We start from the raw sequence: 144,179 nt of genomic DNA, 5'->3' as shown, positions 1-144,179 counted from the left end.
GGATGTTGTTGTTTTACCCTTCTTCTTGTTGATATACCTTTCGTAGCATCCTTTCATCCCTAATCTCATCCTCGACCACAACCACTGCTTTGACCACGATCGTCTCTCCGAAGATTTGTGAGGTATGTTCTTGGATTGGTTTGACATTCTACTTTTCTCCCATTCTCAATAAATACTAATCACACCGCTTCATCTCTAATCTCATCCTCGGCCATGCCCTGATTTTGTCTAATTTTGTTTTCTGTTATTTTGTGAAATTCTTATTTTTCTTGTGATCTTTACATGTAGAGATAGGAAGAAATATCATGCTCCAAATACTAGTCCTTATGTTTCAATTGGCGTTAGATTTATTTATGTGTCCCAAGAAAATCGATCACATTGCACGATACCTTGAGCTCCTTCGGTAAAATCTGAATCAAAAGTGCCTCCACTACTCATTGTAAACATTGATCAGTCGATTAAGGATCCTCTAGAATCTGATCTTAATACCACTTTCAGACAAGGGAGGATTTAATTACTGAGAAACAAGTCTCTTTATTTCCCTCACAAGCTCGACAATGTGAAGTTCCAGATCGCTTGAAGTCAATTGTTGAGCAATGTGGAACTACTTTGGTTTGAGTATAGAATAACTTGATCTTGGTTTTTCAGCCAATTATCTTTTAGGTTTGTTTTAGTGGATCACATGAGGTTCGACGAATGCTTTTATTATTTTGGCCCTCTAAAGTTCTTATGAAATATTCTGGTTCTAGTCACTCACTCAAGATCGAAGGATGACTTGGGAGGGATATTTTTTTCAACAAAGCTGCATTGTTGTTAGCTCTCCCTTGGTGTTTCCTTCCATCTAGTTTGAAGTTTTTAGTCTGCAATTTTCAGCTGATTTTGGGCTTCTTGTTGAAAGGTTTTAAGTTCGCTTTGTTCTCAGTTTTCTATTGTTTTCTCAGGATTTTGATTGTTTTGTTCAATTTGTCTGTACTTTTGTTTTGGTCATTCTTTTCGCTCTTAGTATAATTCTCCTATAGTTTGAGCATTAGTCTCTTTTTTACTTACATCTTTAATAAAAAGGGTTGTCTCTGTTTCAAAAAAAAAATATGAACAATTATTTTCAGAAAAAGGCGCCTGATTAATATGTTTGTCAAATTTCGAGAAGAGGGATATAAGGACTAATTTTTTATAGCAAAAGTTAATCATAGATTAACAGTTGGGGAGTAATTTTAAGAAAATAAAATAACCTCTCTGAATTCTATACCTCTACATTGTGAAAATTGAGGCTAAATGACGGGGTTCTGACCAAGTATACATTTATATTAAGTTTCTTCTCTCAAAGCTTATAAAATACATGCCAATTGACATAAAAATGAAGAAAACTTAATGATAAAAAGACTTGGTGGGTTGGGTCCAAAAGTTTTCTTACCCCAACCCATGAACCCTAGATAGTTTTATGTCGCAAGTTGGTAAAGATGGAGTTACTGTACAAAATAATTCCTTTGAGGTAGTTTGGGTTTGATTATCACTCACATTGAGGAATGCAACCGTACATGGCTGATCCAAATTGCCACATCAGCTAAAAGTACTACCTTTAGGAACTAGTTCGAAGTTTCATTCTTTCATAATAAGAATCATAACTTTTCATAAATATGTGAAAAGTTACATTGTAATTCCAACCTTCGAAGGACCAAGTATTTAAACAACAACAACTCTCCCAGCATATTTTCGAAGAGATTTTTGGAATTGGTTTCAGAACAAGCTTATCTTTTATTTTTGATTGAATACAACAAATATATTTATGTTTATATGCTGAGGAAGCAAGGCTATTCAAGGTAGCTTCTCATCTAAGATATATTGATGTCTATCCAATGAGAGGAGTTTGGCATCCTAAGAATCCCGAGAAGACTTTAGTCTTTGCTCATTGGGATTTCTAAATGGAAAAGCTCAGAGTATTTCTTCAATTTATTTTTTGTTACCTGTATATAAGTTAGAAAGGACCATTCCTAGAGTAATAAATTAGAGCTTCTTTAGTAGGAAAGAAAAAGATTAATAAACTCTATAGGTTGTTGATGAAATATTAAATGATATTAAAATGAGTGATTTCTATTGCCTTCTCTGAATCTGTAGAACCACTTTTCATTTCACATGGGAGGACTATTTGTTATATTCTTTATATTAGAATATTGAATTAATTAGAAAGTTGACTTTGATTTTCTTTTCCATTCAGACAGTTCCATTAGGTTATGGGCACTAAGTGGTGAAACATTGATGGAGATGGTTGGTGACACTTCCATTGTGTATTCAGTGGATTCACATGCTTCCGAAGTCATTGTTAGTGGGAGTGAAGATTGTTCGGCAAAGATATGGAAAGGTTAATACTATCTATAGGAGTTCGTCAGTTTTTGTTATTCCTTTCTTCTTCTTCTAGCGTGGAGTTATAGACCACTATATCGTCCAGATAGACCACCACAAACTTGTTAAGGTATTCATGGAAGACCTGGTTCATTAGCGTACAGAACGTTGCAGGCGCATTGGTAAGACCAAATGGCATGACAAGGAACTCGAACGCCCCATACCTCGTAACGCATGTGGTTTTGGGCTCATCCTCTTTGGCAATTCTTACTTGATAATAGCCCGATCGCAGATCTAGCTTCGAGAAATACTTTGCTCCATGAAGGCGATCAAACAGGTCATTGATTATTGGTAGCGGATATCTGTTGCGGACCGTGATCTTGTTTAGGGCGTGGTAGTCGATGCACAACCGCATACTTCCATCGTTCTTCTTCTGGAAAAGGACTGGAGCTCCATATGGAGCTTTTGCAGGCCTCACAAATCCTGCGTTCAGCAGTTCGTCCAGTTGTTTCCGAAGTTCGGCCAACTCAGCAGCGCCATACGATAAGCATTCTTCGCAGGCGGCTTTGCCCCTGGCAGCAATTCGATCTCATGGTCGATCATTCTCCACGGAGGCAATGATTTCGGCAGGCTGTCTGGCATCAGATCCTTGTACTTCTCTAAGACACTCAGGATGTCTTTGGGGACTGTTTCCCTTGAGCTTTCCAACGACTCCAGTGGGATAGCCATAAAGGTTAAATCGTCACGAGCAAGGCCTTTCTTCAACTGCATAGCCGAGATCATCTATATCCCATATGGCTGACGAATCTCCGTTTGAACAACAGTAGGCGTTGTTCCAGTAATCACTAGACATTTGGCTAGTGGCATTGGTATGACTTGATGCTCAAGTAGAAACTCCATACCTAGTACCACGTCGAAGTCATCCATCTTTGCAACCACCAAATCTATGGGACCGCTCCACTCTCCCATCCTCATGGTCGTTCGTTTTACCAACCCGACGATAGGTAGGGCAACTGAGTTCACGGCCTTCATTTTTTCTGCGTCTTTCTTCCAACGGAGATTCAGTCGTCTGGCTTCCGCTTCTGCAATGAAGTTATGAGTAGCACCAGAATCCACCATAGTGCTCTTGGGTGGCTTCTGGTTGACCCAACAGTCTACGTACATGAGACCATTCTTTGCCTGTCCACTGGTCTCCCACATCTTCTTCTGGAGCGATGACAGAAACTTTAAGGCCTCCATCCGAGGATTCTCACCCTCTTCTATCAGTCCAACGTCTCCTTCAGTCTGACTCAATCTATCATCTGAGTCCGAGGCTAGGGTAGCTTGAAAAGCGTTGAAGGCGGTACGGTTGGGGCACTCTCTGGCAAGATGGGGCCCTTTACATATGAAACAACTGATGGAACGACCGGAGTTGTTCTGATTGTTTGGTCCTCGCCAGTTGTTTCCTGTATTCGCTTGGAAGGGCTTGCGATCTCCACCTTGTCGCTTGTCTCCCTCTGCAGTCTTCGGGGAATTTGGGCGGTTGTTTCTGTTTCCTCCAGAGGAGGAAGCTTGATGTCGTCTTGCATCTTGAGATTCGCTAGATAAGTCAAACAACCGTTCAGCCACTGCGTATGCTGACGTGAGGTCTTGAATTCGTTTCTCATACAACTTGGTCCTAGCCCACGGCTTCAAGCCCTCGACAAAACATAAAACTGTCTTTCTCGGTCATGTCGCGTATGTCCAACATCACCCCCGCAAACTGTTTCACGTAGTCCTGAATGTTTCCCGTGTGCTTCAATTCACGCAGCTTCCGTCGGGCTAGAATTTCGACATTCTCAGGGAAAAATTGCGAACGAAGTTCTCCTTTTAGGGCATCCCACGTGTCGATTGTGCAACGCCCTTCTTGAATGTCCATGTATCGACCTCCACCATAACTTCGCATCTTCTGACAGATGCATGGTTGCCAACGTCACCTTGGCCTCTTCAGTAATTGTGTTCGTGGCTTTGTAATACTGCTCGACATCAAAGATGAAGTTTTCCAATGCCTTGGCATCTCTCGCCCCACAGAAGGGCTTGGGCTCAGGAACCTTGATTCTGCCCACAGGAATGGCTCCTCCAGCTGGAGCCTGGTTTGCTAGTTCTCGTATAGTAAGGTTCACCCTCGTGTTTACCTATGCGAGCTCATTCCTCACGACATCGAGGGTTGCTCGAAAATCCTCTGTCATGCCGTTGATCATCTCCAACATGTTCTTTTGCGAGTTATCAAGCTCCATAACTCGTTCTTCCATCTGGGCAATAGAGCCCGATGAACTGGCCCCAAGCTCGTAGGCGACATTTCCCGTTTCATTACTCGGGACTCTAGAGTGTCGACTCTAGTCAGTAACTCTTGGATGGGTAGTCCGTCAAGGCGATCGGACACGGCTTCAATGCCATCAGCTTTCTTGGCAATATCCTCAAGCCGCTGTTCCAAGAACTGGATGGAATCAGGAACTTCCACCAGGTAGAGCATCTGCTCTTCGATTCCCACAAGTCGCTCATCATGGGTCTTGCTAGACTGTTTCGCCACCGACATCTTTCTGTCACGCACTGTCAACTAGCCAACCTGGCTCTGATACCACTTGTCACAATCGTAATTCTTCAAACACGATGTGAACGATTGTGCGGCACTTGTTCTAGCTCGACGAACAAGTCAGCCGATCAAAATCCACAAATCGCGGACAACTTTAACACATGCTTCAACCTCCCCTCACGTTCTTGGAAAATATTTTTAGAAAACGTGAAAGATGATTAAATTGATTGAAAACATTGTTAAAACAAGCATTGAAGACTGTCAATTGCAATAAGAAAGCATAGATTGCAAAGAGTACGACAATGCTTGGGCGGGGATTCAACAGGTATGCCTCCCCTATAGTACATTTTTAACATTTTCATCTCTGGTAGGCTTGCATATGAAAATGCCGAAACGTCACACCCAAGCATATCGACTTGAAATTTAAAGCAACTACCTAAACTACATACAAGACATAAAGACAAGATAAATTGGGGCTAATCGGAGCATACGGCCATAGGTAAACACACCTTGGACAAGTATGTCCGTTACACTAGGCCTCCAATCACCCAAGTTTACCAAAGGAGGGGTAAAAATAAAAATTCCACCTAGACAACATGGTTGTTAGGATGACCAGTGGTCCTAACAACACGTGGCAGCAGCAGAAAGGGAATATATATATAGGCGTTTTTTGCTAGGGCTGATTATCTTGGTTATTATGTATTTTGAATGAACGTTGTTCATTGGGGAGAGAGCAGCCCTCTTACTTGGTTGAAGCTTATGATTCCATATTGAATATATATACACACATATATCAGCTTCTCTCCATTGTACTGTGTGTTTGTGAGTGTGCTGGAAATATTCTTTGTATTTGTGTGGGTGTGGGTTGAATCTTTTGCAGGTGAAACAAGAACCTACCAGGGGGGACCACTTTGGTAGGGCCGGGAGTTAGAGGAAAGAGATAAAAGAAAGGAAGCTACAGAGGGAGGGGGTATGGAACTTTGAGGAAGGAAATCTACATTACTCCTTGAGAGAGGGAAAGCAGAGGGTCCAAGTTCATCTTTGAATTGTTCTTGAGTCTTTTATTTGGTTGCTATTAGTTTGAGTAATTTTTGCTTTGAATCTGTAATCGCGATCAATACTCTATTGATCCACGAAGAGTCTCAATAATTCGTGTAAGTTTTCATATTATATCAACATATACGAACACTGCTGTGGTGTTCTATCATAATTCTGAGATACTGAGCTTCGTTTAAGATCCTTCACTGTGGCCAAACCGAGTTTGTGAGTTGAACCTTTCATGTATTTATGAGAAATGTTTCTTTATCTATTTGAACCCTAAACAAGTAAAAGAACATAATGTAGATGGTAACCGGCTTGACTCAACCATCTCAATCCACACTTCACTTTTCTTTTTCAACTAAGCTCGAGGGTATGTTAAGATGGAGTAGAAGAACATAGGATATTATTTTAGAGTTATGGAGAGATGAGACAGAAACTGTGAAGGTGATTGTTTTAGAAATGTGTGCTGATGAGAGTAAGAAAAGGAAGATTTGGTTATGTGGTAATGGTAGATTCGGAAACATAGGATTCTTAAAAAAATTTATATATCTCTCTCTCTTTTTAAAGGAGTGATAATAAATAAATAAATAAAACAAAAAAACTTTTCTGGGTTTCACAACGTTGCTTCAACCTCAGCCTTTGCTGCTTAGATTCACTCAAACTGTTTTAAAAGCTGTGTCCTTTTTTCCCACTTCCCAATCCAATTTCCCCCTCCTCCCTCCTCCCTCCTCCCCACTCCCCCGTTCCCGAGCGTGACCTCACACTCCTTCTATTCTTTCTTTCTTTCTTCAAACCAAAAATATATTATAAATTTAATTTTATAAGATCCTAAAGTTGACATTTTTCTCTTTTAATTTTTTGGAGGACTTAAACAAGTAAAAGGACGAAATGTATAATTAGTTAGAGGAGGACTTAAACAAGTAAAAGAACCAAATGAAGCAAGCTCAAGCAACAAATTTTCTGTTAAGTAAGCATAAATATTAACTAGAGACTTAAATAAAATATTTCACCACCACCACCACAACAACAACAAAAAACCCAAATATATCGCCATTGACAACAGAAACAGATCAATATAAGCACAATACATTACATGGAAAATATGGAGATAAACGACATGAAGGTTTCCCTTTCACTTACAAAGAGAATCATTAAGTAACTTCTCGTTGTTAGTACCAATATCTAGCATTACTGGAAGAATCTGCCAATTAAACAAGAGTAAACTTAATGAAATTCAAAAAGTGGGGTTAAGAAAAGTTGCTAAAAAAATGTCAACATTAAATGATATTCGTATTCTTAGATAATCTACAAATTTCATGAAGAAAAGACTGCAGACTTGAGAGTTACCCCCACAATCAGGAATACTTGCTGGAACGGGAAAAAGATATCGGCAAATTCTAAACACGGCACACTAAAACTCTCACTCTCCTGGTTCATGCCTAAAATCACATGTACATGTCAATGCTGATAGTGCCTCTTTCACTGAAACAAACCAAATTTCAGTACCAACTAAGATTCAGAAAATAAGGTATTTAAGATGCAGCAAATAAGGTATTTAAGATGCAGGAAATAAGATAGTTAAAATGCAGGAAATAAGGTAGTTAAGATGCAGAAAATAAGGAAACACCCCACATCACTACAGTGCATAACAAATCTATCACATAAGCACAAAGATAAATACCGAGTGTATTAGTTGAAACTTAGCAAAAACAAAAAGGACATAAGCTTATTCTCAAAATTCAGAATCTCACGTCACAAACCCGAGCTTAGTGCTCAAGGGTTGACAGTCATGCCTTTTATGCAAGATCTAAGAAGTTATGATGCTCGTTATTGTAATGAAAAACTTTTGAAAAATTTTGAAATTTGGGCAAAATTTGAAATCCCCCAAGTTTAGACTAAACAAGCGAGCTATTATCCACCCTTCGCTTAAAAAATTTCTTGGAAGTAGCCCAACATGAGAAGATAAAACAATCTGAATGCAGGCAATCCTATAAACAATTAAAACAATAGCCACAACTGATTGAAATCAAGTTGGATAAACAACCATTGGATGAAGGGAGGGCGTTGAGCTTGTCTAAGAAAAACATACTCTTTGAGGGTTTATGCCAGCAGCAGCAACATACATATCCAGCTTTCCTGTAGGTATTCCTATACCCTGTAGGTTCTCACCTGCAATTTGATGTACTCCTTTTCTTTCTTCTTCATCTCATGTATTTGTTGAGTTCTTACTTGCTTTGCACACAAACAGAAAACAACATTAGTACTAAAATTATTACATAGAAACTAGTATCTATCTCACAGCATCCAACTACCATAACCTGATTGCCAATAACCCTTCTCTGGAGTTCAACATTTTCCTACTGTAGCTTGTCAATTTGAGCTTTAAAAGCAGCCTTACCTTTGGCTTCCTGTGGAAAAGAACTTCCTTGTTCAATGTTAAATAGAGAGAAATCATGGAATTTAGACAAGTCTCGAGATTGTACTATTCGTGTAACTGTTGCAATCTCCCTATCTTTAACTTGTACTACCGACTTTAGCCTCTCAACTTTGGTCTCCAACCTTGATATATCTTAATGTAGCCTGCCACAAGAAAATAAAGGTGACTGAATACAGGGAACCATGGTTGTGTGAAGGAATATTAAAAAGCTTTGCAACATCATTACCCTGAAATGAACTACATTTATTCCATATCTTAAACCAATCTCCCATAACAAGAAATGAACCAAAATTAGAAACAGTAGCTCTTTCAACACTACCGAAAGACATAATCTCACGAAGACACTTGGCAATAAAATCGAATCTTTAACGCATCACCATTCTCATCAAATGTTAAACAAATCTCCTCTTGATTCCAATTATTTGATAAGCGAGAAACAAAATAGATCATATTAAGTAACACAAATTCACGAAAAATCAAACATAATAGATCATTAAATTGAAATGTGACGGTAGACTTGACTAAGCCTGATCCTCTTAGCTCAGAAGACAAGGACGGGTCGTGTTATGAGAAATGTCAAGGTAGACTAAATCTCATGTAAGTCACTAGTCAAATAAACCAACAGCTAAAACAAAGCAAAACAATAACAAAAACCCACAAAGATGTTGTAACGACAGTAAGACGTATTGGTTATGATAAACATATACTACTATGAGTTAGGAAGATCATGGATCCAGCCAAAATTATAGATGAATCAGTGATAATCAAAAGTTGAAATCAGTGATATCGAATATTTCTTTAACCCAATATGTTTAAGGTTGCATTTTGTTGTTTCCACACACATCTTGTGACTATGATCAAAGCATTGAAAGTGCAAGAATATAAGTTATAGAATAGATAGATTCAAATATATTAGCAATATTTTTTGCGGTACATCAGAGATTTAGAAGTAAGAAATTATATGAATGATAAATCAAAATAGTTCAGAGACATGGCACCTTTTCCTCACGTAGCTCCACTAAAACAAAGTGGTAAAGGGGAGAAAGCTAAAATGTGGCAAATGCCTTCTTCGCTAAAATGTGGCAAATGCCTTCTTCTTTCAAACATGAAGAGATTGATCACAAAGTCAAGTTGAAAGCTAAAAAAACTTAAGCCTCTATTTGGCAACAATTTTGTTTCACAAAATTATGCTTATGAAAATTACTTATGACTAAACTTCTTTGAACAATTGATAAAAATGTTCTTGAAAACTACTTTTTCTTTCCTAGTCTTTGAACAGAAGAAAACAAACAAAACTAAAAGCAAAATTATTAGAAAATGTGCCTAAATGGACAAATAGTCAGTAGGAAGAAGAGGATTACAATATATTAGGTTAAAATGTTGAACTATGATGCTAACTAGAAGAGAGCAGACCACCTAACACTGATCCAAACCACAAGGTATGAACCTTAAAATTGGTGAACGTGTATCCACTTTAAAGGTTTAAGTAATGACTTCACTCTCATTATCGATTGATGTCATTGGATTGATTTTTCTCCCAAGTCCCTTGGGTTTTCTGGAGTTCCCCACCCTTGCTTTTCATCTAATCTTAGTGAAGAGTTCTCTTTTGGCTCATCTGAAACAAATGCCACCATCGTACTTTCAAAGATAAGGAATCCGACTTCACTCACTTTTCGATCATCTTTTGTATACAACCTTCACTTGGTGTAAATTCACCCCACACTTTCATTATTACAATCTTACTTCTCTTATATCACAATGGAATAATCTTTGTAATCTCTCGCAGCATATGTGCTCTTTTGTAATTTCATCCCATCAATGAAATTATTTATATGTTTCTGATAAAAGAAATGTCTCCTCAAAAAGAATAATAATAACAATAATGTTTGATCAAAGAATCCTTTGGACAAGTCTTGGCACATTGGGAAATCAAGCCCTTGGCATTAAACGCCGAGATCATGATATGGGAATTCCAAAATGTACAAAAATACAAATATTGCTCATGCTCATGAGATTGAATAAGCAACTTATACTCTCTGACTGCAGAAATCCTTAACTCTTAAAAGAAAACAGGAGGCATTGGAAGATGAGTATTTATTACCACTTCCAAATTCCAGTGTAGTGCTCATATACTGTTAACAGCGGTGCCTAAATCCTTGGGGTATTCGGTAGACCGTCATCGGATGAGATTGTAATGTAATGTAATCAATAACCAATGGTTGGATTCAGCGTTTTAGAGCCGATTTGTAATTAAACTCATACATTTCAGCTCTCCAAAGAGAGTCTTTGAATTCAACATAACATTTCTAGTTTCAATTACTAACCTATTGGTGGAGAGCAAGTGCCATAGGTTAAGAGTTAGTATTCCAATCCTGACTACTCCTGACATTACCACGAAGTGTAGACTACATACCTGTAACTCATTATTACTTATCGCACCCGGCAGCCCAAAATCTAAACTCTGTAAGCTTTATCTCATCTAACAATGCCACCCAAAAATCATGCACCAAAATCAACCAGAAATAGAGGTTCAAAATATAATGGAACGGCAGATAAAAACAATACAATAGTAAAAACCACGCACCTTTTACAAACTCTTCCCAAAGAGACAGGCTCAGTTAATCATCTTCGTCGCTCTCGTCACTGAAATAACTTGCTTTCTTCTCTTTTTTCTTCTCTACAATGTTCTCAACGCCAGTCAGGAGTCTCTGGTCTGCATCTCCATCCACCACCGAGGCCCAATTGTCATCCTCAAACCCTTCTCCAACATCCGATCCCCAATCCTCCTCGTGCCTAGCACCAACTCCACCCCTTCTTACCCGCTTCGATTATGGTCGCTCCCTTGGCCCCAATTGATTTTTAGGGCATTCATAAGACAAATGCCCATCAATTGCGCCGCACTCGTAGCACCTACTCTTATCCTTATAAACCCTCTTCCTTATAAACTCAGCGGCACGACCATTATCAGTCGCTATAGCAGCCTTAAGAACACGGCCATTCAAAATCTTCCCGTGCATCTGTTTCGCGGCCTTCACCGCGTCATCCTGAGAAATAAACTGGACGAAGGCAACGCCGCGAGACTTGCGAGTCTGTCGATCTTTCAACACCGTAACACGAGCGATCTTACCAAAGTTGGAGAAGAGAGTGTGGAGGTCGGAATTAGTGAGTGAATAGTCGAAATTGGAAACATAGAGAGTAGACTTCGAAGGAACCAAACCTCCAGAACCACCGCCAGACTTAGTGGAAGAGTGTGAGTGTGAGTGCGATTGCGATGAGAAGTGCGACTGTGAAGACGACGGCAGCGACGGGTCAGAAGAGGGGGCGGAGGGATACCGGTAATAGAAGGTTTCGTCCTCGTCGCTGTCGCTAGTAGGGCTATTGGTTTTCTTTCCCTTGGGCGCCATTTTTTCACCCGAGTGCCGTAAACAAAACCTATAGAATGAAAATATAGACTTAAGGTTTAGGAAATCGACCAAATCTAGGAACGAGACAATTACTACGAGCGGTTTGTTTTATTTAATATTAAATAATAAATAGATTTGGTTAATTTCGATTGTTTGAATTGATTTTTTTTAAAGTCAATGCTCACTCCTAAGTTTCACTAACTTTTTGCAATATCACTCTCTATAAATAAATTGTTTCTTCATCTTTAGAGAGACATCATATTCATATAAACAAATTCTTTTAGGAGAAGTTTGGTGCATAGTATTATAGTTTAAGTTGTTATAGTCGTGTTTAGGGTACATAATATTATAATATTAGTTATTATAATTTGTGTTTATGTGTAAATTATTATAGTACGAGTTATTATATTATGTGTTTGAGTATAAATTATTATAATCCGACAAAATTGAGAATCAAAGTGACCATTCTTATTTTGAAAAAGAAAAAAAATCCAAAAGAAGTCAAAAGGAATAGAGAAAATTGTTCAGTCAAATGTTAGTTTACTTTTATTACAAAAAAATTATTTATCTTTTGGGTTTAGGCTAATCTTCAATGATCATGGTCGGCCAATCTCCCACCATCATCTCTAGTGACTCCATCGACGAACTTCCGATAATCAACTTCGACGACCGTTGTCATCGATTAGTCTTGAAGATTTTTTATAAAAATATTTTTTAGTATATATAACAAACAAAAGAAATTTGTACGTATAAATATTTTTTAAAATATATATTTTAAAACACGATTGTGTTTTTATTTTAAGAAGTTTTTAGAAAAAATGTTAAACAAAAATGAGATTTTTTAGGTTATTCAAGAAAATACTTTTAGTTTAGTTATAATAATATTTTATAAAATGCACTTTTTCATACTTTTTTTTCTTTGTAATATTCTCCTAAAGATAATGTTTGACCAATCCATGACTTGATTTGGACTATTATTCGATAGTAAACAATGTTGGTATGTTGCTTTTTATTTTATGTTCATGTGTTGTTTGAGTTCGGTTTAAATTTTGTGATTATGGTCACTACGTTTGTATTGTTGCATTATATATTTAAACTTGGTTAACCATATTCTCACTGTTCACACGAGATTTCGAATAAATGTATTTCGTGGAATTGAACTTTATATATTGATGAATATTGTGCATACAACCTCTAGTATTTACTCATTTGATGCTTTCTCTCGAATACAAGTTAAAACTTATAACTTTTTGATCTTCGATCTTTAGGATATTGTAGTTGCAAGTTGATTTGAACTTCGATCTTATGGAACCCAAGGAAAGTTTAATCTTCCAACTTTCAGAAGTTGTTGATCTCCAGGTTGATATGAACTTTGACGTCTTGAGAGCTTGTAGAAGTTTGAATCTTCAATTCTTCAGTACTTCAGAGGTTCAATTCTTTATTCAACCAAAGACCCCTTTTAAAATGAATGGCAATGGTCTCTATTTATAGAGAAATTTCATGGGCTTTAGGTGAACTTGGGCTCATTTGCTTGCTAGACTTGGACTTGGGCCCATTTGATTGTTGGGCTTGGACTTGAGCCCATTTGTGAGTTGAGTTTGAACTTGGGCCCATCTGCTTATTCGACTTGGGCTTGAGCCCATTTTTTCTGTTGGATATGAATTGAGTTGGGTTGAGTAAACTTAATTATCCAAACTCAAACAAAAGTATAATCATCATCATATTTATTGTGATGATGTGGCGTAATTTAATTGGTCAAAATTTCTTGCTCAACAAATGTCTCCTTTTAGAGATTTGTGCACGTTTATATGATGGGTGAATCTTGAAAACGATAAGCTGAAATAAGTGAATTTGTTCTTGGATTTGGTTCTAGTTAATATGTCAATTTAATCATACTATGCATTTGGACATAAGTGTGATTAAAATGTTATACGAAGTTTGGTCAATTTATATGGTGGAGCACACCAAGCTTGATCGAAGACAAAAATGGAGATGGAGATCCGATCGGCTGTAACACATCGAAGACGAAAATAGAGATGGAGATCCGATCGGCTGCGACACATCGAAGACGAAAATGGAGATGGAGATCTGATCGACTGCAACACACCGAAGACAAAAATGTAAATATAGATCCAATCGACTGCGGCACATCAAAGACAGAAATGGAGATGGAGATTCGACCGACGGCAGCACATGAAAGACCGAGATGGAGATGAAGATCCACATATCGAAGATGGAGATGGAGATCCGATCGGCTGCAACACATCGAAGATGGAGATCCAATTGACTGCGACACATCGAAGACGAAAATGGAGATGGAGATTCGACCAACTGGAGCACATGGAAGACGAAGATGGAGATGAAAATTCGTACATCGAAGATGGAGATGGAGATTTTGATGACTGCGACACGTCGAAGATGCAGATGGTGACGACTGCGGCACATCAAAGATGATGACGACCGCATCGAAGATGCAGATGATGATGGCTGCGACACATCAGAGATGCAGATGATGATGACTGTAACACATGGAGATGGAGATTCTGATGGCTGCGACACATCGAAAATGTAGATGGTGACGGCTGCGACACATCGAAGATAATGACGGCCACATCGAAGATGCAGATGATGACAACTGCAACACATCAAAGATGCAGATGGTGATGACTGCAATACATGGAGATGAAGATTCTAACGGCTGCGACACGTCGAAGATTCTGATGGTGACAGCCACATCGAAGATACAGATGATGACGCCTGCAACACATTGAAGATGCAGATGATGACGGTTGCAACACATCAGAGATGCAGATGATGATGACTGCAACACATGCAGATGGAGATTCTGACGACTGCGACACGTCGAAGATGCAGATGGTAATGGTTGCGACACGTCGAAGATGCAGATGGTGACAACAGCGACATATCGAAGATGCAGATGATGTCGGCAGTGACACATCAGAGATGTAGATGATGACGGTTGCAACACATCGAGGATGCAGATGATAACGACTGCAACACCTAGGAGATGAAAATGATGATCTTCTCGTCTGCAACACGTGGAAGAAGATGATGATGAATCCTTTTGGCTACAGCACGTGGGAGAAGATGAAGATGAAGATGAATCCTTTTGACTATAACACGTGGGAGAAGATGAAAATGAATCCTCTCGGCTGTAATACGTGGGAGAAGAGGAATCCTCTCGGCTGCAACACATGGAAAAGATGAAGATGAATCCTCTCGGCTGCAACACATGGAGAAGATGAAGATAAATCCTTCCGACTGCAACACATGGAGAAGGTGAAGATGAATCCTCTCGGCTGCAACACATGGAGAAGGTGAAGATAAAGATCCTTTCAGCTGCAACACTTGAGAGAAGATGAAGATGAATATCTTTTCAGCTGCAACACTTGCGAGAAAAGGTAGAGCTCGCTACTTTGACTTTGCCCCATTTGTCCCATTTCTTTTCTGTTGTAACTGTTCATGAATTTCATTTTCTATTGAGATTACATCATCACGATGAAGCATAATTTTTTTTTTTCGTGCGACTGAACTTAAAGTAATCTTTAAGCTGCCTACGTATCCTTTTTATAACACAGAGATCAAGTCATAACGTAGTTCAATTGAGTTGTTGTTTTTTTTTTTTTTTTTTTTGTTATTCACCTTTTAAGCTCTTGTGGACTAAGAGCATCATGCAATTTAGGCTTTTGCGATAAGGAGCTTTACACATTTAACAAATATTTTCGTAAAAAATTTGTTCACCTTCTTCATTTGTAGAATTGGTGAATATAATAATTTTTGGCTTCACGATCAAGGGACCTTCTGTGTTTATGTCAACAAATAACTTCCTCTTCATGCGTGATGAGACACAACTGCGTATCTTCTCGCCATTATTTTCTTCATGAAGTGATTTTACCTTCAAAGTTTTCATCTCTTTTTCATGTTGATCACTTGTCATTTTAGTCTATCAAAAACAGATGTTGAAGGTTGATATTTCTTTGATGTGGAGATACTTAGCCTTTTGAAAGCTAAAGTTTGAGTGGAAGTAGATGTTAAACATTGGTTTTCTTCTTCTTTCATGGTCATACTCAATCTTTGAAAAATTGAAGATTGAGTAATTGAAGGCTTGATACGATCAAAGACAAAAGTCCTTTGCTTAATTTCATTTGAATTGTCGATTTCTTCAGAAGATGCATAATTGTTGTCGACTTCTGTTATACTGACAACATGACATGCAAGGACTTCTAATACTTTCTTTGGATGATCATCAAGGAAGCTTCTTGGGAGAAATTCTTTCAAAGTTATCGACCGTCGATGTCGGATGAAGTCCTCGTCTTTTCCTTTGATAGGCTTAGACTTCCACATCTTATTTCTTTTCTCATTTTTACGAGAGTTGCTTCCTTTTCCATGCTTCTGATGGAAGTGCGACTTCGTTTGTACGAAAATTGATTGTCTCCCCTTTTTACGAGTCATGACTATCCATCCTTTCGCAATCATCTTCAATAGGCTTTTCTTTGTTTTGAGATTTCTTTGTCACGATCCTTTGGTTGGAATCGAACATGTACAGGTTCAAAAGTCCCAAACTGGACCAAGTTTTTCCATTAATCATAAAGGTGTGTTGATGGCGGAACACTTGAAGTCATCTCAATTGCAACATGATTTGTCTGAGCTACTTCATCCATATCTAACTCGATCTTCTTTTCACGAGCCAACTTTATAATCAGCTCCTTCAACACGAAACACTTTCCAACAGGATGACTAATGACCCGATGGTACTTGCAGTAGTTAGGATCATCTACTTTCTCTGCTTGTTTCGGTCGTTTGCATTCTGGCAGTTGAATAAGTTGCTTCTCTAACAGCTGCTCTAACATGTCTGCAACATCAGAGTCAGGAAATGGATAAAAATTTTCTTGTCTTTCTTTAAGGGCGTCGCTTTTCCTCTCTATCATGCTTTCCTTCAAATTTTGTTTCTTTTCTTTTAGAGAAAGATTTCAAAGGGGTTGCATGAACAACCATAGACTCATTTATGACACTATCTGTAATCTTTTTTAGTGTCATCAATTTAATTCTTGTCACTCCTCATTTTTTGAACCAAAAAATCTTTTGCTCCTCTACGAGTGATACTTAGTTCCATATCATGGGCACGAGTCGCCAACTCTTCAAACGTGCGTGGTTTTATCCCCTGCAAAAATATAGAGAAGTTCCCAATGCATGCCTTGGGTGCACATCTCGACTACAGACATTTCTATGAGCTTGTCTTTGCAATCCAGGCTTAGAGCTCTCCATCGGTTTATGTAGTTGATGACTGGCTCCCTCTTTCGCTATTTGCTATTTGTCAACTCCATCATGCTGACGATACGCTGGGTGCTGTAAAAGCGATTGAGAAAGTCCCCCTCAAGTTACTCCCAACTATCAATGGATTCATGTTCCAGGTCGATGTACCATTTGAAGGCGTTTCCTTTCAGAGTTCGAACGAACTGCTTTATCAACAAATCTCCTCTCGTACTAGGAGTTTCACATGTTTCAATGAAGTGAGCAACGTGTTGTCTTGGGTTACCCTTTCCATCAAACTGTTGGAACTTGGGTGGTTGGTATCCATTCGGCATTATGAGATTGTCGATCCTCTTCGTATATGGTTTGGAATATAGAGAGAGAGTTTGAGCAAGTCCATCATATTGAGTTTTGATGGAGTTTGCAATCATCTCCTGCAATTGCTGAATAGATATTGATGCAATTGAGGTTGAATTTTGTGGTTGACTTTCTTGCATAATTGTCTTCCTTTTGTCAGTATTTTTGATAGTATGTGTATGACTTGATTCAGCATCATGACGTTCGATGTGATTCTTGAGAGATGCAATCTCATTATCCTTTTCTTCAACGACCTTCATGAGCCTGTTGATCTTCTTTTTAAGCTCAGTCATTATGTCTTCACTTGTATCCACGTCAGTCACCATAATCGACATGATATTTGGATGAGGCATCTTCTCATTCGAGCGTTCACAGGAGGAAATTTGTTCGTCAATCACAGGATTTTCTTCGACTATAATTCCACCTTTTGGTGGCTTGGACAGTTGCTCCCAAATGTTCTTTGCGGCCTCAAAGGATGGCATTTCCTCAGATGATTGAGTCTCCCTTGAGCGGCTGTGAGTATTTGGCTGCTTGCCGATGTCATTTGTTCGTCAATCGACATGATTTCTTTAGATGTTCTTCAAAAGAGAAAGAGATGAAAGGTAGAGATTGTCTCACTGGACGTGTCAAACTGTTCACACGAGATTTTGAAGAAATGTATTTCGTGGAGTTGAACTTTATATATTAAAGAATATTGTGAATACAACCTCTAGTATTTACTCTTTTGATGTTTTTTCTCGAATACAAGTTAAAACTTAGAACTTTTTTATTTTCGATCTTCAGGATGTTGTAGTTGCACGTTGATTTGAACTTCGATCTTCTGGAATCCAAGAAAAGTTTAATTTTCCAAGTCTTCAATCTTTCAGAAGTTGTTGATCTCGAAGTTGATACAAACTTGCACGTCTTGAGAGCTTGTAGAAGTTTTGAATCTTCAATTCTTCAGAGCTTCAATTCTTCTTTCAACCAAAGACCCCTTTTAAAATGAATGACAGTGGTCTCTATTTATAGACATTTCATGGGCTTTAGGTGAAATTGGGGTCATTTTTTTGGGCTTGCTTCCATTTGCTTTTGGGCTTGGATTTGAGCCCATTTGCGAGATGAGTTTGGACTTGGGCCCATTTGATTCTTGGACTTGGGCTTGAGCCCATTTGTTTTGTTGGATCTGAATTGGGTTGGGTTGAGTAACTTAATTATCCAAACTCAAACAAAAGTATAATCATCATTATTTACTGTGATGATGTGACGTAATTTAATTGGTCAAAATTTCTTGCTCAACACTCACATTTTTTGTATTGTTTTCCATTCTAAAATAATTCATCTATGATTTATAGAGATTTATCTCTTACATAATTTAAAGCATAGTATTAGAATAATGTTGAAAATCATTTTATCTATTTGTTAAACTTGTTAATAATCCTATATGAAATTTTCAAAAAATTGATATTTTATATATTGAATATATGTAAAAAAGAATAGAAAAAAACTGTCACAAATAATAAATTCGACAAAATATTTACTAGATTATATTAATAATAGATATTGATAAGCCCTTATATGTTTAGTGACATTGATCGATCTATCGAATATCAAATTTTAAAATACTTTATAAATATTTTAATTAATTTGGCTATTTTTAATAGTAATAATAATAAAAAAAAACAATATAACACAAACAATTATACTTATATTGTACTCCAAAATTACAAGTTCCTAAACATAAATTAGAGTTAGTTGGAGTTTGGTTTAGAGATAAAATTTAAAACGGGAAAAAGAAAGAAGAAGAAAAAAGAAAGAAATGAAAAGAAGTAAGCCTGATGTCACATGTGAAGCTTTGACCCCAAAAATCACCCGCAAAATTGCGCCAATACGTGCCACGACTCCTTTAGCATGGCCCAGGAGTAGCCCAACGTGGTCCCGAGACAGCCCAAGGGTGACCAGGACATATGCCCACAACATTGGCAGGCACCTCTCGAGGACAGCTCACAGGCCCCGCACGCGTGCCACGAAAAGGGTTGCTTGCAAAGAGTACAAACTAATGCTCGAGCGGGGATTCAACTGGTATGCCTCCCCTATAATACATTTTGAACATTTTCAGCTCTGGCAGGCTTGCATATGAAAATGCCGAAACGTCACACCCAAGCTTTATGACCTAGAAATGAAAAGCAAAACACCTATGGTGGGATTTTAATTTTCCATATTAATCAATTAACATGCATACAATACAATATAACCTTTTATATCATACATTTTAATGCATGAACATGTTAACCTATGGTGGGATTTTAAATCTATATGACATTCAAAATGCACATACAAATTTAAAGTAATTTAATCATACATCACATGCATAAATAAAAAAAACACACCCTAAAATGGACTGATTTTTGGCTCCTAAATTAAGCTAAGTACTAAATTATTACATAATTACTTTGGTGTAGTACAGAACCACTCCCAAAAACTTTGAACCGGCTGAAAAACCAACCGAAACCGCTTGAACCGGCCCAGGCGCACACGGGTCGGGCGAAGGCAGGCGGCGCGGCGCATGCAGCTCGCGCAGACGCATGCGGACAGCATGCGCGGGCGCGCAGGGGCGTGCGGGCACAGGCGGGGCAGGGAGGGCGCGGTGGTGGTGGCATGCGGGCGCGCGGGCGCAGTGCGGGTCGCGAAGCGGGGTCAAGGCGGGTTTTCGGGTCTGTGACCTTCTTTTCTTCATTTTTTTTCAATTCTCTCACCCGGTTGAACCAGTTACAGCCTAACTTCAACTCTAATGACTTTTTTTTTTTTTTAAAAAATTACAAACACTTTGCAACAATAAAAATAAGCCATTAACAAGGCTAATTACAATAATTAGAACAAAAACACTTAATCTAGAGCCAAAATCATAATATATCCATTTTAGTTCAAACCAAAATTTATCTAATAAATATGAACCCACCACATGCAATTGGGTAAAAATGAAGCATGCTCTGATACCACATGATAGAACTAAGTCATGCACAGCGGAAAAAGAATCGAATTTCTACCCTAATTGCCACAATTAACATGTAACCATAAACTAATCAAATTAGGGTTTTAAGAAATATTACCTTTGAAGCTTTCAAAAGGTTTGATATCTTCTTACCAATTCTAACCGAGATCACCACTAGTACTCAACTGCTATCCTCTAGACAAAGAACCGGGTTGTGGGACCCAATTTTGGTGTAGAAAGTAATGCAGATAAAATGAGATTGGAAGCTTTCTTTTTTCTTTTGTTGAGATGATGAAAATGATAAAAGAGGCAAAAGTTTTTTCAACATTTGAAAACACCTCTATTTATAACCTAATTACATGAAAAAATGCATGCAATTCATTTGTCAAATCTCAACACCTAATGTTCCACTAACAATTAGTGGAACTTAGTGGGCTAGGTGTCTATATCTCATATAGCCACATATCCCCACTAACAGTTAGTGGGATTATCCAACAAAATGTTGGATTTTCCCACTAACTTAGTCCAAGGGTAAAATGGTCATTAGATATTTCTAGTCAAAAGTCAAACTTTGACTTTTCTTAGTCAAAAGTCAATATTTTGACTTTTTACCATTTTGTCCGTCTTGACTAATTCCAACCTCCCGAGCATGAATCCGCATTCATTTTTCCAAAATTCAAATCACATTTGAATATAAGGCCGGTCAAAGTTTGACTTTTCAAAGTCAAAAGTCAACCTTTTTGACTTTTTACTATTTTTGACCAATTCTATCAATTCCGAGCTTCTTAGTATGAATCTGCATTCATACTTATAGTATGTAAAACATAAAGCTCTATTTCTAATTAGAAGACCGACGACTATATCACTATATTTGTCGGTTTCCCTTTCTTCTCCCAATTCGAACAATTCGACTTATTTCATCACACTGTTCTAAGTTTAATCCATATGAGCTAGCAGAGGAACCTAATGGACCTATAGATCATGGGCTCCAACGATTCAAGATTAACTAGCTAAACTCTTTTAAACCGAGTTAATCAACATTCGTTAACTAACGGATCATTCCACTAAAGTCCCGTAGTTGCACTCCCCTCACTATAGATATATTTGTGTCCATTTGATAAAACCATAATCAGTAAGTTAATCCTTCACAGGTTGCTCGTAACCTTGGCTGGGTCAAAATACCGTTTTACCCCCAAGATTACATCTTGCTCCTTAAGTCCCACTAATCCACTATTGAACAATTGGTTTAAGGTTCAATCCTATAAACTTAATCCCTCTCGGGCCAATGAGAGGGTGGGGCCCCTTGTTCAAGACTTGGATTCAAAGCTTAAGAGAACAACCTATCTACTAACCCTAAAGCGGGTAGGAGTGAATTCCATCTTGTACCCTATGTTTCCCAGCTATCACCCCGATCTTACCCCTGAAATGGGAGGCTTATTGGGCCAACGCTGATGAGCTGCCCTCACCTATGCAGATCTAAGGATAATCTCGTGTGAATAGGAGTTCATAGTTAACTCAGGATTAAATCTAAGTTACCTAGGTCATCAATAATTGAGATAGTCAGTTTTAAACAGTAAACGGTGTTATAACGTAAAAAAGACTAATTCATGGTTCAGTCTTATGTAAACACATTTTACATAGGATGCCCCCACTTTCATGTCTCTACATGAACGATTAGGATCACCTCGTTTGTACTACAAAGTGGGCCGCATCCATAGTTTCTCTAAATAAGGCGCCCAACCTTTATTTCATATACTATAGACTATTTAGGCTATATACTCGAACTTGATCCACGTTTATGTTTACACATAAAGTTCAAGTTTATTCAAAAATAGCCTTGGAACTTGATTTATTGGATTTAAGATTATGCCAATACACCCGAACACAAGAACGTAGAAATTTCTTGATTGTCGAATGGACGTGGAGAAGTTTCTTGATTGGATCAAGAACGTAGAAATTTTTTTCGACTATGCCAATACACCCGAACACAAGATGGTCCGATTAGTTGCTCTCAAACTTCAAGGTGGCGCAAGCGCTTGGTGGGATCAATTACAAAACAATAGACGATTATTCGGTAAACAATCTAAAGATTAACTGAATATCTTATAAAAAGATGTTGTCGTAGGCTTAGTGGTGACAGGTGAGAAAGTAAGTTGTGTCTTTTATGACTCTTAAACGTTGAAGTCAATCAATGAGTTCCAAATCCAACCATAGTTTATGAAGTTCAATCCAAATTTTATAAATTTTCTTTAAATTTGAAAATGCAGAAAGTGATTAGTTGTCAAATAAGTCTAAAAAGATTGGAAGCAAGGACTGAATTCACGAGCTCAAGCCAAAAAATAATTAAATGCAACAAGTGAAGAGATCACAAGTGGAGAATGACTCTCGATCTATGAAGCTATAATAATATATTTATAGATATAATTGATCTAATTTTTACCCCATAAGTTTTTATCTAATAAATACAATTAGTTATTTTTCTAGGCTCCACCTTTTAAGTGGTACATTGGTTTGAATCTTGACAGTAAAGCTCTTTCATATGAGGCTATTTTCTTGATCTAATTGTGTTTGCCCCTATTTGATGTTGTTGGTGTCATTTGTTTCAAAATCATCCCCTAAAGAAACATAATCCTAACTAAATATTTTGAATAGATAGCAAAACCAGCCAACATAGTCGGATACCCCCAATCCGACACCAAAGAACTATTGGTAAGTTGCAAGGGCTCTTGGAGCATGAAACCATATGAACGAACATAGATGATTTTTGCCCCCAATTTTCATGGTACAACCTTGAGGAAAGGACAAGGTTCATGTGAAGCCAAGATATTGCACATGTAATAATTAAGTTAGGAATGTTTTGAGGAGATTGTTAGTAAACGTGGAAAAAAAATATTACATGCTTCTTCAGTTGGGCTTTTCTCTTTTGGACATTTCTTCCTTGATATCACAATATTTAATTGCATATATTCTCAAATTTGATACATCAACTACTAATGATGCCGCTTGTAAAAAAAAAAAAAAACGATGCCCAACTTCGGTGAACATTCTAGGGAGGAGGTTAGATATATTCCATATTATGTTAGTAAGTGTTTGAGCTATATGTACATATATCTAAGTATAGATAGAATTGACAATCAGACAGACTAATTAGATTTGCACCAATTATTCAAATTGGAAATTATTTTAAAGGGTGTCGAATTCCTACTTCCACATCGCATTTAAACCTCTAATTGTCCTTGTATTTGTAGCAATTTCGCTTCAACCATTGTACAATTGTTGTTGTTTGGAAGTACTTTCAAAGATGTTCACACCAATCCCTACTTCAAACTCATCCCTTATGTGATACTCCTTCACCTGTACAATTTTTGAATATGATGTTCTTTTTTCTATTCTTCTCAAACTGATCTCAATTTTTTGTTTTGGTTACCTTTATACTAAGGCAGTAACGAATATTCGACAAACTTGATGTACGAACAGGGGACGGAAGCAGTAATGCCATCAGAAAATTCAAAAGAAATAGTCTCACCAGACCGTACAAATTCCCTTTGTATTATTAGATTTTTCAAGTCATTAGCTAATATATGCAAGAACATGACAATCATCTCTTCTACATCTATAACTTATGTTCCAACTAATCTAGCAGTCGTCCTAAGTAAATGGCATAAAATGGCAAAACATATTCTATTCATTATTGTACTTTGACAACAGGAAAGATCATACTTATGAATTAGTCGAAAATATGATAATTGTCTACTATCAAATGATGTATGTTCTATCATCTTATGATCATCCAATAATAATTAAAGTGTCATAAGTAACTCATGTTTGGAAGTTGTAAATACGGTAAGTATCATAACTAGTTATTGTGGATCCATTATGTGGTGACAACTGATGACCTTACACATCAAAGACAGATCGCAAGACGACAAACAAGAAAAAATATGTTTATTTTACTTGGCCATTTGCTTATAATAATATTGCTATGGGAATTTATTAGTAAATTTATAAATTTAGCAGTAATATAATCTAATTTAGCCAAACTTCTTAAACACTCTATAGTTTGTGTGTTATTCATGGTTTTTATACCAAATTATAATAGCCCAAGATTAGAATAGTTTGTGTAATCAAAGTAAGTTTATGTGTGGTTGATCTAAAGAATTACATTGCCTAAACCTATGAATTACCCTTTTAAAAAGGTAGACTCTATAATGTGTGATAAAAATGTGTAGTAAAGTTTTCTAATTAATTTTTTTTTTTGTAATTAATCATCGTTGAAAAAAATAGTTTGTGTGTTATACTTTCAAATGACAATTTTAGTTCAAATACTTAAATTAATTTTAAATTTATCACATAGTCTAATTGTTTCAAATTTGAAAGTAAATTATTGAATTGAAAGTGTTATTCTCATTTTCAAATATTTGAAAAACACCCCCTAAAATGCATTACAAATTATTTTTAATATTTGTTTTTCTAACGACCATATTTGTAATTCATTACTTTCCTGGAATGATTTCGCATTTATTATTTGTAACTTATTATTATCCACGGAAATTGTGCAATACTAAATCATGTGTGTTTGAAAATCATTTCCTAACTTAATTCTACATAGTTGATATGCGGAACAAATAATTTGTAATGAAATTGCAAAGTCAAATTTTCTAAAGTGTACATGGAATAAAGTTTGGAATAAAGTTTTGCACATTTTCTAAAGTGTAGCTTTGGATGGAACGAAGAGTATCAATGCATCGTTGTAGAGCGAGAGTTGTTTGATAGTTGGGTCAAGGTATTAATTTCACAGTACAATTTTATGTACTTTTATAATCCCAATCATCATCTAATATGTCTGAATTATGTTTGTATAGAGTCGTCCTGGAGCCAAAAGCCTTCTACACAAATCATTTCCACATTATGATGATCTGTCCTATGTCTTCGGCAAAGATCGGGCAACATGAGCATGTTCAGAGACCTTTGCTGATGTGGGATGTAATGTGCATTACAATTTTAATGATGGTGTTCCCTTGGGTGATTCACATGATCAAGACATCCCGACAATGTATAGCCAATGACTTGATATGTCACCAGATAAGATGTTAGAAATACGTGCAGGTTGATCAGATGAAAGAAGAAATTATTGAAGTGAAAGTAAGAGAAAAAAGAGTGGCCAACAATATGAAGGGATAGATGTGATAAGTAATGCAATGGAAGTTAGAAATGACAATTAAAAGCAATTGCAAATTGACTTAAAGAAAAGTGTGTAACAGAGGTTGAATTGCGTGCTAAAGTCGTGAAAGAACTGCAAGATATCCCTGAACTATGGAATCGAGACAAGGTAAAGCTTATGCAAATCATATTCCATAGGGTGGATGCCATAGAGGTAAAACTTAAATTGGAGTATTGCAAGGTTCTTTTAAAAGATAATGTTGGACCAGTTGTCGATTTGATGACTTTCTACTTTTATTTTGTGAACTTGTTATCTTGGTTTGGTTTGTATTGTCCTAAGTTTAATTACAAGTGTTATATGAAACTTTATATATTTATATTTCACTAAGCACATATTTGAGCTTTCGACTTCATAAATTAAAACAAAATAAATTGAGAGCCACTCTTTTCAGTGGTCTTTTGTACTTGGGAGCTTTCCTCTAAAATCACTCTCTTTATATAACCAACTTCTTGCATGTTTTGGTTGGGTAGAATTTTTTTTATAAAAAATTTAGCTTTTTCTTTCTTTCTCTATTATTATTATTACTAATTTGTAATGTTGTGGTGAAGGTGTGGGGATCTGCCAAAAGTCTAAAATGGAGTTTATTGTAAAAAAAATGGATAAATGTGATTAAAGTGGAATTTTTGTTTTCTTCATAAACCTTGTTTCTGTGTTTCTTTGTGGGATAGTTATAGTTAAAGACAATATGTTCTTTTTTCTCTATTTCTACAAATCTCTATTTACTATCAATTTTCTACATCAAATTATTGACTAAATTATACCATCAAGAGACTAAAGTATAATAATAACACATCCATTCATATATCTTTTACCATGATATTGAAAGGTAAGCTCTCTTAATTATGTTTTTGAAAGGTAAGATTTCATCTGCTTAGTAATTATTTTAATTTCTTTTTTTAAAAAAATTAAACTTACTTTCTTCCATTTTTTTACTATGTTTTGTTGATCTTTTAAGCATAAGAATATTGTGTTTGTAGGAATTAGTCAAAATTCCAAAATTTTAGTTGTCAAATTTTGAGTTGGTTTTTCTATAAAAAAAAAAGAAAACATGGATATCGAAGTACTTGATTTAGAAGTGAAAGATGTATTTTCACCTTCACTCTCAACTCTTTCACTCACTGTGAGGGGTTGCTTAGCATTTAAGAAATTTTTGCATGTCAACCCTGCAAATCATGGTACAAGTAGACTTGAACGCTCATTGGCATAGACATCAAAAGTACAGTAAAAGAAAAACTCAATCATACAACAAAAAACAAACTTACATATGAGCTTAAGCAACCAGAAAGGTATAGGTCAAGAATTGAAGAAAAAAAAATCAAATTATGTTTAATAAGGGAGAAACAAAATCCAACTTGTACCAATATTTGAAAAATCAAATGAAACAAATGGAGTAAAAAGAGTTAAAGAGAACAACATTATCCCAAATTAGGGAGGAAAAAGAAAACAAAAGTCCTTACAGCGATCCTCCCTAATCAACAAAAATACATTTTATAAAGACCATTAAAGGTTTCAATAGCCACATGATAGAGGTATGAGAGATTGAGGGTCTCTAAAAGGTTCAATCCTTGGTGGTCTCCAATCCAAGGTCAAACGTGACATAGAGACAATAGACTTTTTAGAGAGGTTTTGAGAGGTCGTTAATATAACACCTTTGTGAGGGACTCGACCACTAACACGTTCTGTACTAGTCTATTTGGCCTAATTATCTCTTGTAGTAGTTTGGACTCCTTTGGTTGGCTTTTCATTTTCTATGTCCCAGTGCATTCATTTTCTCCGTGAAACTCTTGTTTCTCATTTCTGGAATTTAAATACACGACGGGTACTATACATAGAAAGGTAATAAAAAGAATTTGGCCATCCTGTACAAATAATTTAGCTCGCATCATAACATAAGCGGTCAAATTCTGGTTGCAACATGTTTATTGCTCTAATGATTTCAAGATACCTACTATTGATGAATGCATAAAGTATTCATAAAATGCACGAGACGAAGTGTATCAATGGAATGCACGCAAGCCAAACATAATGTCGAACCTAGTTGTGCATCAATGATCCACGACTTCAATAAATGTTCTTGTTTGCTGGCTAAAAGTAAGATTAAGGTAATAATCACATAAACATAACTTGTAATACAGGACCTTGTGATTTAATATGACTTTCCACAATATTCAAACTCCCAGCCCCTAAGAAAAGGCCAAATATGGCAGTACTTCCAAGTGTTGTTTTTTATCCAATATATCTAATTTTCAATAGTCCTAACACCTGCAACAACAGATACAAGTTTAGTCAATAATTCATTCTCATCTATCATCATCAAAAACTGTTTCAAGTCTTTTTTTTTTTCTTTTTTGTAAACCTTTGGGCTTTTAAAACTAAAACTTAACATAATAAGAATGGAATAATTGAACCAAACGTAGAAATATTCAGGAATACGAATAATTTCCTATAATCTATGAGTTTTCCTCTCCTCAAAGTCATTTAGAATGACATGAAGAAGAATATAAAAATATGAGAAAAGATTATGAAATTTGTTTCGACAAGGACAAAATCTGTAGTATTTTATTTTTCACTTCAAAGTTGGTTGAGTGCGAATTTTGATCCCATGCTAATAAAACATAACTTTGGTAATCTCCCATGATAATAGAATTCCTAGCAAGGCAGTGCCGAAATCTCATATTAGTTTCAAGATGCTTAGATAAAACACTAGTTAACTGGAAAAAGATTAACTATTCATGATAATTTGATGAGAAACTTTAGATTGTCATAACAGAGTTAGAGAGCCATGGTTGAATTTATGGGAGATAGTATTACCTTAAATCTAATGGCCTCATACCATAAACAGCACCTAGAAAAAGAAAAAGAAATCTGTTAGTTCTAGAATCCTCAGCCAACACATACTACATACTTCAAAATTCAGATCAAAACATAGAAAGAAAAATATATAGAGAGAGAACTTTGATCTAATATTGATGTCATCAAGATTGTTGCACTAGCTAGTTCATAATGCTCGACACTCATGGGGAGTTTGATACTTAAAACTGGAATTTATCACATCCAAACAACCAAAAAGGTTTATTAGCATGGGAAGTTGTACTAATAACAAGGAAAGCAACTGATTAAATTCCAACATCCATGATTCATGACTTTGAGGTGGTCTCGTTCGTTACAGTTTAGGTTGGTTTCTACACAACCAACACCATCAATATTATTACTATCAACTCCACCTCACGGTAAACGAAGAAACTTCCAAGAATGTCAAGTTTCTAGAGTGGCATAATTAGAAGCAAGGACTTTGCATTAGGGAGTTAACATTATAGATTATATCAGATATGCTTCCTATAAAAAATGATTATATATAGGGACAATCTTCCTTTGTGTTTGGACTGCACCCATGCATTTATAGCACGAGAGCATTTAAGGAATTAGATCACATCGCATCCTTTAGAGATGGCAGTTTGCTACCTTGATTTCCAACTTTTGTCGAGCCCTTTAGAGTTAGTTTGGTTTGAAATAGAGATTGTAGTCTTATGTGATCAAGGTTGTGAAATATCTCACTAGATTTTTTTTTAATGGAACATGTGACTAGAAGAGAGTAAGGGTTTTGAGAGGTCTTGGGAGGAGTTGAGACCATTGATGGTTTAAGGCATTTTTAGTTAAAAACATTACTTTATCTCTCGTATATCTAAGACAAGCCAAGCTTATTTTCTTCTTAAAACATACTATAATTAGTCAAACAAAAAATTGTTAATACTCAAATACAGTTTTTATTTGACAATTAATTGTGTTAATTACAACAATAACTATAAAAATTGGTTATCCTCCTGGTTTGTTTAAAAATCAAATCAAGAGTTTAACTAAATGAAATGCACTACAATGATAATTATGCTATTATCAACAATACACAAACCTTGGATATTGAGTGATGAGGATCTCGAAGATTGACCAGTAGATTATCACTTTTCAAATCAAAGTGCACAATATTCTTTTTGTGTAGGTGTTCCATTCCAAAAGCCGCATTCATAGCAATCAAGAGGTGCTTCCGCTTTTCACGACTCCTGCATCAATTGTATTTTATGCTTAATATAAGGGTGAAGATACATTATACTGCAACTAACTTCTAACAAATTAAATTAAACATATGAAAAGTGAGAACAATTGTTACTTTTCATTCTTCAACAAAGCATTTATGAGCGAACCATTAGCCATAAATTCTGTTACTTCTAAAAATCTTCTCACTGGTACAATATAAAACAATAAAAAGGACTTGAGTCAAGGAACAAAAAGAAAAATACACAAATAACAAAAGAAAAGAATAGCCAATTAAACAGCAAACAAATGAGAACAATTGTTACTTTTCATTCTTCAACAAAGCACTTATGAGCGAACCATTGGCCATATGTTCTGTTATTGTGGCCATAGATCTCCCAAGCCCATCATGCACGACACCATAAAAAGTACCACATTTGGGTGGTGCAAATCAGCAAACTTAATTGCTTCATTCTAAAAATCTGCTCATTGGTACAGTATAAAACAATAAAAAGGATCTGAGTCAATGAACAAAAAGAAAATACATGAATAACAAAAGAAAAGAAAAGCCAATTACTTAAAATGAACAACCTTGCGATCTTGTTTAGAAGGCTTCCCAACAAAACACCTATCATCGACTCATTTTCAAGCAACATTAGTTCCCCTCCATTTTCCATGATAAAAAGTGCCAAAGGTGCCAAACCCCAATTCTCTTAATTCTTCAAGGTCACTATTGTTTATTACCCGAAGGAAAGAAGAAAAAGAAAAAGAAAAGGATGTTCGGATGGACAATTTAAACATAAAGTGCAACCTTAAGGTTGAAAATGGAAAACTAAGTATTACCTGCAAGCAGCCAAGGCCTTTTGACAGTGGAAAACCAAGATTTGCTTTACCTGAAAGTCTTGTCCTGCCATCGTGGGCAAACATGAAACAAGAATAATTATGGCAAAAAACGTGACATATTCCCGTTGAATAGCCAAATGAATGATGTGTATGTTGCATCTTGTTTTGGAGAATGTTCAACATTGTATTGGTGTCTTATTTACACTTTGTATAAATTAGTCAGATGTCTTGAATGGTGCTTTTGCATTGTTTTGTTTGCATTCCACTCTCAGATAATGGAAGACAATAAAAATAATCCTCTTGTTTTACTTGTGTTTTAGTATGCTTCCTTTTATCCATTGTTTGGAACTTTCCTTCAAATGGTTGAGCTTCCGGTGTCAAAGTACCATCACATTTGTTGTAATTTATTGAGGCTCTTTAGTTATTTTATTACTCTAGTTGAATGGCATAACTTTCGGTTAAATTTACATTCAAATCTAATCTTACTTTAACCACCAGTATATGTATGTATATGTGTAAACAAAATCTTGTAATATTGTGTTATCTTATTAACTATGTTGCGAAGTTTATGTAACATTTCACTAGATTGTACTTTTTTTAAAAATAGGATTTTTTTTCATAATTTTTCAAACACAACTAATATCTACTTGGACTCCTTGTAAATGGAGTGTATTCTTGATTAACTTAAATACTTAAATTTGTTTACAACACATATCAATTACTAAAATTTCATAATATCAAAATTCAACATATCCATAAGTTAAAAAACATATTTTGTAATAATACTCGAAATTTGGGATGGGTAGTCTGGGTTGTTAGTGTTGTCAGTGTTAGAATACCCCTAGTGGTTTGTGAAAAAAGTCTCCTTTTAAAAGTTGAAAGATGCCCTTAAACTTTCGAAAACGGTTCAAAAATACCATTGTCTTTGGTTTTAAATGAAAGTTGCTAAAGTTTTGTTTAAAAAATAATCATCAACTATTGAAAAGTTTTGTTTAAAAAATATTGATGAATTATTGAAAGTTCCATAAGTATCCATTTAAGCTTAAAAAAAATTCAAAAAAATGTTCATCAATCCAATTCATACACCTATTTTTTTACACTTATAATAAAAAGCCCATAAAAAGTAGAGAACTTGTGTAGAGAACTCTTCACTCTTGCCTGAAGCTACAATAGCCCGTAGAAAGTAGGAGAGTTAAGCTTGTTAGGTTAGAATGCGTTGGGTTCGCTTGGGATCAAAACTTGCATCAAAACTTTTCACTCACGGTCGAAGCCACAATAGCTGGTAGAAAGTAGGAGAGTTAAGCCTATTAAGTCATAATGCATCGGGTTCCTTCAGAATCAAACTTTCGTAGGAAACTCTTCACTCTCGACCGAAGCCACAATAACACGTAGAAAGTAGGAAAGATAAGGTGGTTAGGTCGGAATGCATCGGGTTCCTTCCATATTAGTATTTGCGTAGGGAACTCTTCACTCTTGGCGAAAGCAACAATTTTCTGAAGAAAGTAGGTGAGTTGAAGCGATTAGATCAGAATGGGATGGGTTCCTTCGGGATCAATACTTGCGTAGGGAACTTTTAAGTCTTGGGGGAAGCAAAAATAGTTCGTAGAAAGTCGAAGAGTTAAGCCAATTAGGTTAGAATGCGTCGAGTTCCTTCAGGATTAAAATTTTCGTAGGGAACTCTTCACTCTTGGCCGAAGCAACAATAGCCCGTTGGAAGTAGAAAAGTTAAGCAAGTTGGGTCAAAATGCGCTTGGTTCTTTTATATATTACATGTTTATACCTTTTCAATTCAATACCTCTTTACTTTTCACTTGTCAATGTGTTATTAGTAGTTTAATTTAGCGATAAGTTATTGATAAGAAGTTCAGTTTATAATTCTCGTCGCATTAGTTAGGCTATGCTCATCGCTTAGCCAACGTCAATCGCCAACTACTCGAGAGGGCAAGTAGCAAGGATAAGGCTAATACGTGCAAGGGGGAGTTTCGCGACGAACTCCACCTTAGTGAGATAACTTCCATCATTTGTATACCGAGAGATGAAAAAGTGTGAACATTAGGCACCGAGAGGTTGTTGTCCTTAATTGCGATGCTCTATACGTTTTATAAGTGAAATCTTCTAGATATATCTCTCCTAAGCACACTTAATCATATGGATTCTGAGAGGTGACCATATGTGACGTTTAATGACTCTGAGAGGAGCACTTCTTAATTATAAGTTAGTTGAGCGAGATATATCCTATTAAAGTTGTCGTGTTACTTAATCGCATTATAACACAAAGACATTCCTTTGCTCTTTCTTGCATACAAGTTAGTTCCCATTTCTATTTTGTCATCCATATTCCCTTTTATAGAATCTCTAAGCGTAGATATCTAGTGGTAGTTTGTTCTTGTATTTCTTTTATACCATTCGTTATTCTTTAATTCTTTTATACTGCCTAGATGATAAGTAATACCTAAAATTAATATCTTGAATCAATTCCTTATGTTCGACCCGGGATCACCCCGGTAAACCTACCATTTCACTTGCACTTGGACAAGTAGTAAGAAAACTTGTACTCAAGAGGACTTAGTTGCCACACGATATGAAGGTCTAGTGAGCAATTCACATGCAGTTAACATGCTTAGTGATATATCGCCTAGATTGAGTATAATTTTCATTCACCATTTACTAACACTAAGTCCTGATTGTTGAAGAGAAACAACACCTCAATAACCGGAGCGATCGACTTCTATCTTTAGTTATTCGATCTTGAACCTTAATTGCACCGAGAGATGGCCTGGGATGAAACAAATTTACCTTTATTTTATTCAGTCTCGAGCATACATTGTCCTAAGATGCTACATTATGAAAGACTTCTGCCTTTAGTTATTCGATCTCAGGCCTTAATTGCACTGAAATGGCTCGGGATGAAAGAATTCTGTCTTTATTTTATTTAATCTTGGGCATACATTACATTGAGATGCTCCGAAATGAAATTTTTTTGCCTTTAGTTATTCGATCTCGACCTTAATTGCATCGAGATGACCCGTTATTAATAAATCACAACGAAGATATAAATCGCAAGGACGTCTATGGAATTTGTGAAAAAATAATCTCGCATCATGGACTTTTCTTATTTTGTTATACGAACCATAAATATTTTGGATTTTTCTACATTTATGTAAATTACTCTTAAATTAATCTAATTAATATTTAATTGGAAATCACGCCACTTGGATATAGGAATACGGGAGCATCCCACATTCTCTAAATAACACCCACATATGGAAGTTATTATCTTAATTTAAATTAATGATCACAAATAGCAAAAAAGTTAAAACTATTTACAAAATATAGCAAAAAATTGAAACTATTTACAAAAAGACTCAAATGTGCTATAGAGAATTTAATTATTATGCTAATTAGTTTCAATTTAATTAGTATATTTGAAAATTCCACTTAAATTTGATTAACACTAAAATAATTAGTTAATATATAATAATTATTTAAATCACATTTAATTAATATTTAATTTAAATCACATTTAAATGAATATTTCATTTAAATCACATTTCAAATTACAGTCAATATGTAATAACCTTAATACCCTTTACATACTAGGAAGGGACCTAATAAATTTACATTTCAAAGTGAAATCAATTTATTTACTTTAGTTGTCGTATTAACCTTAATAATATGTAATAACCTTAATACCCTTTACATGCACGCAAACACGCACGTCCACCCATACGGGCACATGCGCACTCACACACGCACGTCCACCCATACGCACGCACACACATGTGCACACACATGCACTCGCACACGCACACCCACCCACACGGGCACATGCGCACTTGCACATGCGCACCGACACACATGCACGCACGCGCACCCACATGGGCACATGTGCACTCATACACACACAAGCACATGTACACCCACCCACATTGGCACACGTGCACTCGCACACGCACATGCATACACCCACACACACGCACGTCCATGCGCATGCACGCACACGAACACACGCATGAACGCACACACACATCAAGACACGCACGCGTACACACACACATACATGTACGAACATACGCACACCCACCCACACAAACAAACATATGTGCACTTGCACACATGCACACACACACACCCACACACATGCACGCACGCGCACATGCACACTCATCCACACGGACACATACACACTAACACACACGAGCACACACACACCCACACAGACACACGCGCACTTTCACACGCACACACAAGCATATGCATGCGCACACGCATACGTACACACCCACATACATGCGCATGCACACACACGAACACACGCATGAACGCATTAACTAAATTATTAATTAATTCTTCAATTATTTAATTTCTAAATTAAATATTTTATATTTGATTTAATATAGATTTGAATCATACTCATATATGAATTTCTCTCATAACCTATTGTTTGAATTTGTATCATATACGTATTAAATTTTAATCTATAGTTTTATTACAAATTTAATTCATATTAAATTAATATTTGAACTCATTCAAATATTTATTATTTCATAAATTAATTTTAAATCATATACAAAATTAAATTTATATAATAAAGTTCAATTAAAAGATAAATTTTATATTATAATATATCACCATACATTATACTAATTTTCAAAGTAAATATGAACATTTCAAATTACAGTAAATATGTAATAACCTTAATACCCTTTACATACTAGGAAAGGACCTAATAAATTTACATTTCAAAGTGAAATCAATTTATTTACTTTAGTTGTCGTATTATCCTTAAGAGCACCTCATGCCTCCACATCAATAATCATTTTATCTCATTGCAACAATCACCCATATAAATATTGAATCAACATATGGTTCTGTACCTAATGACGAAAATACTTGGCTCGTAGCATAAAAGGTTGAAAAGAACTTTTCCAAATATTGTCTCTACATCTACTCCCATGAAATAATGCTCCCTGGTGACAAGTAATAGAGCTAATCTTTCACTTCTTCGTGTTACGAGAAGGGAAAAGCTCTCATGTTCGTCTGCTCAAGGGTTATAATGTGAGGACTCATTCCATTGCAAACAATATGGGGCTCGACTATCGAGAATATAACGACTGAACCCTAAGTGGAAGTCCATAAGTTCACTTTAGCAGTTAGCTAAATGAAAATCTACTTATAATATGGAGCAAGCACTAGAAGAAATTTGCTCTTTATTGTCAGTTTAGAGCCGACATTAATGGCCTTTGGTGTCAGTTCGGAATTGACATCTATGCTAGCGTTATTAAAGGCCTTTAATGTCATTTTTGCTTTGATGTCAGTTTAAAAATGACATCAAATGCATCATTAATGGCCATTGATGTCGGTTTTAAATCAACATTTTTTATGGCGTAATTGACCTTACTGTCGGTTTTCCTTTAATGTCGTTTTAAACCGACATCAAAAGCCTTGTTTGTTTTTTTAATATATTTATTTTAATTATTTTTCATGGTGTCGAAATCGACATTATTTGTTACGAATTACGACATGAAATGTTCGTCATCGAATATTAAAAAAGTATAGAAAATAATTGTTGCATGATTGCTAGCTGTCTACCACTCCATGGCAAACCTTATATATTACTTCCATATTTCACCTGCAAGGCAAAAGATCAACACCTACAAAACAAGCATACACTTCCACAAATCCAATGGCAAACTAATACTATTTCTAGCTATAGAATTCAACATGGTAAGAGGCCACAAAACCAGCACATACACTTCCACACTTCCATGGAAAACTACAAAAATACACTTTTCCACACTTTCATAATACTACAATAATACACATATCAATCAAGTAAATAATATGTAAAGTATTAAAAGTATGTGTACAACAAATTCCTCCACTAATACACACTTTCCACATAGTACTACAACAAATACACTCTAAAGTCAACACCTAAAACACTACAATACAACACCTATTCATAAACTACTACAAGCAGGAAACCTGAAAATTAAAGATGTACAACAAGTAGTACTAGAATCTCGTAGCTTATATATTAAAACAATTAGTATTAGTACTAGTAACTTATAAACTACAAAAAAAAAGTGTAAAGCTTACACAAATCGGCTAACAAAGCTTGCATATTTTGCTTCAAATCTCGTCAATCTCCTCTTGCGTATATGCACTTTTTTTGTATTAAACTACGCAAAAAGAAAGGTATGGAAAGAATAAGTTTAGATAATTTATGTAATTTAAACATATAAAAAGTGAAAGTAGAAACTTACAAGGCTAGTGATGGGGTAGTATACTAGAATTATGCGACGATTTCATGTATATACTTTTGGACATAATACCCACACCCAACCGAATCCAATTGACGAGGACACTGCATGTATATAAATTACATACAAATTATTCTTATGTTTCATTGAAAATAATTATGTGTCAATGCAAATTACCTTTATAGGTTTCCATTTCGGATTTGACCGATAATGTTGTAAATCATGCTTAGCTTGCCATGTTTTTAATCCTCTATACATTTGGAAACATTAGAATTAGAAGACAATGAAGTCAAATAAGAAGTAAATCATAAGTCACATTTATGACTCCATGGATGTCTTCGTTAACTTTACTTTGAAGAGAGTCCAAAACATAAACACAGTTCTCTCGAAGATCGATGACATGCAACATCCAATGAAAAACTACAATAAACATCTTCAATGTGAGTATACATTTAACCTCAATGAAAAACATAATAATGTGTTAATCTTATTTATTTACCCAGTATTATACGAAATTAGAACTATTTGTTCCAAGGTAGCCGCTTCTAACTGGTTGGCAAAATTTCTGGATCGGAGATCACGATCCTTGATATGTGATGTTATTTTTGCTTGGTCATAACAAAAAACTTGCTTCCACAATCACATTCATCCCAAAGATATCTAAGTTAAAGCAACCTTAGTTAAAAAGGAACAAAATAACTATAGCTATAGTATTGGACATAAAGATGAGTAAAAGATGTTTACTTACGTAATGTATGCTAGGATGCACATATAGCCTATTTCTACCATGCCGCAATAATGGAGCAAGTCCTAACGAGCTAAATAAATGAATTTGTTTTTACCGAATATTAGCTCGTTCATTAGGATGCGAACCATATCTACATTCTTCATATTGTTCACGACATGTCCATATAAGAGCTTAATGGTTCCATTAACATTTATGTAATTTGAAGAATACAGAACATCATTTGGGGTTGAATGCTCCAAGCACAAACAAAATAATATCAAAACGTAAAATACAATCACAAATAAATATCAAAGCTTCAATAGCACATAAAGAAGTCAACGAGGTCATTCAACAATATTACCTAATGCTTGATTTAAAGTCTCTATCTTGCCCTTCACTGGAATAGGTAAACTACAATCTCCCCCTGTGAGCAAGTCCACCAAGATTTTAACATTGGGACCACCATTGCTATCATCAAGTATGGTTGCTATTGCAACAATATTATTAATTGTTCCTATAGCCAATTTGCACGGTGTTTACTTTACAAGTATTAAAAGCATCATTAAGAACAATTTATCCTATAAACATTAAAATTTTAAAAGTGACGACAAAGTTAATTACCTTCACTTCTTCGTTCATAGGTGTGTTGCCCAAATCCTCATCGGCATAGAGATCTATGTTAACACTTCTGATGGACGATCTCAAGTGATTATGACTCTTTTTGTAACTTTTGCTTTTTGATTCATCTTCTACAACTTGAGAACTTGCAATTTTCTCTTTCCCTTTCACTGTCTTGAAATATAGTGATTGAGAGACAAAACCATCGATGCCACGTACACGTCCACCATGCTCCTTAGAGCCCAATGACTCAGTCAATATGTCCTCATCTCTATGTGTTTCAGCTAATGCATCTCATAGAACAATACAAGTATTCATCATTAACTAAGTTAACAAAAGATTAAATATTGTATATAAGTAAATCGCAAGCAAACTTACGATTCGAGAGACACAATCTCGAGTAGCATCATCAAAATAATCATTGTTTTTTCCTTTTCTTGCACACGCACACGCACACACCCACACACACACGTGCACACACACGAACACACGCATGAACGCATGCACACATCCATAGACACATGCACGCAAACACGCACGTCCATCCATACGGGCACATGCGCACTCACACACACGCACACCCACCTACACGGGCACATGCGCGTACAAGCACACACACGCGCACAAATGCGCATGCACACACGCGCGCGCGCTCACATGCACATGCACACACACGAACATATACGCACACACACACACGTGCACACACATGCACTCGCACACGCACACCGACCCACACGGGCACATGCGCACTTGCACACACGCACCGACACACATGCACGCACGCGCACCCACACGGGACACATGTGCACTCATACACACAAAGCACACGTACACCCACCCACATTGGCACACGTGCACTCGCACACGCACATGCTATACATCCACACACAAGCACGCCCATGCGCATGCACGCACACGAACACACGCATGAACGCACACACACATCCAGACACGCATGCGCACACACACACACATACATGTACGAACATACGCACACCCACCCACACAAACATATGTGCACTTGCACACATGCACACACACACACCCACACACATGCACGCACGCGCACATGCACACTCATGCACACGGACACATACGCACTAACACACACGAGCACACACACACCCACACAGACACACGCACACTTTCACACACACACACAAGCACACGCACGCGCACACGCATACGTACACACCCACATACATGCGCACATGCGCATGCACACACATCTACACACACATACACACATGCACACAAGCACACACACATACGCACACGCACATCAACCCACACGGGCAAACGTGCACTCGCACATATGCGCACACACACGCACACACGTACATATGCACAAAGATGTGAAAATGAATTAAATTTAAAAAACAATTACATTAATTGTGTTTAGAATGACTTTTAAACTATGTTCATTTAACTTAATAACATTAATTAAATTATAATTTCTATTAATATTGATTTAAGAGTGTCATTAGTGTAATTATATCAATATAATGCGATCTTATCCAATTTTACCAACAAAAAACAAGTCAAATGTGGACTAGTAAAATCCACACTCTTTGTCATAAGAGATATAATAACGTTTTTATGGGTCATTTTAAAAAATGACAAAACAACTTTTTCTTTTGAATTTTAGCAAATAGCATTTTTTATCTGAAAAAGATACATCAACCCATAATAACACTACAACAAATCTGGGTTGTAGTGTCAGGTGAAAAAAAATGAAAAATTGTCTTTATTGTCGTTTTTGAAAAGGTGGATCAAACCGACATTAATGATAAGGGTTTAATGTCGTTTTTAAATCGACATTAATGATTTTATTTTTTTAATTTTTTGTATTTTGTAAAAACTGACATTAATGACCCCCCATTTTTAATTTCTTTTTAAAAAATTGTTAGGTTTTAAAAACTAAAATTTTCCTCTCTTTCTTACTTTTCTCTTTCTTACTTTACTCTTCTTACTTTCTCTTTCTTACTCTACTCTTTCCCTATCAATTTTTCTTTTCTTTCTCTCCAAGTTGGTTTCTAATTTTCTTCTCTTCTCAATCTGTTGACCCTAGATCGCGAACGGCAACCAATCTTCATCGTGCTTCCGCTGCAAAAATCCTTGGGTTTCTTCATTTGATTGTTAACTTGTGACTGCTAGGTAGCATTATTGATTATTAATTGTCTTTATTTTTTCAAATGTGCAGCCTTATTCATACTATCTTTTGTTAGAAAAATGAAAGAAGAGAAGACTTAGAAATGAGCTTGGTAACTACCAATCTTGTAGGTGGATTTGCCAAAATGGAAAATGTAGAGTAAGTAATTTTGGTATAGCTATTTGGAGTGTTATGTGAAGCACAATATCTTCATAATGTGATGCATTTTGGTTTTCGATTGAGATCAATCTTGGTAATTAATTGTTTTGAATTGTGTTTTATTTTATCTTTTAGTAGTAAATGTTTTTGTTTTCTTTAGTTTAGTTTGAGTATTAGTCTGTTTTGATATATTTGTAGGTTGCATCTATTTATCCATATATTTATCTTTGATCAATACCTAGCTAGTGGAGTCTCTTCTTTTTATGGGCTTCCTTATATTCCATGTTCTTTTACTATATATTTGAGATTTTCACCTTCCATAAATGAAATAAATTAACTATTTTCATTTGAAAAGAAAAACGATCCAATAGGAGTTTGTAAGATTATTTATCATCTCCATTGTTTAACTTTCTCTATAAAAACAATGTTGCTATTGATGGGTAAATTTATACAATTAAGAGTAAGAAGCCTATAGACTAACATTGCTAAATTGAACATTCAAAAATTTGCTTTGAAGTAAGAGTCGAGGATGGTATAATTATTCTTTAGTTGTATTCCTCTTTTTCTTATAGATCTTTGAAGAACCAAATTAGGTTATTTTCTTCTTCTTAATGAGTTGTTTGATCAAAGCTTATTTTCTTCTTTATTTTTGCAGCACTTTTGGGTTGCCATTTCAATTGCCTTCTTTGTTGCTGCTACATTATTTACTCTACTGAAACTTTGTGGTAATTTTTAATTTTCCACATTTAGATTGCAGTCTGTTTAGTTTGATTTTAAATAATATGTACTAATTTTGCAAATTCTAGATTTAATCTTCCCCAGGTTGTAAAGTATATTTTGGTCTTAGATAGCCAGCCAAGCTAAGCTAAGTAGATGGAAGCAATTGTTGAAGTTGAAGATTGTGAAAGCGTATAAGATTTCTTATTTAAGTCTTGTATTAGGATCTAGTTTCATGTATTATTATAGAATGTATATACAAACGCAATATTAAGATTTCATTTTCTATATACAAATGTAAAAGAAAAATATTGTAGTTCCTAAAATAATATTAATTTTATTGATTTGTTGGTGTGAGAAAAAAATATTTATTTACACGTATCTAATGTCAGTTTATAAAAAATGAACAATAATGCAATAATTATATATTTTTTTTGTAAAAATAGATCCAAAAACAAGACTTTAATGTCGGTTTAAAAACGATATCAAAGGCAAACCGACACTAAAGGTCAACAATAGCACCATAAAAAATGTCGGTTTTAAACCAACATCAATGACCATACCGACATTACTGATGCATTTGATATCGTTTTTAAACCGACATCAAAACAAAAACGACATTAAAGGCCTTTAATAACGCTAGCATAGATGTCAGTTCCGAACTGACACCAAAGATCATTAATGTCGTTCCGAACTGACACCAAAGATCATTAATGTCGATTTTAAACCGATATTGAATGGCAAATTTCTTCTAGTGTAACCAAATTTATATAATTTGAGAATCAACATTTTAATAATTTTTTTCAATCTTACTAACTTCAAAATAACCAAATTGAATTTGAATTTCAAAATAACAAAATTATAATTTAATAGTATTTGAGAATCTCAACGATAGATTTTGTATCAAAATAACCTTAATTGAATTTCAAAATTAAAAAATATCAACTTGTTCGATATCTTTATCTCAAAATAATATTAATGACTTGAATATCAAGATAATTAAATTATTATTTTAAAATTGAAAGAAACTCAACATTAAGAAATATCAACTTGTTCGTATACAAGCACACGAGCACACACATACACACGCACGCACGCACACATAGACACACACACACGTGCACATGCGCACACACGGACACGCGCATACACATGCACACGCTAGCGTACACGCACACTCACCCATACGCACACGCGCACGCACACATATGCACAAAGATGTGTAAATTAATTAAGATTAAAAAACAATTACAATAATTATGTTTAGGAGTAAAAATCATGTTCATTTGACTTAAAAACATTAATTAAATTATAATTTCTATCAATATTGGTTTAAGAGTGTCATTATTTCAATATAATGCGGTTTTATGCAATTTTACCAACAAAAAATAAGTCGAATATGGACCTGTAGATCCACACTCTTTGTCCTAAGAGATATAACAACTTTTCTATGGGTTATTTTAAAAAATGGAAAAACTATTTTTTCTTTTGAATTTTAGCAAATAACATTTTTTGCACGTGCATGGTATTTTACAAAATATCCACCTTCTCCAACTGTAATTATTTAGTTTCTACGTTGTAATTAATTTATGTCATTTATCAGCTTTTAATTAATTTTTACTTGAAAAATATACATCAATCCATATTGCAACTTTTTTTTTAATATCTTGGGACTCAACTAATTGATTCAATATTTTAATAACTTTATTCAATCTTACTAATTTCAAAATAACCCAATTGAATTTAAATTTCAAAATAACCAAATTATTATTTTTCAGAATTTGAGAATCTCAACATAGATTTTGTATCAAAATAACCTTAATTGAATTCAAAATTAAAAAATATCAACTTGTTCGCTATTTTTATCTCAAAATAACATTAATGGCTTAAACATCAAGATAACGAAATTATTATTTTAAAATTGGAAGAATCTCATCACTAAAAAAAATCAACATGTTCGCACACGCACGAACGATCATCACAACCCATAACTTTAAATTCTTCAAAAACAACGAAATTAAATCAAGACAGAAAAACAGAACAAGAACTCTAACCAACAATCACAAAAAAAATCAACCTTAACTCTTGATCCTTGCCATCCATTGGGAGGTTCAACATTGGACATGATAGAGAATAATCGGTTCCCAACCGCAAGTTTCGGCATCGGAAAATATTTTCATAGGGAAATGAAAATTTTGGAAGTGGGTAGTGAAGAAAAATAAGGTTGAAATGATTTTGTTTGTAGAGTGGGCAAAATTCTGGCCGGTGAGGAGAAAAGGGAACACATGGGGTTCGACTTAACGGGGATTTTTCTTAATGATTGTTGGAAGAACAAAAAGATTATGAAGAGATTTAAGGGAAACAAAAAGAATGAAAAAATGTTAAATCCCAAAAGACTAAATGGTCAATTGAATGTTTTAAGGGAAGTTTGATCCGCCTGTTTTTAGCAGTTTTCTTGCTTCTTTATGGAACTGTTGTAGAAAGAGTAGAACGAGGACATAGTTCACTTTTTTTCTCTCTTTACAAAGTAACCAATGACTTAAAAGAAAGACATTGCACACTAAATGCCCATTAGAAAACAATATACATCGAAAAGAACAAAAAATATGCAAAAATTCAAAATGAAAGTGGCAAGCTATAACAAAACGGACTTGATTCACCATGAACAGATAGAACAAGCTCCAAAACGGATTTTGCGTAGAATTCCGTCTCAGATTTGCAGTCTCCAGGTTTTCCAAAAACGTTCCTAAGAAAGAATCAGCAAACAACCCCAACTTTAAATTCTTCAAAAACAATGGAATTAACTCAAAGCAGAAAAAAAAAGAAAGAAAATAACTAACCAACGATAACAAAAAAATAAACCTTAACCTTTGATCCTTGCAATCCATTTGGGGGTTCAGCACTGGACTTGATCAAGAACAATCAGCTCCCAGCCGCAGGTTTCTGCATGGATGAAGATTTTTCGAGGAGGGAAATCAAATTTTTGGAAATGGGTAGTAAAGAAAAATAAGGTTGAAAAGATTTTGTTTGGAGAGTGGGCAAAATTCTAGCTGGTGAGGAGAAAAGAAAAGACATGGGGTTCAGATTCGAGGGATTTTTCTTAATGATTGTTGGAAGAACAAAGAGATTGTGAGGAGATTTAAGGGTCATGACACAAATATTAAATCAAAAATGAAGAAATGGCCAATTGAATTTTAAAGAAAGTTTCACCTCCCTGTTTGCAGTTTTTTGCTTATTTACGGAAATGTTGTAGAAAGAGTACACGATGAAATAATTCACTTTGTATTTCTCTTTACAAAGTAACCAATGACTTAAAACAAACACATTGCACAACGAATCACCAACATAAAATAATATGCAATAGAAAAGAAAGACCCAACTAATGTGAAACTAGAAGACACACATGTCCTCTATTAAGGTAGAGTCGAGGTAATTTAGAAAAATTGATTGCCGAACAACCAATTTTTCTTAAATCACCTCAAAATTACCTTATAAACTATACAAGTATTTTTTTCTGATATTCCAAACCACTTGCCAACTGAAATTTGCTTTTGACAGTATACAGTGCATTTCCTGAAATTGAATGCTCAATCAAGAAATTGGAAATGAAATTGGAAGTAGAAAAAAAATGGAAGGAAGAAAAATACCCAAAAAGTTCTTTGTGTAGAGAACTTTTCACTCTTGCCTGAAGCTACAATAGCCCGTAGAAAGTAGGAGAGTTAAGCTTGTTAGGTTAGAATGCGTCGGGTTCGTTTGGGATCAAAACTTGCATCAGAACTCTTCACTCACGGTCGAAGCTACAATAGCTGGTAGAAAGTAGGAGAGGTAAGCCTATTAAGTCATAATGCATTGGGTTCTTTCAGGATCAAACTTTCGTAGGAAACTCTTCACTCTCGACCGAAGCCACAATAACTTGTAGAAAGTAGGAAAGATAAGTTGGTCAGGTCGAAATGCGTCGGGTTCCTTCTGTATTAGTATTTGCGTAGGGAACTCTTCACTCTTGGTGAAAGCAACAATTTCCTGTAGAAAGAAGGTGAGTTGAAGCGATTAAATCATAATGCGATGGGTTCCTTCGGGATCAATACTTGCGTAGGGAACTCTTAACTCTTGGTGGAAGCAAAAATAGCCCGTAGAAAGTCGAAGAGTTAAGCCAATTAGTTTAGAATGTGTCGAGTTCCTTCGGTTCAAAATTTTCGTAGGGAACTCTTCACTCTTGGTCGAAGCAACAATGGCCGGTTGAAAGTAGAAGAGTTAAGCCAGTTAGGTCAGAATGCATGTTTGGTTCTTTAGATATCCGAACTTGCACAAGGAAATCTTTGGGATCAGAACTTGTGTCGGGAACTCTTGACTCTCGATTGAAGCCACAATAGCTCGTAGAAAGTAGGAGAATTAAGCCGGTTAGGTTAAAATGCATCGGGTTCTTTGGGATCATAACTTCTTCGACAACTCTTCACTCTCGGCCGAAGCCACAATAGCCCGTAGAAAGTACGGGAGTTAAGCCATTTATGTTAGAATGCATCGGGTTCCTCGAGAATCAGAACTTGCGTAGGAAACTCTTAACTCTTAGTCAAAGCAACAATAACGCATAGAAAGTCGGGGAGTTAAGCCGTTAGGTCGGTATGCATCGGTTTCTTCGGAATCAAAATTTGCTTAGGGAACTCTTCACTTTTGGCTGAAGCAACAATAGCCCGTAGAAAGTAGGAGAGTTAAGCTGGTTAGGTCGGAATGCGTCGGGTTTGTTATGATATATATATATATACACATGTCCTTTATTGTAATTTTACATAGTCTCTAGGGTTTAGTTTATTCTCTATATAAATATGTAACATTGCTTTGACTCAATGATAATAAGACATTTACGTTTCTGAATTCTAAATTACATGGTATCAGAGCGCTCCATTAGGTTTGAAGTTTGGGTTACCTTCCGGTGACCATTTGTCGACACCGCCCATACCATAAGAAGCACCACCTCCTTCCGCCCAAGTCTGTCTTCGCCGATCGCCGGAAAACACCGCGCGTGACGTCACGCGCCGCCGGAATCATCGTCACCTTCACCCACGCGCCGGCGCGTGAGAGCGCGTGAGAAGTCCGATTTGTCTTCTGTCTTCTGGGCTTGTCTCGAACCATTGTTTCCTGCCAGTCTGTACCATTGGGTCTATCAAATAACATTCGGGTTTGACGAAAACCGAAGGTTACACGATTGGTTTTGTGTCTTTTTCCAATTTTGTAGCTGTTTGGATTGATTTTCTCTTTGTTCGAGTGGACTACAATCAACGTGTGACTTCAATATGGCCGACATAAAAAATTTGGTAGTCTCCAACGTTATTCCCTTGGCCTCTAAGATCACAGAACATAAGTTAAATGGATCCAATTATTACGATTGGCGTCGGACAATTTTATTTTATTTGAGAAGTACTGATATGGATGATCATATGACTGAAGATCCCCCAAAAGATGCAAAGCAGAAGAAGGATTGGCTTCGTGATGATGCCCGTTTATATCTTCAGATCAAGAATTCAATTGAGAGTGAGATAATTGGATTGGTTGATCACTGCGAGTCTGTTAAAGAACTTTTGGAATTTTTGGATTTTCTATACTCAGGTAAAGAGCAAGTGCATAGAATGTTTGAAGTTTGTATGCAATTTTTTCGTGCGGAACAGAAAGCTGAGTCTGTCACCAGCTACTTTATGCGACTTAAGAAGATCATTGCCGAGCTTGGCTTGTTGTTACCTTTTAGTCCTGATGTTAAAGTTCAACAAGTTCAACGAGAGAAGATGGCTGTTATGATTTTTCTGAATGGACTCTTACCTGAATTTGGAATGGCAAAGACACAGATTCTCTCTGACTCCAAGATTCCATCATTAGATGATGCCTTCACTCGAGTCCTTCGCATTGAAAGCTCTCCGACTAGTGTGTCTATTCCTCAACCCAGTAGTGCTCTCTTTAGCAAGAACAATAACCCTCGGGCACCTCAGAGGAATAGTACTGATCATCGAAAACCAGAGTCTGTAGAGATTGTTTGTAACTACTGTCGTAAGCCAGGCCATATGAAACGTGATTGTCGGAAATTGCTATATAAGAATAGTCAACGATCTCAACATGCTCAGATAGCCTCCACATGCGATATACCAGAGGCGTCAGTTACTATTTCTGCAGATGAGTTTGCTAAGTTTCAGAAATACCAAGAGTCATTACAAGCGTCATCTTCCTCTACTCCGATTGCATCCACTGTTGCCCCAGGTAATATAAAGTGTCTTCTTACATCATCTACCAAATGGGTCATAGACTCTGGTGCCACAACTCATATGACAGGTAATTCTCACCTATTTTCTAGACCGTTGTCCCCTGCCCCTTTCCCATCTGTTACATTGGCCGATGGCTCCACATCTTCTGTTCTTGGCTCTGGCACTATTCACCTTACCCCATCCTTTTCTCTCTCTTCTGTGTTACATTTGCCTAACTTATCCTTTAATTTAATTTCTACTAGTCAACTTACTCATGACCTAAATTGTGTTGTCATGTTCTTTTCTGGTTATTGCTTGTTTCAGGATCGTGTGACGAAGAAGATTATTGGTAGAGGATATGAGTCAGGAGGCCTTTATCTCTTTGATCATCAAGTATCACAAGTTGTGGCGTGTCCTGTCGTTCCCTCTCCTTTTGAAGTCCATTGTCGTTTAGGTCATCCATCTTTGTTCGTGTTGAAGAAACTTTATCCAGAATTTAGGTCTTTGTCCTCTTTAAATTGTGATTCATGTCAATTTGCGAAATTTCATCGTCTTAGTTCGAGTCCTCGAGTCGATAAACGAGCAATTGCTCCATTTGAGTTAGTTCATTCTGATATTTGGGGTCCGTGTCCAGTTGTATCTCAAACAGGCTTTCGTTATTTTGTTACTTTTGTTGACGATCATTCTCGTCTAACTTGGTTATATTTAATGAAAAATCGTTCTGAGTTATTATCTCATTTTTGTGCCTTTCATACTGAAATAAAAAACCAATTTAATGTCTCTATCAAAACTTTGCGTACTGATAATGCGGGTGAATATTTTTCTCATTCTCTTGGCTCTTACTTGTGTGAAAATGGCATTATTCATCAATCTTCCTGTGCTGACACTCCATCTCAAAATGGTGTTGCAGAGCGGAAAAATAGGCATTTACTTGAAACTGCCCGTGCTTTATCGTTTCAAATGCATGTTTCAAAAATCTTTTGGGTTGATGCTGTCTCTACAGCTTGTTTTTTGATTAATAGAATGCCTTCCTCTGTTCTTAATGGTGAGATTCCCTATCGTGTTCTTTTTCCTACCAAGCATTTATTTTCCTATTGCTCCTAAGATATTTGGTTGTGTCTGTTTTGTTCGTGACGTTCGTCCTCATCATACTAAGTTAGATCCCAAATCCTTGAAGTGTATCTTTTTGGGTTATTCACGTGTTCAAAAGGGTTATCGTTGTTATTGTCCTACCCTTAAAAGGTATCTGGTTTCGCATGATGTTGTCTTTTTTGAAGATACACCCTTTACTTCATCACCATCGAGTTTGTGTCAGGGGGAGGATGACAATCTTTTTATATATGAGGTTACCTCTCCCACACCATCCTTGTCTACTGATGTGCCTCCTTCCCGCCCGTTGATTTCTCAAGTCTACTCCCGACGACCTCCACCACAACCTTCAGACTCATGTCCTCCATCAATGCTTCCTTCATCATGTGATCCAGCGCCAAGTGATGATCTTCCATTGCTCTTCGCAAAGGTAAACGCAAGTGTACTTACCCCGTTTCTTCCTTTATTTCCTATCACCAGTTATCTCCCTCCACATATGCGTTTATTACGTCTCTTGAGTCCACATCTATTCCTAACTCTGTTCATGAAGCTTTGTCTCATCCTGGCTGGCAAAATGCAATGATTGAGGAGATGACTGCTTTAGATGATAATGGTACTTGGGATTTGGTATCTCGTCCTGCAGGAAAGAAGGCCATTGGTTGTAAATGGGTGTTTGCTGTCAAGATGAATCCTGATGGAACAGTGGCTCGTTTAAAGGCTCGCCTTGTTGCCAAAGGTTATGCTCAAATCTATGGCACTGATTATTCAGATACATTCTCTCCGGTTGCCAAGTTAACTTCCATTCGCCTATTTCTTTCCATGGCTGCTACCAATAAATGGTCGTTGCATCAACTTGACATTAAGAATGCTTTTCTTCACGGTGATCTTCAAGAGGAAGTTTATATGGAACAACCACCAGGGTTTGTTGCTCAGGGGGAGAGTGATAAAGTATGTCGCCTTCGAAAATCTCTGTATGGTTTGAAACAGAGTCCTCGTGCGTGGTTTGGTAAGTTTAGTCAAGCCCTTGTATGCTTTGGTATGAAGAAGAGTACATCTGATCATTCAGTTTTCTATCGCCGATCTGAGAAGGGTATAGTTCTACTAGTTGTATATGTTGATGATATTGTTATTACTGGAAATGATGCATTGGGTATTTCGTCTCTCAAAACTTTCCTTCAGGGTCAGTTTTATACAAAAGATTTGGGCCAATTGAAATATTTTTTGGGCATTGAAGTGATGAGAAGCAAGAAAGGTATTTATTTGTCTCAACGAAAATATGTACTTGATTTGTTGTCTGAAACAGGAAAATTAGGCGCCAAACCAAGTGGCACTCCAATGATGCCAAATCAGCAACTTGTTAAAGAAGGAGAATTATGTAAAGATCCTGAGAGATATAGGAGATTAGTTGGGAAGTTGAACTACTTAACAGTGACTCGACCAGACATTGCATATTCTGTAAGTGTTGTAAGTCAATTCATGTCTTCCCCTACAGTGGATCATTGGGCTGCAGTAGAGCAGATTTTGTGTTATCTAAAAGCTGCTCCTGGACGTGGGATCCTATACAAAGATCATGGACATACGAGAGTTGAATGTTTTTCTGATGCTGATTGGGCGGGGTCTCGTGAGGATAGGAGATCGACTTCTGGATATTGTGTTTTTGTAGGTGGAAACTTAGTTTCATGGAAGAGTAAGAAACAAAATGTTGTTTCTCGTTCGAGTGCTGAGTCAGAATATAGAGCTATGGCACAATCTGTGTGTGAAATAGTATGGATTCACCAACTATTATCTGAGATAGGCTTCAGTATTACCGTGCCAGCTAAATTATGGTGTAATAATCAAGCTGCACTTCATATTGCATCTAATCCAGTATTTCATGAACGAACTAAACATATTGAGGTGGATTGTCACTTCATTCGTGAGAAAATCCAAGATGGGTTGGTGTCCACAGGATATGTGAAGACCGGAGAACAATTGGGAGATATTCTAACTAAAGCTTTAAATGGAACAAGGATAAGCTATCTGTGCAACAAGCTGGGCATGATCGACATATTTGCTCCAGCTTGAGGGGGAGTGTTATGATATATATATATATATACACATGTCCTTTATTGTAATTTTACATAGTCTCTAGGGTTTAGTTTATTCTCTATATAAATATGTAACATTGCTTTGACTCAATGATAATAAGACATTTACGTTTCTGAATTCTAAATTACAGGGTTCACTTCGTATCAAAATTTTCGTAGGGAACTCTTCCCTCCTGGCCAAAGAAATAATTTCATATAGAAAGTAGGAGAGTTAAAGCGGTTAGATCAGAATGTGTCGGGTTCCTTCGGGATCCATACTTGCGTAAGGAACCCTTAACTCTTGGCTGAAGCAAAAAGAGCCTGTACAAAGTCGGATAGTTAAGCCAATTAGGTCAGAAATGCGTCGATTTCCTTCAGGATCAAAATTTTCGTAGGGAACTCTTCACTCTTGGCTGAAGCTTCAATAACCCGTTGGAAGTAAAAGAGTTAAGCCAGTTAGGTGAGAATGCGTTTAGATCTTTCGATATAAGAACTTGCGTAGGGAAATCTTCACTTATGGTCGAAGCAACAATAGCCCGTAGGAAGTAGGAGAATTAACTCGGATAGGTCAGACTGCATCAAGTTCCTTTGGGATCAGAACTTGTGTCGGGAACTCTTCACTCTCAGTTGAAGCCACAATAGCCCATAGAAAGTAGGAGAGTTAAGCCGAATATGTTAAAATGCATCGGGTTCCTTCCTGACCAGAAATTTCATGGAACTCTTCACTCTCGGCTAAAGCCACAATAGCCTGTAGAAAGTAGGAGAGTTAAGCCAGTTAGGTCAAAATGCATTTGGTTCCTTCGATATTAGAACTTGCATAGGGAACTCTTAACTCTTGGTCGAAGCAACAATAGCCCATAAAAAGGTTGAGAGTTAAGCCGGTTAGGTCGGAATGCGTCGGGTTCCTTCAGGATCAAAATTTGCGTAGGGAATGCTTTCTTGGCCGAAGCAACAATAACTTGTAGAAAGTAGGAGAGTTAAGCTGGTTAGGTCAAAATGTGTCAGGTTCCTTCAATATCAGAATTTGCATAGGGAACTCTTCCCTCTTGGCCGAAGCAATACTATAGAAAGTAGGAGAGTTAAAGTGGTTAAATCATAATTCATTGGGTTCCATCGAGACCAATACTTTCGTAGGGAACCCTTAACTCTTGGTGGAAGCAAAAATAGCCTGTAGAAAGTAAGAGAATTAAGACGGTTAGGTCAGAATGCATCGAGTTCCTTTGAAATCAGAATTTTCGTAGGGAACTCTTTACTATTGGCCGAAGCAACAATAGCCCGTTGGAAGTAGAAAAGTTAAGCCAGTTGGGTCAGAATGCATTTGGTTCTTTCGATATCAGAACTTGCATAGGAAAATCTTCACTCATGGTCAAAGCAATAATAGCTCGTAGAAAGTAATAGAGTTAAGCTGGTTAGGTTAGAATGCATCGAGTTCCTTTGGTATCATAACTTGTGTCAGGAACTTTTCCCTCTTAGCTGAAGCCACAATAGCCCATAGAAAGTATGAGAGCTAAGCAAAATAGGTTAAAATGCGTCGGGTTCCTTCCAGATCAGAACTTGTGTTGGGAACTTTTCACCCTCGGTTGAAGCCACAATAGACCATAGAAAGTAGGAGAGTTAAGCCGAATAGGTTAAAATGCATCTAGTTCCCTCGAGATCAGTACTTTCATCAACAACTCTTCACTCTCGACTAAACCCACAATAGCCCGTAGAAAGTAGGAGAGTTAAATCGGTTAGGTCAGAATGCGTCGGGTTCCTTTAGGATCAGAACTTGCTTAGAGAACTCTTCACTCTTTGTCGAAGCCACAATAGCCCGTAGAAAGTAGGGGAGTTAAGACGGTTGGGTCAGAATGCATCGGGTTCCTTCAGAATAAGAACTTGCATATAGAACTCTTAACTCTTGGTCGAGGCAACAATAGGTCGTTGGAAGTAGAAGAGTTAAGCTAGTTCGGTCAAAATGCATTCGGTTCTGTCGATATTAGAACTTGCGTAGGAAAATCTTCACTCATGGTCGAAGCAACAATAGCCCATAAAAAGTAGAAGAGTTAAGCATATTAGGTCAGAATGTATAGAGTTCCTTTGAGATCAGAACTTGTGTCCGGAACTCTTCACTCACGGCCGAAGCCACAATAGCCCATAAAAAGTAAGAGAGTTAAGCCGATCAGGTTAGAATGCGTCTGGTTCCTTCGTGATCAGAACTTGTTGGTGAACTCTTCACTCTCGACCAAGCAACAATAGCCTGTAGAATGTAGGAGAATTAAGTCGGATAGCTCAGAGTGCGTAGGGTTCCGTCCGGATCAAAACTTTCATAATGAAATCTTCACTTATGGTTGAAGCAACAATAACATGTAGAAAGTAGGAGAGTTAACCCGATTAGGTTAGAATGCGTCGAGTTGCTTTGGGATTAGAACTTGTGTGAGGAACTCTTCACTCTCGGCCGAAGCCACAATAGCCCGTAGAAAGTAAAAGAGTTAAGCTGGTTTGATTAAAATGAATCGGGTTCTTTTAGAATCAGAACTTGTTCGTGAACTCTTCACTCTCGGCTGAACCTACAGTAGCCCGTAAAATGTAGGAGAGTTAAGCCGAAAAGCTCAAAGTGTGTCAGGTTCCTTCCGAATCAGAACTTTTATCGGGAACTCTTCACTCTCGGCTAAAGCCACAATACCCCATAGAAAGTACGAGAGTTAAGTCGGTTAGGCAAAAATGCATCGGGTTCCTTCGTGATCAAAACTAGCGTAGAGAACTTTTCACTCTTTGGTCGAAGCCATAATAACCCGTAGCATGTAGGAGAGTTAAGCTGGTTAGTTCAGAATGTGTTGGGTTCCTTCGAGATCAGAACTTGTGTGGAGAACTCTTCAATCTTTGTCGAAGCCATAATAACCCATAGAAAGTAGGAGAGTTAAATCGATTAGGTCAGAGTGCATCGGGTTCCTTCGAGACATGAACGTGCATTAGGTACTCTTCACTCTTGGATGAAGCAATAACAGCCCATAGAAAGTTAGAGAGATAAGTCGATTAGGTCGCAATGCATCGGGTTCCTACGGGATCAAAACTTGCGTAGGGAACTTTTCACTTTTGGTTGTAGTAACTATAGCCGGTAGAAAGTAGGAGAGTTAAGCGGGTTAGGTCAAAATCCATCGGGTTCCTTTGAGTTCAGAACTTGCGTAAAGAACTTTTCACTTCGCCGAAGCCACAATAGGCCGTAGAAAGTAGGAAAGTCAAGCCGGTTAGGTCAAAATGCATCGGGTTCCTAAATTGCATAAGGAACTCTTCACTCTTGGTTGAAGCAACAATAGCCTGTAGAAAGTTGGATAGTTAAGCTAGTTAGGTCAGAATACGTCAGGTTCCTTCAGAATCAAAGCTTGCGTAGAGAACTCTTCACTCTTGGCTGAAGCAACAATAACCGGTAGAAAGTAGGAGAGTTAAGCTGGTTAGGTTGGAATGCATCAAGTTCTTTACGTATCAGAATTCACATAGGGAACTTTTTACTCTTGGCCAAAGCATCAATTTCTGTAGAAAGTAGGAGAGTTAAAGTGGTTAGGTCAGAATGCGTCGGGTTCCTTCGGGATCGATAGTTGTATAGGTAACTCTTCACTCTTGGCCGAAGCAACAATAGCCAGTTGAAAGTAGAAGAGTTAAGCCAATTAGGTCAGAATGCGTTGGGTTCCTTCGATATCAGAACTTGCGTAGGAAAATATTCACTCACGGCCGAAGCAACAATAGCCTGTAGAATGTAGGAGAGTTAAGCCGATTAGGTCAAAATTCGTTGGGTTCTACGGTATTCAACTTTTCCTTCCTTACACTTCTTTTTTTTTGTTCATTTTATTGATATAATTTTTACCACAACTCATCAGATAGGAATTGATAACCATTTTCTTTTTTAGAACTGTTTTCTTTTTATTTTAAAAATTAAACATATATACAATGCTTGCACTTTTAAGATTAGTGGCGATTTAAGAAGAATGATGATGGTTCATTCGTGACTTTCATTTGTGGTTCTAGGCCTCTAAATTTTTTTTCAATTACAATACTATGACGTCAAATAACTGTCGCGAAAAGTATTATCCGAAAAGTTTCGCCTTTTCCCGTGCGTTTTTTTTCCTTTTGTGATAATTTTTTTTCCTCCCTCCATTTTGTGATATAAACAACTGTCGTAGTAGATAATTTTTGTTGTAGTGTTACTACATTTGGAACTTGACAAAAACCTGTTTGCTAGATGATCCCTTATATGACTCAATTTCTTTTTCCTAGTGTTTTTATTCACTTATAAAGTCATTTCAAACACAATACTATACATTTGATTTGTGAACTTTAGTCACTATGGTTTCTTTACCTATGCATTGCCAAATCAAGCACTATACCATAAAACTTCTAGGACTAACTTATGAATTGATCAATTAAAATGACATGATTTGCACTATAGACGCCTTTTGCACACCACTTAGGTTGGTTTAGCACTATAGTTCTTGTCTTATTTACCATTTTTGGTCGTTAATTCCTTCTTTGTTTTTCAATTTTTGGTAGTTTATGAGTTAAGAAAGCTCACACTTAAGCATTGTTTGATAGTCTTTACAGCCTAAGCACCTCTTGGACACTACATAGGTTGGTTGGCACTATAGTTGATGCACTTGCACACTTGGTTTCCATTTAAGGTCCTTAAGTCCTTTTTGGTCACTTTTTGGTAGGTTATGTGTTGGAAATTGATAAGAAACCCCTAGGCATTGGATCTAAGAATCATGTTAAACAACAAGACTCAAAGAACACAACCCCACTAGCCGCAAAACCAATTTGATTTCAACCCCTAAGATAGGCTACATACAAATTGCTTAGATGATCTAAGAAACCAAGGATCGAACAAAATTAGAAACTCCCATCAATCCTTAATCTTCAAAACACTCCACAAGTAAGGTAGATCAATCTCACTTGAATGCTTCAAATGTTTGTGCATTCTATCACAACAGACAAGAACAAAATTCTACATTCTAGAATTTTCAGATTTCTTTCATCCCAAATTCTTCTTTTTAAATGTGGAAAAATTACAACCCTATTTATACTAATTAAAATATGAAATGAAAGGTCAAAACATTTAATTTGATAACCTTTCAACTAACATAATAACTAAAAACACATAAACATTATTTCTTAAACATTTAAATTTATGACTTTTGAGTTGCCCAAAATAACTCTTCAACTTCCAAGCATTGCATCTCCTCAACTTCTTCATTTGATTCAATCATGATTTCTTGATCCATATCAGGAATGCTCACAGTTAAACATTCTTGGTTTGTCTTTAAACCTTAGGCACCTTTTGGACACTACTTGGGTTGGTCTGGCACTATAGTTGTTGCTTTTGTGCACTTATTTTCATTTTGGGTCGTTAAGTCTTTTTTCTGACATTTTGGTAGATTTTGAGTTGAGAAAGCTCACACTTAAGCATTCTTTGGTTGTGTTTATATAATAGGCACGTTTTTTAAACTACTTAGGTTTGTTTGGCACTATAATTATTGCACATGCGCACTTGGTTGCCATTTCGGGTCGTTAAGTTATTTTTTCAGATATTTTGGTAGGATATGAGTCGACAAAGCTCACACTTACGAGTTCTTGGGTTGCATTTACAGCTTAGGCACTTTTTGGACACTACTTAGGTATGTTTCGCACTATAGTTGTTTCACTTAGGCACTTGGTTGCCAATTGGGGTCGTTAAGTCTTTTTTTTTTACATTTTTGTTTGTTATGAGTCGAGAAAGCTCACACTTAAATATTATTTGGTTGCGTTTATAGCTTACGCAACTTTTGGATACTACTTAGGTACGTTTGACATTTTATTTGTTGCTCTTGGGCACATGCTTGCCATTTCGAGTCGTTCAATCATTTTTTTCTGACTTATCGGTAGGTTATGAGTCGGGAAAGCTCACACTTAAGCATTCTTTGGTTGTCTTTAAACCTTAGTCACCTTTTAGACACTAATTAGGTTGTTTTAACAGCATATTTGTTTAACTTACGCACTTGGTTGAAATTTTTGTTCATCAAGTCCTTTTTTGTGATTTTTTGGTAGCTTATGAGTTAAGAAAGCTCACACTTAAGCATTCAATGGTTGCCTTTACAACTTAACACCGTTTGGATAGTAGTTAGGTTGGTTTGACACTATAGTTATTGAATTTGGGCACTTGGTTGCCATTTCGGGTTGTTAAGTCATTTTTTTCTCATTTTTTCGTAGCTTATGAGTTGGAAAAGCTCACAGTTAAGCATTGTGTGGTTGATTTTAAGCCTTATGCACCTTTTGGACACTAGTTAGGTTAGTTTGGCACTATATTTGTTGCACTTGGTTGCAATTCGAGTCGTTAAGTCCTTTTTTCTAACATTTTGGTAGGTTATAAGTAGAGAAAGTTCACACTGAAGCATTCTTTGATTGCATTTACAACGTAGGCACCTTTTGGACACTACCTAGGTTGGTTTGGCATTATAGCTGTTGCACTTGGACACTTGATTTCCACTTCAGGTCGTTAAGTCCTTTTTCTCACATTTTTTAAAGTTATGATTTGGAAAATCTCACACTTAAGCATTTTTTTTGCTGTCTTTAAACCTTAGGAACCTTTTGGACATTAATAAGGTTTCTTTGGCACCATAGTTGTTGCACTTTGGCACTTGGTTGCAATTTCGGGTTGTTAAGTCCTTTTTTCTAACTTTTGTTAGGTTATGAGTCGGGAAAGCTAACACTTAAGCATTCTTTTGTTTCCTTTACAGCTTACGCACCTTGGTTTGGCACTATAGTTGTTGTACCTTGGCATTTGGTTGTCATTCCGGGTTGTTAAATTCTTTTTTCTAACTTTTTAGTTGGTTATGAGTCTAGAAAGCTCACATTTAAGCATTCTTTGGTTTTCTTTAAAGCTTAGGCACCTTTTGGACACTACTTAGGTTTATTTGGCACTATAGTAGTTGCATTTGGGCACTTGGTTGCGATTTTAGGTTGTTCAGACCTTTTTTTCTCACTTTTTGGTAGCTTATGCATTGGAAAAGCTCACAGTTAAGCATCGTTTGGTTGTCTTTAAATCTTAGGCACATTTTGGACACTAGTTAGGTTTGTTTGGCACTATAGTGTTGCATCTGGACACTTGGATGCAATTTGTGTCGTTAAGTCCTTTTTTCTAATATTTGAGTAGGTTATGAGTAGAGAAAGCTAACACTTAAACATTCTTTGTGTTGGAATTTATGTCCTAAAACAGAACAAGAATTCTAACCAACGATAACAAAAAAATCCACCTTAACCCTTGATCCATGCCGTCCATTGGGAGGTACAGCACTGGACATGATTGAGAACTATCGGTTCCCAGCCGCAAGTTTCGACATCGACAAAGATTTTCCAAGGGAAATGAAAATTTTGGAAATGGGTAGTGAAGAAAAATAAGGTTGAAAGGATATTGTTTGGAGAGTGGACAAAATTATGACCGATGTGGAGAAAAGGGAACATATGGGGTTCGGTTTACAGGGATTTTTCTTAAGGATTGTTGGAATAACAAAGAGATTGTGAGGAGATTTAAGGGCAACGACAAGAATGGCAGAATGTTAAATCCCAAAAGACTAAATGGCCAATTGAATGTTTAAGTAGATTGATTTGCCTGATAGCTGTTTTCTTGCTTCTTTACGGAAATGGGGTAGAAAGAGTAGAACGATGACATAGTTCACTTTGTTTTTCTCTTTACAAAGTAGCCAATGACTTAAAAGAAAGACATTGCACAACAAGACCATTAGAAAATAATATACATAAGAAAGAATACAACGTAAGCAGAAGAAAAAGAAATGGAAGAAAAATACCCCAAAACTTCAAAATGCAATATGATCATAACAAATTTGTATCATCATGAACAGATCGAACAAACTCCAAAACAGATTTTGCAGTGGGCTTCCGACTCAAATAAACAGCCTCCATGCCCTTGGAAAATGAGACTGATGCCAAGCCTTCCTCAGCCAAGGCTATGGAGATTGAATCTGCAAATGTTGCTTCACCTTCACTTAGAGAAAGTGTTCCTGATCGGTGTAACAATAAGTCTGGACAGGGAAATAAGATTGGACAGGCAAAAAGGAAAGGCAACACAGTTAAAGAGGGGGCGGCATCATCTGCAGAAGTTTCAAAAAAATCATTGGATGGAATGGATGACTCAGGAGCAAAGCTCGATTCAGATGCTGAAGAGAAGGTTCCTGCTGGAGTTTCTGATGATGCTAAGGCTGCAGCTGAAGATGCAGGAGAAAGGGAAAGTGACACTAGAAGTGATTTTGAAACTAAGACATTGAAGCAGTCTGTTAGGAAGGGTGATGGAACCAGCAAGAGTCGAGTTCTTTAAAACAATCAGAGGTCAAGAGAAAGAAGGGATCAGCTAAATCTATTTCTGGAAAAAACGTGAAAAGATTGTCAGGTGATGATGATAAAAAGGAAACCACACCTGTGCTGAAACCAGCCTCCAAAAATTGGAAGTAAATCAAAGGATCAAGGCACTCTTGAAATTGGAAGTAAACTTGGTAGCACAGGTCCAAAAATCGCTGGCAAGTCGAAGAATGATGATGCCGAATCCAACAAGACTAGCAAATCTAAGGACGATGAGACATCCACACCTGCCGCTGTTGCAAAGTCCAACAAGCAAGATGTATCGAAGACGGGGAAGTCCAAACAAGAAACCCCAAAAACTCCTGTTTCAAAAGGCAAGTCTACCAAAACAGGCGATAAGTCTAATAATACCAATCTCTCCACCAAGGTTAAGTTCACATCTTCAAAAGCAAAAGAAAAAGAAAGTGGAGATGTGAAGCATTCATCAACTTCTGGGAAAACAATGGAGAACTCAAAGGGAAAGTCACTAAATTCATCCAATGATCAGGGCAGTGAATCCAAGTCAGGAAAGAAAAGAAGAAGAGAGTCAAAAGGTTGATAACCACGTCTATTCCAAAAAGGTTGGAGTTGTCTATTCTTGGCTCAGTTTGCACCACATATTTGCAAATTCTACTATGAGTAGTTCTTGGCAAACTTGATCTCTGGATCTGATGATGTCTCTCATTGGCACATTTTCGAGATTGTCGTATATTCTTAGTTAGGTAGGTTAGCAGCAATTATAGGAGTATGGCAGTTCTCTTTGTAGTTGTTTGGCGCTATTCATGTCATCTGTGGGAGGTAAATGACCAATAAAAAATAATACGCAATAAAAGAGAATCAGAAAGAAAACAATATGCATTTTTGTTTTCAAATTCTTGGTGAAATCACAATTCAGAAATGAAATTTTTCATTCTCCACGATAATATGGTGACCTAAATAACATAAGTTTCAGAGTCATGGGAGATTAAAAGCCTTGCTAATTGCTCAAACTCTGAATGCAAAGGCTTTTCCCATGTGAAGGAACCCAGAGAACCAGCCAAAGCAGCATGCTTCTTCCCAATGCAAGAACATTCAGTGTATCTTCTGATTATGTACTGAATGCAGTAGGAAAAATGATATGAAGTTGTAATTCAAGCTAAGGTTTTGTTGCATAAACCAAAAACTTAAATGGATAAAACACAAAATGCATCCTATTCCCACCTTATGCCTACTACATCGCTAACAATACACTTACTGCAGCACCAAGATACAGCTTGTAGCCAAATTTCAGAAGGAAAAAATATATTCAGATTTCTTCATATCGAGAATTCGGTGAAACGCACCTGAGTTTATTTACTCAACTAATCCACAACAATTTGTGATATGAACACTCTTGGCAGAGGTCCATTGACCCCATCACCATCGGCAGCAGCATTAGAAATGAGCTGTTTCCACCAACATATTACTACATTGAACCAAGCAAGGAAGGACCAAAAACAGTGTAAATGGGACGTATGGTTACTCCATTTTCCCTGTTGTTGGGTCCAAAACTACCCATCGCTCATTCCATTTCCTCAACTGCAAACATTGTAATAGAGAAAATCAGATTTGCTACAATGAAGGCTCATTGCCATAAAAAAATGCTGTCTAAGAACAGAAACGCAGAAAATAGAAGGCTGATCAAATGTGACCACAATTCTGCATATGCGCACTACAAAACAGTCTGAGAATACTATCACATCGACGGCCATATTCATAAACACAAATATGCCGACAAGTTAGATCACGAACATGGGCATTTCTCACATTTCTAATCTCCTTGAAATCACAATCCCGACGTCCAATCTTAATAAGTACTTCTAGGTGATTTAATTAAGTCTTCAAATATCACTAAAACAGTCAGAACGATTTAAATGGAAGACCTAAAGGCAGCGCAATTAAGCAGTAACATCAATTCAAAACAAAAGGAAAGACAGAAAGAGTTGCAATGCGTTAGTTTACTGTTTCAGATCGCTTTAGAAGGGGACCCTGCAACAAATTCCGACACAGACCCAGAGGCCAGCTGCCGCTTGATCTTCTCCAAGCTGTCCCCGGCATCTTCCGCTCTCTCCACCAACAACAATCATAAATTAAAAACATGTCGAGCCAACAAAGATACACACCAGCAAACTTTTGAACATAGGACCCTCCTAAACCATCTACTCACTTTGAACATTGGACCTCCTCAACTATCTACTCACTTTTGAACATACAACCTTGATAGAACACTGATGTACTGTTCCCTATTATATTGACATTTGAAACTCAAAGTTACAATAAAAAGAAAATTACAGAGAAATTACAAACAACAAGCAAAGAAACCCTCCTAATCCAAAACACAAATAAACACAATTCAAAATACTACAATTAAAACCAGAACAAGATCGTGAGCCCTCTGCTTCCCCTATCTCTCATGGAGTATTGCAGGCCCTTCCTTTTACTAAAAACTGCCTGCCCTTTCCCACCTCCCTCTCATCCATTTAACTTCCAGTTTTAGAAAACTGTCATCTTTTTTAAGTAACTGTTGTTGGTTCCTAACGTGCCTTATTTTTCTTTCTTCTATTATAGGTAAACAACAATGGTGGCCTAACAGCCTCCTAAACTATCCACTCTAGACCATGTTAAATCACCAATTCATCCAAAAACTTACGAGGTAAATGTAATACTATATCTTCAACATAACCAGTGGGTTTGCTGAAATTGAATGATCAATCCATAAAATAAAAATGAAGTTGGAAGTAGAAGAAATGGGAGGAAGAAATATACCCCAAAAGTTCTAAAAGCGATATGATCTCAACAAATTGTATAATGATGAACAGATCGAACAAGCCCCAAAACAGATTTTGCAGTGGGATTCCGACTCGGATAAACTGACTCCATGCTCACCAAAACATTCCTAATAAAGGATTCAGCTTGCTATCAACATGCATCACAACCCATAACGTTAAATTCTTCAAAACCAATGCAATTAAATCAAAGCAGAAAAAAACAGAACAAGAACTCAAACCAACGATAACAAAAGAATAAACCTTAACCGTTGATCCTTGCAGTCCATTGGGAGGTTCAGCACCGGGACATGATCGACAACAATCGATTCCCAGCTGCAGGTTTCGGTATCGACAAAGAATTTCCAAGGAAATGAAAATTTTGGAAATGGGTAGTCAAGAAAAATAAGGTTGAGAGGATTTTGTGTGGAGAGTGGGAAAAACTCCGGCTAGTGGGGAGAAAAGGGAAGACATGGGTTCGGTTTACAGGGATTTTTCTTAATGATTGTTGGAAGAACAAAGAGGTTGTGAGGATATTTAAGGGAACCAAAAGAATGGCAGAATGTTTGATCTGGCTTGCTTCTTTATGGAAATGTCGTAGAAACAGTAGAACGATGACATAGTTCCCTTTGTTTTTCTATTCACCAAAAAACCAATGACTTAAAAGAAAGACATTGCACCACATATGAGCATTAGAAAACAATATACATAAGAAAGAATAAAAAATATGCAGAAATTGAAAACGAAATTGGAAGTAGAAAAAAAAATGGAACGAAGAACAATACCCCAAAATTTCCAAATGCATTATGATTATAAAAAATTTGTATCAACATGAATTGATCGAATAAGCTCCAAAATGGATATTGCAGTGGGATTCCGACTCAGATAGGCAGTGTACAGTCTTGCCAAAACGTTCCTAAGAAAGGATCATCAAAACCCATAACTTTAAATTCTTCAAAAATAATGGAATTAAGTCAAGGCAGTACAATACAAAACAAAAACTCTAACCAACGATAAGAAAGAAATAAACCTTCACCCGTGATCCTTGCAGTCCATTCGGGGGTTCAGCACTGGACTTGATCGAGAACAATCAGTTCCAAGATGCAGGTTTCGACATAGACGATGATTTTCCAAAAAGCGAAATGAATTTTTTGGAAATAGGTTGTAAAGAAAAATAGGGTTGGAAAGATTTTGTTTCGAGAGTGGGCAAAATTTGGGCGGCGTGGAGAAAAGGAAAGTCATGGGGCTCCGATTCTAGGGATCTTTCTCAATGATTGTTGGAAGAACAAAGAGTTTGTGAGGAGATTTAAGGGCAACGACAAGAATGGCACAATGTTAAATCCCAAAAGACTAAATGGCCAATTGAATGTTTAAGCAGATTGATATGCCTGTTAGGTGTTTTCTTGCTTCTTTATAGAAATGGGGTAGAAAGAGTAGAACGATAACATTCACTTTGTTCTTCTCTGTACAAAGTAGCCAATGACTTAAAAGAAAGACATTGCTCAACGTGTGACCATTAAAAAATAATATACATACGAAAGAATAAAAAATAAGCAGAAATTGGAAGTAGAAAAGAACCAAAGAAAAATACCCAAAACTTCAAAATGCAATATGATCATAACAGATTGGTATCATCACGAACAGATCGGACAAACTCCAAAACAGATTTTGCAGTGGGCGTCCAACTAAAATAAACAGCATCCATGCTCGCCAAAACGTTCCCAAGAAAGGATTCAGCTCCCTACAAAAAACAATGTAACTAACTCAAGGTAAAAAAAAAAAAAACAGAACAAGAACACTAACCAACTTTTAAGGAATCAGTTCCCTGCCAACATGCATCACATCCCATAACTTTAATTTCTTCAAATACAAAGGATTTAACTCAAACTAAAAAAAAAACAGAACACGAACTCTAACCAACAAAATAGAAAAACCAACCTTAACCCTTGATCCTTGCAGTCCATCGGAGGTTCAGCACTGGACATGATCGAGAACATTCGGTTCCCAGCCACAGGTTTGGCCATCGACAAAGATTTTCAGAGGGAAATGAAATTTTTGGAAATGGGGTAGTGAAAAAAGTAAGGCTGAAATGATTTTGTTTTTGGAGAGTGGGCAAGATTCTGGCGAGTGAGGAGAAAAGGTAATACATGGGGTTCGGTTTACAGGGATTTTTCTTAACGAGAAGAACAAAGAGAAGAGATTTAAGGGTAACGACACAAATGCAGAATGTTAAATCCAAAAAGGCGAAATGGCCAATTGAATATTTAAGGAAGTTTGATCTGCCTGCTAGCTGTTTTCTTGCTTCTTTATGGAAATGTTGCAGAAAGAGTAGAACGATGACATAGTGCATAACTCTTTACAAAGTATGACTTACAAGAAAGACACCACACAACAAATGACCATTGGAAAACAATATACATATGAAAAACTAAAAAATTTGCAGAAATTGAAAATGAAATTGGAAGTAGAAAAGAACCAAAGAGAAAATACCCAAAACTTCAAAATGCAATATGATCATAACAGATTGGTATCATCACGAACAGATCGAACAAACTCCAAAACAGATTTTGCAGTAGGCATCCAACTAAAATAAACAGCATCCATGCTCGCCAAAACGTTCCTAAGAAGTGACACCATTTCACAACAAGTAGCCAATGACTTAAAAGAAAGATATTGCACAACAAGTGACCATTAGAAAATAATAACAGATAGAAAGAATAAAAATAAGCGGAAATTGGAAGAAGAAAAGAACCAAAGAAAAATACCCAAAACTTCAAAATGCATATGATCATAACAGATTGTATCATCACGAACAGATCGGACAAACTCCAAAACAGATTTTGCAGCGGGCGTCCAACTAAATAAACAGCATCCATGCTCGCCAAAACGTCCCAAGAAAGGATTCAGCTCCCTACAAAAAACAATGTAACTAACTCAAGGTAAAAAAAAAAAACAGAACAAGAACACTAACCAACTTTTAAGGAATCAGTTCCCTGCCAACATGCATCACATCCCATAACTTTAATTTCTTCAAATACAAAGGATTTAACTCAAAGTAAAAAAAAAACAGAACACGAACTCTAACCAACAAAAATAGAAAAACCAACCTTAACCCTTGATCCTTGCAGTCCATCGGGAGGTTCAGCACTGGACATGATCGAGAACGGTTCCCAGCCACAGGTTTGGCCATCAACAAAGATTTTCAGAGGGAAATGAAATTTTTGGAAATGGGTAGTGAACAAAAGTAAGGCTGAAATGATTTTGTTTGGAGAGTGGGCAAAATTCTGGCGAGTGAGGAGAAAAGGGAATACATGGGGTTCGGTTTACAGGGATTTTTCTTAACGATTGTTGGAAGAACAAAGAGATGTGAGGAGATTTAAGGGTAACGACACAAATGCAGAATGTTAAATCCAGAAAGGCGAAATGGCCAATTGAATATTTAAGAAAGTTTGATCTGCCTGCTAGCTGTTTTCTTGCTTCTTTATGGAAATGTTGCAGAAAGAGTAGAACGATGACATAGTGCATAATGTGTTTCTCTTTACAAAGTAACCAATGACTTACAAGAAAGACACCACACAACAAATGACCATTGGAAAACAATATACATATGAAAAACTAAAAAATTTGCAGAAATTGAAAATGAAATTGGAAGTAGAAAAGAAATGGAAGAAAAATACCCTAAAAGTTGCAAGTGCAATAGGATCATAACAGATTGGTATCATCACGAACAGATCGAACAAACTCCAAAACAGATTCTTGGAGGCTGGTTCTTTTCTTTGGGGTCCCTCTCCTTTTCGGTTTTGTAACAGCTGGGGTGTCTAGTGATTCTAATCAGATTATTGTTGAAACAGTGAGCAACTCTAACTTCCAGGATGGGCTGGTTTCATTCTTCATGAGCAGTTGAGATCAGTTAAATTGGCAGTAAAAGCTTGGAATATTGCTGCGCAAGCTAAGGTAAAAAAAAAACAGAGAAATCCTTGATGTCAAAATTAGAAAAATATGATTCTGCTGAGTTGATTGGATTAAATCAAGAAGAGTTGAATTCTAGAGCTGCTTTGCAAGCGGAATTACTTAGTATTTATCAAAACGAAGAGCGTAATTTTATTCAGAAGAGTAAACTCAATTGGCTTTCTTCGGGTGATGAGAATACGGGCTTCTTCCACCGGTTTCTAAATGCGAAAAAAGAAGGAACCTCATAACTGAATTAAAAAATGATGATGGGGTTGTCTCGACTTCATTCCGCGACATTGAAAGGCTTATGCTGAATTTTTTGAGTCACTTTATACCAGAATTCCGGGGGACAGATTCATCCCTATTAACAGTAATTGGTCTTGTGTTTCCTCAATTCAGAATGAGGCTCTTGTTACCCAATTTTCAGTGGAGGAGATCTTTAAGGCAGTAAAGGCACTTGGCAACAATAAAGCTCCGAGCCCGGATGGCTTCACAGTGAAGTTCCTAATCACCCAATGGTCTATTTTCAAGGATATCTTCAAATCACTAATGTCTGATTTCCACAGAAATGGAAGATTAAATGCTTGCATCCAAGAAAACTTCATTTGTTTAGTGCAGAAAAAAGAGAATGTGACTCTAGTCAAGGATTTCCGTCCAATCAGCCTTACTACGTTAGCATACAAGGTTGTTGCAAAGGTTTTATCTGAACGTCTAAAACAAGTTATGGATGCAATTATAAGCTCCACTCAAAGCGCCTTTATTGAAGGTAGGCAAATTCTTGACCCAATATTAATTGCTAACGAGGCCGTGGAAGATTATAGGGAAAAACGGAAAAAAGGATGAATTTTAAAACTTGACTTGGAAAAAGCCTTCGATAGGGTGAATTGGAACTTTTTAGACAAAAATTTATCTTTGAAAAAGTTTAGTTCAAAATGGATATCATTGATAATGGGCTGCCTAAAAAATCCAAAGTATTCAGTCTTCATCAATGGTAAGCCTAGAGGATAATAGCATCTAGAGGTATCCGCCAAGGGGACCCCCTCTCCCCTTTTTATTCCTCCTAGTAAGTGAGGTTTTAGGAGAAATCATAAACAAGCTTCATATTAACAGCCAGTTTGAAGGTTTCCTTGTTGGCAAAGACTTGATCCACCTCCCTTTGCTTCAATTTGTCGATGATACTCTTCTCTTTTTATTCAGCTTCCGATTATATATTTAGGTCTCCCTTTGGGAGGCTACCCTCGACAAAAGTCTTTTTGGCAACCAGTCATTGATCGAATTCACAAGAAACTTGAAAGGTGGAAAAGATATAACATCTCTAGAGGCGGAGACAAACCTTATGCAACTCAGTTCTGGTTAGCCTTCCTATATACTACCTACTTTATTTTCTGTACCTGAAAATGTGGCTGCCTCTTTGTTAAAGTGAGTTTTCGGAGTGAAGGAAAAGGTCTGCAATACTCCTTGAAAGACAGGGGAAGCAGAAGATTGGTGTTCTATATTCTGGTTTGCTTATTAGTATTTTGTTGTTCGGAATTTTGGATTAGGAGGTTTTCTTTGTTTGATGTTTGTGAATTATATGTAACGTGACTCATTTTCTGAGGTTCACGGTTTGCTTATGTTGTAAGTTGTGTTTGAATTGTCAATATAATAGAAACACTACATCAGTGTTCTATCGTGATGTCATCCTTGGAATGCAATGGCTGCACACGTTGGGGTAACTGAAGTGGATTGGCGGAAACTCACTTTAACTTTCATACAAAATGAAAAGAATGTTGTTATAAGGGGTGACCCGAGTTTGACAAAGACTAGAGTGAGTCTGTAACACATGATGGAGACATGGACACCATCTGATTACGGTTTCTTGACAAAATGTCGAGCTATGGAGGGAGGAATGACATTTACCGAACTATATGGAATTGATGATGTTCCTACATTTCAAGAGTTACTACCAGCAGACAATTTTGGCTATCCTAAAAATCCAGCAACAAAGAAGTGGGAAGTGCTTGTTAGTTGGAAAGGAATACCACCTCATGAGGCTACATGGGAGAATTGTTATGATTTTACACAAAAGCTTCCTCATTTCCCACCTTGAGAACAAGGTGTCTTTGGAGAGGGAGAGTAATGATAGACCACCAATTGCAATACAATATAGCAGAAGAAAGACAAGTCGAATTGCACGTGCACAGGTGATGGAATTGGAGGAAGTTTTTAAGAATTGGGCTGCCCTGAAAGAACGAATGCTTGTACAGTTTCGATCAATTCGAGAAGGAACTTTGGTTGGAAGATTTTTCTCAATCAAACAGAAAACGAATGTAGAAGAATACCGTAACCGATTTGATCGCTATTTAGCTCTAGTAGAATTTCTTCAAACGGTATAGTGATACCTGGAATTTTTCTAAAAGCTCTGATAGTTAGGGAACTCAACACATTCTACCTGACCGAACCAAGTTGGCTCTTTGTTTTTTTATGGGATTTTTCTAATGTATATTGCATGTGTTGTTTGTTTTTTTATAGCTCTTGATTGTCTCACCTTTTTACGTTTTGCATTTGCAAGTCTCTCTTTTGTTTCTTTGGTATGCAATGTGGTAACAAGGTCTTGCTAGAACCGGTGGGCTAACCTTTCTATGGTTCTAAACTTAGTTTCTAAGTTTGACTGCTCCCTTCGGAGTGACAACAAGCCTCGTTTTCCCCCTAATGTGGATCGGGGAGGATTCCTCCTCTTTTCAAAGCCCTCATCAAACTCGATGCTATGTTTAGAACGCTAAGAGTAGGTAGTCTGGTTTTGGTTAGGCCAAAAGTGAAGTTTTCCCCCATTTTTTATGGGCTTTTTCTAATGTATAATTGATATGTTGTTTGATTTTTTTTATAGCTCTTGATTGTCTTACTGTTTTTATGTTTTGCATTGTCAAGTCTCTCTTTTCTTTCTTTGGTATGCAATGTGGTAACTAGGCCTTGCTAGAACCGGTGGGCTAACCTTTCTATGGTTCTACATTTAGTTACTAATTAAGTTTGATTGCTCCCTTCGAAGTGACAATAAGTTTTGTTAATGTCGACCCTTTTCTAAAGGGATTTAGTTCACTGTGGCTAGACAAGAGGCTTCTAACTCATGTTTGACAAGACAAACTTGTTAAAACCATCCCAGTTTCTAAAGAGTGCCTCCTATCCTTTGTTACTCTATCTAGGCTAGGTTTGGACTAAGTGCGTCATAGGTAAGTCACGACAAAGCAACAAAGGAAGACAAAGCTAGAAAAGTATCCATGCACTTATTTATTATACATGCAATCAAGCATTCACAACACACACACCATTTTCTCAATCATGCATTCACATCTCAATAAGAAATAGCTAAAAGGAGCTTAAAACAAAAAGACAGCAGCTTATGCTCAAATTTCAGCACATATACTCATCAAAATTCAGAATTTCACATCATAAACCGAGAGCTCAGTGCTCAAGGGTTGCCAATCATGCTTTTTATGCAAGATCTAATTAAGCTAAGAAGGTATAATGCTCATTATTGTATGGAAAGAATTCTGAAAAATTTTGAAATTTGGGCAAAATTTGAACCCCCAAGTTTACACTAAACATGCAAGCTAAGCAAGCTATTACCCACACCCACTCAAAAAATTGCTTTTTCTGTCCTAAAAGCTTTTGAAAATCAAAGTAAATGGAGAAAAATAAGGGGGGAACTTTGGACTCCCTGGAAGGATCGACATCCTTGACTTTTGTTTGAAGCTTGCATGGATAAACCTTTTCATTCCTTTTTCATGGATAAACATAAAAATTGATTTTTTTCTTTTATAACAGGCTGACTGACCTACAGGCTGGGGTGAACTGGCTGGCAAGGAGGAAGTGACATGCTACCACTAGGTTGTGTTAGGTGTGAACAATGGACAATGGTGGCTAGAAGTGAGGGAAGGGCTTTGTCAAAGGGTCGTGCAGGGCTGAACTCCAACTGTCCAATATTAGTTTGTTCGCTTACTTTCTTTGTTTCACCCATATCAATGTCTGCAAAATTCCCACAATATATAGAAATGGAAATAAAGATCCTTAAGTTCTTTGAGAAAAATCATAAATATAGCCACAAAATTTCTCCAATTATTTGTTACTTAAAAAAGTATAGAAATTGTCAACCAAGCTCAACTAACGCCTGTATGTATGTACTTAGAACCAAGAGGTCTCGGTTTAAATCCCTCTACCCCGAATTTGTACTCATAAAAAGAAAAATACATAAATTGTATGAATGAGGTGCACATTCACGTAATTTATACGATGATGTGAGAAATGCTATGATTGTAATGGATGCTCATAGTTTGGCTCGTAGCAATAGAAAAGCCCGAATCTTATTCTCAAGTTGAGTCCTTTCTTCAGTGCAAAAAATGTGGTTTCCTGTCGGCTTGGGGAAAGATCAATTGCTGTCTCCACCTTGTTGACATTTCGCCCTGCATAATTATTGACAACGAGAAATAAATAGAAAGGTTATTCTACCATTTTTTTGGTTTTATGAGAACAAATTCAGAGAGCTAATTGCAAGCAATATTTGAAGTAAAGTTACACCTCCTGCGCCCCCAGATCTTGCAGTAGTCAGTTCAATGTCCTTCGGATCAATCACTACTTCAACTTCATCTGCCTAGATGCAATAATAACATAAGCTCAACAAATCAAGATAAACATAGCTGATCAAGATGCAAATGCAACGGAGAACAAAGTCAAATAAGAGAAATTATCATATCTAAATTGTTAACACTCCTACAGAGAAACAGTACGAACACTATGAATATCAACTATATATAAGGATAACTGTATAGTAATGCACTTGGATTTTCATGTTAAGGCACTGGTGTGATATGACAGAACATTTTAATCGGCCACTCCACATTAATCCATCATCTAGGTATTTTTAACAAAGAGATAGCTTTTCACATTATAATTGTTAATGGCAAAAATGGAGCACAATAGCATATCAGGGACCTATAAAGGAAATGGGGAAAGAATTAACATTAGACAACTGTCCAGGACAAACTTAGCAAATTCAGGTAATATTCTACCACACATTAGTCTGATTAACGCATGCAATTCTTATTTGACAAGTATCAGACAGTTCTTATTTCACAATTTATAGTGAACTTATGGAATAGTTTACCTCTAGCATGATGACTACTGTAGTCGTAGAAGTATGCATACGGCCCTGTGTTTCTGTTTGAGGAATACGTTGAACTCAATGAAAACCAGACTCTTATTTCGATTTACTGTAGACACGTTATCCTTTGATTTCTGTCACATAAGTTTCGTGTCCCCCCTTTTCAGCCAGAAAAGTAAACAACGAAAATTCTTCAATATATATACAGAAAGCACTAGGATATTGACTTCTGGGATGTCTGGAGGCACATACCTTAGAACTTGAAACAGGGAAAAACTTCCATGAATTCCGCTCACTGTATTTCTGGTACATACGGACATGTTATATAATTGGAAAAAATGAGTTAGAGAAGAAGAAACGACAATGTAGAAAAATGTATTTGAGAAAAGAAGGGGGTAAAATCAAAGCAGGACAGGAACGGAAGAGACATCAGAGTTTGGACTATGTAACTTGTAAGTTTTACAAAGCCTAACTATCCTATTCACTGTTCAATTTTCTATACACTTATAAGGCCTAAATTGTTGGTAAGAAAAGATTGGAGCATAGGTCACCTCTAATGGATTGATGAGAAAATTCAAAATTTAACATCTTAGTCGTATCTTTTGAATAAAAATAAAAATAAACCCATCTTAGTTGTAATTATGTAAAAAAAAAAAAAGACAATTAATGTGATTATTCATGAATTGATTTGGGTGGGCTATTTCAAGATAAAAGTACCAAACAAAAGACTAGAATGGGTTATTTAGTTATGTAATCACAACTGCCATTTCTCCTCCATAAGAAAAACAAACAATTTCTCTAAATTTCATCTATATATATATGTATTTATCAAATGAATCATATCAATAAGGACGGGAAACAACAAAGAAAAATTAAAATGGCCAATAACTCTTGTCTCATTATTATCTCTCTCGTTGGAGTTCTTTCGTTCACCATCATTTCAAATGTGGCATCATCTAATGACGTCGTTTCCACCATCTGTCCAAAAACCTCAAATCCACAATTTTGTTCAAGTGTGTTGAAATCTGCGGGCACTACAAATCTAAAAGGCTTGGCTGTATACACCTTAAACCTTGCTCATACAAATGCTGAAAAATCTTTGACTTTAGCCAACTCACTGGCAAAAACCGCCACCAATCCTCAACTTAAGCAACGATATTCGTCTTGTGCTGAGAGCTATGATGAAGCTATTGGTGACATTGAAAATGCCCAAAAGGACTTGGCACTTGGGGACTTTAATGGTGTCAATATTGTAACTTCTGGTGCCATGACTAATATTGGTGACTGTCAGGATAAGTTCGCACAGCCGCCTAAGGATACATCGTTGCTTTTGAAGAATGGCAAGACTCTAAATGATATATGCAGCATTATTTTGGTTATATCCAATCTTCTTTGAAGGCTATGTACTTGAAGATTTTAATCAATAAATAAAATGAAGTTTAATTTTTAAAATAATAACATTACAGTGGGATGGTGATCGGAATTGATTACTTTGGTTAAAATTTAAAATTAGATAAAAAAAATCAATTAATAGATAATTCCAACTAATCAAAATAACTAAATAAAAGACGAGATTTGAAAATATAATATCCTAATAGACACTAATAGACTTATATTAATAGATAATTTCCTGCCGATGAAAAATTACTAAAGTTGTACTATATTTTATAAATATTTTAAAACATTACATAAACACTAATTAAAGTTGGGTTTAGTAGCAAAAAGTTACAAATTTATGGACACCTTCTTTTAGGGAAAAAAATACAGAGTAATATTACCTTGACATGATGTAAACTAAATTTGTAATCAGCGTTGAAATCTCTACTATATTAAATGCGCTCGTGGAGAAAAAAAATTATATACATCTATTTTATTCTTAAATTGTCGAAAAAAATTTATATTACTTTTTGTGATCTAACGTAGTTGTGACTTTTCTATTGTAAGTGTCCATTTTAATGTTTGGAAAGAAGATTTTTCCAATTTTTTAGTTTACAAAATAAAGTTCTATATTTTAAAAAATAAAACCTTATGTCGAATATGTGTAACTAATATTGATAGGATGTGACTAGTTGATCTTCGAGATACGATGCATTCTGTTTAGAGTGGAGATGGTTGCACACACATCAAATTGGTGCATTGATTCCTCCAAACTTACATGTAAAATGTACGTGTAAAAGAAAAAAAAATAAACTCTTGCAGTTACACATTAGAAAAAAAAAACGTCACGAAATCCCAAAGTTCAAAAGAAAACAAAACACACAAAAGGGGATTTAATTGATTCAAAGTAGTAACGAATGGTGAAAAATTGCATCATTTCTTGTGATTTCACATTGACATATTAGAATAAAAAATTATCGTATTCTATATATTACAATATTGGATCAAATATTAATACATTAATTCAATTATTTAATTACTACAACAATGAATTTCTTTTTCTTTTTTAAATAATAATTTTACCATTAATATTGTATAATATTTGTTTATTATATGCTAAAGCATATTTAAAAATTAAATAGAATTAAGATATTTCACGTGAATATGTGCACGTGTTTCAATTGAAAAGATTGAAACAATAGTCACAAATGATTTTTTCATAAAACAAAACATTCGTAACCAAATCTAAATATGCACTTTCATAATAAAGGACCAAAACTCATATTGCGTAGAATTGAGCATGGTTTAAATGAAATTATTAAGAAAATACTTACACTTTACACCAGGTTTTTTGGCAACATATATAGTGAGAAAACTCAAAATTTACCCTCTTACTTGTATCTTTTCAATAAAAAAGTGCATCTTAGTTGTAATTATGTCAAAATAAAATAAAAAAAAGAACCAGTCAATTAACATGGTTATTCATTCATTGATTTTGGGTGAACTTTTTGAAGATAAAAATTCCCTATTCTGGTGGTTGAGGAGCTTTTCGATGAATTAAATGGAGCAAACTGGTTTTCAAAGATTGATTTAAAGGCGGGGTTCCATCAGATCAAAATGTGTGGAGAAGACATCGAAAAAACAGCATTTCGAACACATGATGGACACTATGAATTTATGGTTATGGCATTCGGCTTAACTAATGCCACATCCACTTTCCAAGCTCTAATGAACTCAATATTTAAACCATTTTTGCAGAAGTTCATATTAGTATTTTTCGACGACATACTAATCTACAGTGAGAACTTGGAAAATCATCTGAAGCACATTGGGTTAGCATTGGAAATCCTGAGAAAGAATGAGTTATATGCAAACCAGAAGAAGTGCAGCTTCGCGCAAGAACGTATTGATTATTTGGGTCATATCATTTCAGGACAAGAAGTTGAAGTGAACCCCGAGAAAATCAGAGCAATCAGGGAATGGCCTATACCCAGTAATATAAGAGAGGTACGAGGATTACTAGGCCTCACCTGTTACTAAAGAAAGTTCGTTCAGCACTATGGCTTCATTGTCGCACCATTGACTCAACTACTTAGGAAAGGGGGATTCCAGTGGACTGAGGAGTCTAAGGAGGCACTCCAACAACTACAGAATGCCATGATGACCCTGCCCGTTTTGGTGTTGCCTGATTTCAATGCCACCTTTGAAATGGAAACAGATGCATCGAGATATAGGGTAGGAGTCGTACTCGTCCAAGCCAAGCGCCCCATAGCATACTTTAGCCATACGTTAGCCTTAAGAGATAGGGCCAAGCCTGTATATGAAAGGGAATTAATGGCAGTAATCTTGCCTGTGCAACGATGGCGACCATATCTGTTGGAAAGAAAATTTATTGTGAAGACCGATCAGAAATCCTTGAAGTTCTTATTACAACAAAGAGTGATACAGCTTCAGTATCAGAAATGGGTAGCGAAGCTAACGGGATACTCATTTGAGGTGGTCTACAAACCCGGCTTGGAGAATAAAGCAGCAGACGCCTTGTCTTGGATGCCTCCTACAGTTAACCTCGGTAGCATAACAGCTCCTACATTGGTTGACATTCTGGTGATTAAAAAGGAAGTCGAAGCGGATGAAAAGTTGAGCAAAATAATGGAAGAACTACAAGCAATGGAAGAAGGAACAGAGGGTAAATTCTCCATCCGACAAGGTATGTTAAGATATAAGGATAAGTTTGTGCTGTCCAAAACATCTACATTGATACCCACAATCCTACATACTTACCATGATTCGGTACTTGGAGACCATTCTGGATTTTTATGCACATACAAACGACCAACTGGTGAGCTATATTGGGAAGGAATGAAGGCGGATGTTAAGAAGTATTGTGAGGAATGTGTAATATGTCAGAAGAACAACTCCCTACCTATCCCCGGACTGCTGCTGTCCCTGGACAGTCCAAACAATATTTGGAGCGATATATCTATGGACTTTATCGAGGGCTTACCAAGATCGAATGGTTTCGAAGTCATCTTTGTAGTGGTGGACAGATTCAGCAAATATATTTGTTAAGGAGATTGTCCGACTTCATGGCTTTCCCAAATCGATAGTGTCCGACCGAGATAAGGTATTCTTGAGCAACTTTTGGCAAGAAATGTTCAAAATGGCAGGCACCCGATTAAATCGAAGCACCGCTTATCACCCTCAGTCGGATGGGAAAACTGAGGTGGTTAATAGGGGAGTGGAGACGTATCTGCGATGTTTTTGTGGAGAACGGCCTAAGGAATGGTCAAAATGGATACATTGGGCTGAATATTGGTACAACACTACTTTTTAGAGATCCGTAGGGGTCACTCCATTTCAGGCTATCTATGGACGTATGCCACCACCATTGATGTTTTATGGTGACCGGGACACTCCAAACACTACCTTAAACGAATAGCTCAAGGCATGAGTTGAAATTCTGGGAGTCCTAAAAGAACACTAATTCGTTGCACAGACAAGATGAAAAATAACGTAGACTTGAAGCGTCATGATGTGGAGTATGCAGTTGGCGATATGGTCTTCCTGAAGATTAGGCCCTATAGACAGATCTCATTACGACAAAAGAAAAATGAGAAACTATCCCCCAAGTTCTTTGGGCCTTATACGATTGTGGAACGCATCATACTGGTTGCGTATAAGCTAGAGTTGCCAGCATCCGCTTCCATCCATCCAGTGTTTCATGTGTCCCAACTCAAAAAAATGGTTGGTGATCATCAACTTGTACAGACAGACATGCTGCCTTACGTTACTGAAACTCACGAGTAAATCTATACCGGAGGAAATATTTGGGTACTCGAAGAATAAAAGAGGAAGCTGTGAGGTTTTGATTAAATGGCAAGGTCTCCCTCCTCATGAGGCAACATGGGAAGATTATGACAAGCTCCAGTACAGCCTAGAAGCAAAAAAGAAAGGCGTTAAACATAACACAGGCCGGCAAAATCATACTCAGAACAGAATATATTCTATACTGACATTATTTTAGATATGCTCAGAATCATGCTTCTGCCTCAAAAAGTCAAAATAAGCTAGAGAGAGAGAAAAAAAAAGAGAGATGAACAAAAGGATTTTGGAACTTCCTCTTTGTGAGTGAGTGTGTGTGGCAGCTGTAAATTAATTTCCTATGAGTTTCCTTAACACCCATGTTTGTAGGGTCAAGCGGATTATCCCGTGAGATTAGTCGAGGGTGTGTGAGCTGGCCTAGAATCTCACAAATATCAAGAAAAAGAAAACCTTGCCACCCATCCACTTTGCAACAAAGATTCATGAAATTAAGGGGTAAAAGGAAAAAGGTATAGAAGCGGATAGCATCTTGGCTTCTTATTAAAATGGAATAGTGTAACCAGACCTGGAATTTGTAAAGCATCCATCCCAGGTAATTCTTCCAATTTCAATCCTCCAACCCTCTTCCTAACACAAGTAAATTAGAGACAACTTATCAAATAGAAGACCAACAGTCAACATAGGAATAAAAGTGCACATTATCATGAGGTATGAACAAATAAATTAAAGATGTACATAAGTCGCTAAAATCATACTCAGAACAGAATATATTCTATACTGACATTATTTTAGATATGCTCAAAATCATGCTTTTGCCTCAAAAAGTCAAAATAAGTTAGAGAGAGAGAGAGAGAGAAAGAGAGATGTACCAAAGGATTTTGGAACTTCCTCTTTGTGAGTGTGTGTGTGTGTGTGTGGCAGCTGTTGTGGGGCACCTCTTCAACTTATACTGAGACAGTCTTGAAGCAAATAACTCCAATTCTTGGGGATCAGCAATTCTTTCCTGTTCTGCCGTCCAGACACGTACTACTCCATCTAAACAAGCTGTGACAATATCTCCATTTTCCAAAAACTTGGCATCCCAAACGCAACCAGGATGCTCAATGCTCTAGACACAAATTCCATCTGCAACAAAATAATCCAACTTCGTGATACTAAAATGCTATTAGGGTTTAGGGTTTATAAATAATTATAGTATAATAAACATAATTCAAATTTAAAAATCAAGCTACAAAAAAAAAAAAAAAAAACCCACTCTCTTAAAGAAATTCAATTCAACACATAAACTTTAGCCAACTTCAACACCCCTTCAGGGCTTCACCAGTCCTTCGCCTTTCCACTAAAAGTTAGTCATCTCTTCCCAACCAAATGCTCCATCAAACAGACTTCAAATAGATAGAGAAACATTTCTCATAAATACATGAAAGGTTCAACTCACAAACTCGGTTTGGCCACAGTGAAGGATCTTAAACGAAGCTCAGTATCTCAGAATTATGATAGAACACCACAGCAGTGTTCGTATATGTTGATATAATATGAAAACTTACACGAATTATTGAGACTCTTCGTGGATCAATAGAGTATTGATCGCGATTACAGATTCAAAGCAAAAATTACTCAAACTAATAGCAACCAAATAAAAGACTCAAGAACAATTCAAAGATGAACTTGGACCCTCTGCTTTCCCTCTCTCAAGGAGTAATGTAGATTTCCTTCCTCAAAGTTCCATACCCCCTCCCTCTGTAGCTTCCTTTCTTTTATCTCTTTCCTCTAACTCCCGGCCCTACCAAAGTGGTCCCCCCTGGTAGGTTCTTGTTTCACCTGCAAAAGATTCAACCCACACCCACACAAATACAAAGAATATTTCCAGCACACTCACAAACACACAGTACAATGGAGAGAAGCTGATATATGTGTGTATATATATTCAATATGGAATCATAAGCTTCAACCAAGTAAGAGGGCTGCTCTCTCCCCAATGAACAACGTTCATTCAAAATACATAATAACCAAGATAATCAGCCCTAGCAAAAAACGCCTATATATATATTCCCTTTCTGCTGCTGCCACGTGTTGTTAGGACCACTGGTCATCCTAACAACCATGTTGTCTAGGTGGAATTTTTATTTTTACCCCTCCTTTGGTAAACTTGGGTGATTGGAGGCCTAGTGTAACGGACATACTTGTCCAAGGTGTGTTTACCTATGGCCGTATGCTCCGATTAGCCCCAATTTATCTTGTCTTTATGTCTTGTATGTAGTTTAGGTAGTTGCTTTAAATTTCAAGTCGATATGCTTGGGTGTGACGTTTCGGCATTTTCATATGCAAGCCTACCAGAGATGAAAATGTTAAAAATGTACTATAGGGGAGGCATACCTGTTGAATCCCCGCCCAAGCCTTGTCGTACTCTTTGCAATCTATGCTTTCTTATTGCAATTGACAGTCTTCAATGCTTGTTTTAACAATGTTTTCAATCAATTTAATCATCTTTCACGTTTTCTAAAAATATTTTCCAAGAACGTGAGGGGAGGTTGAAGCATGTGTTAAAGTTGTCCGCGATTTGTGGATTTTGATCGGCTGACTTGTTCGTCGAGCTAGAACAAGTGCCGCACAATCGTTCACATCGTGTTTGAAGAATTACGATTGTGACAAGTGGTATCAGAGCCAGGTTGGCTAGTTGACAGTGCGTGACAGAAAGATGTCGGTGGCGAAACAGTCTAGCAAGACCCATGATGAGCGACTTGTGGGAATCGAAGAGCAGATGCTCTACCTGGTGGAAGTTCCTGATTCCATCCGGTTCTTGGAACAGCGGCTTGAGGATATTGCCAAGAAAGCTGATGGCATTGAAGCCGTGTCCGATCGCCTTGACGGACTACCCATCCAAGAGTTACTGACTAGAGTCGACACTCTAGAGTCCCGAGTAATGAAACGGGAAATGTCGCCTACGAGCTTGGGGCCAGTTCATCGGGCTCTATTGCCCAGATGGAAGAACGAGTTATGGAGCTTGATAACTCGCAAAAGAACATGTTGGAGATGATCAACGGCATGACAGAGGATTTTCGAGCAACCCTCGATGTCGTGAGGAATGAGCTCGCATAGGTAAACACGAGGGTGAACCTTACTATACGAGAACTAGCAAACCAGGCTCCAGCTGGAGGAGCCATTCCTGTGGGCAGAATCAAGGTTCCTGAGCCCAAGCCCTTCTGTGGGGCGAGAGATGCCAAGGCATTGGAAAACTTCATCTTTGATGTCGAGCAGTATTACAAAGCCACGAACACAATTACTGAAGAGGCCAAGGTGACGTTGGCAACCATGCATCTGTCAGAAGATGCGAAGTTATGGTGGAGGTCCCGATACATGGACATTCAAGAAGGGCGTTGCACAATCGACACGTGGGATGCCCTAAAAGGAGAACTTCGTTCGCAATTTTTCCCTGAGAATGTCGAAATTCTAGCCCGACGGAAGCTGCGTGAATTGAAGCACACGGGAAACATTCAGGACTACGTGAAACAGTTTGCGGGGGTGATGTTGGACATACGCGACATGACCGAGAAAGACAGTTTTATGTTTTGTCGAGGGCTTGAAGCCGTGGGCTTGAAGCCGTGGGCTAGGACCAAGTTGTATGAGAAACGAATTCAAGACCTCACGTCAGCATACGCAGTGGCTGAACGGTTGTTTACTTATCTAGCGAATCTCAAGATGCAAGACGACATCAAGCTTCCTCCTCTGGAGGAAACAGAAACAACCGCCCAAATTCCCCGAAGACTGCAGAGGGAGACAAGCGACAAGGTGGAGATCGCAAGCCCTTCCAAGCGAATACAGGAAACAACTGGCGAGGACCAAACAATCAGAACAACTCCGGTCGTTCCATCAGTTGTTTCATATGTAAAGGGCCCCATCTTGCCAGAGAGTGCCCCAACCGTACCGCCTTCAACGCTTTTCAAGCTACCCTAGCCTCGGACTCAGATGATAGATTGAGTCAGACTGAAGGAGACGTTGGACAGATAGAAGAGGGTGAGAATCCTCGGATGGAGGCCTTAAAGTTTCTGTCATCGCTCCAGAAGAAGATGGGGAGACCAGTGGACAGGCAAAGAATGGTCTCATGTACGTAGACTGTTGGGTCAACCAGAAGCCACCCAAGAGCACTATGGTGGATTCTGGTGCTACTCATAACTTCATTGCAGAAGCGGAAGCCAGACGACTGAATCTCCGTTGGAAGAAAGACGCAGAAAAAATGAAGGCCGTGAACTCAGTTGCCCTACCTATCGTCGGGTTGGTAAAACGAACGACCATGAGGATGGGAGAGTGGAGCGGTCCCATAGATTTGGTGGTTGCAAAGATGGATGACTTCGACGTGGTACTAGGTATGGAGTTTCTACTTGAGCATCAAGTCATACCAATGCCACTAGCCAAATGTCTAGTGATTACTGGAACAACGCCTACTGTTGTTCAAACGGAGATTCGTCAGCCATATGGGATATAGATGATCTCGGCTATGCAGTTGAAGAAAGGCCTTGCTCGTGACGATTTAACCTTTATGGCTATCCCACTGGAGTCGTTGGAAAGCTCAAGGGAAACAGTCCCCAAAGACATCCTGAGTGTCTTAGAGAAGTACAAGGATCTGATGCCAGACAGCCTGCCGAAATCATTGCCTCCGTGGAGAATGATCGACCATGAGATCGAATTGCTGCCAGGGGCAAAGCCGCCTGCGAAGAATGCTTATCGTATGGCGCCGCTGAGTTGGCCGAACTTCGGAAACAACTGGACGAACTGCTGAACGCAGGATTTGTGAGGCCTGCAAAAGCTCCATATGGAGCTCCAGTCCTTTTCCAGAAGAAGAACGATGGAAGTATGCGGTTGTGCATCGACTACCACGCCCTAAACAAGATCACGGTTCCAACAGATATCCGCTACCAATAATCAATGACCTGTTTGATCGCCTTCATGGAGCAAAGTATTTCTCGAAGCTAGATCTGCGATCGGGCTATTATCAAGTAAGAATTGCCAAAGAGGATGAGCCCAAAACCACATGTGTTACGAGGTATGGGGCGTTCGAGTTCCTTGTCATGCCATTTGGTCTTACCAATGCGCCTGCAACGTTCTGTACGCTAATGAACCAGGTCTTCCATGAATACCTTAACAAGTTTGTGGTGGTCTATCTGGACGATATAGTGGTCTATAACTCCACGCTAGAAGAAGAAGAAAGGAATAACAAAAACTGACGAACTCCTATAGATTGAAGTATTAACCTTTCCATATCTTTGCCGAACAATCTTCACTCCCACTAACAATGACTTCGGAAGCATGTGAATCCACTGAATACACAATGGAAGTGTCACCAACCATCTCCATCAATGTTTCACCACTTAGTGCCCATAACCTAATGGAACTGTCTGAATGGAAAAGAAAATCAAAGTCAACTTTCTAATTAATTCAATATTCTAATATAAAGAATATAACAAATAGTCCTCCCATGTGAAATGAAAAGTGGTTCTACAGATTCAGAGAAGGCAATAGAAATCACTCATTTTAATATCATTTAATATTTCATCAACAACCTATAGAGTTTATTAATCTTTTTCTTTCCTACTAAAGAAGCTCTAATTTATTACTCTAGGAATGGTCCTTTCTAACTTATATACAGGTAACAAAAAATAAATTGAAGAAATACTCTGAGCTTTTCCATTTAGAAATCCCAATGAGCAAAGACTAAAGTCTTCTCGGGATTCTTAGGATGCCAAACTCCTCTCATTGGATAGACATCAATATATCTTAGATGAGAAGCTACCTTGAATAGCCTTGCTTCCTCAGCATATAAACATAAATATATTTGTTGTATTCAATCAAAAATAAAAGATAAGCTTGTTCTGAAACCAATTCCAAAAATCTCTTCGAAAATATGCTGGGAGAGTTGTTGTTGTTTAAATACTTGGTCCTTCGAAGGTTGGAATTACAATGTAACTTTTCACATATTCATGAAAAGTTATGATTCTTATTATGAAAGAATGAAACTTCGAACTAGTTCCTAAAGGTAGTACTTTTAGCTGATGTGGCAATTTGGATCAGCCATGTACGGTTGCATTCCTCAATGTGAGTGATAATCAAACCCAAACTACCTCAAAGGAATTATTTTGTACAGTAACTCCATCTTTACCAACTTGCGACATAAAACTATCTAGGGTTCATGGGTTGGGGTAAGAAAACTTTTGGACCCAACCCACCAAGTCTTTTTATCATTAAGTTTTCTTCATTTTTATGTCAATTGGCATGTATTTTATAAGCTTTGAGAGAAGAAACTTAATATAAATGTATACTTGGTCAGAACCCCGTCATTTAGCCTCAATTTTCACAATGTAGAGGTATAGAATTCAGAGAGGTTATTTTATTTTCTTAAAATTACTCCCCAACTGTTAATCTATGATTAACTTTTGCTATAAAAAATTAGTCCTTATATCCCTCTTCTCGAAATTTGACAAACATATTAATCAGGCGCCTTTTTCTGAAAATAATTGTTCATATTTTTTTTTTGAAACAGAGACAACCCTTTTTATTAAAGATGTAAGTAAAAAAGAGACTAATGCTCAAACTATAGGAGAATTATACTAAGAGCGAAAAGAATGACCAAAACAAAAGTACAGACAAATTGAACAAAACAATCAAAATCCTGAGAAAACAATAGAAAACTGAGAACAAAGCGAACTTAAAACCTTTCAACAAGAAGCCCAAAATCAGCTGAAAATTGCAGACTAAAAACTTCAAACTAGATGGAAGGAAACACCAAGGGAGAGCTAACAACAATGCAGCTTTGTTGAAAAAAATATCCCTCCCAGGTCATCCTTCGAACCTCATGTGATCCACTAAAACAAACCTAAAAGATAATTGGCTGAAAAACCAAGATCAAGTTATTCTATACTCAAACCAAAGTAGTTCCACATTGCTCAACAATTGACTTCAAGCGATCTGGAACTTCACATTGTCGAGCTTGTGAGGGAAATAAAGAGACTTGTTTCTCAGTAATTAAATCCTCCCTTGTCTGAAAGCGGTATTAAGATCAGATTCTAGAGGATCCTTAATCGACTGATCAATGTTTACAATGAGTAGTGGAGGCACTTTTGATTCAGATTTTACCGAAGGAGCTCAAGGTATCGTGCAATGTGATCGATTTTCTTGGGACACATAAATAAATCTAACGCCAATTGAAACATAAGGACTAGTATTTGGAGCATGATATTTCTTCCTATCTCTACATGTAAAGATCACAAGAAAAATAAGAATTTCACAAAATAACAGAAAACAAAATTAGACAAAATCAGGGCATGGCCGAGGATGAGATTAGAGATGAAGCGGTGATTAATATTTATTGAGAATGGGAGAAAAGTAGAATGTCAAACCAATCCAAGAACATACCTCACAAATCTTCGGAGAGACGATCGTGGTCAAAGCAGTGGTTGTGGTCGAGGATGAGATTAGGGATGAAAGGATGTTACGAAAGGTATATCAACAAGAAGAAGGGTAAAACAACAACATCCTGTCAAAAATCACTTAATGTGATTGAGATCTTTTAACATGACTGCTTGAGAACTAAAGAAAAATTTAGAATGTGACTGAGAACTTTTAGCACAACCGGGCAGCATCTTCAATAACAGAAAAACATGCATAATGTAGGAAGACAACAGATTTAAAATTATGACAGTGTATTTATGAATGTCAGGCGATACATTAATGTTCCAAAATTCAACCAAAGTATGGGATGAAAGATATACAAGAATCTTCCATGATAAGGGCAAGACCAGGATATCCTTATCCAAAAGAAAGAAAAAAATAATCAACCAAAGTAAATTCCATGTATGATTGGAAATTATGGCCAAGGCGAAGGATGAAGTGGAGAATAGAAGGAATATTGAGCAGGGTACGACTTACCATTAGCTTAGATCAAAACCAGCATCCGCATTTATGGCATAAAGAAATTTGTTTGCCAGCTGCTCCTTGCTGCATTGATCACAAATCATAGAGTTGTGAAAATGAAAACTTATGCAAGTTTTTTTTATCCTTTTTAGAAAAGATGTATATGTTTTAGTTCATCCACAAATCAACAGACTTAATAAACTGATGTAATTCAAGTTGGACTTAGTTTTTCACAATGAATTCTCCACCAATAGTGGCTAAGAGATGGAGTATATATTGAGGATTGTAAGTAGTTACAAGTAGTTGAAATAACTGTTTTTATGAAACAGTTTTAATTGCAGTCTTAACAGCTAAACAGTTTAATTATTTAAACTGTTTTACTAACTAACTACAGCTGTTTAGCCATGGCATTCTATATTACATCATTCCACCCCCTAGCATGGAACTCGACCCGAGTGACTTAGTTGACAAGGCAGAAATCATCTGGGGCATAGTACTGTTTCAGGTCTGCCACGTTAAAAATAGGATGAATGTGCAAGTCTGGTGGTAGTTCAATTCTGTAAGCGTTATCTCAAATCTTTTCTAGGACACGAAATGGTCCTAATTGTCTGTCTTTCAGTTTGTGTTCCAGTTGGAAATCGAATTTTTCTGAGGTGAATCATTACTAAGTCTCCCTCAGTAAAGGTAGCTTGTCTTCTCTTTTTGTCTGCTGCCTTTTTGTAGGACTGAGTTGATTCTTTTAGGTGGTTATGGACTTCTTCGTGTAAATTCTGAATCTTTTCTACCATCTTTTCTGCTTCTGAGCTAGTGTCAATAGTTGTGGGGAGTGATGCTAGGTCAAAGGTTGTTAGTCTTGGCTGTTTTGTGTATACGACCTCAAATGGACATTTGCCGGTTGATTTATTCTTCATATTGTTGAAGGCGAATTCTGACTGTGCAAGAGCTAAGTCCCACTGTTTTGGTTTGGATCCACTAAGACAGCATATTAAGTTGTCGACAGTTCTATTTGTAACTTCTGTTTGGCCATCTGTTTGAGGGTGTGATGTTGTGCTATATTTCATTCAAGGTTGTGTCAAATTTGCTCCATAATGTCTTCCAGAAATGGCTTAGGAACTTGACATCCCGATTAGAAACAATGGTCTTTGGTACTCCGTGCAGCCGAACTATCTCTCGACAGAATAAATTAGCTATGTAGGTGGCATCATTTGACTTCTTACAAGCCACAAAGTGTGCCATTTTACTGAATCTGTCGACTACAACCATGACTCAGTCATACTGCCTTTGAGTTTTTGGTAATCAGAGCCCGAAATCAATTGATAGATCTTCTCAAATGGAAATTGGGGTAGGTAATGGTGAGTACAGGCCTGCGTTTATACTTGAACCTTTAGCTCTTTGGCAGATAGGGCACCTTTTAATAAAGTTGTTACAGTATCTTCTTAATTAAGGCCAGTAGTATCTCTTAAAGATTATTTCAAAAGTTTTATCCTGCCCGAAGTGTCCAGCCAATCCTCCTGAATGAGCCTCTTTTAGTAGTGCTTCTAGAAGTGATGTGTGTGGGATACACAACTGATCTCCTTTGAATAGATATCCTTCCATTATATGGAAGTCTTCCGCCTTGGTGTAGTGGCTGCATTTGGTCCATGTCATGGCGAAGTCAACGTCTTCCCCATATAGGTTAGGTAAGTGTTTGAATGCCTCGATCTCCATGGATAGAATAGTGAGTAAGGAGCTCTTCCTGGATAGTGCATCTGCCACCTTGTTCTCCTTACCATTTTGGTGCCTAATGACAAAGTCGAACCTTTGTAGGAAGGAGATCCATCGTGCGTGCATCCGAGTAATATTCTTTTGTGACTAGAGATCTTTCAAAGAGAAGCGGTCAGGTACAAATTCCCTGCATAGGAGGTAATGTTCCTACTGTTTGAGTGCTCGGACAAGGGCATAAAGCTCTTGTTCATAAGTGCTCCAGGACTGTCTTGTTGTGCTCAACTTCTTACTGAAGTATTCAATAGGGTGGCCTTGCTGTGATAACTCGGCTCCAATTCCGGTTCCGCAAGCATCAACAGCTACTTCAAAGGGTGATGCGAAGTTCGACAACTGTAGAATAGGGCTGGAAGTTAGTCTTCTTTTTATCTCTTCAAAGCTCTGTTGTTGCTCTTCGTTCCACTTATAGTTCCCTTTCTTTAGGCAGTCGGTTAAGGGGGCCACTATTGAGCTGAAGTTTCTGATGAATCTTCTGTAAAAGGATGCCAAGCCAAGGAAGGCTTGTACCTCCTTGATGGAGGTTGGTATTGGCCAAGACTTTATGGCTTCTGTCTTCTTTGGTTCCATACCTACTTTTCCTTCTTTGATTACGAAGCCGAGAAAGACAATTTCCTTGGTGAGGAATGTACGTTTCTTTGGATTAATGTACAGTTCAGTTTCGGCCAGGACTTGGAACAATTTTCTTAAGTGCTGAATGTGGTCTTCAGTACTATTGTTGTACAAGAGGATGTCATCAAAGTAAACCACTATGAACTGGTTTAGAAACGAGCACCTGGTTCATCAACCTCATGAAGGTGCTCGGTGCATTGGATAAGCCAAAGGCCATCACCAACCATTCAAATAACACATGGACCATCAAGACGACTTTTTGTGATGCTGAGTTTCAAGCCAGACGTGAGAAAGGGCTCTGCTTTTGTTGTGAGGAAAAATTTTGTGCAGGCCATAGATGTAAGGTGAAGGATCAGAAGGAACTCAGAGTGTTAGTTGTTCAAGCAAATGGGGGGAATTGGAAGTAGTGGAAGAAGATGATCGTACAGAGGAACTTGAGGTAAAAGCTATTGAACTTGATATAGAACAAAAAGAACCAGTGATAGAATTGTCATTAACTTCATGGAACACCGGATTAAATGCGATATCAAGTGCTGCTTGATTATCACACCACAATTTTGCTGGTGTGGTGATTTCAAATCCCAACTCAACAATAGTAAAAAAGTTGATATATCCAAATCAATTTGATATATCCAATTCACACAAAAACTGTGCAATTGCTCTATATTTTTTATTATGCACTTGAATGTGACACCACATTTTGTTTCTTACTTTTCCAAGACATCAAATTGCCACCAACAAAAACAAAATATCCTGAAGTTGATCTTTTGTCTTCTTTAGATTTTACCAATTAACATCTGAGAAACATTCAATATTAGTATGACTATAATCCTTATATAATAAAATCATGCCCGAGAGCAGCCTTCAGATAACACTGAATCATTCCAAAGCAGCTGAATGATCAACTTTAGGGCATGACATACACTGGCTCATAATACTCACTAAATAGGCTATGTCGAGTCGATTCGCTGGAAGGTAATTAAGTTTTCCCTCTAACCTCCTATATCTTTGAAGATCTTTCAACAATTCTCCATCTTTTGTGAGCTATAAGTTAGGCATCGTTGGGGTACTACATGGCTTGGCACCTACCTTCCATGTTTCAGTCAACAAGTCCATATTTTCTCTGTGATAATAGTATTGCTTTCTTGCCTATTTTTACCTCAAATTCCTAGGAGGTATTTCAAGATGCTCAAATCTTTTATTTGGAATTGGCAATAGAGAAAAGTCTTCAGGGACTGGACATCTAAAGCATCATCACCAACAACCACAATTGCATCAACATATACTACGATTAGGATCACACCACTCTCGGATCTTTTAAAAAAGATTGAATGATCTAACGTGCTCTTTTGCATTCCAAAACTTTCGATCACCTTAATAAATTTTCCAAACCAAGCCTGTGGACTATGTTTTAGTCCATCCAAAGATTTACAAAGGCGACATGCCTTTCCATTCTTCCCCTGAGCAACAAACCCTAGTGGTTGCTCCATATACACCCCTTCTTGAGGATCACCATGAAGAAATGTGTAAGGACCCCTAGATAGAAAAAATAGTGGATTATTAGGAGAAAATGAAAATTGGTTGTGTTTTAAGGTCATATAGTAAATAGATGGTAAGTTGGTTAGTTCTTTTTGTTATAAATAGTGGGAGAGGGGTTGGAGAGAGGTGTGAAGAAATTTTGAGAAAGTTTTCCTTGTAAGGGAACCTTAGGAGAGTCTAACCCTCTCAAAAGGCTAGGGTTACTTGTTACTTGTTATTAAGAATCTTCTAATATATTTATTTCATGTTTGGATGTATTTTAAGTATTCTTGAGTTCATCTTTTCTCCTTGAGGTAATCCTTGTTAGGTGGGATCCTAACAAATTGGTATCAGAGCCGCGTAACATCTTGGGGATGACACGGGCTTGGATGCAAAAACAAATGGAGGAGAGGTTGGAGAAAGAATGAGAAAGGACATTAGGGAACTTAAAGATGTAACTTTGGAGTTGTCCAAAAGCATCGAAAGGCTGGCAGAGGAATTACGAGAAAACAATGTTAGTTGCTTGACGGGAAGGAAGATTCTGCTACGTCGGAGGGATCGGTGTTGAAAATGAAAGGAAAGATGGAAGAAGACTCGACCGACAGGAGTTTAGAGAGGGACTTGGGGAGCAAGCACTTAAATGGGCTGCTAATTGCAAACTTGAGGTGGATGAGAGGGGAGAAACTCCATGGACATGGGAGCATATGCAGAAATGGATTGTGGATTGCAAGGCAAAAAGAATAGAGAGGAGTGCTAAAACAATACATCAAACGCTTTCTGAAGGGTTGCTAAAAGAGATAAAGAAAGAGCGGAGAAGAAACTAGAAAAAATTAAAAGTTGAAGAAAAACAAAAATGGAACAATGACTTGAAGATGAAGGAATCGAAGAACGACCCATGAAAAAGATGAAGGGAAGAGGAAGCCAAATCTAACTGTGTATTCCCATGGCCGACGACTAAGGGTGGGGGTGGTCAGAGACAAACACTTGTGGAATGGAAATGGAAAACAGCGAGCAGAGAAGGCGGAAGCATGGGAAAGGAGGCAAACACTATGGATGAGAAGGAAGGCAAAGAAACGATTGAGGAAGCGATCATTGATACTTGGTGGTAGTGAGAAGAAAACAAAAAGAAGAATCAAACAGTACCTATGTGGAACAAGTCGACCTGGATACGATCTGTGAAAATAGAAGAAACGGCTCATTGGAGTGGCAACATTGAGAGGCTGATCATATATATAGGCCAAGATTTTGTTGAGGTACGTTACTTTCCTTGCCTTTCTTTTGTGGCATGCGAGTTATATCAAAGTAGGGAAGGGATGAGGAAGCTAGGCAATGAAGAAGATGAATAAAGGAATTTCGAAGGTCATCGGAGTAAGATAGAATGGGTAACGACAAGGAGAGAAAATGGGCAATGGAATTAGTACAGGGATCATAGAGGAGGCATAGAGAGGCTGGAATGGAAACATATTGGGTTGTGACAGAAAATCGAGGCGGGGGATGAACAGAAACCGCGGCGGAGGAAAGATTCTGAGTCGGTCACCGGTGGCCAAAAAAAGAAGAAGATGGATTGTCGAAAAGTCCAGTTACAGGAAGAGGAGATGGAGACAGGGTGCGTTGGAGGTAGTCGACCTAAGGACAAAGGGAGTTTGTCGAAAGGAGGAGAGGATTGGTGTCGAGAACTGCAGGAGGCGGATAGCAACGAGGCTGCAAGTGAGATCGGAAATTGTCGGGAAGAATGCTTTGATATTTGCAGAGGGAGTGAGCAGCTACGGACAAAAAAAATTCAGAAAGGAGGGGGAAGATTTCTTGAAGAAAAACGATTCTTCAACCCACGTGAAGCGTCAGACGTTAAGGCGAAAAATTAGAGACAATAGTAGTTATGATTTGTTTAGTGGGCTGAAATTAAATGAAAAGGGCCAGATTTTCTCAAATGGGCTTGGCTTAGGTGGAGAAATTGGGGATCAAATTCCTAATAAATGGCCAGGAAAACAAAGTGGAGGCTAGGAGAAGGATTGGCACATGCAAACCTCAATGGTTAAAGTATATCACGTGGGATGGAAATTAGGGAAAGAATTTAATCAAAAGTGGGCCAAAATGTTGCTTTTTGGGCTGATTGCAAAAGTAAGGGATGAGGCCCATTATACCTCAAAGAAAAATAAATTGACGGCTTTATCTAAGGAAGTGGAAATCCTATTGGAATATGGATGGTGGGCCAAACATGAGATGATAACAAAGAAATACAGCCTTCATAAAGAAAGAAAGGAAATTAATGTGCTTGAATTTGCTAAATTCATTGAGACCCATTTGTTAGTGTGGCTGAAATGTAACTTGAAAATGGATAGGAATTGCCTGAAGCTCATTGGTAATTCTAAGAAAGATGGTGTATGGGCCGTGAAATTGATTTGGGGATGGGGTCATAAAGTTAATTGTGGGCTTAGCCCATTAGAGAGGAAGAGCTTCAAATTAAAATGCAAGTGGCATGGAATTAGGCTCAGGGAATGGCAGTTGGTTAATTGGGATCACTTTCCGTGTGAGAAGAATGAAGATTGGGGAAGTTCTTGGAGTCTAAAGGGTTGGATGCATGCAAGTGTAATTATTACAACCCAATAGAATTTCAAGGCAAAGCTGAATAAAATTTCTTCCGAGATGGCAGGGGTATGGTAGAGAGTTCAAGGTTTGTAGTTTGTAAGCACACCTTGAGGACAAGGTGTCTTCGAAGGGCGGAGTAATGTAAGGACCCTAGATAGAAAAATAGTGGATTATTAGGAGAAAATGAAAATGGTTGTTAGTAAGGTCATATAGTAAATAGATGGTAAGTTGGTTAGTTCTTTTTGTTATAAATAGTGGGAGAGGGGTTGGAGAGAGGTGAAGAATTTTGAGAAAGTTTTCCTTGTAAGGGAACCTTAGGAGAGTCTAACCCTCTCAAAAGGCTAGGGTTACTTGTTACTTGTTACTAAGATCTTCTAATATATATTTCATGTTTGGATGTTTTTTAAGTATTCTTGAGTTCATCTTTTCTTCTTGAGGTAATCCTTATTAGGTGGGATCCTAACAAAATGCACTTTTAATATCAAGCTGATGTAAAAAAGTTGGAAACAAATATTGAACCTCTCCTCTCCTCTCACCCACCCTCTTCTCTCTTCATTCCGGCCACACCTTCTCACGGTGACGTCGACGGCAACGCCAAACCCGGGGAGTTACAACTCCATCTTTTTCAGAAATGGAAGTCAAAAGTTGAAAAATGGTAGACACTTTCTACTGTATCTAGTTCGAAAAGGGGAGGTTCAATATTGAAGATGTAGACTTCCAAAAAATCCTCACTTTATCCAAGATCCAATTAGAGTGGTTCATTGATTCAATAGATGTTCTTGTAAAAGAACCAAACTGGAAGTTTTTCAACAAATATGCGAGTGATGAAACCGAAACAACAAAGCTATCCAAATTCTGAACCCCATCTGATTGGTTTCTGAGGTGTGTTGCTCGAAACTTCTCTGGAATACAATCCTTCATCCATCTACTCATGAGAAACCAGACAAGGTTGGGTCTCCTTCCTCAACATGATCAGGTCCTTTTTATTGACTCATAATTACACCTCCTTTTCAAAAATATCAAGCTGATGTAAAGGCCAGTGACTGATTGAAGTTAGTGAAATAAACAACCTCACAAATGTCATTTTTACTACTCGAGAAAAAGTATCAGCATAGTTAACGCCATGTTTGTGCGTAGCCTTTCACTACAAGGTGTACTTTTAATTGAGCGACAAAACCATCAGGATTAACTTTAATTGTAACCACCCATTTGCAACTGATATACTTTTTTCGTGCAGGGAGAGAAACTAAATCCCAAGTACAATTATCATCTAAAGTAATCATCTCCTCCACCATTGCAACACACCAACCAAGATGAGAATAGGCTTAATGATACAAACTCTAATGATGCAATGAAAGAACATGCAGAAGACAACTAATGGTTATATGAAACAGAAGAGGAAATAAGATGAGCACACTTAAGTTTACCTTTACGAAGAGCAATAGGAAGATCATCACTCATTTCTGGATCCAATGACGAAGAAGCCTTAGGGGTAGGGCATGGAATTGAAGAAGGTTGTCGTCGATCATAGACTTCAGTGATGGGTTGACAAATAGAAGTAAACACACGTGAAGATGAACCACAAAGAGGATTAGAAGGAGAGATAACATTGTAGATAAAGAAATCATCCTTTGACTCTTGATACTCCCTCGACTCATATTCGAAGAGAAAGAAGGTGAGGAATAAAAGGAGGAATGTTCAAAGAACACGAGAATAACCAAAAAGATATATTTTAAGGTCTTTGGATCCAACTTTGTATGTTGAGGCCGAACGTCTTGGACAAATCAAGTATAACCAATTATTTTGGGTGGAATGAGAAACAAATGTTGTTTGGGGCATAAGATACAAAAAGGTATCTCACCCTTAAAAATGGAAGAGGGCATGCAATTTGTTAAGAAACGGGCTATGGAAACATCAGCCCAAAAAGAAATTGGAAAATTCATTTGAAACATTAGGACTAGTGGTTTAAAAAGGATGACGATTCTTTCATTTTGCAAACCCACTGACTTCATGAAATTAATAAATAGAAGTGTGAAAGTAACATAGACATGAATATATAAGCTAGAGCAAAGGCATGACTACTATACCTGACTACCATTACATAGCGCTAAAAGAAATTGTAATTTTCTTTTTCATTCAATATGTAATTTGACGTAATAGTAATAGTAATTCCTCTTTCAAACAACCACTTTTTTTTTTCAACAAAGAGGACAAGGCTTATGATCCCTAAATCGTTAGCAATTAAGATGCAGCAAATAAGGTAGCTAAGATGCAGAAAATAAGAAAACACCCCAAATCACTACAGTGCATAAGAAATCTATCACATAAGCACAAAGATAAATACTGAGAGTATTAGTTGAAACTTAGCAAACACAAACAGGGCAAACTATTATTTAACGTGCTAGTTTAAATATATATCTAAACTAAACTACACAAGTATTTCAAACTGGCAAAACTAAAATTAGGTTTATAGAAACAACGTGTCCTCATCCTTTCTCCTAAGGAATGCTATTCATTATGATTTTATCTTTTGAGTTTTAAAAATATGCTATTTATTATTCATATCTTTTCTCGTGCTATCTAGAAGCTAACCAAACAACATAGAGAAAGTACATTTGTATCACTAATCAATATTTGAAATGATGACGCAGATTAAATAATACAGAATTCAGAAAGTAGAACTTGCCTGCTAGCTGACTTCAGCTGCTCCCTGAGTTCCTTGAACTTGAGGTTTCTCATGTTCTCAACAGTGAAAACAAAAACTGAGTTGTAATTTTCCACACCCTGCCTGATCGATTCCACCATTGATTTCTTGTGGTCCCTTCCTTTTCTTCTTTGTTTTTGATAAAGTAACTGCATTTATCCCACGAACAATTAGATAGAAGACTTAAAACACTAATCTGCATAGGACTAAGTTCATATTTTTCCTCTTTAAAACACTAATCTGCATAGGACTAAGTTCACATTTTCCCTCTTTCTTTTTAAGTTAAAAACCACATGAGTTTGACAATGATTACTACCACCACAAGTCATTTAACTTCTTCAACTGCCTCATACTTTTCACAAGAAACTGCGTCATACAAATTAACCCATAATAAAGCTATCCAAATTCCGAACCCCATCTGATTGGTTTCTGAAATCAGTAACTCTCATGGAAGGAAAAACTTGGACAGACTGATGCAGAAATTGAGAATGAAAGTTAGAAAAAGATTCTTGCACTAGAATCGTTGTTCCCTGCCATTCTCGAAACAGCCTGAATAGTCATGTTAAGAACACCGAGCCCTGCACTAAAGTTGAAAGAGGGGAAAAAACAGCATGTTGAAACAAATGAAGGTTAAACCAAAAGGATTGAACTATAGTTTCCAAAGTTTTCATCTCTTATATTCACGTAATAGTAATAGTAATAGTAATAGTAATTCCTCTTTCAAACAACCACTTTTGTTTCAACAAAGAGGACAAGGCTTATGATCCCTAAATCGTTAGCAGTATTGCTATTTGGAGAAAATGTTAAAGTTAAACAGCTGACAATACCTTCCAGCCCCTACCACTACTATCTTTTGGTTAACAAAATCACTCAATGGCCGCCCTTGAGCTCTCACAGTTCCCAATAGTCCAACGAGAGCAACACCAGCAGTTCCCTTTATGAAATGAAATAAACGAAAACGAATGTCCTTTTAAGTAATTATCAACTGCATTAATACATCATCAACTACTCACTTGTATGTCATCGTTGAACATGCAGAACCTCTTACGATAACGTTGTAATGTTTCAAAAGGCCATTTCATTTGAAAATCCTCAAACTGGCATCATTCAAAATCAAATTACGAGATTACGATACTGATTACTGGCAGTGAACACAGTTAAAAATTTGATATCTTAACCAATAAACCTGAACAATAGCTTTAGGCCAACATGTATGCACGGCTTCCATAAAATCATCAACAATTGATAGATACTCTTCTCCCTCCAATCTAGGTATTCCTATTCCCTGAACTCCAAGGTCACCGAGGCCAAGAATACGACTTCCATCTGTCAAGACAATCATGTCAACCTGTAGTTGGAAGAAGAAAATACAATGAACTTCAAATATGGTGTTGCTGGAAATTAAAAGAGATTTTCATTTTTATTTTGCTCAAAATCAATGCTCTTGAGCTTTTAATGTCCCGAGGAATGTGAAAGTTTCCCAATATATCGTGTATGGAAGTTTAAACTTTTCAAAGAAAACAAGGGTGATCAACATACAAAAGCCTCCTGTGGATAGAAAATTAATCAAACAAAAATTCGATTGTTCTGTAGCAGTTTGACTTTGTTGTTAAGGAAATTAAGAGTGATAAGAAGGCGAGGGAGTGACTTTGAGTGGTGGCCATTCGACAGCCAAGCAACTACACTCAAAGTTGAAGGTCGAATAGGCAGCAGGAAGAAACGAAGAAGAAGAAGAAGAAAAGTTTTCGATCTATCAAACATGATCATCATACAATAGACGAAAGTCATTTAAATTATCCAAATATCTTTTGAAGTAATTTTAACATTTTCAAAATAACTCTTAATCATGCTCTAAATATGGAATGAATTGTCTATCCAACTACAAATACAAAAGTTTTTCTAAATCACTCTAACTAATTATACAAATTCCACAACACATAGATCACATGCTTCCCAAGAACCCATAAAATTGTTCAATGCGGCATTTCATCAAACAGTTGGTGGATGGAGACAACAAAAACAAGTGTTTAACAAAATTATCTTAGAAACAAACACATTAATATTACCTGAAGATGGAACTCCAATTGAACAGCCTTGAAAAAGTGATGGAGAAACAAACAGAACATAAAGATTGTGGGACTCCTCAACTCCAATAAATCCTGCAATGGAAAAATGGGTTGAGAAGGTGGAAAAGCATAGTAGAGGATTATGATAATGAAAATGGGTAGTAATGTTTTTCAGTAGCTATCTTTTTCTTCTCTTTTTTTTTTCATGTTGTTGATGGTTGTTCTTGATTGTCTTTATTTATTTTTTTTTTTCCTTTTTTGCATTTGGGAAAAAACAGTTTGTTGACTAAGAGGTGATGATGCTGGTGAGGGAATTTATTAAAGTAATGAATACTTTTTGGAGGACTTAAACAAGTAAAAGGACGAAATGAAGCAAGCTCAAGCAACAAATTTTCTGTTAAGTAAGCATAAATATTAACTAGAGGCTTAAATAAAATATTTCACCACCACCACCACAACAACAAAAAGCCCAGATATATCGTCATTGACAACAGAAACAGAGCAATATAAGCAAAATACATTACAAGGAAAATATGGAGATAAAAGACATGAAGGTTTCCCTTTCACTTACAAAGAGGATCATTAAGTAACTTCTCGTTGTTAGAACCAATATCTAGCATTACTCGAAGAATCTGTCAATTAAACAAGAGTAAACTTAATGAAAAAGTGTGGTTAAGAAAAGTTGCTAAAAAATGTCACCATTAAATGATATTAGTATTCTTAGATAATCTACAAATTTCATGAAGAAAAGACTGCAGACTTGAGAGTTACCCCCACTATCAGGAATACTTGCTGAAACGGGAAAAAGATATCGGCAAATTCTAAATACGGCACACTAAAACTCTCACTCTCCTGGTTCTTGCTTAAAATCACATGTACATGTCAATGCTGATAGTGCCTCTTCCACTGAAACAAACAAAATTTCAGTACCAATTAAGATGCAAAAAAATAAGGTATTTAAGATGCAGAAAATAAGGAAACACCCCACATCACTACAGTGCATAACAAATCTATCACATAAGCACAAAGATAAATACTGAGAGTATTAGTTGAAACTTAGCAAACACAAAAAGGACATAAGCTTATTCTCAAATTTCAGTACATATACTCATCAAAATTCAGAATCTCACGTCACAAACCCGAGCTTAGTGCTCAAGGGTTGACAGTCATGCCTTTTATGCAAGATCTAAGAAGCTATGATGCTCATTATTGTAATGAAAAACTTTTGAAAAATTTTGAAATTTGGACAAAATTTGAAATCCCCCAAGGTTAGACTAAACAAGTGAGCTATTATCCACCCTTCACTTAAAACATTGCTTGGAAGTAGCCCAACATGAGAAGATAAAACAATCTGAATGGGATTTTTCTGATGTATAATGCATATGTTGTTTGTTTTTTTTAGCTCTTAATTGTCTCGTTTTTTTACGTTTTACATTTGCAACTATCTCTTTTGTTTCTTTGGTACGCACACAAGAACCGGTGGGGTAACCTTTCTATGGTTCTAGACTTAGTTTCTAAGTTTGACTGCTCCCTTCGGAGTGACAACAAGCCTCGTTTTCCCCCTACTATGGAACGGGGAGGATTCCTCCTCTTTTCAAAGCCCTCGTCAAACTCAATGCTAAGTTTGACTGCTCCCTTCGGAGTGACAACAAGCCTCGTTTTCCCCCTAGTGTGGAACGGGGAGGATTCCTCCTCTTTTCAAAGCCCTCATCAAACTCGATGCTATGTCTAGAACGCTAAGAGTAGGTGGTCTGGTTTTGGTTAGGCCATAAGTGAAGTTTCCCCTCATTTTTTATGGGATTTTTCTGATGTATATTGCATATGTTGTTTGTTTTTTTTAGCTCTTAATTGTCTCGCTGTTTTACGTTTTACATTTGCAACTATCTCTTTTGTTTCTTTGGTACGCACACAAGAACCGGTGGGGTAACCTTTCTATGGTTCTAGACTTAGTTTCTAAGTTTGACTGCTCCCTTCGGAGTGACAACAAGCCTCGTTTTCCCCCTACTATGGAACGGGGAGGATTCCTCCTCTTTTCAAAGCCCTCGTCAAACTCAATGCTAAGTTTGACTGCTCCCTTCGGAGTGACAACAAGCCTCGTTTTCCCCCTAGTGTGGAACGGGGAGGATTCCTCCTCTTTTCAAAGCCCTCATCAAACTCGATGCTATGTCTAGAACGCTAAGAGTAGGTGGTCTGGTTTTGGTTAGGCCATAAGTGAAGTTTCCCCTCATTTTTTATGGGATTTTTCTGATGTATATTGCATATGTTGTTTGTTTTTTTTAGCTCTTAATTGTGTCACTGTTTACGTTTGCAAGTCTCTCTATTCTTTCTTTGATATGCAATGTGGTAACTAGGTCTTGCTAGAACCGGTGGGCTAACCTTTCTATGGTTCTACACTTAGTTTCTAAGTTTGACTACTCCCTTCGAAGTGGCAACAAGTTTTGTTAATGTCCACCCTTTTCTAAAGGGATTCAGTTCATTGTGGCTAGACAAACGGCTCCTAACTCATGTTATTTATTAAAACCATCTCAATTTCTAAAGAGTACCTCCTATCCTTTTTTAACTCTATCTAGGCTAGGTTTGGACTAAGCGCATCATAGGTAAGTCACGGCAAAGCAACAAAGGAAGACAAAGCTAGAAAAGTATCCATGCACTTATTTATTATATACATGCAATCAAGCATTCACAACACACATACCATTTTCTCAATCAAGCATTCACATCTCAACAAGATATCGCTAACATCTCAATAAGATATCGCTAAAAAGGGACGTAAACCAAAAAAGACGGCAGCTTATTCTCAAATTTCAGCACATATAATCATCAACATTCAGAATTTTACATCACAAACCCAAGCTCAGTGGTCAAGGGTTGCCGGTCATGCTTTTTATGCAAGATCTAAGTAAGCTAATAAGGTATAATGCTCCTTATTGTAAGGAAATTTTTTTTAGAAATTTTGAAATTTGGGCAAAACATTTGAACCCCCAAGTTTAGACTAAACATGTAAGCTATTGCCCACCCCACTTAAAAAATTGCAAGCTTTTGAAAATCAATATAAAGGGAGAAGAATAAGGGGGAACTTTGGACTCCCCTGGAAGGATCGACATCCTTGACTTTGGTTTGAAGCTTGCATGGATAAACCTCTTCATTTCTTTTTCATTGATTAATTATCCTTGTTCCTGAAAATCAAAGGAAATTCTCTCAATTTCATTTATTACTAAAATTAGGATAATTATAGTAACTGTATTTTTAACTCTTTTGGTAGTTTATGTCTTGAGTGTGTTTTCAATGGTATTTCTATATAAAGTACAAAGTTTAGGGGTATTCTGTATAATGGAACCTCTTTAACAAAAAAATAAATAAATTCAAACCCATGAAGTCTAACTAACCGAACACAATTAGATTTCTAGTAGCAGTAATTTACCACAGAAACAGAAATCAAAGGTTAGAAAATAATTTAATGGCATTTCTATAAATTTATCACATGATCTTTCTTCTTTTTTTTCTTTCCTTTTTTGATAAAACTCTAACCATGTAGTTAAGCTTCTACTTGTAGCAGTTAATTAAAATAGAGACAGAAACTATAGATTAACAAACAATTGGAAGGCCTCTCGATCAATTTAATGCACAATAAGTTCATAATTGTGTGTTTTTGGAAGTATGAAAAACGAAAAATCGCTATTTTCGCTAAAGGAGAAACCTCTTCATTCCTCTTTCGTTGATTATTCATCCTTGTTCTTCAAACCTCAAGCCTTAAAATTGAGGAAGTAGAGGAAATTCTCTCAATTTACTTTAAAGGAAGGATCATGTTCTCTCCTACAAAGGGTGTCTTTCTAATTTTCTTAACTTTATGACTTAATACGGTACTGTTGTATAATGCAAATCCATATAGAAGAAACACCATTTATAGCACAGCCAAGGAAAATGAAGATTCAATATAATGTACTGCAATAAAATTAAAATACTAAAGAATGTGCTAGGATGTTAGCGTAAGCAAAAAGTAAAATCAATGGCAAAAGAAGGGAAAAATTGAAGGGCATCAACAAAAAATGTAACCTTTAAGTTGCTATTTCCTTATCTTGTTCCCGCAGAAGATCATCCTTGGCCCAAGCCTGTGAAGAAATTATAGAATAAAAGGGTTAGTGAAGAAAAAAGCAGATCATTACAAAACATTCTTATGTAAGCACATCAAGCATGAGGGGGAAAAAAAAACACACACTGCGTCGTTGTCTAATTTAATTGATTGCAATTCCCTATCTTTATCTTCTATTTCCCTTTCCAGTTTGCGAATAGCCTGGTCTCTTTCACATAGCCTGTTCCTGTACAGCCACAAAATATCTCATTGAAGTATTAAAGTAGTCCGCATCTAAATAGTGATTTGCCTAACTCTTCAAAAAAAATATTAAGATTTGAGTTTTGGCAATATGAACTAGGATCTCCTTTACAACTGTGCTCTAAAGATATTGAAGACAATTTATAGAATAAATCAATCTTATTAATGATAATAATAGAACCAGTAATGAGATTTTAAAGCATATTTCTTTGCACCTCCTTCTTTATCTTCATTTAACTCAGTTATTGTTACTTTGGACGTACTCATTGTTTCTTTCCCATGAAATGTAATGTCTTGTTTTCAAATGTGTAGGATTCTTTTTCGTATTTCATTAAACTGTATATTCTGTTCTCAGGGCCACATCGTCTTGAACAGACCGTGGGCATTTGTGCAGTGGCTGGAAAAGGCTACAATAGAGGGAGAGTGAGAATTTTATGTAAAATCATTGAAGTGTAGAACTCTTAATAAATATTGCTATTTGAATTCTTAAGTATCTAATTCTTTTTGTTTTCTTTTGTTGTAGATATATACTGATGGCATAACCATATCATATATTTTTTAATCCGCTTCCTAATTTATCTGATGGAGGTTATCCACAGCTGCCTTTCCATATTTCTACATCAAACCAGATCAAAATCATAAAATTCTGAGAAAGTTTTTCCCTAAGGAATATGGCCCCATAAATAATATCGATCCAATTGGCAACTCCCCTCATCAAAATCGATGCTATGTCTAGAACGCTAAGAGTAGGTGGTCTGGTTTTGGTTAGGCCAAAAGTGAAGTTTCCCCCTTTTTTTTTTTTTATGACAAATCTTTAATTATCGAAATTCAAATAAAGAATAGGTTTGCTTTCAAGTAATCCTCTGATCAGGTTTACCTCATTAAAGAATTCATCTGCATCTGCCCACTGTCCGCTAACTTCATCGACACATAACCTTTTGTATTATATTATCCCCTTCATCTCCGTCCTTGGATGGCGGCAGCAAGCGCACTACCACCTGAAAATCACAGAGAACAGTTCACACTAGGCAAAACTTCCAAACTTGAATCTTAAACTAAAACTGTCACTACACCACCGAAATTAAGACAAATAATCCAAAACCCCCATAATCATACCACAAACACGTAAAATACCTTCATACCCGAATCAGACAATCCAGAGATGGAATTCTCAGGAACGGTCTTCATACCTTCCGCTTAAGTGGGTTAGAAGAGGGAGACCTAGGTGGAAGCGGGCTCTTCAACTTAGCCGGCGAGGGTTTGGAATCAAGAACCATGGAGTCGGGATCTGACGGTGACGGTGGAAGGTGAACAAAAGGACTTTGGAAGACGAATTGGGTTTCCGAGGGGTCTGCCGCTCTTGATTCTGGCGCCGTTAGGGCTAGGAGAAGATGATGGTGTGGATCGGCAAGATGGGTTACTCACAGAGAGCGAAAGAGAAGGGGAGAGGGGAGAGGAAGTAGAGAGAGTTACCGTTGGAAGAAGGATGGGGAAGAAATTTGACGGGAGAGAGGGTTTTGTATAAAAGGCAATAATAATAATCCATATTCTTTTTAATATTACTTATGAATGAAAATAATTAAAAGTTTAAATAATCCATAAACATATACTTCTTATCGGTTATTAGAATTAAAAAAAAAAAGTCAACAAATAAAATTTATAAAATTATCATACATCAAGAACAAAAAAAATACATTTGTGAAATAAAAAAAATGTATAAAAGATAAAAAAATGAATCACCTTAATTTTAATAATATTTTATATCTTATCTCGAAAGATATAAAAAATATTAAAATGTATCTATCTCGAAATAGGTTTTCAACTACGTCCCAAGTGGAAAAAAAATTGTTACCAAACTCTTAAATATAGAATTTCATAATCTCTCCATAATTTGTATGTTAGTATGAGTTTGTAGGGTGTGTTTGTCCCATGAAGTTAGAAGTAGTGTATAAAAGTTGAAGTTGTAAAATCCAGTTCTTGTTTGACTTAAATAGTTGGCGGATCATTATTAGAAATTTAATTCTAAGCACTCTACTTGTCCAACATTACAATTTATTCAATTAGATAGTTAAAAAAAATGACGTCACAAGGTTCTTTATTAATGTCCCTACAATTCCTTCTTCCATCTAATGCTACAAATATGAACAATCAGCATTCACGAAAGGACAAAAATTGAACTACATACAGTACAACAAGAAAACAGATAAAGTCAAAGCCAAAGTACATTGTATTGATGCCAAACTTGTTTACGAAGCTCATGAAATAGAAGTTGATGCAGACCATTGGTTGTTTCACACCAACTACTTTTCTATAGAAAAATAGCTTACCCATAAATTAAGAGACAATAACCGAGGAGAGCATAGAAGTTGGAAGGTATTTACATTGTTGTTGATGCAAAGAGATAGTAAGCAGAGGTTGTTAGAGGATGTGGAACTTAAGATCTACAGTATGGTGGATAAATTATTTGGGTCAACAGTAATATTTCAGAGTTTGGAATGGTGAAAAGAGTTTATATACTGTGATATTCCATTCAATGCACTTACCATAAAAACGAGGTAGAAGAAAGGAAGAAGAAAGACTAACCTTGAATCATTAGCTTCAAGTGTCTAACAGTAGCAGAGGATGGGCTGGTAGACGACGAACCCTAAGCAAAACCAATGTGGACGACGGTGAGAGATCAGCATGTTGTTGTGAAACAATCGTGAGAGGCAGGGTATCGCAGTCGTTGTGTTGGGTTTCAACGTGGCTTTCGTAGTCGTGCTAGAGCGCACTAGAGAGCAAAATGAATTAGATTGAAAGAGGCCGAAAATGGGGGAAAATATTTAGAGGGAACTTAAATATTTATTTCCCGCTTTTTCTTTGTTGTTCTTTTCCACATCCCATTTAAAATAATGGGCTATTAAAAGTTCATTTTGGTGTAGTGCTATTTGTGTCTCAGATCGTCCATTTTCGTTCAAACTACTTTAAAGATACAAGTATGATAACCAACAACACGATCGAAAGAATTGGTCTATGCAACTTCAACCTACATGGCTTTATCAGGTTCACACACACAATGAGTGACTCCTTCGTTTGGATCCATTTCGAAAATTATACTCTATGGCCCAAAATGAAAGGCCCATCGTCTATTTACTCAAATCCTAGCAATAATTTATTCTCACTTAAAATTTTAAACGTATATGGAAAGTCCACAATGCTCGACCCAAAATTAACTTATAAAAATACCAAACCATAGTCTTGCCTATTTGGTAGTTAATTTGAGTCTCAAAGCCCGACCCCAATTACAAGAACACTCTCTCATGAGAGACCCCATTATAAGAACACATTCTCAAAGTTTTTAACCACTCACATTTTTTATCCACTCTCCAACTAGATAATACAGAAGGAATTTAATTAGAGTAATCACACTAAAACTTAAAATGTTTATAAGTGAGAATTTCTAAATAAATGAAATAGGTTTCTTTTATAGTCTTTGAGTCAAACTTTTCTATAAAAAAAATGGATGTGAGATAACCACATCTTGCCAAACCCAATACTTAAAAACAAACAAATCAAATCATTATTTTTACAAAAAAAAAAAAAAAAACTAAAAAAATGCAAGTCGATTCCTATTTATTAAAATAATAAAGAAAACCAGTTACCAAAATATGAAATTTGTTTTTAAAAAATCTACATCTAAAGATCTACCATATTCATAAATTAATAATTCTTGTGTGATTTCACATTGAGATCATAAATAACTTAAAATTACCATGTCGAAGGAAATTTTTTTCGACAAGAGCCTAACTTATAAAGGAATGATGGAAAATAATATGGTGCAACCTTCAAAACAACATAAATAAGAAAATATTGCAACATAGTTAGCAAATAAGAGAGAAAGAGAATGTAACCTGAAAAGGAAGTTTATGATTAATTTCATAATTGTTGTGGTTTTGTCCATGATCTCTTTAATATTTTCTATTATCTTCATTGCACTCCTAGTAATTGATACCCTTAGGCAACCACGGCTCAACATCCTTCTTACAAAAAAAATAGGCAAAAGACGAGGGGGCTTGTAGAGGTTAATAAAAAAAAGGGGCAGAATAGTAAAGGATAATGAAAACACAAAGAAATGTAATTACAGGGCGAACTTTTTGTGGGAGAAATGGTAGAATAATTTGTAGAAATTTGATCGTCTTTTTTATGTGAAGAAGACAAGAAGAACAAAGGATAACATAAAAGCAAATTAGAAATTCGTGGAGTTATTACGGGAAAAACTAGCTCTGAGAGAAAGCTTGAAGAGAGAAAATAAATGAAAGGTACTCTGATTTTGTGGACAATGGCAATCCACAACTCTCTTGTACATTATTTAAAATAGAAAATAGAAACTAGAACATGAACCCCATTGATAAATAAACCGTAGCCTAACAAAAACCGTAAACCCCGAATCCCTAACCCCTAAACCCCTTTGCTATAGTAAATGGTATTTAAAAATCTCAAATTAACTATCTTAAACACTATTTCAAATCCTCAATTTCCTATAATATTTATTATTTACTACGATATTTGTTAAATTATTTTTTTGTGAAGTTACAAAACTATACTTGTTGAAATACTTTGAAAATTATTCAAAAGAGATGGAAAAAAAAAAGATGCAGTGGAAAATACATCCACGTATATTTTCACAATTTCAAAATTAATTTGACTAAATACAATTTAATTTAGTCAAACCCTAAACCCTAGACCCGTAAACCCCTAAACAAACTCTTTTGTGAATGATATCTTTGCGCCTATAGCTCCTTTGACCGGAGTTATCCCCTTTCCTCTCATACTCTACTAGACTCTATAAACTCCTAATACTAGGATTTTCATAATTCGAGATCCGAACAAGGAGTTAGCTATTTTAGTCAACTCCCTTCCTTGCAAATCTGGACCCAAACACCCCAACATGGTAACAAACGACTATAAAAAAAAAGAAAGTAATATCCACAAAAATAGACATGGTCAAATTCGAAAATACCTGTTTCTTGGTGATGGAATGGAGGGTTTGAGAGTGATTGTGGTGTCCATAGTTAGCAACCATATTGGTGGAGATCAAGTATTTGGTGTAAGTTAACAGAAGGTATGAAGTAGATGTTACATATTGCATATTACTGTCGCTCATTCTGAACAGGCAACCCTCCTTCACAAAACGGTAGGGGGAAGGGGTTAAACTTCATTTTCTTTTTACCATTTTACCGATAATAAAAATAAAAAAGTAGTCGTTGATCATCAAATAAAAAAAGACATGGAGTGTATTTGGGGCAGGAGAATGATTCTCCGAGAATGATAAAAGCAAATGGCGCTGTTGTTGGGGGTTCTTGGCACGGTGTAGGAACTTTAGTTGAACCTTGCTGAAATTTTTGTTAGTTAAACAATTGAAAGCATATTTTTATTTTTACAATAATAGCAGGCCATACACACATATATATAATAAAAGTTTTACATATTCTTATCTCTTGAATTTATCTTTTCTTAAATAGTACCATATAGAAGAGAAAATATAAAAAGATCGCATGCTCCCTTTTCCTCTTCTTGCTTATAGTTTTGCACGATCTTTACTCTCTCCTTGGTTTTTGATGCATGTCTTCTACTCTAAAATAACATAGAAAATTTTGAAGACATGATATGATTAAATAAAGAAGATTAGAAGAAAGAAAGAAACTTAAAAGATAAAATAGTTTAGGGCAAAAACAATCTTCAAGAAGATCCACCCTTAGAAACACATACTTGAAACGAAACTTGAAACAGAACCTTGAAACCTTGAACCCCAACAAAGAACCACAAAACCCCCAAACCTTCAAACCCCAAAACTCTAAACCCAAAACTTGAAACTCCAAACGCTCCATCCGATGCTCGAAATCACGAACCTCGAACCGATCCATGCACCCTAAACCCCGAAACCTGAAACCCTAAAATCCAAACCCCCAAACCCCAAAACTTCTAAACCCAAAACCTCGAAACCTCAAACTTCAAACCTCAAACGCTCCACCCGGAGCCTGAAATCACAAACCCAAATCGATCCATACATCTTAAACCCCGAAACCTAAAACACGAAACCCTAAATCCCTAAAAACCGTAAACCGTAAACAATAAACCCTAAACTTTAGCCCCTAAACCATAAACCCTAAAGTACCCCAAAACCACAAACCTCGAAAGCTCGAAAGCTCGAAAAGTCTAAACCTTGAAACCTAAAACCCCTAACCTCCAAACCCCCAACCCCAAACCCAAAAACCTCGAAACCTGAAACTTGAAAACCGAAACGCTCTACCTGAGACCTGAAATCAAGAACTCCAAACTGATCCATACACCCTAAACCCTGAAAACCCCTAAAAACCTAAACCGTAAACCATAAATCCTAAATTTTAACCCTTAAACCATAAACCCTAAAGTAACCAAAGTACCGCGTAAACACGAACCCCGAACCCCAAACCACGAACCCTGAACCCCAAACCCAATCCCCCATCAACTCGAAACTCGAACCCTAAAATCCTAAACACTAAACCCTAAAGTACCTTTAACCTCAAACCCCAACCCGAACCTTGAACGTCGAACCTCCAACCTTGAACCCTGAAACGAAACCTAAAACCCAAAAACTACAAACCTCGAAACCCAACCCACAAACCTTCCAACCCCAAACCTCCAAACCCCAAACCCCTAAACCCTGAAAATCGATATCTAAAACCTGTAATCCTAACTTCAAACTTTGTTGGTGGAGATAACAATTTCTATTATTTAGGGAATATTCATGGATTAGTTTGAAATATTGAGTTTTTTATTATGATTCGAATTACATGCATTTTGGGTATCAAACTTTGTTTAATATTGGTCATCGTCTCAGAATCTAATAACACCCAGCCCTATAACTCTAACCTAAACCCCAAACACTCCACCCCGAATCTCGAAATCACGAACCCCGAACCGATCCATGCACCCTAAACCAGAAATCTGAAATCGCAAACCATAAATCCTAAACTTTAACCCCTAAATCATACACCCCAAAGTACCCCAAACCTCAAACCACGAACCCCAAACCTCAATCCCGAAACTGGAACCCAAAGTCCTAAACACTAAACCCTAAATACCCCTAACCCTGAACCCTAAACCTCGAACCTCGAACCTTGAACCTTGAACCTGAAACCCTGAAGCCAAAAACCAACCTCGAAACCTCGAAAAGTCCAAACCTCGAAACCCCCAAAACCTTCCAACCCTCAAACCCCAACCCCAACCCCCAACCTCAAAAGCTCGAAAACTCTAAACCTCGAAACCCAACCCCTACCTCTCAAACCATCAAACCCTAAACCCAAACCCTAAACCAAACCCAAAACCCTAAACCCTAAACCCCAAAACCCCAAAACCCCAAAACCCCAAAACCCAAAATGACCAAATAATCCTTAAGTGTAAGTTCGTAACTCACAAACTAACAAAAAGTTCAAAATGTGTGAAAATGCACTTTGAGACCTAAAATGGCAACCAAGTATGCAAGTGAAACAAACCTAGTCTTAAACAAATCTAAAATTTGTTCAAACTATGTTTAAGTATCACTTGAACTTTCAGAACGACCTAAGAACGTTTACTTGTAAGTTTGTCACTCATAACCTACCAAAAAATTCAAAAAGTACGGAAAAGAAAAAAACACTACAGGACCCAAAATGGCAACCAAGTGTGCAAGTGCAACAAACTTAGTTCCAAACGAACCTAAAAAGTGGTCAAGGCGTGTCTAAGTATTACTTGGACTTTCAAAACGACCTAACAAAGCTTAAGTGTAAGTTGGTAACCCATAGCCTACCAAAAAGTTCAAAAAGTGTGAAAAGGGCACTTCAAGACCCAAAATGGCAACCAGGTGGGTAAGGTCAACAAACTTAGTTTCAAACCAACCTACAACGAGTTCAAAACGTGTCTCAGTATCACTTGAACTTTTAAAACGACCTAAAAATCTTACGTGTAGGTTCGTAACTCATAACCTACCAAAAAAGTTCAACTAGTGTGAAAAAAGCACTACAAGACCCAAAATGGCAACCAAGTGTGCAAGTGCAATAAACTTAGTGCAAACCAAGCTAAAACGTGCTCAAAACGTGTCTAGGTATTACTTGAGTTTTCAAAATGACCTAGCAAATCCTAAGTGTAAGTTTGTAACTCATAATCTACCAAAAAGGTTGAAAAAAGAATTTCAAGAACAAAAATGACAACCAAGTGTGTAAGTGCAACAAACGCAATCTAGCCTAAAATGTAATCAAAATGTGTGTAAGCATCACTTGAATTTTCAAAACGACCAAACAATGCTTAAAATGTAAGTTTGTAACTCACAACCTACCAAAATTTCAAAAAGTGTGAAAAAAGTACTTCAAGACCCAAAACGGAAACGAAGTATCTAAGTGCAACGAACTTAGTTTCAAGCCATCCTAAAAAGAGGTCAAAACGTGTCTAAGCTTTCAAACCGACCAAACAATACTCAAGCGTAAGTTCGTAACTCACAACCTACAAAAATTTCAAAAAGTGTGAAAAAAAGCACTTCAAGACCCAACATGTCAACCAAATGTGTAACAAACATAGTTCCAAACAAACACAAAATGTGTTTAAAAGGACCTAACAATGCTTAAGTGTAAGTTCGTAACTCATAAACTAACAAAAAGTTCAAAATGCTTGTGAAACAAGTATGCAAGTGAAACAAACTTAGTCTTAAACAAATCTAAAAAATGTGAAAAACAAAACAATGTTTAAGTGTAAGTTTGTAACTCACAACCTACCAAAATTTCAAAAAGTGTGAAAAAAGCACTTCAGGACCCAAAATGGCAACAAAGTGCGCAAATGCAATAAACTTAGTTCCAAACCAATCTAAAAAGTGGTGAAGGTGTGTCTAAGTATCACTTGGACTTTCAAAACGATCTAGCAAAGCTTAAGTGTAAGTTGGTAACTCATAGCCTACCAAAAAGTTCAAAAAGTGTGAAAAGAGCACTTTAAGACCAAAATGACAACCAAGTGAGTATGGTCAACAAACTTAGTTTCAAACCAACCTAAAACGACTTCAAAACGTGTCTAAGTATCACTTGAACTTTCAAAATGACCTAAGAAAGCTTACGTGTAGGTTCGTAACTCATAAGCTACGAGAAAGTTCAAAAAGTGTGAAAATAGCACTTCAAGATGACAACCAAGTGTGTAAGTGCAACAAACTTAGTGTCAAACCAACCTAAAACGTGCTCAAAACGTGTCTAGGTATTACTTGAGTTTTTAAAATGACCTAGAAACTCTTAAGTTCTTCTGCCTTCTCCTTCAACGCTTAGACAGATTGTTGAAATTCTATGTTTCTGCAATGTTTCCCAGAACATGAAACATTCATTATGGAAATAAGTACCATGAATACAAACCGTGAAGAAACAGTAAAAAACAGTCAATACAAGAAGCAAGTGGAAGCTCAGAAGTTTCATATTTCATCAGGAAGATTTTCATTTTGATTGTCTAATATTCAACTCTAATTACATAAGGTGCATTAGTGTAAGCAAAGACGGAAACAAAAGAAACATAACTCACCTTACCGCCTTCTCTAATTGATCCATTTGCATCACGTACACAGTAAACCTGTTGCGTTTGGAACTGTTGAAATTCAATAAAAAGGAGTTAACATCATCTCATCCTACAAAACAAAATCCACAACTATAGAACAAAGACTGTTAGAGCATACAGCTACAATGATAATGGGAGTGCTTCCCATCATCTTGGTCTCTCGTACCTCAACATCTGAAATGTGCAGAATCTGTTTATCATAACAGAAATAATTACTTTTAAGTCATAGAAAAAAGCCTTACATTAATTAGAATACCATCCACCTGTCAAGATGTGTACATACCTCAAACAATAGCCAAAGCACAAGGGGTGTGTTTACGAGTGCTTGTAGCACAAGTAATGCAATTATGAACCCTTCAATATAAAAAAAATGATTAATAATCAAATACTCAGATGTTTTCTTTCACTCTCGTACTATTGTTTAAGTGCTTCTTGGTCAAGCACCTAGACCAAAAGGCTATCTATGAGCGTTTTCTAGTTTCTGAAAAAAGAAATACTCTAATGTGTGGTCGTACTAGCATAAACAGTCATAGATAATTATGAGATGATATCCTTCGTAATGGGATAAGATAATACTTACTATTATTTAGTATTTTTTTTATTTAATTGAAGAAATAATTGGAAAATAAAACAGAAAGTACAAAAATGAGTAATAACCCCCAGTAAAGACCGGTATGATTCAATTCAACATTTTGTTTGGTCTCTCGACATGATGATAATTTTTACCTAGAGTGCTTCTAGGCCATAATGCAAATATTAACACGTGACAGAGTTCCCACATATGACTTTATTCTCTCATTGTTGCCCATTATGTAAAGTTGTCGATGAAACACCAGCCAGTTTATCATTTGCCATTTTGCTGAAAAATTTAGGAAGCAGATCATCTCTCCTTTGGTTAATCAGCCGCCCTACCAAACAAGATTATGAACCTTCTTTTATGCACCCTCACTGGCACCCTTTACTGACTTTAAAAGAATTACGTGGATGCATCTTATTCGGAAATTTTTACAGATTCGCATGAAGGAACAGGAACAATCGCCTCCTTAGTGAAAAGGCAGGCCTTAAGATAGGTTTCTTATTCCTTTTAAATATAATCTATCCTGCTATGACTTAGTGCAATTTTTCATGTTTCTATAGCTCTTCCAATCTCTATTCTTGCATCTCTTCTGACTGATTGGAGAAATCTCTTGTAAACTCTATTCGCGTGGGTGTTATCACCAAACCTTTTGTAAATTTCATACATCAATAAAATTACTTCTTATAAAAAAAAATAAGGGGAAGAAACTACCGTTTTAGAGACAAATGGCTCTAAAGCACACACAAACATTCTCCATCTCACTATCTATCTGCCCTATTTCCAATTTAATCCAGCATTCATTTGGTTTGTGTAGGTTCATATTTAGAAATAGTCATTCATGTTGTGATGCAAAATCCTTTTATGTATCTAAAACTAAAATCACGAAAATCATCGTGGACATGTAGCACAACAAACTAAATTTCCACGGGAAGCCTTTGCTAACAAAATGGTAGACAATAATTACTCAAGCAAGAGAGAAGGACTATAATTAATTAACAGAAGTACAAATCAATCTAGGTGCACAACCACCAAGCAAGAGAGAAGGAACAATAAACTTCAATAACAAAAGAAAGGTAGTATCCAGACTAGCCTTACTTGTTATCGAAGAAGATACCTTGGCTTCGTAAGCCCGATGTGCTCTGCATACAACGTTCATTTACCTCAGTTACTGCAATGTTTCTTCAAAGTTGGAATCTACCTAAAACATAAATATATATTACAACTTGAAAACCTCCATGTCAGAAACTTACTTTATTATCAAACTAGATGCTATGCAAAGATTAGTTAGCCAGAAATACAACATAAATAGTAATGATATTCTTTGGGCGAGTGGATAAAAGTATCTTTCATCTTCGAAATAAGCTTAGCAGTTAGCATTAACCTTTATATTTTTGATTACTTCTTAAACTTCATCCACGAAATATGGTAAAGAGAAAGACCTAATCCATAATGCTAAAGAGGAAAAGACCAAGTCAGATTCCTTTATTCAAACAGGTTAGTATCACAGCTCCAAAGGAAAAAAACTTACGGATCTCTACGATGAATTTTCTTGAATGTGAAAAATAAGATCGATAAATAAAACTTTTGGCTACAATTAGCCACAGAAACATAAAGTTGTGACATGAAAACAAAATCTAACAGATAATTAACTATACAGTTTGTAGCAAAATACCAAATAGCCCATAATCAAGATCACAACTCAAGCAGACAATAATGTGTAGTTTATCATTTCCAACTAAATAATTCAATAATACATAAGGTCAAATGGCCAAATAATATGGCCTTTCACATAAATACTTGCTCCTGATTTTTTTGAACGATAATGTTATCACTTGTCTCCCACGTTTCACGAGGCGCCCTCAACCATCTATCAATTCCAATATAAGAAAATTATTTACATATTATATTAAACATTGAAAATTCTTTTACATATATTTTTTTTTTTACGTATTCCTATTGAAGAATCTCATTTTGAGCATTTTATGCTCAATTTGACTTGAAAGAAACAACAGACTTTCAATTAGAAGTAAGCAAGATGCCAAGTTTTTTTGAACAACTGTTTTTTTTTTTTTTTTTGCTTTAACTTGTTGTAAATTGGAGATGTTTTCCATAACTACTTCGGCTTGGAGCTCTCCTTATGTAATTTCAAGAATAGATAAAATCCAAGTTAAACTAGATAAGTAGAAAAGATATAACTCTCTAGTGGAGGTCGGGCACACTTTGTAAGTCAGTTTTTTCCTATTACCTATGTATTATAGTCTATATTCTTAATGCAAAAGATGATTCATAAAGTGATTAATTGGAAGGTGGTGTCTTGCTCGCAAGAGGTGACGGACTCGACGTCAATGTGTAAAGTTGAAAAAATGCAACCTTCTTGCTAAATGGGTATGGAGATTATAAATGAAAAGAATTCCCTTTGGGCTAAAAAAGTGGTGAAGAGTATCCATGGAGAAAGTTAATTTGATGGCATTACTAAAGGAATTGTCACTTGCAGTCTCCATAGTCCCCTGGATTAGTATTTCGAGATGCTAGCTTCAAGTGGATTCCTAGGCATTCATCAAGTTCGGTGATGGTTGAAGAATAGCATTTTGGAATGATTCTTGGGCAGATGTTTCTTTTCCAAGATTGTTTCATTGTCTTTGAACTCTAATAATGGAGATGTAAATAAGTTTTGGGACTCTTCACTACTTCATGCTCAAAATTTCAGTAGACTTCTAAAAACTTCAGACTAGATGGAAGGAAACACCAAGGGAGAGCTAACAACAATGCAGTTCCACATTGCTCAACAATTGACTTCAAGCGATCTGGAACTTCACATTGTCGAGCTTGTGAGGGAAATAAAGAGACTTGTTTCTCAGTAATTAAATCCTCCCTTGTCTGAAAGCGGTATTAAGATCAGATTCTAGAGGATCCTTAATCGACTGATCAATGTTTACAATGAGTAGTGGAGGCACTTTTGATTCAGATTTTACCGAAGGAGCTCAAGGTATCGTGCAATGTGATCGATTTTCTTGGGACACATAAATAAATCTAACGCCAATTGAAACATAAGGACTAGTATTTGGAGCATGATATTTCTTCCTATCTCTACATGTAAAGATCACAAGAAAAATAAGAATTTCACAAAATAACAGAAAACAAAATTAGACAAAATCAGGGCATGGCGAGGATGAGATTAGAGATGAAGCGGTGATTAGTATTTATTGAGAATGGGAGAAAAGTAGAATGTCAAACCAATCCAAGAACATACCTCACAAATCTTCGGAGAGACGATCGTGGTCAAAGCAGTGGTTGTGGTCGAGGATGAGATTAGGGATGAAAGGATGTTACGAAAGGTATATCAACAAGAAGAAGGGTAAAACAACAACATCCTGTCAAAAATCACTTAATGTGATTGAGATCTTTTAACATGACTGCTTGCGAACTAAAGAAAAATTTAGAATGTGACTGAGAACTTTTAGCACAACGGGCAGCATCTTCAATAACAGAAAAACATGCATAATGTAGGAAGACAGCAGATTTAAAATTATGACAGTGTATTTATGAATGTCAGGCGATACATTAATGTTCCAAAATTCAACCAAAGTATGGGATGAAAGATATACAAGAATCTTCCATGATAAGGGCAAGACCAGGATATCCTTATCCAAAAGAAAGAAAAAAATAATCAACCAAAGTAAATTCCATGTATGATTGGAAATTATGGCCAAGGCGAAGGATGAAGTGGAGAATAGAAGGAATATTGAGCAGGGTACGACTTACCATTAGCTTAGATCAAAACCAGCATCCGCATTTATGGCATAAAGAAATTTGTTTGCCAGCTGCTCCTTGCTGCATTGATCACAAATCATAGAGTTGTGAAAATGAAAACTTATGCAAGTTTTTTTTATCCTTTTTAGAAAAGATGTATATGTTTTAGTTCATCCACAAATCAACAGACTTAATAAACTGATGTAATTCAAGTTGGACTTAGTTTTTCACAATGAATTCTCCACCAATAGTGGCTAAGAGATGGAGTATATATTGAGGATTGTAAGTAGTTACAAGTAGTTGAAATAACTGTTTTTATGAAACAGTTTTAATTGCAGTCTTAACAGCTAAACAGTTTAATTATTTAAACTGTTTTACTAACTAACTACAGCTGTTTAGCCATGGCATTCTATATTACATCATTCCACCCCCTAGCATGGAACTCGACCCGAGTGACTTAGTTGACAAGGCAGAAATCATCTGGGGCATAGTACTGTTTCAGGTCTGCCACGTTAAAAATAGGATGAATGTGCAAGTCTGGTGGTAGTTCAATTCTGTAAGCGTTATCTCAAATCTTTTTCTAGGACACGAAATGGTCCTAATTGTCTGTCTTTCAGTTTGTGTTCCAGTTGGAAATCGAATTTTTTCTGAGGTGAATCATTACTAAGTCTCCCTCAGTAAAAGGTAGCTTGTCTTCTCTTTTTGTCTGCTGCCTTTTTGTAGGACTGAGTTGATTTTTTTAGGTGGTTATGGACTTCTTCGTGTAAATTCTGAATCTTTTCTACCATCTTTTCTGCTTCTGAGCTAGTGTCAATAGTTGTGGGGAGTGATGTTCTAGGTCAAAGGTTGTTAGTCTTGGCTGTTTTTGTGTATACGACCTCAAATGGACATTTGCCGGTTGATCTATTCTTCATATTGTTGAAGGCGAATTCTGACTGTGCAAGAGCTAAGTCCCACTGTTTTGGTTTGGATCCACTAAGACAGCATATTAAGTTGTCGACAGTTCTATTTGTAACTTCTGTTTGGCCATCTGTTTGAGGGTGTGATGTTGTGCTATATTTCATTCAAGGTTGTGTCAAATTTGCTCCATAATGTCTTCCAGAAATGGCTTAGGAACTTGACATCCCGATTAGAAACAATGGTCTTTGGTACTCCGTGCAGCCGAACTATCTCTCGACAGAATAAATTAGCTATGTAGGTGGCATCATTTGACTTCTTACAAGCCACAAAGTGTGCCATTTTACTGAATCTGTCGACTACAACCATGACTCAGTCATACTGCCTTTGAGTTTTTGGTAATCAGAGCCCGAAATCAATTGATAGATCTTCTCAAATGGAAATTGGGGTAGGTAATGGTGAGTACAGGCCTGCGTTTATACTTGAACCTTTAGCTCTTTGGCAAATAGGGCACCTTTTAATAAAGTTGTTACAGTATCTTCTTAATTAAGGCCAGTAGTATCTCTTAAAGATTATTTCAAAAGTTTTATCCTGCCCGAAGTGTCCAGCCAATCCTCCTGAATGAGCCTCTTTTAGTAGTGCTTCTAGAAGTGATGTGTGTGGGATACACAACTGATCTCCTTTGAATAGATATCCTTCCATTATATGGAAGTCTTCCGCCTTGGTGTAGTGGCTGCATTTTGGTCCATGTCATGGCGAAGTCAACGTCTTCCCCATATAGGTTAGGTAAGTGTTTGAATGCCTCGATCTCCATGGATAGAATAGTGAGTAAGGAGCTCTTCCTGGATAGTGCATCTGCCACCTGTTGTTCTCCTTACCATTTTGGTGCCTAATGACAAAGTCGAACCTTTGTAGGAAGGAGATCCATCGTGCGTGCATCCGAGTAATATTCTTTTGTGACTAGAGATCTTTCAAAGAGAAGCGGTTCGTTAGGAGTACAAATTCCCTGCATAGGAGGTAATGTTCCTACTGTTTGAGTGCTCGGACAAGGGCATAAAGCTCTTGTTCGTAAGTGCTCCAGGACTGTCTTGTTGTGCTCAACTTCTTACTGAAGTATTCAATAGGGTGGCCTTGCTGTGATAACTCGGCTCCAATTTCGGTTCCGCAAGCATCAACAGCTACTTCAAAGGGTGATGCGAAGTTCGACAACTGTAGAATAGGGCTGGAAGTTAGTCTTCTTTTTATCTCTTCAAAGCTCTGCTGTTGCTCTTCGTTCCACTTATAGTTCCCTTTCTTTAGGCAGTCGGTTAAGGGGGCCACTATTGAGCTGAAGTTTCTGATGAATCTTCTGTAAAAGGATGCCAAGCCAAGGAAGGCTTGTACCTCCTTGATGGAGGTTGGTATTGGCCAAGACTTTATGGCTTCTGTCTTCTTTTGGTTCCATACCTACTTTTCCTTCTTTGATTACGAAGCCGAGAAAGACAATTTCCTTGGTGAGGAATGTACGTTTCTTTGGATTAATGTACAGTTCAGTTTCGGCCAGGACTTGGAACAATTTTCTTAAGTGCTGAATGTGGTCTTCAGTACTATTGTTGTACAAGAGGATGTCATCAAAGTAAACCACTATGAACTGGTTTAGAAACGAGCACCTGGTTCATCAACCTCATGAAGGTGCTCGGTGCATTGGATAAGCCAAAGGCCATCACCAACCATTCAAATAACACATGGACCATCAAGACGACTTTTTGTGATGCTGAGTTTCAAGCCAGACGTGAGAAAGGGCTCTGCTTTTGTTGTGAGGAAAAATTTTGTGCAGGCCATAGATGTAAGGTGAAGGATCAGAAGGAACTCAGAGTGTTAGTTGTTCAAGCAAAATGGGGAGGAATTGGAAGTAGTGGAAGAGGATGATCGTACAGAGGAACTTGAGGTAAAAGCTATTGAACTTGATATAGAACAAAAAGAACCAGTGATAGAATTGTCATTAACTTCATGGAACACCGGATTAAATGCGATATCAAGTGCTGCTTGATTATCACACCACAATTTTGCTGGTGTGGTGATTTCAAATCCCAACTCAACAATAGTAAAAAAAGTTGATATATCCAAATCAATTTGATATATCCAATTCACACAAAAACTGTGCAATTGCTCTATATTTTTTATTATGCACTTGAATGTGACACCACATTTTGTTTCTTACTTTTCCAAGACATCAAATTGCCACCAACAAAAACAAAATATCCTGAAGTTGATCTTTTGTCTTCTTTAGATTTTACCAATTAACATCTGAGAAACATTCAATATTAGTATGACTATAATCCTTATATAATAAAATCATGCCCGAGAGCAGCCTTCAGATAACACTGAATCATTCCAAAGCAGCTGAATGATCAACTTTAGGGCATGACATACACTGGCTCATAATACTCACTAAATAGGCTATGTCGAGTCGATTCGCTGGAAGGTAATTAAGTTTTCCCTCTAACCTCCTATATCTTTGAAGATCTTTCAACAATTCTCCATCTTTTGTGAGCTATAAGTTAGGCATCGTTGGGGTACTACATGGCTTGGCACCTACCTTCCATGTTTCAGTCAACAAGTCCATATTTTCTCTGTGATAATAGTATTGCTTTCTTGCCTGTTTTTACCTCAAATTCCTAGGAGGTATTTCAACATGCTCAAATCTTTTATTTGGAATTGGCAATAGAGAAAAGTCTTCAGGGACTGGACATCTAAAGCATCATCACCAACAACCACAATTGCATCAACATATACTACGATTAGGATCACCCCACTCTCGGATCTTTTAAAAAAGATTGAATGATCTAACGTGCTCTTTTGCATTCCAAAACTTTCGATCACCTTAATAAATTTTCCAAACCAAGCCTGTGGACTATGTTTTAGTCCATCCAAAGATTTACAAAGGCGACACGCCTTTCCATTCTTCCCCTGAGCAACAAACCCTAGTGGTTGCTCCATATACACCCCTTCTTGAGGATCACCATGAAGAAATGTGTAAGGACCCTAGATAGAAAAATAGTGGATTATTAGGAGAAAATGAAAATGGTTGTTAGTAAGGTCATATAGTAAATAGATGGTAAGTTGGTTAGTTCTTTTTGTTATAAATAGTGGGAGAGGGGTTGGAGAGAGGTGTGAAGAATTTTGAGAAAGTTTTCCTTGTAAGGGAACCTTAGGAGAGTCTAACCCTCTCAAAAGGCTAGGGTTACTTGTTACTTGTTATTAAGATCTTCTAATATATATTTCATGTTTGGATGTATTTTAAGTATTCTTGAGTTCATCTTTTCTCCTTGAGGTAATCCTTGTTAGGTGGGATCCTAACAAATTGGTATCAGAGCCGTAACATCTTGGGGATGACACGGGCTTGGATGCAAAAACAAATGGAGGAGAGGTTGGAGAAGAATGAGAAGGACATTAGGGAACTTAAAGATGTAACTTTGGAGTTGTCCAAAAGCATCGAAAGGCTGGCAGAGGAATTACGAGAAAACAATGTTAGTTGCCGACGGGAAGAATCTGCTACGTCGGAGGGATCGGTGTTGAAAATGAAAGGAAAGATGGAAGAAGACTCGACCGCAGTTGAGAGAGGGACTTGGGAGCAAGCACTTAAATGGGCTGCTAATTGCAAACTTGAGGTGGATGAGAGGGGAGAAACTCCATGGACATGGGAGCATATGCAGAAATGGATTGTGGATTGCAAGGCAAAAAGAATAGAGAGGAGTGCTAAAACAATACATCAAACGCTTTCTGAAGGGCTGCAAAGAGATAAAGAAAGAGCGGAGAAGAAACTAGAAAAAATTAAAGTTGAAGAAAAACAAAAATGGAACAATGACTTGAAGATGAAGGAATCGAAGAACGACCATGAAAAAGATGAAGGGAAGAGGAAGCCAAATCTAACTGTGTATTCCCATGGCCGACGACTAAGGGTGGGGTGGTCAGAGACAAACACTTGGTGGAAATGGAAACACCGAGCAGAGAAGGCGGAAGCATGGGAAAGGAGGCAAACACTATGGATGAGAAGGAAGGCAAAGAAACGATTGAGGAAGCGATCATTGATACTTGGTGGTAGTGAAGAAAACAAAAAGAAGAATCAAACAGTACCTATGTGGAACAAGTCGACCTGGATACGATCTGTGAAAATAGAAGAAACGGCTCATTGGAGTGGCAACATTGAGAGGCTGATCATATATATAGGCCAAGATTTTGTTGAGGTACGTTACTTTCCTTGCCTTTCTTTTGTGGCATGCGAGTTATATCAAAGTAGGGAAGGGATGAGGAAGCTAGGCAATGAAGAAGATGAATAAAGGAATTTCGAAGGTCATCGGAGTAAGATAGAATGGGTAACGACAAGGAAGAAAATGGCAATGGAATTAGTACAGGGATCATAGAGAGGCTGGCGAATGGAAACATATTGGGTTGTGACAGAAAATCGAGGCGGGGATGAACAGAAACCGCGGCGGAGGAAAGATTCTGAGTCGGTCACCGGTGGCCAAAAAAAGAAGAAGATGGATTGTCGAAAAGTCCAGTTACAGGAAGAGGAGATGGAGACAGGGTGCGTTGGAGGTAGTCGACCTAAGGCACAAAGGGAGTTTGTCGGAACGCGGATAGCAACGAGGCTGCAAGTGAGATCGGAAATTGTCGGGAAGAATGCTTTGATATTTGCAGAGGGAGTGAGCAGCTACGGACAAAAAAAATTCAGAAAGGAGGGGGAAGATTTCTTGAAGAAAAACGATTCTTCAACCCACGTGAAGCGTCAGACGTTAAGGCGAAAAATTAGAGACAATAGTAGTTATGATTTGTTTAGTGGGCTGAAATTAAATGAAAAGGGCCAGATTTTCTCAAATGGGCTTGGCTTAGGTGGAGAAATTGGGGATCAAATTCCTAATAAATGGCCAGGAAAACAAAGTGGAGGCTAGGAGAAGGATTGGCACATGCAAACCTCAATGGTTAAAGTATATCACGTGGGATGGAAATTAGGGAAAGAATTTAATCAAAAGTGGGCCAAAATGTTGCTTTTTGGGCTGATTGCAAAAGTAAGGGATGAGGCCCATTATACCTCAAAGAAAAATAAATTGACGGCTTTATCTAAGGAAGTGGAAATCCTATTGGAATATGGATGGTGGGCCAAACATGAGATGATAACAAAGAAATACAGCCTTCATAAAGAAAGAAAGGAAATTAATGTGCTTGAATTTGCTAAATTCATTGAGACCCATTTGTTAGTGTGGCTGAAATGTAACTTGAAAATGGATAGGAATTGCCTGAAGCTCATTGGTAATTCTAAGAAAGATGGTGTATGGGCCGTGAAATTGATTTGGGGATGGGGTCATAAAGTTAATTGTGGGCTTAGCCCATTAGAGAGGAAGAGCTTCAAATTAAAATGCAAGTGGCATGGAATTAGGCTCAGGGAATGGCAGTTGGTTAATTGGGATCACTTTCCGTGTGAGAAGAATGAAGATTGGGGAAGTTCTTGGAGTCTAAAGGGTTGGATGCATGCAAGTGTAATTATTACAACCCAATAGAATTTCAAGGCAAAGCTGAATAAAATTTCTTCCGAGATGGCAGGGGTATGGTAGAGAGTTCAAGGTTTGTAGTTTGTAAGCACACCTTGAGGACAAGGTGTCTTCGAAGGGCGGAGTAATGTAAGGACCCTAGATAGAAAAATAGTGGATTATTAGGAGAAAATGAAAATGGTTGTTAGTAAGGTCATATAGTAAATAGATGGTAAGTTGGTTAGTTCTTTTTGTTATAAATAGTGGGAGAGGGGTTGGAGAGAGGTGAAGAATTTTGAGAAAGTTTTCCTTGTAAGGGAACCTTAGGAGAGTCTAACCCTCTCAAAAGGCTAGGGTTACTTGTTACTTGTTACTAAGATCTTCTAATATATATTTCATGTTTGGATGTTTTTTAAGTATTCTTGAGTTCATCTTTTCTTCTTGAGGTAATCCTTATTAGGTGGGATCCTAACAAAATGCACTTTTAATATCAAGCTGATGTAAAAAAGTTGGAAACAAATATTGAACCTCTCCTCTCCTCTCACCCACCCTCTTCTCTCTTCATTCCGGCCACACCTTCTCACGGTGACGTCGACGGCAACGCCAAACCCGGGGAGTTACAACTCCATCTTTTTCAGAAATGGAAGTCAAAATTTGAAAAATGGTAGACACTTTCTACTGTATCTAGTTCGAAAAGGGGAGGTTCAATATTGAAGATGTAGACTTCCAAAAAATCCTCACTTTATCCAAGATCCAATTAGAGTGGTTCATTGATTCAATAGATGTTCTTGTAAAAGAACCAAACTGGAAGTTTTTCAACAAATATGCGAGTGATGAAACCGAAACAACAAAGCTATCCAAATTCTGAACCCCATCTGATTGGTTTATGAGGTGTGTTGCTCGAAACTTCTCTGGAATACAATCCTTCATCCATCTACTCATGAGAAACCAGACAAGGTTGGGTCTCCTTCCTCAACATGATCAGGTCCTTTTTATTGACTCATAATTACACCTCCTTTTCAAAAATATCAAGCTGATGTAAAGGCCAGTGACTGGTTGAAGTTAGTGAAATAAACAACCTCACAAATGTCATTTTTACTACTCGAGAAAAAGTATCAGCATAGTTAACGCCATGTTTGTGCGTAGCCTTTCACTACAAGGTGTACTTTTAATTGAGCGACAAAACCATCAGGATTAACTTTAATTGTAACCACCCATTTGCAACTGATATACTTTTTTCGTGCAGGGAGAGAAACTAAATCCCAAGTACAATTATCATCTAAAGTAATCATCTCCTCCACCATTGCAACACACCAACCAAGATGAGAATAGGCTTAATGATACAAACTCTAATGATGCAATGAAAGAACATGCAGAAGACAACTAATGGTTATATGAAACAGAAGAGGAAATAAGATGAGCACACTTAAGTTTACCTTTACGAAGAGCAATAGGAAGATCATCACTCATTTCTGGATCCAATGACGAAGAAGCCTTAGGGGTAGGGCATGGAATTGAAGAAGGTTGTCGTCGATCATAGACTTCAGTGATGGGTTGACAAATAGAAGTAAACACACGTGAAGATGAACCACAAAGAGGATTAGAAGGAGAGATAACATTGTAGATAAAGAAATCATCCTTTGACTCTTGATACTCCCTCGACTCATATTCGAAGAGAAAGAAGGTGAGGAATAAAAGGAGGAATGTTCAAAGAACACGAGAATAACCAAAAAGATATATTTTAAGGTCTTTGGATCCAACTTTGTATGTTGAGGCCGAACGTCTTGGACAAATCAAGTATAACCAATTATTTTGGGTGGAATGAGAAACAAATGTTGTTTGGGGCATAAGATACAAAAAGGTATCTCACCCTTAAAAATGGAAGAGGGCATGCAATTTGTTAAGAAACGGGCTATGGAAACATCAGCCCAAAAAGAAATTGGAAAATTCATTTGAAACATTAGGACTAGTGGTTTAAAAAGGATGACGATTCTTTCATTTTGCAAACCCACTGACTTCATGAAATTAATAAATAGAAGTGTGAAAGTAACATAGACATGAATATATAAGCTAGAGCAAAGGCATGACTACTATACCTGACTACCATTACATAGCGCTAAAAGAAATTGTAATTTTCTTTTTCATTCAATATGTAATTTGACGTAATAGTAATAGTAATTCCTCTTTCAAACAACCACTTTTTTTTTTCAACAAAGAGGACAAGGCTTATGATCCCTAAATCGTTAGCAATTAAGATGCAGCAAATAAGGTAGCTAAGATGCAGAAAATAAGAAAACACCCCAAATCACTACAGTGCATAAGAAATCTATCACATAAGCACAAAGATAAATACTGAGAGTATTAGTTGAAACTTAGCAAACACAAACAGGGCAAACTATTATTTAACGTGCTAGTTTAAATATATATCTAAACTAAACTACACAAGTATTTCAAACTGGCAAAACTAAAATTAGGTTTATAGAAACAACGTGTCCTCATCCTTTCTCCTAAGGAATGCTATTCATTATGATTTTATCTTTTGAGTTTTAAAAATATGCTATTTATTATTCATATCTTTTCTCGTGCTATCTAGAAGCTAACCAAACAACATAGAGAAAGTACATTTGTATCACTAATCAATATTTGAAATGATGACGCAGATTAAATAATACAGAATTCAGAAAGTAGAACTTGCCTGCTAGCTGACTTCAGCTGCTCCCTGAGTTCCTTGAACTTGAGGTTTCTCATGTTCTCAACAGTGAAAACAAAAACTGAGTTGTAATTTTCCACACCCTGCCTGATCGATTCCACCATTGATTTCTTGTGGTCCCTTCCTTTTCTTCTTTGTTTTCGATAAAGTAACTGCATTTATCCCACGAACAATTAGATAGAAGACTTAAAACACTAATCTGCATAGGACTAAGTTCATATTTTTCCTCTTTAAAACACTAATCTGCATAGGACTAAGTTCACATTTTCCCTCTTTCTTTTTAAGTTAAAAACCACATGAGTTTGACAATGATTACTACCACCACAAGTCATTTAACTTCTTCAACTGCCTCATACTTTTCACAAGAAACTGCGTCATACAAATTAACCCATAATAAAGCTATCCAAATTCCGAACCCCATCTGATTGGTTTCTGAAATCAGTAACTCTCATGGAAGGAAAAACTTGGACAGACTGATGCAGAAATTGAGAATGAAAGTTAGAAAAAGATTCTTGCACTAGAATCGTTGTTCCCTGCCATTCTCGAAACAGCCTGAATAGTCATGTTAAGAACACCGAGCCCTGCACTAAAGTTGAAAGAGGGGAAAAAACAGCATGTTGAAACAAATGAAGGTTAAACCAAAAGGATTGAACTATAGTTTCCAAAGTTTTCATCTCTTATATTCACGTAATAGTAATAGTAATAGTAATAGTAATAGTAATTCCTCTTTAAAACAACCACTTTTGTTTCAACAAAGAGGACAAGGCTTATGATCCCTAAATCGTTAGCAGTATTGCTATTTGGAGAAAATGTTAAAGTTAAACAGCTGACAATACCTTCCAGCCCCTACCACTACTATCTTTTGGTTAACAAAATCACTCAATGGCCGCCCTTGAGCTCTCACAGTTCCCAATAGTCCAACGAGAGCAACACCAGCAGTTCCCTTTATGAAATGAAATAAACGAAAACGAATGTCCTTTTAAGTAATTATCAACTGCATTAATACATCATCAACTACTCACTTGTATGTCATCGTTGAACATGCAGAACCTCTTACGATAACGTTGTAATGTTTCAAAAGGCCATTTCATTTGAAAATCCTCAAACTGGCATCATTCAAAATCAAATTACGAGATTACGATACTGATTACTGGCAGTGAACACAGTTAAAAATTTGATATCTTAACCAATAAACCTGAACAATAGCTTTAGGCCAACATGTATGCACGGCTTCCATAAAATCATCAACAATTGATAGATACTCTTCTCCCTCCAATCTAGGTATTCCTATTCCCTGAACTCCAAGGTCACCGAGGCCAAGAATACGACTTCCATCTGTCAAGACAATCATGTCAACCTGTAGTTGGAAGAAGAAAATACAATGAACTTCAAATATGGTGTTGCTGGAAATTAAAAGAGATTTTCATTTTTATTTTGCTCAAAATCAATGCTCTTGAGCTTTTAATGTCCCGAGGAATGTGAAAGTTTCCCAATATATCGTGTATGGAAGTTTAAACTTTTCAAAGAAAACAAGGGTGATCAACATACAAAAGCCTCCTGTGGATAGAAAATTAATCAAACAAAAATTCGATTGTTCTGTAGCAGTTTGACTTTGTTGTTAAGGAAATTAAGAGTGATAAGAAGGCGAGGGAGTGACTTTGAGTGGTGGCCATTCGACAGCCAAGCAACTACACTCAAAGTTGAAGGTCGAATAGGCAGCAGGAAGAAACGAAGAAGAAGAAGAAGAAAAGTTTTCGATCTATCAAACATGATCATCATACAATAGACGAAAGTCATTTAAATTATCCAAATATCTTTTGAAGTAATTTTAACATTTTCAAAATAACTCTTAATCATGCTCTAAATATGGAATGAATTGTCTATCCAACTACAAATACAAAAGTTTTTCTAAATCACTCTAACTAATTATACAAATTCCACAACACATAGATCACATGCTTCCCAAGAACCCATAAAATTGTTCAATGCGGCATTTCATCAAACAGTTGGTGGATGGAGACAACAAAAACAAGTGTTTAACAAAATTATCTTAGAAACAAACACATTAATATTACCTGAAGATGGAACTCCAATTGAACAGCCTTGAAAAAGTGATGGAGAAACAAACAGAACATAAAGATTGTGGGACTCCTCAACTCCAATAAATCCTGCAATGGAAAAATGGGTTAGAAGGTGGAAAAGCATAGTAGAGGATTATGATAATGAAAATGGGTAGTAATGTTTTTCAGTAGCTATCTTTTTCTTCTCTTTTTTTTTTCATGTTGTTGATGGTTGTTCTTGATTGTCTTTATTTATTTTTTTTTTCGTTTTTTGCATTTGGGAAAAAACAGTTTGTTGACTAAGAGGTGATGATGCTGGTGAGGGAATTTATTAAAGTAATGAATACTTTTTGGAGGACTTAAACAAGTAAAAGGACGAAATGAAGCAAGCTCAAGCAACAAATTTTCTGTTAAGTAAGCATAAATATTAACTAGAGGCTTAAATAAAATATTTCACCACCACCACCACAACAACAAAAAGCCCAGATATATCGTCATTGACAACAGAAACAGAGCAATATAAGCAAAATACATTACAAGGAAAATATGGAGATAAAAGACATGAAGGTTTCCCTTTCACTTACAAAGAGGATCATTAAGTAACTTCTCGTTGTTAGAACCAATATCTAGCATTACTCGAAGAATCTGTCAATTAAACAAGAGTAAACTTAATGAAAAAGTGTGGTTAAGAAAAGTTGCTAAAAAATGTCACCATTAAATGATATTAGTATTCTTAGATAATCTACAAATTTCATGAAGAAAAGACTGCAGACTTGAGAGTTACCCCCACTATCAGGAATACTTGCTGAAACGGGAAAAAGATATCGGCAAATTCTAAATACGGCACACTAAAACTCTCACTCTCCTGGTTCTTGCTTAAAATCACATGTACATGTCAATGCTGATAGTGCCTCTTCCACTGAAACAAACAAAATTTCAGTACCAATTAAGATGCAAAAAAATAAGGTATTTAAGATGCAGAAAATAAGGAAACACCCCACATCACTACAGTGCATAACAAATCTATCACATAAGCACAAAGATAAATACTGAGAGTATTAGTTGAAACTTAGCAAACACAAAAAGGACATAAGCTTATTCTCAAATTTCAGTACATATACTCATCAAAATTCAGAATCTCACGTCACAAACCCGAGCTTAGTGCTCAAGGGTTGACAGTCATGCCTTTTATGCAAGATCTAAGAAGCTATGATGCTCATTATTGTAATGAAAAACTTTTGAAAAATTTTGAAATTTGGACAAAATTTGAAATCCCCCAAGGTTAGACTAAACAAGTGAGCTATTATCCACCCTTCACTTAAAACATTGCTTGGAAGTAGCCCAACATGAGAAGATAAAACAATCTGAATGGGATTTTTCTGATGTATAATGCATATGTTGTTTGTTTTTTTTAGCTCTTAATTGTCTCGTTTTTTTACGTTTTACATTTGCAACTATCTCTTTTGTTTCTTTGGTACGCACACAAGAACCGGTGGGGTAACCTTTCTATGGTTCTAGACTTAGTTTCTAAGTTTGACTGCTCCCTTCGGAGTGACAACAAGCCTCGTTTTCCCCCTAGTGTGGAACGGGGAGGATTCCTCCTCTTTTCAAAGCCCTCATCAAACTCGATGCTATGTCTAGAACGCTAAGAGTAGGTGGTCTGGTTTTGGTTAGGCCATAAGTGAAGTTTCCCCTCATTTTTTATGGGATTTTTCTGATGTATATTGCATATGTTGTTTGTTTTTTTTAGCTCTTAATTGTGTCACTGTTTTACGTTTTACATTTGCAACTATCTCTTTTGTTTCTTTGGTACGCACACAAGAACCGGTGGGGTAACCTTTCTATGGTTCTAGACTTAGTTTCTAAGTTTGACTGCTCCCTTCGGAGTGACAACAAGCCTCGTTTTCCCCCTACTATGGAACGGGGAGGATTCCTCCTCTTTTCAAAGCCCTCGTCAAACTCAATGCTAAGTTTGACTGCTCCCTTCGGAGTGACAACAAGCCTCGTTTTCCCCCTAGTGTGGAACGGGGAGGATTCCTCCTCTTTTCAAAGCCCTCATCAAACTCGATGCTATGTCTAGAACGCTAAGAGTAGGTGGTCTGGTTTTGGTTAGGCCATAAGTGAAGTTTCCCCTCATTTTTTATGGGATTTTTCTGATGTATATTGCATATGTTGTTTGTTTTTTTTAGCTCTTAATTGTCTCGCTGTTTTACGTTTTACATTTGCAACTATCTCTTTTGTTTCTTTGGTACGCACACAAGAACCGGTGGGGTAACCTTTCTATGGTTCTAGACTTAGTTTCTAAGTTTGACTGCTCCCTTCGGAGTGACAACAAGCCTCGTTTTCCCCCTACTATGGAACGGGGAGGATTCCTCCTCTTTTCAAAGCCCTCGTCAAACTCAATGCTAAGTTTGACTGCTCCCTTCGGAGTGACAACAAGCCTCGTTTTCCCCCTAGTGTGGAACGGGGAGGATTCCTCCTCTTTTCAAAGCCCTCATCAAACTCGATGCTATGTCTAGAACGCTAAGAGTAGGTGGTCTGGTTTTGGTTAGGCCATAAGTGAAGTTTCCCCTCATTTTTTATGGGATTTTTCTGATGTATATTGCATATGTTGTTTGTTTTTTTTAGCTCTTAATTGTGTCACTGTTTTACGTTTTACATTTGCAACTATCTCTTTTGTTTCTTTGGTACGCACACAAGAACCGGTGGGGTAACCTTTCTATGGTTCTAGACTTAGTTTCTAAGTTTGACTGCTCCCTTCGGAGTGACAACAAGCCTCGTTTTCCCCCTACTATGGAACGGGGAGGATTCCTCCTCTTTTCAAAGCCCTCGTCAAACTCAATGCTAAGTTTGACTGCTCCCTTCGGAGTGACAACAAGCCTCGTTTTCCCCCTAGTGTGGAACGGGGAGGATTCCTCCTCTTTTCAAAGCCCTCATCAAACTCGATGCTATGTCTAGAACGCTAAGAGTATGTGGTCTGGTTTTGGTTAGGCCATAAGTGAAGTTTCCCTTCATTTTTTATGGGATTTTTCTGATGTATATTGCATATGTTGTTTGTTTTTTTTAGCTCTTAATTGTGTCACTGTTTACGTTTGCAAGTCTCTCTATTCTTTCTTTGATATGCAATGTGGTAACTAGGTCTTGCTAGAACCGGTGGGCTAACCTTTCTATGGTTCTACACTTAGTTTCTAAGTTTGACTACTCCCTTCGAAGTGGCAACAAGTTTTGTTAATGTCCACCCTTTTCTAAAGGGATTCAGTTCATTGTGGCTAGACAAACGGCTCCTAACTCATGTTATTTATTAAAACCATCTCAATTTCTAAAGAGTACCTCCTATCCTTTTTTAACTCTATCTAGGCTAGGTTTGGACTAAGCGCATCATAGGTAAGTCACGGCAAAGCAACAAAGGAAGACAAAGCTAGAAAAGTATCCATGCACTTATTTATTATATACATGCAATCAAGCATTCACAACACACATACCATTTTCTCAATCAAGCATTCACATCTCAACAAGATATCGCTAACATCTCAATAAGATATCGCTAAAAAGGGACGTAAACCAAAAACGACGGCAGCTTATTCTCAAATTTCAGCACATATAATCATCAACATTCAGAATTTTACATCACAAACCCAAGCTCAGTGGTCAAGGGTTGCCGGTCATGCTTTTTATGCAAGATCTAAGTAAGCTAATAAGGTATAATGCTCCTTATTGTAAGGAAATTTTTTTTAGAAATTTTGAAATTTGGGCAAAAACATTTGAACCCCCAAGTTTAGACTAAACATGTAAGCTATTGCCCACCCCCACTTAAAAAATTGCAAGCTTTTGAAAATCAATATAAAGGGAGAAGAATAAGGGGGAACTTTGGACTCCCCTGGAAGGATCGACATCCTTGACTTTGGTTTGAAGCTTGCATGGATAAACCTCTTCATTTCTTTTTCATTGATTAATTATCCTTGTTCCTGAAAATCAAAGGAAATTCTCTCAATTTCATTTATTACTAAAATTAGGATAATTATAGTAACTGTATTTTTAACTCTTTTGGTAGTTTATGTCTTGAGTGTGTTTTCAATGGTATTTCTATATAAAGTACAAAGTTTAGGGGTATTCTGTATAATGGAACCTCTTTAACAAAAAAATAAATAAATTCAAACCCATGAAGTCTAACTAACCGAACACAATTAGATTTCTAGTAGCAGTAATTTACCACAGAAACAGAAATCAAAGGTTAGAAAATAATTTAATGGCATTTCTATAAATTTATCACATGATCTTTCTTCTTTTTTTTCTTTCCTTTTTTGATAGAACTCTAACCATGTAGTTAAGCTTCTACTTGTAGCAGTTAATTAAAATAGAGACAGAAACTATAGATTAACAAACAATTGGAAGGCCTCTCGATCAATTTAATGCACAATAAGTTCATAATTGTGTGTTTTTGGAAGTATGAAAAACGAAAAATCGCTATTTTCGCTAAAGGAGAAACCTCTTCATTCCTCTTTCGTTGATTATTCATCCTTGTTCTTCAAACCTCAAGCCTTAAAATTGAGGAAGTAGAGGAAATTCTCTCAATTTACTTTAAAGGAAGGATCATGTTCTCTCCTACAAAGGGTGTCTTTCTAATTTTCTTAACTTTATGACTTAATACGGTACTGTTGTATAATGCAAATCCATATAGAAGAAACACCATTTATAGCACAGCCAAGGAAAATGAAGATTCAATATAATGTACTGCAATAAAATTAAAATACTAAAGAATGTGCTAGGATGTTAGCGTAAGCAAAAAGTAAAATCAATGGCAAAAGAAGGGAAAAATTGAAGGGCATCAACAAAAAATGTAACCTTTAAGTTGCTATTTCCTTATCTTGTTCCCGCAGAAGATCATCCTTGGCCCAAGCCTGTGAAGAAATTATAGAATAAAAGGGTTAGTGAAGAAAAAAGCAGATCATTACAAAACATTCTTATGTAAGCACATCAAGCATGAGGGGGGAAAAAAAAAACACACTGCGTCGTTGTCTAATTTAATTGATTGCAATTCCCTATCTTTATCTTCTATTTCCCTTTCCAGTTTGCGAATAGCCTGGTCTCTTTCACATAGCCTGTTCCTGTACAGCCACAAAATATCTCATTGAAGTATTAAAGTAGTCCGCATCTAAATAGTGATTTGCCTAACTCTTCAAAAAAAATATTAAGATTTGAGTTTTGGCAATATGAACTAGGATCTCCTTTACAACTGTGCTCTAAAGATATTGAAGACAATTTATAGAATAAATCAATCTTATTAATGATAATAATAGAACCAGTAATGAGATTTTAAAGCATATTTCTTTGCACCTCCTTCTTTATCTTCATTTAACTCAGTTATTGTTACTTTGGACGTACTCATTGTTTCTTTCCCATGAAATGTAATGTCTTGTTTTCAAATGTGTAGGATTCTTTTTCGTATTTCATTAAACTGTATATTCTGTTCTCAGGGCCACATCGTCTTGAACAGACCGTGGGCATTTGTGCAGTGGCTGGAAAAGGCTACAATAGAGGGAGAGTGAGAATTTTATGTAAAATCATTGAAGTGTAGAACTCTTAATAAATATTGCTATTTGAATTCTTAAGTATCTAATTCTTTTTGTTTTCTTTTGTTGTAGATATATACTGATGGCATAACCATATCATATATTTTTTAATCCGCTTCCTAATTTATCTGATGGAGGTTATCCACAGCTGCCTTTCCATATTTCTACATCAAACCAGATCAAAATCATAAAATTCTGAGAAAGTTTTTCCCTAAGGAATATGGCCCCATAAATAATATCGATCCAATTGGCAACTCCCCTCATCAAAATCGATGCTATGTCTAGAACGCTAAGAGTAGGTGGTCTGGTTTTGGTTAGGCCAAAAGTGAAGTTCCCCCTCTTTTTTTTTTTTATGACAAATCTTTAATTATCGAAATTCAAATAAAGAATAGGTTTGCTTTCAAGTAATCCTCTGATCAGGTTTACCTCATTAAAGAATTCATCTGCATCTGCCCACTGTCCGCTAACTTCATCGACACATAACCTTTTGTATTATATTATCCCCTTCATCTCCGTCCTTGGATGGCGCGCAGCAAGCGCACTACCACCTGAAAATCACAGAGACAGTTCACACTAGGCAAAACTTCCAAACTTGAATCTTAAACTAAAACTGTCACTACACCACCGAAATTAAGACAAATAATCCAAAACCCCCATAATCATACCACAACACGTAAAATACCTTCATACCCGAAATCAGACAATCCAGAGATGGAATTCTCAGGAACGGTCTTCATACCTTCCGCTTAAGTGGGTTAGAAGAGGGAGACCTAGGTGGAAGCGGGCTCTTCAACTTAGCCGGCGAGGGTTTGGAATCAAGAACCATGGAGTCGGGATCTGACGGTGACGGTGGAACAAAAGGACTTTGGAAGACGAATTGGGTTTTCGAGGGGTCTGCCGCTCTTGATTCTGGCGCCATTAGGGCTAGGAGAAGATGATGGTGTGGATCGGCAAGATGGGTTACTCACAGAGAGCGAAAGAGAAGGGGAGAGGGGAGAGGAAGTAGAGAGAGTTACCGTTGGAAGAAGGATGGGGAAGAAATTTGACGGGAGAGAGGGTTTTGTATAAAAGGCAATAATAATAATCCATATTCTTTTTAATATTACTTATGAATGAAAATAATTAAAAGTTTAAATAATCCATAAACATATACTTCTTATCGGTTATTAGAATTAAAAAAAAAAAGTCAACAAATAAAATTTATAAAATTATCATACATCAAGAACAAAAAAAATACATTTGTGAAATAAAAAAAAATGTATAAAAGATAAAAAAATGAATCACCTTAATTTTAATAATATTTTATATCTTATCTCGAAAGATATAAAAAATATTAAAATGTATCTATCTCGAAATAGGTTTTCAACTACGTCCCAAGTGGAATAAAAAATTGTTACCAAACTCTTAAATATAGAATTTCATAATCTCTCCATAATTTGTATGTTAGTATGAGTTTGTAGGGTGTGTTTGTCCCATGAAGTTAGAAGTAGTGTATAAAAGTTGAAGTTGTAAAATCCAGTTCTTGTTTGACTTAAATAGTTGGCGGATCATTATTAGAAATTTAATTCTAAGCACTCTACTTGTCCAACATTACAATTTATTCAATTAGATAGTTAAAAAAAATGACGTCACAAGGTTCTTTATTAATGTCCCTACAATTCCTTCTTCCATCTAATGCTACAAATATGAACAATCAGCATTCACGAAAGGACAAAAATTGAACTACATACAGTACAACAAGAAAACAGATAAAGTCAAAGCCAAAGTACATTGTATTGATGCCAAACTTGTTTACGAAGCTCATGAAATAGAAGTTGATGCAGACCATTGGTTGTTTCACACCAACTACTTTTCTATAGAAAAATAGCTTACCCATAAATTAAGAGACAATAACCGAGGAGAGCATAGAAGTTGGAAGGTATTTACATTGTTGTTGATGCAAAGAGATAGTAAGCAGAGGTTGTTAGAGGATGTGGAACTTAAGATCTACAGTATGGTGGATAAATTATTTGGGTCAACAGTAATATTTCAGAGTTTGGAATGGTGAAAAGAGTTTATATACTGTGATATTCCATTCAATGCACTTACCATAAAAACGAGGTAGAAGAAATGAAGAAGAAAGACTAACCTTGAATCATTAGCTTCAAGTGTCTAACAGTAGCAGAGGATGGGCTGGTAGACGACGAACCCTAAGCAAAACCAATGTGGACGACGGTGAGAGATCAGCATGTTGTTGTGAAACAATCGTGAGAGGCAGGGTATCGCAGTCGTCGTGTTGGGTTTCAACGTGGCTTTCGTAGTCGTGCTAGAGCGCACTAGAGAGCAAAATGAATTAGATTGAAAGAGGCCGAAAATGGGGGAAAATATTTAGAGGGAACTTAAATATTTATTTCCCGCTTTTTCTTTGTTGTTCTTTTCCACATCCCATTTAAAATAATGGGCTATTAAAAGTTCATTTTGGTGTAGTGCTATTTGTGTCTCGGATCGTCCATTTTCGTTCAAACTACTTTAAAGATACAAGTATGATAACCAACAACACGATCGAAAGAATTGGTCTATGCAACTTCAACCTACGTGGCTTTATCAGGTTCACACACACAATGAGTGACTTTCCTTCGTTTGGATCCATTTCGAAAATTGTACTCTATGGCCCAAAATGAAAGGCCCATCGTCTATTTACTCAAATCCTAGCAATAATTTATTCTCACTTAAAATTTTAAACGTATATGGAAAGTCCACAATGCTCGACCCAAAATTAACTTATAAAAATACCAAACCATAGTCTTGCCTATTTGGTAGTTAATTTGAGTCTCAAAGCCCGACCCCAATTACAAGAACACTCTCTCATGAGAGACCCCATTATAAGAACACATTCTCAAAGTTTTTAACCACTCACATTTTTTATCCACTCTCCAACTAGATAATACAGAAGGAATTTAATTAGAGTAATCACACTAAAACTTAAAATGTTTATAAGTGAGAATTTCTAAATAAATGAAATAGGTTTCTTTTATAGTCTTTGAGTCAAACTTTTCTATAAAAAAAATGGATGTGAGATAACCACATCTTGCCAAACCCAATACTTAAAAACAAACAAATCAAATCATTATTTTTACAAAAAAAAAAAAAAAAACTAAAAAAATGCAAGTCGATTCCTATTTATTAAAATAATAAAGAAAACCAGTTACCAAAATATGAAATTTGTTTTTAAAAAATCTACATCTAAAGATCTACCATATTCATAAATTAATAATTCTTGTGTGATTTCACATTGAGATCATAAATAACTTAAAATTACCATGTCGAAGGAAATTTTTTTCGACAAGAGCCTAACTTATAAAGGAATGATGGAAAATAATATGGTGCAACCTTCAAAACAACATAAATAAGAAAATATTGCAACATAGTTAGCAAATAAGAGAGAAAGAGAATGTAACCTGAAAAGGAAGTTTATGATTAATTTCATAATTGTTGTGGTTTTGTCCATGATCTCTTTAATATTTTCTATTATCTTCATTGCACTCCTAGTAATTGATACCCTTAGGCAACCACGGCTCAACATCCTTCTTACAAAAAAAATAGGCAAAAGACGAGGGGGCTTGTAGAGGTTAATAAAAAAAAGGGGCAGAATAGTAAAGGATAATGAAAACACAAAGAAATGTAATTACAGGGCGAACTTTTTGTGGGAGAAATGGTAGAATAATTTGTAGAAATTTGATCGTCTTTTTTATGTGAAGAAGACAAGAAGAACAAAGGATAACATAAAAGCAAATTAGAAATTCGTGGAGTTATTACGGGAAAAACTAGCTCTGAGAGAAAGCTTGAAGAGAGAAAATAAATGAAAGGTACTCTGATTTTGTGGACAATGGCAATCCACAACTCTCTTGTACATTATTTAAAATAGAAAATAGAAACTAGAACATGAACCCCATTGATAAATAAACCGTAGCCTAACAAAAACCGTAAACCCCGAATCCCTAACCCCTAAACCCCTTTGCTATAGTAAATGGTATTTAAAAATCTCAAATTAACTATCTTAAACACTATTTCAAATCCTCAATTTCCTATAATATTTATTATTTACTACGATATTTGTTAAATTATTTTTTTGTGAAGTTACAAAACTATACTTGTTGAAATACTTTGAAAATTATTCAAAAGAGATGGAAAAAAAAAAGATGCAGTGGAAAATACATCCACGTATATTTTCACAATTTCAAAATTAATTTGACTAAATACAATTTAATTTAGTCAAACCCTAAACCCTAGACCCGTAAACCCCTAAACAAACTCTTTTGTGAATGATATCTTTGCGCCTATAGCTCCTTTGACCGGAGTTATCCCCTTTCCTCTCATACTCTACTAGACTCTATAAACTCCTAATACTAGGATTTTCATAATTCGAGATCCGAACAAGGAGTTAGCTATTTTAGTCAACTCCCTTCCTTGCAAATCTGGACCCAAACACCCCAACATGGTAACAAACGACTATAAAAAAAAAAAAGAAAGTAATATCCACAAAAATAGACATGGTCCAAATTCGAAAAATACCTGTTTCTTGGTGATGGAATGGAGGGTTTGAGAGTGATTGTGGTGTCCCCATAGTTAGCAACCATATTGGTGGAGATCAAGTATTTGGTGTAAGTTAACAGAAGGTATGAAGTAGATGTTACATATTGCATATTACTGTCGCTCATTCTGAACAGCAACCCTCCTTCACAAAACGGTAGGGGGGAAGGGGTTAAACTTCATTTTCTTTTTACCATTTTACCGATAATAAAAATAAAAAAGTAGTCGTTGATCATCAAAATAAAAAAAGACATGGAGTGTATTTGGGGCAGGAGAATGATTCTCCGAGAATGATAAAGCAAATGGCGCTGTTGTTGGGGGTTCTTGGCACGATGTAGGAACTTTAGTTGAACCTTGCTGAAATTTTTGTTAGTTAAACAATTGAAAGCATATTTTTATTTTTACAATAATAGCAGCCATACACACATATATAATAAAAGTTTTACATATTCTTATCTCTTGAATTTATCTTTTCTTAAATAGTACCATATAGAAGAGAAAATATAAAAAGATCGCATGCTCCCTTTTCCTCTTCTTGCTTATAGTTTTGCACGATCTTTACTCTCTCCTTGGTTTTTGATGCATGTCTTCTGCTCTAAATAACATAGAAAATTTTGAAGACATGATATGATTAAATAAAGAAGATTAAGAAGAAAGAAAGAAACTTAAAAGATAAATTAGTTTAGGGCAAAACAATCTTCAAGAAGATCCACCCTTAGAAACACATACCTGAAACCGAAACTTGAAACAGAACCTTGAAACCTTGAACCCCAACAAACGAACCACAAAACCCCCAAACCTTCAAACCCCAAAACTCCTAAACCCAAAACTTGAAACTCCAAACGCTCCATCCCGATGCTCGAAATCACGAACCTCGAACCGATCCATGCACCCTAAACCCCGAAACCTGAAACCCTAAAATCCAAACCCCCAAACCCCAAAACTTCTAAACCCAAAACCTCGAAACCTCAAACTTCAAACCTCAAACGCTCCACCCCGGAGCCTGAAATCACAAACCCCAAATCGATCCATACATCTTAAACCCCGAAACCTAAAACACGAAACCCTAAATCCCTAAAAACCGTAAACCGTAAACAATAAACCCTAAACTTTAGCCCCTAAACCATAAACCCTAAAGTACCCCAAAACCACAAACCTCGAAAGCTCGAAAGCTCGAAAAGTCTAAACCTTGAAACCTAAAACCCCTAAAACCCCAACCTCCAAACCCCCAACCCCCAAACCCAAAAACCTCGAAACCTGAAACTTGAAAACCGAAACGCTCTACCCTGAGACCTGAAATCAAGAACTCCAAACTGATCCATGCACCCTAAACCCTGAAAACCCCTAAAAACCTAAAACCGTAAACCATAAATCCTAAATTTTAACCCTTAAACCATAAACCCTAAAGTAACCAAAGTACCGTAAACCACGAACCCCGAACCCCAAACCACGAACCCTGAACCCCAAACCCCAATCCCCAATCTCGAAACTCGAACCCTAAAATCCTAAACACTAAACCCTAAAGTACCTTTAACCTCAAACCCCAAACCCCGAACCTTGAACGTCGAACCTCCAACCTTGAACCCTGAAACGAAACCTAAAACCCAAAAACTACAAACCTCGAAACCCAACCCACAAACCTTCCAACCCCCAAACCTCCAAGCCCCAAACCCCCAAACCCTGAAAATCGATATCTAAAACCTGTAATCCTAACTTCAAACTTTGTTGGTGGAGATAACAATTTCTATTATTTAGGGAGTATCTATGCATTTTGCATTATGGATTGGTTAGAAATTTTTAGTTTCTTATTATGATTCGAATTACATGCATTTTGGGTATCAAACTTTGATTAATATTGGTCATCGTCTCAGAATCTAATAACACACAACCCTATAACTCTAACCTAAACCCTAAACCCTGAAACCCCAAACGCTCCACCCTGAATCCCAAAATCACGAACACTGAACCAATCCATGCACCTTAAACCTCGAAACCTAAAACCCTAAACCCTAAACCCCTAAAAACCTAAACCGTAAACCATAAATCCTAAACTTTTAACCCCTAAACCGTAAAACCTAAAGTACCCCGAACCCGAAACCCGAACCCAAAATCCTAAATAATAAACCCTAAAGTACCCCAAACCCGAACCCGAACCTTGAACCCAGAACGTGAAACCTATAATCCCAAAACCACAAACTTCGAAACCTCGAAAAGTCTAAACCTTGAAACCCAAAACCTCTATACCCAAACCCAAAACCTTCCAACCCTCAACACCCAAACCTCCAAACCCCAAAACCTCAAAACCTCGAAAAGTCTAAACCTCGAAACCCAACCCCCAACCTCTCAAACCTTCCAACCCTTAACCCCTAAACCTTCCAACACCCAAACCTCCAAACTCCCAACCACAAAACCCCTAAACGCCAAAACTCAAAATCTGAAACCTGAAATCCTAACTTCAAACTTTGTTGGTGGAGATAACAATTTCTATTATTTAGGGAATATCTATGTATTTTGTATTATGGATTGGTTTGAAATTTTAAGTTTCTTATTATGATTCGAATTACATGCATTTTGGGTATCAAACTTTAATTAATATTGGTCATCGTCTCGAAATCTAATAACACACAGCCTTAAAACTCTACCCTCAACCCTAAACCCTGAAACCCCAAACGCACCACCCCAAAGCCCAAAATCACGAACCTCGAACCAGTTCATGCACCCTAAACCCAAAAATTGAAACCGTAAATCCCAAATCCTCTAAACCCCTAAACTCCTAAACCTCAAAACTCGAAATCCGAAATCCGAAACCTGTAATCCTAACTTCAAACTTTGTTGGTGGAGATAAAAATTTCTATTATTTAGGGAATATTCATGGATTAGTTTGAAATATTGAGTTTTTTATTATGATTCGAATTACATGCATTTTGGGTATCAAACTTTGTTTAATATTGGTCATCGTCTCAGAATCTAATAACACCCAGCCCTATAACTCTAACCTAAACCCCAAACACTCCACCCCGAATCTCGAAATCACGAACCCCGAACCGATCCATGCACCCTAAACCAGAAATCTGAAATCGCAAACCATAAATCCTAAACTTTAACCCCTAAATCATACACCCCAAAGTACCCCAAACCTCAAACCACGAACCCCAAACCTCAATCCCGAAACTGGAACCCAAAGTCCTAAACACTAAACCCTAAATACCCCTAACCCTGAACCCTAAACCTCGAACCTCGAACCTCGAACCTTGAACCTGAAACCCTGAAGCCAAAACCACCAACCTCGAAACCTCGAAAAGTCCAAACCTGGAAACCCAAACCGCAAACCTTCCAACCCTCAAACCCCAACCCCCAACCCCCAACCTCAAAAGCTCGAAAACTCTAAACCTCGAAACCCAACCCCTACCTCTCAAACCATCAAACCCTAAACCCAAAACCCAAACCCAAAACCCTAAACCCAAAACCCTAAACCCTAAACCCCAAAACCACAAAACCCCAAAACCCCAAAACCCCAAAATGACCAAATAATCCTTAAGTGTAAGTTCGTAACTCACAAACTAACAAAAAGTTCAAAATGTGTGAAAATGCACTTTGAGACCTAAAATGGCAACCAAGTATGCAAGTGAAACAAACCTAGTCTTAAACAAATCTAAAATTTGTTCAAACTATGTTTAAGTATCACTTGAACTTTCAGAACGACCTAAGAACGTTTACTTGTAAGTTTGTCACTCATAACCTACCAAAAAATTCAAAAAGTACGGAAAAGAAAAAAACACTACAGGACCCAAAATGGCAACCAAGTGTGCAAGTGCAACAAACTTAGTTCCAAACGAACCTAAAAAGTGGTCAAGGCGTGTCTAAGTATTACTTGGACTTTCAAAACGACCTAACAAAGCTTAAGTGTAAGTTGGTAACCCATAGCCTACCAAAAAGTTCAAAAAGTGTGAAAAGGGCACTTCAAGACCCAAAATGGCAACCAGGTGGGTAAGGTCAACAAACTTAGTTTCAAACCAACCTACAACGAGTTCAAAACGTGTCTCAATATCACTTGAACTTTTAAAACGACCTAAAAATCTTACGTGTAGGTTCGTAACTCATAACCTACCAAAAAAGTTCAACTAGTGTGAAAAAAGCACTACAAGACCCAAAATGGCAACCAAGTGTGCAAGTGCAATAAACTTAGTGCAAACCAAGCTAAAACGTGCTCAAAACGTGTCTAGGTATTACTTGAGTTTTCAAAATGACCTAGCAAATCCTAAGTGTAAGTTTGTAACTCATAATCTACCAAAAAGGTTGAAAAAAGAATTTCAAGAACAAAAATGACAACCAAGTGTGTAAGTGCAACAAACGCAATCTAGCCTAAAATGTAATCAAAATGTGTGTAAGCATCACTTGAATTTTCAAAACGACCAAACAATGCTTAAAATGTAAGTTTGTAACTCACAACCTACCAAAATTTCAAAAAGTGTGAAAAAAGTACTTCAAGACCCAAAACGGAAACGAAGTATCTAAGTGCAACGAACTTAGTTTCAAGCCATCATAAAAAGAGGTCAAAACGTGTCTAAGCTTTCAAACCGACCAAACAATACTCAAGCGTAAGTTCGTAACTCACAACCTACAAAAATTTCAAAAAGTGTGAAAAAAAGCACTTCAAGACCCAACATGTGAACCAAATGTGTAACAAACATAGTTCCAAACAAACACAAAATGTGTTTAAAAGGACCTAACAATGCTTAAGTGTAAGTTCGTAACTCATAAACTAACAAAAAGTTCAAAATGCTTGTGAAACAAGTATGCAAGTGAAACAAACTTAGTCTTAAACAAATCTAAAAAATGTTCAAGTCGTGTTTAAGTATCACTTGAACTTTCAGAACGACCTAAGAATGTTTGTTTGTAAGTTCGTCACTCATAACCTACCAAAAAGTTCAAAAAGTATGGAAAAAAAAAACACTCCAGGATCCAAAATGACAACCAAGTGTGCAAGTGCAACAAACTTAGTTCCAAACCAACCTAAAAAGTGGTCAAGGCGTGTCTAAGTATCACTTGGACTTTCAAAACGATCTAAGAAAGCTTAAGTGTAATTTGGTAGCCCATAGCCTACCAAAAAGTTCAAAAAGTGTGAAAACAACACGTCAAGACCCAAAATGGCAACCAAGTGGGTGAGGTCAATAAACTTAGTTTCAAACCAACCTAAAACGAGTTCAAAACGTGTCTAAGTATCACTTGAACTTTCAAAAGGATCTAAAAAAGCTTATGTGTAGGTTCGTAACTAATAAGCTACCAAAAAGTTCAAAAAGTGTGAAAACAGCACGTCAAGACCCAAAATGGCAACCAAGTGGGTAAGGTCAATAAACTTAGTTTCAAACCAACCTAAAACGAGTTCAAAACGTGTCTAAGTATCACTTGAACTTTCAAAATGATCTAAAAAAGCTTATGTGTAGGTTCGTAACTAATAAGCTACCAAAAAGTTCAAAAAGTGTGAAAAGAGCACTTGAAGACCCAAAATGACAACCAAGTGTGTAAGTGCAACAAACTCAATCTAACCTAAAATGTATTCAAAACGTGTGTAAGTATCACTTGAATTTTCAAAACGACCAAACAATGTTTAAGTGTAAGTTTGTAACTCACAACCTACCAAAATTTCAAAAAGTGTGAAAAAAGCACTTCAGGACCCAAAATGGCAACAAAGTGCGCAAATGCAATAAACTTAGTTCCAAACCAATCTAAAAAGTGGTGAAGGTGTGTCTAAGTATCACTTGGACTTTCAAAACGATCTAGCAAAGCTTAAGTGTAAGTTGGTAACTCATAGCCTACCAAAAAGTTCAAAAAGTGTGAAAAGAGCACTTTAAGACCAAAATGACAACCAAGTGAGTATGGTCAACAAACTTAGTTTCAAACCAACCTAAAACGACTTCAAAACGTGTCTAAGTATCACTTGAACTTTCAAAATGACCTAAGAAAGCTTACGTGTAGGTTCGTAACTCATAAGCTACGAGAAAGTTCAAAAAGTGTGAAAATAGCACTTCAAGATGACAACCAAGTGTGTAAAGTGCAACAAACTTAGTGTCAAACCAACCTAAAACGTGCTCAAAACGTGTCTAGGTATTACTTGAGTTTTTAAAATGACCTAGAAACTCTTAAGTTCTTCTGCCTTCTCCTTCAAACGCTTAGACAGATTGTTGAAATTCTATGTTTCTGCAATGTTTTCCCAGAACATGAAACATTCATTATGGAAATAAGTACCATGAATACAAACCGTGAAGAAACAGTAAAAAACAGTCAATACAAGAAGCAAGTGGAAGCTCAGAAGTTTCATATTTCATCAGGAAGATTTTCATTTTGATTGTCTAATATTCAACTCTAATTACATAAGGTGCATTAGTGTAAGCAAAGACGGAAACAAAAGAAACATAACTCACCTTACCGCCTTCTCTAATTGATCCATTTGCATCACGTACACAGTAAACCTGTTGCGTTTGGAACTGTTGAAATTCAATAAAAAGGAGTTAACATCATCTCATCCTACAAAACAAAATCCACAACTATAGAACAAAGACTGTCAGAGCATACAGCTACAATGATAATGGAGTGCTTCCCATCATCTTGGTCTCTCGTACCTCAACATCTGAAATGTGCAGAATCTGTTTATCATAACAGAAATAATTACTTTTAAGTCATAGAAAAAAGCCTTACATTAATTAGAATACCATCCACCTGTCAAGATGTGTACATACCTCAAACAATAGCCAAAGCACAAGGGGTGTGTTTACGATGGCTTGTAGCACAAGTAATGCAATTATGAACCCTTCAATATAAAAAAATGATTAATAATCAAATAACTCAGATGTTTTCTTTCACTCTCGTACTATTGTTTAAGTGCTTCTTGGTCAAGCACCTAGACCAAAAGGCTATCTATGAGCGTTTTCTAGTTTCTGAAAAAAGAAATACTCTAATGTGTGGTCGTACTAGCATAAACAGTCATAGATAATTATGAGATGATATCCTTCGTAATGGGATAAGATAATACTTACTATTATTTAGTATTTTCTTTTATTTAATTGAAGAAATAATTGGAAAATAAAACAGAAAGTACAAAAATGAGTAATAACCCCAGTAAAGACCGGTATGATTCAATTCAACATTTTGTTTGGTCTCTCGACATGATGATAATTTTTACCTAGAGTGCTTCTAGGCCATAATGCAAATATTAACACGTGACAGAGTTCCCACATATGACTTTATTCTCTCATTGTTGCCCATTATGTAAAGTTGTCGATGAAACACCAGCCAGTTTATCATTTGCCATTTTGCTGAAAAATTTAGGAAGCAGATCATCTCTCCTTTGGTTAATCTGCCGCCCTACCAAACAAGATTATGAACCTTCTTTTATGCACCCTCACTGGCACCCTTTACTGACTTTAAAAGAATTACGTGGATGCATCTTATTCGGAAATTTTTACAGATTCGCATGGAAGGAACAGGAACAATCGCCTCCTTAGTGAAAAGGCAGGCCTTAAGATAGGTTTCTTATTCCTTTTAAAATATAATCTATCCTGCTATGACTTAGTGCAATTTTTCATGTTTCTATAGCTCTTCCAATCTCTATTCTTGCATCTCTTCTGACTGATTGGAGAAATCTCTTGTAAACTCTATTCGCGTGGGTGTTTCACCAAACCTTTTGTAAATTTCATACATCAATAAAATTACTTCTTATAAAAAAAAAATAAGGGGAAGAAACTACGTTTTAGAGACAAATGGCTCTAAAGCACACACAAACATTCTCCATCTCACTATCTATCTGCCCTATTTCCAATTTAATCCAGCATTCATTTGGGGTTATTGTAGGTTCATATTTAGAAATAGTCATTCATGTTGTGATGCAAAATCCCTTTTATGTATCTAAAACTAAAATCACGAAAATCATCGTGGACATGTAGCACAACAAACTAAATTTCCACGGGAAGCCTTTGCTAACAAAATGGTAGACAATAATTACTCAAGCAAGAGAGAAGGACTATAATTAATTAACAGAAGTACAAATCAATCTAGGTGCACAACCACCAAGCAAGAGAGAAGGAACAATAAACTTCAATAACAAAAGAAAGGTAGTATCCAGACTATCCTTACTTGTTATCGAAGAAGATACCTTGGCTTCGGTAAGCCCGATGCTCTGTCATACAACGTTCATTTACCTCAGTACTGCAATGTTTCTTCAAAGTTTGGGAATCTACCTAAAACATAAATATATATTACAACTTGAAAACCTCCATGTCAGAAACTTTACTTTAATTATCAAACTAGATGCTATGCAAGAATTAGTTAGCAGAAATACAACATAAATAGTAATGATATTCTTTGGGGAGTGGATAAAAGTATCTTTCATCTTCGAAATAAGCTTAGCAGTTAGCATTAACCTTTATATTTTGATTACTTCTTAAACTTCATCCACGAAATATGGTAAAGAGAAAGACCTAATCCATAATGCTAAAGAGGAAAAGACCAAGTCAGATTCCTTTATTCAAACAGGTTAGTATCACAGCTCCAAAGGAAAAAACTTACGGATCTCTACGATGAATTTTCTTGAATGTGAAAAATAAGATCGATAAATAAAACTTTTGGCTACAATTAGCCACAGAAACATAAAGTTGTGACATGAAAACAAAATCTAACAGATAATTAACTATACAGTTTGTAGGCAAAATACCAAATAGCCCATAATCAAGATCACAACTCAAGCAGACAATAATGTGTAGTTTATCATTTCCAACTAAATAATTCAATAATACATAAGGTCAAATGGCCAAATAATATGGCCTTTCACATAAATACTTGCTCCTGATTTTTTTGAACGATAATGTTATCACTTGTCTCCCACGTTTCACGAAGGCGCCCTCAACCATCTATCAATTCCAATATAAGAAAATTATTTTACATATTATATTAAACATTGAAAATTCTTTTACATATGATTTTTTTTTTACGTATTCCTATTGAAGAATCTCATTTGAGCATTTTATGCTCAATTTGACTTGAAAGAAACAACAGACTTTCAATTAGAAGTAAGCAAGATGCCAAGTTTTTTTGAACAACTGTTTTTTTTTTTTTTTTTGCTTTAACTTGTTGTAAATTGGAGATGTTTTCCATAACTACTTCGGCTTGGAGCTCTCCTTATGTAATTTCAAGAAATAGATAAAATCCAAGTTAAACTAGATAAGTAGAAAAGATATAATCTCTCTAGTGGAGGTCGGGGCACACTTTTGTAAGTCAGTTTTTTCCTATATACCTACATATTATATGTCTATATTCTTAATGCCAAAAAAGATGATTCATAAAGTGATTAATTGGAAGGTGGTGTCTTGCTCGCAAGAGGATGACGGACTCGACGTCGATGGTGTAAAGTTGAAAAAATGCAACCTTCTTGCTAAATGGGTATGGAGATTTATAAATGAAAGAATTCCCTTTGGGCTAAAAAAGTGGTGAAGAGTATCCATGGAGAAAGTTAATTTGGATGGCATACTAAAGGAATTGTCACTTGCAGTCTCCATAGTCCCTGGATTAGTATTTCGAGATGCTAGCTTC

At 36.7% G+C, this 144,179-nt stretch overlaps 4 protein-coding genes and 2 long non-coding RNA genes across 14 annotated transcripts; 1 reads left to right on the top strand and 5 right to left on the bottom strand.

Annotated features, from left to right (window-relative positions):
• Positions 1–10,997: 10,997 nt before the first annotated feature.
• LOC116406223 (U11/U12 small nuclear ribonucleoprotein 31 kDa protein-like) lies at positions 10,998–11,806 on the bottom strand. Its single transcript, XM_031889927.1, has one exon. The coding sequence runs from the start codon at positions 11,768–11,770 to the stop codon at positions 11,195–11,197; it is 576 nt and encodes a 191-aa protein (XP_031745787.1). The 5' UTR covers positions 11,771–11,806; the 3' UTR covers positions 10,998–11,194.
• Positions 11,807–71,577: 59,771 nt separating this feature from the next.
• Positions 71,578–72,096, top strand: LOC116406226 (pectinesterase inhibitor-like). The gene has a single exon (XM_031889928.1). It carries the CDS (start codon positions 71,578–71,580, stop codon positions 72,094–72,096), a length of 519 nt encoding a protein of 172 aa, XP_031745788.1.
• A 4,190-nt stretch (positions 72,097–76,286) lies between these two features.
• On the bottom strand, positions 76,287–100,648 carry LOC116406221 (NAD-dependent malic enzyme 59 kDa isoform, mitochondrial-like). Of its 2 annotated transcripts, none has more exons than XM_031889917.1 (17): positions 100,513–100,648; positions 100,256–100,376; positions 99,265–99,364; positions 99,102–99,157; positions 95,820–95,954; positions 95,620–95,680; positions 95,049–95,141; positions 94,169–94,330; positions 93,996–94,079; positions 93,810–93,916; positions 93,496–93,565; positions 92,965–93,131; positions 83,820–83,888; positions 83,307–83,427; positions 81,149–81,292; positions 76,769–77,024; positions 76,287–76,526 (listed from the first exon to the last, which is right to left on the bottom strand). In XM_031889917.1, the coding sequence occupies exons 6-13, from the start codon at positions 95,629–95,631 to the stop codon at positions 83,822–83,824; spliced, it is 762 nt and encodes a 253-aa protein (XP_031745777.1). In that variant the 5' UTR covers positions 95,632–95,680; positions 95,820–95,954; positions 99,102–99,157; positions 99,265–99,364; positions 100,256–100,376; positions 100,513–100,648; the 3' UTR covers positions 76,287–76,526; positions 76,769–77,024; positions 81,149–81,292; positions 83,307–83,427; positions 83,820–83,821. The 2 variants fall into 2 exon arrangements, with proteins under 2 accessions (XP_031745777.1, XP_031745778.1); XM_031889918.1 differs by having other exon boundaries at positions 76,287–76,522.
• Positions 100,649–104,837: 4,189 nt separating this feature from the next.
• Positions 104,838–143,572, bottom strand: LOC116406224. Its single transcript, XR_004219259.1, has 5 exons — positions 142,728–143,572; positions 109,241–109,311; positions 109,076–109,147; positions 108,925–108,987; positions 104,838–104,986 (listed from the first exon to the last, which is right to left on the bottom strand). It is a non-coding gene; the product is annotated as an uncharacterized LOC116406224 (long non-coding RNA).
• Positions 112,729–130,556, bottom strand: LOC116406222 (NAD-dependent malic enzyme 59 kDa isoform, mitochondrial-like). 8 transcript variants are annotated; one of them, XM_031889920.1, is made up of 11 exons: positions 130,455–130,556; positions 129,464–129,563; positions 129,301–129,356; positions 125,243–125,377; positions 125,043–125,103; positions 124,474–124,566; positions 123,594–123,755; positions 123,421–123,504; positions 122,384–122,550; positions 113,297–113,365; positions 112,743–112,905 (listed from the first exon to the last, which is right to left on the bottom strand). In XM_031889920.1, exons 5-10 carry the CDS (start codon positions 125,052–125,054, stop codon positions 113,299–113,301), a joined length of 585 nt encoding a protein of 194 aa, XP_031745780.1. In that variant the 5' UTR covers positions 125,055–125,103; positions 125,243–125,377; positions 129,301–129,356; positions 129,464–129,563; positions 130,455–130,556; the 3' UTR covers positions 112,743–112,905; positions 113,297–113,298. The 8 variants fall into 8 exon arrangements, with proteins under 8 accessions (XP_031745779.1, XP_031745780.1, XP_031745782.1 ...); XM_031889922.1 differs by lacking the exon at positions 129,464–129,563; XM_031889921.1 differs by lacking the exons at positions 129,301–129,356; positions 129,464–129,563; positions 130,455–130,556 and having other exon boundaries at positions 125,243–125,922.
• On the bottom strand, positions 134,933–135,796 carry LOC116406225. The gene is made up of 2 exons (XR_004219260.1): positions 135,327–135,796; positions 134,933–135,192 (listed from the first exon to the last, which is right to left on the bottom strand). It is a non-coding gene; the product is annotated as an uncharacterized LOC116406225 (long non-coding RNA).
• Positions 143,573–144,179: the final 607 nt, after the last annotated feature.

This window comes from Cucumis sativus, unplaced genomic scaffold (genome assembly GCF_000004075.3).
Source record: "Cucumis sativus cultivar 9930 unplaced genomic scaffold, Cucumber_9930_V3 scaffold76, whole genome shotgun sequence".
NCBI lineage: Eukaryota > Viridiplantae > Streptophyta > Magnoliopsida > Cucurbitales > Cucurbitaceae > Cucumis > Cucumis sativus.
The sequence above is the reverse complement of the archived record's forward strand: the minus strand, read 5'-3'. Positions and strand labels throughout refer to the sequence as shown.

Excerpts from the sequence above, each read along its gene's own strand:
- LOC116406223 (XM_031889927.1), bottom strand. The coding sequence starts at position 11,770 with ATGGCGCCCAAGGGAAAGAAAACCAATAGCCCTACTAGCGACAGCGAC.
- LOC116406226 (XM_031889928.1), top strand. The coding sequence starts at position 71,578 with ATGGCCAATAACTCTTGTCTCATTATTATCTCTCTCGTTGGAGTTCTT.
- LOC116406221 (XM_031889917.1), bottom strand. Across the intron at positions 94,331-95,048 it reads AATTGGAGTTCCATCTTCAG|GTTGACATGATTGTCTTGAC; the intron begins GTAATATTAATG and ends TTCCAACTACAG. Across the intron at positions 83,889-92,964 it reads CAGCTGAAGTCAGCTAGCAG|CAAGGAGCAGCTGGCAAACA; the intron begins GCAAGTTCTACT and ends TGATCAATGCAG.
- LOC116406222 (XM_031889919.1), bottom strand. The coding sequence starts at position 124,603 with ATGCTTTTCCACCTTCTAACCCATTTTTCCATTGCAGGATTTATTGGA. Across the intron at positions 123,734-124,473 it reads AATTGGAGTTCCATCTTCAG|ATGGAAGTCGTATTCTTGGC; the intron begins GTAATATTAATG and ends TTGTCTTGACAG. Across the intron at positions 123,505-123,593 it reads GGCCTAAAGCTATTGTTCAG|TTTGAGGATTTTCAAATGAA; the intron begins GTTTATTGGTTA and ends GAATGATGCCAG.